The 144179-nt window shown below is 41.2% G+C and overlaps 1 protein-coding gene, 1 long non-coding RNA gene and 2 pseudogenes across 3 annotated transcripts; 1 reads left to right on the top strand and 3 right to left on the bottom strand.

Moving 5' to 3' along the window:
- Positions 1-62276: 62276 nt before the first annotated feature.
- On the top strand, positions 62277-81904 carry Vcam1 (vascular cell adhesion molecule 1). 2 transcript variants are annotated; one of them, XM_087616393.1, is made up of 9 exons: positions 62277-62404; positions 62903-63178; positions 65370-65690; positions 66971-67237; positions 70966-71241; positions 74361-74681; positions 75683-75949; positions 77609-77875; positions 81008-81904. In XM_087616393.1, exons 2-9 carry the CDS (start codon positions 62965-62967, stop codon positions 81166-81168), a joined length of 2094 nt encoding a protein of 697 aa, XP_087472519.1. In that variant the 5' UTR covers positions 62277-62404; positions 62903-62964; the 3' UTR covers positions 81169-81904.
- Positions 81044-123999, bottom strand: LOC148006749 (uncharacterized). Its single transcript, XR_015672464.1, has 2 exons — positions 123786-123999; positions 81044-82900 (listed from the first exon to the last, which is right to left on the bottom strand). It is a non-coding gene; the product is annotated as an uncharacterized LOC148006749 (long non-coding RNA).
- On the bottom strand, positions 93083-93610 carry Rps27a-ps24 (ribosomal protein S27a, pseudogene 24; annotated as a pseudogene).
- On the bottom strand, positions 106963-107667 carry Rpl13-ps18 (ribosomal protein L13, pseudogene 18; annotated as a pseudogene).
- Positions 124000-144179: the final 20180 nt, after the last annotated feature.

Below are 144179 nucleotides of genomic sequence, written 5' to 3'. Positions count from 1 at the left end.
CTCTTCCAGCTACTACTCTGTGTTCCCAAATATCTATAGCTCATACATAAGAAAGGAAAGTGTCCTATTCCTGAAGACACATTGTGAACAATTTTTTTAATAGATGAAAAAAGACACTCTAAGGAAAATGAGGAAAAGGCCCAAATAGGCAATTGAAAGACAAAAGGAATGACCAAGGAACATGAGAGTAAACGCCGAGACTTACTGGTAGTATGAGAGATTCTTTTCATCTATTTCATTTGGAAACATTTGACCAAAAGTGCTAAAACAGCACTTAAACCCATTTTAATGCAATGCTAGGTAGATATGAAAAACATGAGATAGCCTTCCTCAATATATTACTAATAAGAAAAAAGTCAAGGTTCGGTGTGCTATTTCTATTGTAAATACTATAAGATGCATACATGCCTCTAAAGGTAGGAAAATGTTTAAGAGGACATGAAAGAAATGATTTTGAAGTCTAACGCTGGTGAACATAGACCATGGGAGGAGTTGAGAATTATTTTTTTAAATGGGGAACTTGAGAGATGGCTCAGCACTTAAGAGTAGTAGCTGCTCTTGCATAGGACCCTGGTTCCATTCTCTGCACCCAAACTGCAGCTCATAAGCATCTGTAACTCCAGCCCTCCTAAAGGAGCCAATGTCCTCTTCTGGTTTCTGGGGCCACCAAGCATACACATAGTGCAGACATATATGGTCAGGCAAGACACTCATGCAAATAAATATGAATAAAACTTGAAAATGTTGGTGCCAGAGTGATGGCTCGGTGGTTAAGGGTGCTTGTTGCTATTGCAGAAGACCCAAGTTCAGTTCCCAGCACCCCTGTTGAGTGGCTAGTAACCATCTGTAACTCTAGCTCTAGGGGATCTGATGCCCTCTTGTGGCCTCTGAGAGCACCTGCCCCCATGGGCACATAGCCACATGAAAATACACACATACATATGAATAAAAATAAAATAAACCTTGGGGTATTTTACTGCAGAAACATTTGGATATGCAAAGTACAAAGGACAATGTCACATCTCTACTTCTGTTTACCCGCCAACTGAACTCAGCACTTGTTAGCAATATTCAATAATATTGTCCTTTCCTTTTTCTATTCAAAGAAAAATAACCACTTACATGTATTTTCATTTAATATTAAAAATCAACCCAACCCAACAAAAGTGATCTTTTGGCTGACCCACTGACCTTTGAAGCAGGAAGAGACTTTGGGAGCTAAGGTTTGAGCACAGGCCTGTCTGAACTCCTCCGCTGCATCCCTAGAAGGACAATAAGTCCTGTCCAGATACCACAGGATGATTCTTAATTAGAAAAGTGACATCAAAGGAAGGCTGCCTGCTTTGTAGGGGGCAGTGTAATGTTCTTTCCACTCCCCCACCCCCACCCTGTCTGTGCTTTGGCAGCAACAACTTGATTTACTTGAAGCTTACTTTTATCTCTTAATTTAGGCTCACCCCAGTTCTCAATAGAACCCAAAGCTGAGCAAACAGCGCCTTCCTCCTTTTCAACTGGGCATGCTTTGTGGAGCCAAACTTCTGTCACACAGTGTTAGCCTGGTCCTACATGGAGGTGTCCTGCTAGAAACTCAAGAATCCTTGGAAAAGTATGTAGACCCCCAGCCCCAACTTAGAGTGAAGTTCCAGATTCGAAGGACCGAACTGAAGATGTCCGCCCTGACACGCATCCATTCATTCATTCAGCCATCATCAACGGTAGAATTCTTGGCCGGACTCTGTGCTCGAGTTGAGTTTTAAGGTTCCATATTTGGCCTTCCAGACTTGCTGGAATCTAAAATGAACTGTCCAGAGTTTGCCCCTGCTCCAGGGCCAGGACCATTCCTTCCCATCTCGTCTATGTACTCTCCACCTCATTCTTCAGATTTGGCTCACAATTCACTATCTGTGATAAATGACCCCTGGGGTTTACTGTTTCCTCTGCCAAGAATTTCCTGATCTTGCCCATCTGTTCTCATTCTGAGAAACTCAGGTCACCAGTCAGCACTGTAGGCTAACTACCAAGACCAGAGTCGAGCCCGGTGCTAGCCACATTGCAGAGCAGACTCTTACGTGTTTGCCCACCTCAGGCATAGGCATAGCACTTAAATTTCTTTGTTATTATTACTATTTGTGTGTGTGTGTGTGTGTGTGTGTGTGTGTGAGAGAGAGAGAGAGAGAGAGAGAGAGAGAGAGAGAGAGAGGATGGATGGATGGATGGATGGATGGATGGATGGATGGACGGACGGAAAGGCAGACAGGCAGAGAGAAAGGAGGAGGTGTTTGCCAGGGTGTGTATGTGGAGGTGAGAAGACGTCTTTGTACAGATGGGGCTCTCCATCCACCTTTATGTGGGTTCTGAGGATCAAACTCAGCTTCCCACAAATGCCTTTCTCTATCCATTGAACCATGTTGTCAGTCACAGATGTTAGAACTCCTGAGAGAGGGGTTGATATGTGCTTGGTAAAGAAAGTCACAGTGAATAAGAACCAAGTTTCAAAGAGCCTGCCTGTCTTTGCTTTCTTTTAGAAGCTTCACCTTTTTTGCCCTTCTGAGTGAGATTCATGCATCCTCTCTTGGGCCCTCCTTGTTATGTGGCTTCTTTGGATTTGTGGATTATACTGTGAGTGTCCTGGATTTTATAAGTGCATACATACCATGAGTGTCCTTTTGGGTCTGTGTTACCTCAGGATGATATTTTCTAGTTCCATCTATTTGTCTGAAAATTTCATGATGTCCTTGCTTTTAATAGCTGAGTAGTATTCCATTGTGTAAATGAACCACATTTTCTGTATCCAATTTTCAGTTGGGGGACATCGTGTTGTTTTCAGATTTTGGCTATTGTAAACAAAGAGGCTATGAACACAGTGGAACTGATTGGAGAGGGGATGGGAAGGGAACGTAGGGGGTCAGGTGTAGGGAAAACTGAGGAGAGAGGGAGGGGAGAATGAATGGAATTTGTTAGGGGTGGGGGCATTGGAGGTTGAGGGACATCTCTAAGATGTCCCCGAGACATGGGATAGAAGATGCTCCAAGGAGTCCATGAGGGTGACTCTAGCTGAGACTCCTAGCAAGGGGGATCTGGAGTCTGAAGTGGCCATCTCCTTTGCCAGGCTGGACTCCCAATGGAGAGGAATAAGAAAATTAATTCACCCTCAAAACCTTTTACTCAAAATTCGTCCTATTTACAACAAAGGCAGGGACAAAGGTGGAGCAGAGACTGAGAATGACCATCCAAAACCTGTCCCAGCTTGAGACTCATCCTATGGGCAAGAACCAATTCCTGATATGGTGAATGATACTCTGTTATGTTTGCAGACAGGAGCCTAGCTTAACTGTCTTCTGAGAGGCTCCATCCAGCAGCTGACTGAAATAGATGCAGAGACCCACAGCCAAACTTTAGATGGAGCTCAAGAAGTCTTGTGGAACAGTTGACAGAAGGACTGAAGAACCCAGAGGAGATAAGGACTCCACCAGAAAACCAATAGAGTCAACTTACTTGGACTCTTCGGGGCTCCCAGAGACCGAACCACCAATCAAAGAGCACACAAGGGCTAGACCTAGGCTCCCTGCACATGTACAGCAGATGTGCAGCTTGGTCTTCATGCGGGTCTTCTGACAACTGAAGCAGGGCTTACTCTGACTCTATTATCTACTTGTGGATCCTGTTCCCCTAACTGGGCTGTACTGCCTAGCCTCAGTAGGATAGGATTGCCTAGTCCTAAAGTGACTGGAGGTGCCAGGGTAGGTTGGTACCCAGGGGAGACCTCCCCCTTCTCAGAGGTGAAGAGGAGGGGAGAATAGGGGGAATGCCCATGTGAGTGGGGACTGATAGTGGGGGAAGGGCAGGGGGCTGGATCTGTATGTAAAGTGAATGAGTAAATAAATAAATAAATAAAATGGGGAAAAAAGAAATTTCATTGCTTGCTCTTCTAAAGGATGGGTTTTGGAGAAGTTTATGTCTGAGCCATGGCTACTGTCCCCTGGCCAAAGAGAATAATCCAGGATACAGATATTTTTGATAAATTAAAACAACAAGCAATATCATTTTATGCAGACTCAATTATTTTCTTCTTGCCATTCATCTACCGAAGGAGACATTTCCTCTAAATAGTCATTAGGACGTATTATTATCTTTGCTGTTAGTCCTTTCTGCGAATTGAGGTACTTACAGGTAACAAGCAAGAAAAAAAAGTCCCCCTGGGAAATTGACTTCAGAGAAAATTCCAACACCCATTGTTTTTCTTGATTTCTTTTTGGCAAGGGTTTCAAATTCTGGCTGTCGTTGCACAGTTTGAGTTTAATCCAATAGGAAAGGAGATTTCATCTTTATTTATAACTCCTGCTGACAGCCTCTAGCATGGGTGGGAGCCTAGGATTTCTGGAGCCAGCCTTGGCCCCTGAGCTTTCGGGATGTAGAAATCCCAAAGACTTCTGTAAGCCTTCCTGAGTGAGGACTGTTTGTACCGCTGCCTCCTTCAGCAACAGGACAGCCTCAGGACTTCTTCGCAGCGTAGCTTGTTTGATAATGAAGTTTAATTTTCTCCTTAGCGTTAATGAGGCGAGCCTTACTGATTAGCACACGAGCCTCCCAATTCTAACTTGACTCACACAGCAGAGAGAAGGTGAAAGGTGAAATGTGTCTCCCTTTTTAAAGAAGCTAATAGTTATCCATGTTCATGGTATGCCAAGAATTACATCACCATGCCCAACGTCGCACTGCAGGGCTGGTGTTCTTATATGCCCTACTTTATAGACGACACAATGGAGCTTTGGGGAGGTTAGCAATCAGCCAATGATAACATATTCTACTAATTCTGTAGATGTAGCTTACTGCAATGTGAACTGTCAACCAATAGTTATATATTTAAGCATATATATATATGTATACATATATATATGAATTTTGAGATACCCAAGGTTTTTAACTAATTCTAGAATGAAAAAAAAACCGAACTGTTGGCACATCTCTCAAATTATTTTTAAAACAAGAAGCTTCAGATAATAAGCAAAGACCTAACTTTTTAACAAAACCAAGTCTAATGAACTAAAGAAACATCCTCTAGGCAATAAAGCCAGGAGCCGTTAAGGAGCAATGTTAGTTACCATGAGGTAACTTGCTGTGACACACAGTCTCACACATCGGTGGCTTAGCACATTTACTTCCCAAAGCCAAAAAAGTCAGTACTCTATCCTACACATTGAATTCTATCCTAGACATTATTCATGAAAACTGAAAACTTAGGGAGTCTCAAAGAAAAATCCTCAGTATCAAGAAGAGCAATTTTTAATTAAAACTTAAAAAAAACCCTCACATGTGAGTATTGTATTCATCATTTTCACCCATCCTTCTCCCCATTGCAGTTCTGCTGTGCCGTGTTCCCCTTCCTTCCTCTCAAATTTGTTACCTTTTCTTTAATTATTGCACACACACACACACACACACACACACACACACACACACACACACACACACACACGCAGCCTGCTAAATCCATTCGTGGTTTCTCTTATGTATATTTGTTTAGGACTCATTTCTTGGGATTGCATAGGGTATGAAGGGAAGCATATCCTAGAGAAACAGCATCCTCATCTCTCAGTCTCTCAATCTCTCAGCAGCTGTTAGTTGCCTCTAGTTCAATCTAGGGTGGGCCCTTGTGAAACATCCTCTAGGCAATAAACATTGGCATGTCAGCTGGTGCTGTCATTATGCTAGTCTTATTCAGGTAAGCATATTTTTTTCCGGAGCTGAGGACCGAACCCAGGGCCTTGCGCTTGCTAGGCAAGCGCTCTACCACTGAGCTAAATCCCCAACCCCTAGCATAGTTTTGAGATTTAATGTGGGCCATTTATTAGTCATATATAGAAGACATTATCTTAAAGCAGATATTCTGGTCCTCTTACAATCTTTCTGTCTCCCTTTTTCCCCCAGTGATGTTGTCTGAACCTTAGGTGTAGGGATTGAATGGTGGATGTGTTAATTGGATCGGCTAATTCAGGATCAGTTGTTTTCTGCCTTTTAACCAATTATAGATTTCTGTAATTGTCTCTGCTGAAAAAGTAGCTTCTTTGATAAGGGAGTATGAACTTTATTTATCTGTGGCTATAAGGATTAGATTTCAGAATGCAGTTAGAAATTAAACCAGTTTAGGAAATTGACAGTTTTAAGTTCTCTTCTAGGTTCCATGGCCTTTGCCAGCTATGAGTACAGGGTTAGGTTAAAGGTAGACTAATAGAAACTTAATCAGGTTGGCAAAATTTCAAAGGAGCAACTAAATCAAGGTGAATATTACTTAAAAGAATCTGTATATATACTAATCTTTTTCAGCCCCAGGGACTGGGGTACTTGCTGATTTATGGAGTGTGCCCAGGGAGCTTAAATATAAAATATATAGCATTTTTCTTCATAGTCATTGAATTAAAAGGTAGTTTTACCTTACATTTCAAAAAAATCAATAAACAAAAGCAAATCTTGTTACAAACTACAATAACCTATTTTAATATACATCAGGCTTCAATTAACTTAATCTTCATTTAATAAAGGACTCTGTTATCAAGTGGTAGATAAAGGCTAGCCTGGTATCTATGAGAGGCGAGAGGGTGGTCTTGAGCACCACCCTTGTTACATACTTTGTCAGATGGTCCTTCCACAACAGATCTAAGTAACACTACTCCCAGCTACTGTCACGTGAACATGTTTTGTTTTACTCGTGGTAACTTCTTACATTCTGATGTTTTGATTATTATTTTTTGTCTGTCTCTTCCTCCCCCTAAAACCATGTTGCAAGTACCATGAGATCAGAGATCTTGTGAGATGATTAGCTTTAATTAACAGCTTGACACAATATAGCATCACCTGGGAAGGAGTGTCTCAGTGGTGGATTGTCGTAATCAATCTGATTGATAAGGGAAGATCTAGCCCACCATGGGTGGTGGCACTCCTTAGACAGGGGATTCTGTAGTGTGTATAGGTGAAGAGATTGAGCACTCATTTGTCTCTGCTCTTGTCTCTCCATTTACTCTAACAGTGTTTTTTGGAGACTTTATTGGTTTCTATCATCTGCTACCCCTTTCTATCATTGCACCCTAATTCCTTCTAACCCCTCAACAGTAGGTAGGTGAGAGAGAATGTTAGAGAGGAAATGTGGATGGTATGGTATTACTGATTGTCTCAAGCTCCTGTCACCGTGGTTCTCCCATTTCTGCTACTTTTAATATGGTAACCTGGGACTTTGAGCTAAATAAACTCTTAAGTTACCTTTTCTTAGGATATTTTACAACAGAAACATAAATGCTTGTCCCTGATGTTACATTCGCTGCCTTTGCTATTGCTGGATTGCTGCTTGCTGGTTGGAGGTATCCTGATGATGGAGATTGGACTTGCCCCTAGGAACTGAACACCCCTAATCAGTGGGGAGTAGTTTAAAGAGGCTTCCCCTCTAACATTCTTTCTCTCCTACCTAGTGTTGGAGTTGGAAGGGATTAGGGTGGAATATTATGGTTGCAAAATAACTCCTGCGCCTTGGGATCAGGGAACACTGCTGAAGTGGGGGGCAGAAAGATTCTAAGAGTCAGAGGACCAGGGAGTGTGTTGTGAGATTGTTTCCTGCTAACCTGAGAAGCTACATCCATGAAGTTTCACCAACATGATTGCCAAATCACTAGTTGAGCAAGGACAATGACAATAGACATTCCAAAGTGGACACGGGGGAGCCCATTAGGCCTTAACCCTCCACAGAGAACTACAGGCAACTAAGGACTGCTGAAAGTGAGAGAAATAGACTTTGCCAGAAAAGCACACCAACTGGTTTCCAACACTGAATGGTTATCCTGAAAAGATACACACGGTAACATATAGAGAGGTCAGGAATTCAAAAGAGAACAAGGAGAAAAATGTGGGAGGATGAAGATGGAGAAAAAAGAATGGAGGAAATTATGCTATATTAATTATATAATTATATTAATCTCAATGAATAAAAGAAATAATTTAAAAGATGCCATTGATAAGTAAATAGTTAAAATCATAGTGCTGATTTTTCTAAATGACTCTTCCTTCGCAAAATTCTTCCAAAGTGACTGGCATATTAGTACCATCGGTTAATGATAGCTATTATTATTTTATTTTATTACATCATCATCGTCATTATCATTATTATTATATTACATGACGTTCCTGGATTGTGGAATAATAAGCAAAAATAATTTAAATACCACATTCATACTTTTGATGAAAGAAACATTATTTTTCTTTTTTTTTTTTTTTTTGGTTCTTTTTTTCGGAGCTGGGGACCGAACCCAGGGCCTTGCGCTTCGTAGGCAAGCGCTCTACCACTGAGCTAAATCCCAACCCCAAAACATTATTTTTCAATAAAGAAACCTGAGTTAGATTATGCCACTGCATATGTATGTGTTTGTGTTTATGTGTCTATATGTGGGAATAAGTGTCATATTTCAAAAACCACAGTATTTTATGCAAAATTTTATTCTTTTTAATATTTTTATAGGTTATTTACATTTCAAATGTTATCTCCCTTCCAGATTTCCCCTCCAAAACTCCCCTATCCTAAACCCCTGAATCCCCTGCTTCTATGATGGTGCTCCCTCACCCACCCACCCACTCCTTCCTCACAACACTAGCATTCCCCTATGCATTAAGCCATCAGGATCAAGGGCCAAACAAAGCCATCCTCTGCTACATATGCAGCTGGAGCCATGAATCCCTCCACATGTACTCTTTGGTTAGTGGTTTAGTCTCTGGGAGCTCTCAGGGGCAGGTTTGAATGGTTAATGTTGTTCTTCCTATGGGGTTGCAAACCCGTCAGCTCCTTCATTCCTTTCTCTAACTCCTCCGTTGGGGTCCCTTGCACAGTCTGATGGTTGGCTGCAAACATCCTGATCTCTATTAGTAAGGCTCTGGCAGAGCCTCTCAGGAGACATCCATATCAGGCTCCTGTCAGCAAGCACTTATTGGCATCAGCAATAATGACTGCATTTGGTGGCTGCATATGGGATGGATTCCCAGGTGGGGCAGCCTCTGGGTGGCCTTTCCTTCAGTGTCTGCCCCACTCTTTGCCCCTGTATTTCCTTTAGGCAGGAGCAATTCTGGATTAAAATTTTGAAAAGGATGGGTAGTCCCATTTCTCAATTGGGGGGCCGTGCCTAACCTCTGGATATGGTCTCTATAGGTTCTCCCTCCCCTTTGTTGGTCATTTCAGCTAATGTCATTGCTGTTGGATCCTGGGAGGCTCTTGCTTTCCTGGTGTCTGGGACTTTGGTGGTACCCCATTCCCTATTCCCCATTGCTACAGACCTCTGTTCAATTTCTTGACCCTCTGTTCATCTCCCCTGTCCCCTTCCATACCTGATCCTGCCCCCTTTTTTCTCTCCCCCTCCTTTCTTCCTCCCAAGTACCTCCCACCCTCTATCTCCCATGATCATTTTGTTACCCCTTCTAAGTAGGACTGAGGCATCCACATTTTGGTCTTCCTTCTTCTTGACCTTCTTATGGTCTGTAAATTGTATCATGGGCACTCTGAGCTTTTTATATTATCCACTTATCAGTGAGTACATACCATGTCTGTTCTTTTGTGACTGTGTTATCTCACTCAGGATGATATTTTCTAGTTCCATCCATTTGCCTGTGAATTTCATAAAGTCACTGTTTTTTTTTTTTTTTATTAACTTGAGTATTTCTTATATACATTTCGAGTGTTATTCCCTTTCCCGGTTTCCGGGCAAACATCCCCCTCCCCCCTCCCCTTCCTTATGGGTGTTCCCCTCCCAACCCTCCCACCATTGCCGCCCTCCCCCCATAGACTAGTTCACTGGGGGTTCAGTCTTAGCAGGACCCAGGGCTTCCCCTTCCACTGGTGCTCTTACTAGGATATTCATTGCTACCTATGGGGTCAGAGTCCAGGGTCAGTCCATGTATAGTCTTTAGGTAGTGGCTTAGTCCCTGGAAGCTCTGGTTGCTTGGCATTGTTGTACTTTTGGGGTCTCGAGTCCCTTCAAGCTCTTCCAGTTCTTTCTCTGATTCCTTCAATAGGGGACCTATTCTCAGTTCAGTGGTTTGCTGCTGGCATTCGCCTCTATATTTGCTGTATTCTGGCTGTGTCTCTCAGGAGCGATCTACATCCGGCTCCTGTCGGTCTGCACTTCTTTGCTTCATCCATCTTGTCTAATTGGGTGGCTGTATATGTATGGGCCACATGTGGGGCAGGCTCTGAATGGGTGTTCCTTCAGTCTCTGTTTTAATCTTTGCCTCTCCCTTCCCTGCCAAGGGTATTCTTTTTCCTCATTTAAAGAAGGAGTGAAGCATTCACATTTTGATCATCCGTCTTGAGTTTCGTTTGTTCTAGGGATCTAGGGTAATTCAAGCATTTGGGCTAATAGCCACTTATCAATGAGTGCATACCATGTATGTCTTTCTGTGATTGGGTTAGCTCACTCAGGATGATATTTTCCAGTTCCAACCATTTGCCTACGAATTTCATAAACTCGTTGTTTTTGATAGCTGAGTAATATTCCATTGTGTAGATGTACCACATTTTCTGTATCCATTCCTCTGTTGAAGGGCATCTGGGTTCTTTCCATTTTCTGGCTATTATAAATAAGGCTGCGATGAACATAGTGGAGCACGTGTCTCTTTTATATGTTGAGGCATCTTTTGGGTATATGCCCAAGAGAGGTATAGCTGGATCCTCAGGCAGTTCAATGTCCAATTTTCTGAGGAACCTCCAGACTGATTTCCAGAATGGTTTTACCAGTCTGCAATCCCACCAACAATGGAGGAGTGTTCCTCTTTCTCCACATCCTCGCCAGCATCTGCTGTCACCTGAGTTTTTGATCTTAGCCATTCTCACTGGTGTGAGGTGAAATCTCAGGGTTGTTTTGATTTGCATTTCCCTTATGACTAAAGATGTTGAACATTTCTTTAGGTGTTTCTCCGCCATTCGGCATTCCTCAGCTGTGAATTCTTTGTTTAGCTCTGAACCCCATTTTTTAATAGGGTTATTTGTTTCCCTGCGGTCTAACTTCTTGAGCTCTTTGTATATTTTGGATATAAGGCCTCTATCTATTGTAGGATTGGTAAAGATCTTTTCCCAATCTGTTGGTTGCCGTTTTGTCCTAACCACAGTGTCCTTTGCCTTACAGAATCTTTGCAGTTTTATGAGATCCCATTTGTCGATTCTTGATCTTAGAGCATAAGCCATTGGTGTTTTGTTCAGGAAATTTTTTCCAGTGCCCATGTGTTCCAGATGCTTCCCTAGTTTTTCTTCTATTAGTTTGAGTGTGTCTGGTTTGATGTGGAGGTCCTTGATCCACTTGGACTTAAGCTTTGTACAGGGTGATAAGCATGGATCGATCTGCATTCTTCTACATGTTGCCCTCCAGTTGAACCAGCACCATTTGCTGAAAATGCTATCTTTTTTCCATTTGATGGTTTTGGCTCCTTTGTCAAAAATCAAGTGACCATAGGTGTGTGGGTTCATTTCTGGGTCTTCAATTCTATTCCATTGGTCTATCTGTCTGTCTCTGTACCAATACCATGCAGTTTTTATCACTATTGCTCTGTAATACTGCTTGAGTTCAGGGATAGTGATTCCCCCTGAAGTCCTTTTATTGTTGAGGATAGCTTTAGCTATCCTGGGTTTTTTGTTATTCCAGATGAATTTGCAAATTGTTCTGTCTAACTCTTTGAAGAATTGGATTGGTATTTTGATGGGGATTGCATTGAATCTGTAGATTGCTTTTGGTAAAATGGCCATTTTTACTATATTAATCCTGCCAATCCATGAGCATGGGAGATCTTTCCATCTTCTGAGGTCTTCTTCAATTTCTTTCCTCAGTGTCTTGAAGTTCTTATTGTACAGATCTTTTACTTGCTTGGTTAAAGTCACACCGAGGTACTTTATATTATTTGGGTCTATTATGAAGGGTGTCGTTTCCCTAATTTCTTTCTCGGCTTGTTTCTCTTTTGCATAGAGGAAGGCAACTGATTTATTTGAGTTAATTTTATACCCAGCCACTTTGCTGAAGTTGTTTATCAGCTTTAGTAGTTCTCTGGTGGAACTTTTGGGATCACTTAAATATACTATCATGTCATCTGCAAATAGTGATATTTTGACCTCTTCTTTTCCGATCTGTATCCCTTTGATCTCCTTTTGTTGTCTGATTGCTCTGGCTAGAACTTCAAGAACTATATTGAATAAGTAGGGAGAGAGTGGGCAGCCTTGTCTAGTCCCTGATTTTAGTGGGATTGCTTCAAGTTTCTCTCCATTTAGTTTAATGTTAGCAACTGGTTTGCTGTATATGGCTTTTACTATGTTTAGGTATGGGCCTTGAATTCCTATTCTTTCCAGGACTTTTATCATGAAGGGGTGTTGAATTTTGTCAAATGCTTTCTCAGCATCTAATGAAATGATCATGTGGTTCTGTTCTTTCAGTTTGTTTATATAATGGATCACGTTGATGGTTTTCCGTATATTAAACCATCCCTGCATGCCTGGGATGAAGCCTACTTGATCATGATGGATGATTGTTTTGATGTGCTCTTGAATTCGGTTTGCCAGAATTTTATTGAGTATTTTTGCGTCGATATTCATAAGGGAAATTGGTCTGAAGTTCTCTTTCTTTGTTGTGTCTTTGTGTGGTTTAGGTATAAGAGTAATTGTGGCTTCGTAGAAGGAATTCGGTAGGGCTCCATCTGTTTCAATTTTGTGGAATAGTTTGGATAATATTGGTATGAGGTCTTCTATGAAGGTTTGATAGAATTCTGCACTAAACCCGTCTGGACCTGGGCTCTTTTTGGTTGGGAGACCTTTAATGACTGCTTCTATTTCCTTAGGAGTTATGGGGTTGTTTAACTGGTTTATCTGTTCCTGATTTAACTTCGATACCTGGTATCTGTCTAGGAAATTGTCCATTTCCTGAAGATTTTCAAATTTTGTTGAATATAGGTTTTTATAGTAAGATCTGATGATTTTTTGAATTTCCCCCGAATCTGTAGTTATGTCTCCCTTTTCATTTCTGATTTTGTTAATTTGGACACACTCTCTGTGTCCTCTCGTTAGTCTGGCTAAGGGTTTATCTATCTTGTTGATTTTCTCAAAGAACCAACTTTTGGTTCTGTTGATTCTTTCTATGGTCCTTTTTGTTTCTACTTGGTTGATTTCAGCTCTGAGTTTGATTATTTCCTGCCTTCTACTCCTCCTGGGTGTATTTGCTTCTTTTTGTTCTAGAGCTTTTAGGTGTGCTGTCAAGCTGCTGACATATGCTCTTTCCTGTTTCTTTCTGCAGGCACTCAGCGCTATGAGTTTTCCTCTTAGCACAGCTTTCATTGTGTCCCATAAGTTTGAGTATGTTGTATCTTCATTTTCATTAAATTCTAAAAAGTTTTTAATTTCTTTCTTTATTTCTTCCTTGACCAGGTTATCATTGAGTAGAGCATTGTTCAATTTCCACGTATATGTGGGCATTCTTCCCTTATTGTTATTGAAGACCAGTTTTAGGCCGTGGTGGTCCGATAGCACGCATGGGATTATTTCTATCTTTCTGTACCTGTTGAGGCCCGTTTTTTGACCAATTATATGGTCAATTTTGGAGAAAGTACCATGAGGAGCTGAGAAGAAGGTATATCCTTTTGCTTTAGGATAGAATGTTCTATAAATATCCGTTAAGTCCATTTGGCTCATGACTTCTCTTAGTCTGTCTACATCACTGTTTAATTTCTGTTTCCATGATCTGTCCATTGATGAGAGTGGGGTGTTGAAATCTCCCACTATTATTGTGTGAGGTGCAATGTGTGTTTTGAGCTTTAGTAAGGTTTCTTTTACGTATGTAGGTGCCCTTGTATTTGGGGCATAGATATTTAGGATTGAGAGTTCATCTTGGTGGATTTTTCCTTTGATGAATATGAAGTGTCCTTCCTTATCTTTTTTGATGACTTTTAGTTGGAAATTGATTTTATTTGATATTAGAATGGCTACTCCAGCTTGCTTCTCCTGACCATTTGCTTGGAAAGTTGTTTTCCAGCCTTTCACTCTGAGGTAGTGTCTGTCTTTGTCTCTGAGGTGTGTTTCCTGTAGGCAGCAGAATGCAGGGTCCTCGTTGCGTATCCAGTTTGTTAATCTATGTCTTTTTATTGGGGAGTTGAGGCCATTGATATTGAGAGATATTAAGGAATAGTGATTATTGCTTCCCGTTATATTCATATTTGGATGTGAGGTTATGTTTGTGTGCTTTCATTCTCTTTGTTTTGTTGCCAAGACGATTAGTTTCTTGCTTCTTCTAGGGTATAGCTTGCCTCCTTATGTTGGGCTTTACCATTTATTATCCTTTGTAGTGCTGGATTTGTAGAAAGATATTGTGTAAATTTGGTTTTGTCATGGAATATCTTGGTTTCTCCATCAATGTTAATTGAGAGTTTTGCTGGATACAGTAACCTGGGCTGGCATTTGTGTTCTCTTAGGGTCTGTATGACATCAGTCCAGGATCTTCTGGCCTTCATAGTTTCTGGCGAGAAGTCTGGTGTGATTCTGATAGGTCTCCCTTTATATGTTACTTGACCTTTTTCCCTTACTGCTTTTAATATTCTTTCTTTATTTTGTGCGTTTGGTGTTTTGACAATTATGTGACGGGAGGTGTTTCTTTTCTGGTCCAATCTATTTGGAGTTCTGTAGGCTTCTTGTATGTCTATGGGTATCTCTTTTTTTAGGTTAGGGAAGTTTTCTTCTATGATTTTGTTGAAGATATTTACTGGTCCTTTGAGCTGGGAGTCTTCACTCTCTTCTATACCTATTATCCTTAGGTTTGATCTTCTCATTGAGTCCTGGATTTCCTGTATGTTTTGGACCAGTAGCTTTTTCCGCTTTACATTATCTTTGACAGTTGAGTCAATGATTTCTATGGAATCTTCTGCTCCTGAGATTCTCTCTTCCATCTCTTGTATTCTGTTGGTGAAGCTTGTATCTACAGCTCCTTGTCTCTTCTTTTGGTTTTCTATATCCAGGGTTGTTTCCATGTGTTCTTTCTTGATTGCTTCTATTTCCATTTTTAATTCCTTCAACTGTTTGATTGTGTTTTCCTGGAATTCTTTCAGGGATTTTTGCGATTCCTCTCTGTAGGCTTTTACTTGTTTATTAATGTTTTCCTGTGCTTCCCTAAGTGTGTTCATGTCTTTCTTGAAGTCCTCCAGCATCATGATCAAAAATGATTTTGAAACTAGATCTTGCTTTTCTGGTGTGTTTGGATATTCCATGTTTGTTTTGGTGGGAGAATTGTGCTCCGATGATGGCATGTAGTCTTGGTTTCTGTTGCTTGGGTTCCTGCGCTTGCCTCTCGCCATCAGATTATCTCTAGTGTTACTTTGTTCTGCTGTTTCTGACAGTGGCTAGACTGTCCTATAAGCCTGTGTGTCAGGAGTGCTGTAGACCTGTTTTCCTCTCTTTCAGTCAGTTATGGGGACAGAGTGTTCTGCTTTCGGGCGTGTGGTTTTTCCTCTCTACAGGTCTTCAGCTGTTCCTGTGGGCCTGTGTCTTGAGTTCACCAGGCAGCTTTCTTGCAGCAGAAAAGTTGGTCTTACCTGTGGTCCCGAGGCTCAAGTTCGCTCGTGGGGTGCTGCCCACGGGCTCTCTGCAGCGGCAGCAACCAGGAAGACCTGTGCCGCCCCTTCCGGGAGCTTCAGTGCACCAGGGTTCCAGATGGTCTTTGGCTTTTTCCTCTGGCGTCCGAGATGTGTGTGCAGGGAGCAGTCTCTTCTGGTTTCCCAGGCTTGTCTGCCTCTCTGAAGGTTTAGCTCTCCCTCCCATGGGATTTGGGTGCAGAGAACTGTTTATCAGGTCTGTTTCCTTCAGGGTCCGGCGGGGTCCTGCCGCTCCTGGGCCCTCCCCCACGGGAGCCCAGAGGCCTTATACAGTTTCCTCTTGGGCCAGGGATGTGGGCAGGGGTGAGCAGTGTTGGTGGTCTCTTCCGCTCTGCAGCCTCAGGAGTGCCCACCTGACCAGGCGGTTGGGTTTCTCTCTCACCGGGTCTGGGAGCAGAGAGCTGCTGCGGGCCGTGATCCGCGGGTGGGGGACTTCCGGTAAACACAGAACGTGCTGGGTCCTAGAGAAATTCTGCTTCTGTGTGTCCCAAGCTCACCAGGCAGCTTTCTTGCAGCAGAAAATTTGGTCTTACCTGTAGTCCCGAGGCTCGGGTTTGCTCGTGGGGTGCTGCCCAGGGGCTCTCTGCAGCGGCAGCAACCAGGAAGACCAAAGTCACTGTTTTTAATGGCTAAGTAGTACTCCACTGTGCAAATGTACCACATTTTTCTGGATCCGTTTCTCTTTTGAGGATCATCTGGGTTCTTTCAAGAACTTCAAGTCTCTGAAGAAAGAAATTAAAGGAGACATCAGAAGATGGAAAGATCTTCCATGCTCATGGATCAGCAGAATTAACATAGTAAAAATGGCCATCTTACCTACAATCTACAGATTCAATGCAATCCCCATTTCACATCAATTCTTCACAGAGATAGAAAGAGCAATTTTCAAATTCATTTGGAACAACAAAAAACACAGGATAGTAAAAACTACTCTCAACAATAAGAGAACTTCTGGGACAATCACCATCCCTGACCTCAAGCCCTACTACAGAGCAATAGTGATAAAAACCACACTGTATTGGTACAGAGACAGGCATGAAGATCAATGGAACAGAATTGAAGACCCAGAAATGAACCCACACACCTATGGTCACTTGATCTTTGACAAAGAGGCTGAAACTATCTCGTGAAAAAAAAACCCAGCATTTTCAACAAATGGTGCTTGTTCAACTGGAGGCCAGCATGTAGAAGAATGCAAATTGATCCATTCTTATCTCCTTGTACAAAGTTCAAATCCAAGTGGATCAATGACCTCCACATAAAACCACATACACTGCATGTATTAGAAGAGAAATTGGGAAACAGCCTTGAACATATTGGCATAGGGGAAAACTTCCTGAACAGAACACCAATGGTTCAGGCTCTCGGATCAACTATTGACAAATGGGATCTCATAAATTTGAAAGGCTTCTGTAAGGTGAAGGGCACTGTTAATAGGACAAAACGGCAATCTACAGAATTGGAAAAGATCTTTACAAACCCTACATCTGAGAAAATGCTAATATCCAATATATACAAAGAACTCAAGAAGTTAGACTCCAGAGAACCAAATAACCCTATTAAAACATGGGATACAGAACTAAACAAAGAATTCTCAGCTGAAGAATCTTGAACAGCCAAGAAGCACCTAAAGAAATGTTCAACATCCTTAGTCATCAGGGAGATGCAAATCAAAATGACCCTGAGATTTCACCTCACACCAGTGAGAATGGCTAAGATCAAAAACTCAGGTGACAGCAGATGCTGGAGTGGATGTGGAGAAAGAGGAACACTCCTCCATTGTTGGTGGGATTGCAAGCTGGTATTACCACTGTGGAAATCAGTCTGGAGGTTCCTCAGAAATTTGAACACAGTACTACCTGAGAATCCAGCTATACCACTCCTGGGCATATACCCAAATGATACTCCAACATATAACAAGGGCACATGCTCCACTATGTTCATAGCAGTCTTATTTATAATAGCTAGAAAATGTTATTATTCTTGATGGATAGTGGACTCGAAAGTAGTTCTGGAAGAGACCCAAGAAGGCAATTTTTAACAAAGGTCTTATTGTGTGCATAAGTGATTTTGGTATGCATGTGCTACAGCGTGCTTACATCACAGTGCACTATGGAGGTGAGAGGACAACCACGGGCGACAGTCCTAACCTTCTGCTTTGTGTTGAAACAGGGTCTCTTGTCATTTACCCACTGTGTATCCATATTAACTGGCCAATGAGCATCTAAGGGTTCTCCATCCCTCATCCTTCCATCAGCTGTAAGTGGGGTGAGTTTATAAACATGATCTATTATACTGTTTTAAAATGTGGATGTTGGGGATTTGAACTCAAGCCCTTTGGTTTGAGCAGCAAACACTTTACTTACTGAACCATCTTACTAGATTTATGAGGACAGCTTTTTATAGATCTTAAGGACTCAGAAGTACACACACGTGTACACACACACACAGAGAGAGAGGGGGGGGAGAGAGAGAAAGAGAGAGAGAGAGAGAGAGAGAGAGAGAGAGAGAGAGACTGTAGAATAGATAGCCAAATTAGAAAAATACACCATACATATAGATACATTAGTGTGGACATAGGTAGATGGACATGCATAAAGTTTCTGATGGTACAAGAAAAATTATATAACAAGAAAAATCTCAATTAATGGCATTATCAATTAATGGAGTTACTACTCACTGCAAAGTTCTTGATCATCTTTCTACATCACAAGACACTTTTGAAAAACTGATGTGGAGTAACTCATGATCCAAATTCAGGCAATGGCCCCCAATTTCAATAAGCTTTCTTAAAAATCCATTGTTTTTACCAAGTTGGGTTTATTTTCACACGCAGGTCATATTTCTCTGGAAGCCATGCTCATCGCATGATATGAGCATCATGAAAATCTGGAAGAGAGTCACCCCGTACTTCCAGCCAGCTCTTCATCCTGACATTCTCTACACTTCAATGTTTCCTCACTCATCTGCAGTTTAACACCTCCGAAGTCAAGATGTCTTCTAATCAATATTTTGTGAAAAGAGTACTTCCTTTTATTTTCATAAAAGATGTTATTAAAGTAATGGTATCTTTCTATCCGTGGCAACCAGAGATCAAGAAAGAATAGGATTTGTAAGAAACGTGATAGACAGGTTTATAATCTGAGCATGTTAAAACTTACAAAAACAGTAAGAAAACAGTTAAGTTTTGAAATAGGAAGGCAAAGATCATGAAACTTCAGTTCACAAAGAAAATAAAACTATTCAGCAAAATAAGTAATCTTCCTAGGTCTCAAATAAAAGCATTTGAAAGCAAAAAGGGAAACCCTTTTTGTCTTCCAGATCTGAAAATGGTAATTTCTTTAAAGTCCTTGGCTAATTCGTGTGAAATGCGAACAGTGTCCTTGTCAGGAGTTGACGTGCAAATTAATACGAAATTTCTGGATAGCAATTCGGCAGCATACGTTCAGATCTTGTGAATGTTCCCATCTTATCAATCACTTTAGGAATGTATCATGAGAGGGCAGTCAGAGAGTGGTCCAAATAAATTCCCAAAATAAGAACTGTAATGGTAAAGGCACAGATTTAAGTATTTTATTTCAGTCATACAGTGAATCAAGAAAAATTATAATAAATATGCCAAGATATTAATGAGAACTTTATCGGTGCTCCTGTCTACTTCTGATTATTAGGTAAACCAATGTACATTATTTTAATAATCAGATTAAAAATTTAAACTCTGAAAGAAGGTGATCATCCAACATTCTGTCAGAGTTTCCATTCCTTTCCAATGGAAGAGAAAGGAAGTTATTCACTACAAAGCCTGCTTATAAATGATATTTACACACCAGGAATCATGCATGTAGATCTTCTGCGTATTCGTGGAGCATACCCAAGATAAAATATTTCAATATTATAAATTTTAATACTTAACATTACTGGTCTTTGCAGTTAAATTTTGGGTGTAAACTGTTTGAAGCTAGTTTTATGATGATTTGCCTCATTTTGGCAAACTGGCCATTCACTGGTTAAATTCACCCTGCGAAGCCTTGCCTTCCTGGCTGAGGAAGTGTTCCGTGTCCTCACTAAATATGAGATTAGTCAGCTCTTTATTATCTCCTGCAAATAATAGTCGGATACTGTTCTTATCATATAAACATTTACTCAAAAAGCTAACCAAAGCTCTAAGCTGCTAATGAGCGGTTATGTAACAAGAATATTGAAAAATTAAGTTTTTTAATAGGATGTCAGTAATTAATTCAATACTGCACCTCATAGAGCAGCCTCCTGGGGGGCTTGGCTGAGTTTTTAAAATTTAACTTTGATTTTTTGGGACTGTCAGACGTATGTAAAGTATTTTTATGTTTACCCCACCCTACTCAGCTTTTCCCAGAACCCACCTTGTCCCCTGTCAATGTCATGGTCTCCTCTTTTTTTTCTTTCTCCTTTATGACTCTCTCAGCACAGTGAGAGCTGTGGGTGTGGGGCATCCACTGAGCAAAGGCAACCCTAACGGGCCATATCCCTGAAGAACACCAACTCTTCCTCCTCCAGGAGCTGTCAGTTGCTTGGCTGATTTTTATCATCCCTACCTCTCTGCCTTACCTTGCAATCTTATTTTTGCCTATATTTTCTTTTTTTTTTTTTTTTTGTTTTTTTTTTTATTTATTTATTTATTTTTTTTTTCCCACGGGCTTATAATTTTTTATTAACTTGAGTATTTCTTATATACATTTCGAGTGTTATTCCCTTTCCCGGTTTCCGGGCAAACATCCCCCTCCCCCCTCCCCTTCCTTATGGGTGTTCCCCTCCCAACCCTCCCCCCATTGCCGCCCTCCCCCCATAGACTAGTTCACTGTGGGTTCAGTCTTAGCAGGACCCAGGGCTTCCCCTTCCACTGGTGCTCTTACTAGGATATTCATTGCTACCTATGGGGTCAGAGTCCAGGGTCAGTCCATGTATAGTCTTTAGGTAGTGGCTTAGTCCCTGGAAGCTCTGGTTGCTTGGCATTGTTGTACTTTTGGGGTCTCGAGCCCCTTCAAGCTCTTCCAGTTCTTTCTCTGATTCCTTCAATAGGGGACCTATTCTCAGTTCAGTGGTTTGCTGCTGGCATTCGCCTCTATATTTGCTGTATTCTGGCTGTGTCTCTCAGGAGCAATCTACATCCGGCTCCTGTCGGTCTGCACTTCTTTGCTTCATCCATCTTGTCTAATTGGGTGGCTGTATATGTATGGGCCACATGTGGGGCAGGCTCTGAATGGGTGTTCCTTCAGTCTCTGTTTTAATCTTTGCCTCTCTCTTCCCTGCCAAGGGTATTCTTTTTCCTCATTTAAAGAAGGAGTGAAGCATTCACATTTTGATCATCCGTCTTGAGTTTCGTTTGTTCTAGGGATCTAGGGTAATTCAAGCATTTGGGCTAATAGCCACTTATCAATGAGTGCATACCATGTATGTCTTTCTGTGATTGGGTTAGCTCACTCAGGATGATATTTTCCAGTTCCAACCATTTGCCTACGAATTTCATAAACTCGTTGTTTTTGATAGCTGAGTAATATTCCATTGTGTAGATGTACCACATTTTCTGTATCCATTCCTCTGTTGAAGGGCATCTGGGTTCTTTCCAGCTTCTGGCTATTATAAATAAGGCTGCGATGAACATAGTGGAGCACGTGTCTCTTTTATATGTTGAGGCATCTTTTGGGTATATGCCCAAGAGAGGTATAGCTGGATCATCAGGCAGTTCAATGTCCAATTTTCTGAGGAACCTCCAGACTGATTTCCAGAATGGTTTTACCAGTCTGCAATCCCACCAACAATGGAGGAGTGTTCCTCTTTCTCCGCATCCTCGCCAGCATCTGCTGTCACCTGAGTTTTTGATCTTAGCCAATCGCACTGGTGTGAGGTGAAATCTCAGGGTTGTTTTGATTTGCATTTCCCTTATGACTAAAGATGTTGAACATTTCTTTAGGTGTTTCTCAGCCATTCGACATTCCTCAGCTGTGAATTCTTTGTTTAGCTCTGAACCCCATTTTTTAATAGGGTTATTTGTTTCCCTGCGGTCTAACTTCTTGAGTTCTTTGTATATTTTGGAAATAAGGCCTCTATCTGTTGTAGGATTGGTAAAGATCTTTTCCCAATCTGTTGGTTGCCGTTTTGTCCTAACCACAGTGTCCTTTGCCTTACAGAAGCTTTGCAGTTTTATGAGATCCCATTTGTCGATTCTTGATCTTAGAGCATAAGCCATTGGTGTTTTGTTCAGGAAATTTTTTCCAGTGCCCATGTGTTCCAGATGCTTCCCTAGTTTTTCTTCTATTAGTTTGAGTGTGTCTGGTTTGATGTGGAGGTCCTTGATCCACTTGGACTTAAGCTTTGTACAGGGTGATAAGGATGGATCGATCTGCATTCTTCTACATGTTGCCCTCCAGTTGAACCAGCACCATTTGCTGAAAATACTATCTTTTTTCCATTGGATGGTTTTGGCTCCTTTGTCAAAAATCAAGTGACCATAGTTGTGTGGGTTCATTTCTGGGTCTTCAATTCTATTCCATTGGTCTATCTGTCTGTCTCTGTACCAATACCATGCAGTTTTTATCACTATTGCTCTGTAATACTGCTTGAGTTCAGGGATAGTGATTCCCCCTGAAGTCCTTTTATTGTTGAGGATAGCTTTAGCTATCCTGGGTTTTTTGTTATTCCAGATGAATTTGCAAATTGTTCTGTCTAACTCTTTGAAGAATTGGATTGGTATTTTGATGGGGATTGCATTGAATCTGTAGATTGCTTTTGGTAAAATGGCCATTTTTACCATATTAATCCTGCCAATCCATGAGCATGGGAGATCTTTCCATCTTCTGAGGTCTTCTTCAATTTCTTTCCTCAGTGTCTTGAAGTTCTTATTGTACAGATCTTTTACTTGCTTGGTTAAAGTCACACCGAGGTACTTTATATTATTTGGGTCTATTATGAAGGGTGTCGTTTCCCTAATTTCTTTCTCGGCTTGTTTCTCTTTTGTATAGAGGAAGGCAACTGATTTATTTGAGTTAATTTTATACACAGCCACTTTGCTGAAGTTGTTTATCAGCTTTAGTAGTTCTCTGGTGGAACTTTTGGGATCACTTAAATATACTATCATGTCATCTGCAAATAGTGATATTTTGACCTCTTCTTTTCCGATCTGTATCCCTTTGATCTCCTTTTGTTGTCTGATTGCTCTGGCTAGAACTTCAAGAACTATATTGAATAAGTAGGGAGAGAGTGGGCAGCCTTGTCTAGTCCCTGATTTTAGTGGGATTGCTTCAAGTTTCTCTCCATTTAGTTTAATGTTAGCAACTGGTTTGCTGTATATGGCTTTTACTATGTTTAGGTATGGGCCTTGAATTCCTATTCTTTCCAGGACTTTTATCATGAAGGGGTGTTGAATTTTGTCAAATGCTTTCTCAGCATCTAATGAAATGATCATGTGGTTCTGTTCTTTCAGTTTGTTTATATAATGGATCACGTTGATGGTTTTCCGTATATTAAACCATCCCTGCATGCCTGCGATGAAGCCTACTTGATCATGGTGGATGATTGTTTTGATGTGCTCTTGAATTCGGTTTGCCAGAATTTTATTGAGTATTTTTGCGTCGATATTCATAAGGGAAATTGGTCTGAAGTTCTCTTTCTTTGTTGTGTCTTTGTGTGGTTTAGGTATAAGAGAAATTGTGGCTTCATAGAAGGAATTCGGTAGGGCTCCATCTGTTTCAATTTTGTGGAATAGTTTGGATAATATTGGTATGAGGTCTTCTATGAAGGTTTGATAGAATTCTGCACTAAACCCGTCTGGACCTGGGCTCTTTTTGGTTGGGAGACCTTTAATGACTGCTTCTATTTCCTTAGGAGTTATGGGGTTGTTTAACTGGTTTATCTGTTCCTGATTTAACTTCGATACCTGGTATCTGTCTAGGAAATTGTCCATTTCCTGAAGATTTTCAAATTTTGTTGAATATAGGTTTTTATAGTAAGATCTGATGATTTTTTGAATTTCCTCCGAATCTGTAGTTATGTCTCCCTTTTCATTTCTGATTTTGTTAATTTGGACACACTCTCTGTGTCCTCTCGTTAGTCTGGCTAAGGGTTTATCTATCTTGTTGATTTTCTCAAAGAACCAACTTTTGGTTCTGTTGATTCTTTCTATGGTCCTTTTTGTTTCTACTTGGTTGATTTCAGCTCTGAGTTTGATTATTTCCTGCCTTCTACTCCTCCTGGGTGTATTTGCTTCTTTTTGTTCTAGAGCTTTTAGGTGTGCTGTCAAGCTGCTGACATATGCTCTTTCCTGTTTCTTTCTGCAGGCACTCAGCGCTATGAGTTTTCCTCTTAGCACAGCTTTCATTGTGTCCCATAAGTTTGAGTATGTTGTATCTTCATTTTCATTAAATTCTAAAAAGTTTTTAATTTCTTTCTTTATTTCTTCCTTGACCAGGTTATCATTGAGTAGAGCATTGTTCAATTTCCACGTATATGTGGGCATTCTTCCCTTATTGTTATTGAAGACCAGTTTTAGGCCGTGGTGGTCCGATATTGCCTATATTTTCAAATATAAACCAAAGTACAACATTACTTTGCTCATGCCTTTGATATCAGGAAAAGGAAAACCAAACCAGTCAACCCTACATTTATTTATGTGTCGTATTTCCCCTATATTTCAATAACTTCCTTTCTGTTCTATTTATTGCTTGACTTATTTGCCTTTGATATTTTTCTTAGGTATGCTAACAAAAGGAAATCATTTAGGAACCTTGCATGTCTCATACACTACTGAGGTGGTAGAATGTGTGGGCAGGTAGCCTGCATGTGCAGATTTACATAAAAGGAAAGATTTAAGTTCCCTTTTAGTTAAAACAAGTACCAAGTGTGCATCGTTAGCCAGAGAGAGTTCTAGAAGCCAGATGATGATAGACAGGCATTAATGTCAGCCATGCTTTGGGAGAGCGTGGGAAGGGATGGGCCTCCATTCTCTGGTAATCTCACAGCCTTGGATGCTCCTCACAGTCCCCCCACATTCCTACTCTCAAGTCAGCCAAGGAAACGTCTCCTTTGGTAGGCATGGGGTTCTCCTTGGCAAGTGTGATATTACCTCACGATGCTGCAGCCACATGGTCTCATACGGAAAGCGCGGGAAGGCATCAGGTGAATCTTTCTGAGTCGCTTTTCTTCTTCACAGCACCTTTCTGCTACTGCTACACGAGTATCACTGATGTCATCGTCTCTAACCCATCATTGATGTCATTGAAAGACGGCACAGGGAATGCCCTTCTAAGTTGCCTCACAACTTTTATAAATTGCTGGGTTAATGCTCCCTCAAGTGACTCCTTTCCAACTCATTTCAAGTTTTCTTCTTGAGAATTTAGTGCTGTGAGCTAACATTTTATTGTTTGGTTAATATAAGCCTGTGCCTCTTTCTTCTCAGATCTAAAATAACCCACTCTCTTGCCTCTGGGATGTTACATATGTTCTTTTCTTATCTTTTTTGACTTGTTCACAGTCTGTTATCACATATAAGGAAACAGTCAAACTTTACACATCCAAGATCTGAGGAAGTGGAACTCCCACACGTTCTGTCCTAGGAAGCTTTGGAGAGCCGTTGAAGAGAGAAGAGGAAGAGCCAGGCTTGGGAAACAGCTCACTGGGATGCAGGAGCCAAGGGAAGAAGTCCCATAAGGACAACTGCGCAGAAAGATGGAGAGACTCAAAAGGCAGTGCTCCAGAGGCAAGAAAATGAAGCCCCTGAAAGACTCTCTAGTTGAGTATTTGACAAGGCGTTTTGGATTAAGCAATCCCAGAAATCCATGCAAAGGGAAAAGAAGCCAAACGAGCTGCTATTAGAGAAAAATATAATTCCTGCCCACTGTTAGCTCAACCAGCAAACGATACATCGTTACTGGGGTGCAACCATTCGCTATTTCTTTTACCATAAATTCAGAGATGACTTTATTGAGATAGGATGTTTGAACATCCTAAGGTGTAAGGGTGTTAACTTACCACCAATGCAAAAAGGCAGCAAGGAAGATATGTGCTTGATAAATCAAGAATATTCATACTGGAAAATCAAGTAGAAATACCATAAGCTGTGGCTATAATTCAAAGTATCTGTCTCGGACCAGAATGGTTGAATGGGACACGGGCCATTTATTTAATGACCAATATTGTTTTCCTATGAAAGTCTTGAACTTCAGGACATTTTTTGACTTATTTATTTTTCATGTGCCTTCTCTCTGAGGATGTTGGATTACCTAGAACTGGAGTTACAGACAGTCGTGAACTGCCGTGTAGGTTCTGGGAATTGAACAAGGGACCTCTGGAAGAGCAGCTAGTGCTCTTAACCACTGAGCCATCTTTCCAGTCCTAACTTTAGGACATTTTAATAACATTATACAGATACTTAGATTTGTTTGATTTTAAAAACTAACTGAACATGCAGTGTGTATATAATGCATCTACCACGTGCATGGCAAAGAGCTCAACTCTCCGCCCAATCACATGACAGAAGCAATAAAACAGGGTTTCTGACACTCCAGGAATGTGTCACTTTCCTGGAGGATGTAAGGGATGACCCAGGTCCAAGAGAAACTTAAGTAAGTTTGAATTCAAACTATATAAAACTTAACTTTTGACGAAAAGTTTAAAAAGTACTCCCACTGAATTCATAATTCAAACTCAAAGGGTGATGACAGTGAGTTACTGATTGAGCACCTCCCTAACAGTTTACCTCATTAAAGCCACCCTGAGCACAGAATTACACTGAAGGACCAGTGACGATGCCTGTGGCTTACAGCCTTGTCTTGCCTCTTCTTCCAGAAGTGACTGTTTGCTTTTCTACCAGTTACTGTTGTTCTTATAGAAGGAACACCGGTTCCTGTTCCCTTTGGCCTAATGTCTGTCTGAGAGGATGCTGCAGAGACAAAGAAGGACAGAAAAATAAGGAAATGAAAACAAAAGGGTCAGAGGCATAGAAGACAGAAAGAAGGACAACAGTGTCGCAAATGCTCTGTGTGAGGACTTGGGGGACAGTCACTCAAATGTGTTTCTTGCTTTTGTTGCATATTTTGCTTGGACATCGTGTCACTTCCTCTGTACCCTCTGTGCCAGAAATATTTGTGAGGAAGGTTAAAATCACTAAGAAATTGTTTGTGTAGCATCTTTCTTGGCAAGAGACACACGTACATTTCATGTGCCTCTGAAAAGCTACATTTGAACAGGCAGGTAACTCACAGCAAGATTAAGTAGCAATCTATTGTGACCAAACATTGGAAATGGCCAATTACTATTTTTTAGTGGTGTGTGTGTGTTTGTGTGTGTGCGCGTGCATTCATGCCCATGTGTGTGCACACATGTGTGTGAACATTCTATACATTCAAAAACATATCGTTGTGTGTACAGATAAAGTTTTCCTTCCACTGACATTCGGATTCATTTTTCTTCATGCTGGATTAGGCTACCAAGAAATGGAGAGATTAATCTAGGCCTGAAGGAGGAAGGCAAATCCTTAAAAATATTCTGTTGCTTTTTGGATGTTGATCTGAAAACCTGTGAGAGTCAGTCTTCAGTAGCATGGAAGGTCAGCCCAGAGACTGTTCATTCAGTGAAATAGGTAGGTGTGCCACGACGCCATTAAAACAGAAAGAACAGAAAGATAGCTCAGTGGGTAAGGACGCTTGCCACCTACTCTGACAACTTGAGTTCAAATCTTGAGACTCACATGTTGGAAACAGGAGACTCCTGATACTTGTTCTCTCTCTTTTTTTTTTTTTTTTATTAACTTGAGTATTTCTTATATATATTTCGAGTGTTATTCCCTTTCCCGGTTTCCGGGCAAACATCCCCCTCCCCCCTCCCCTTCCTTATGGGTGTTCCCCTCCCAACCCTCCCCCCATTGCCGCCCTCCCCCCATAGACTAGTTCACTGGGGGTTCAGTCTTAGCAGGACCCAGGGCTTCCCCTTCCACTGGTGCTCTTACTAGGATATTCATTGCTACCTATGGGGTCAGAGTCCAGGGTCAGTCCATGTATAGTCTTTAGGTAGTGGCTTAGTCCCTGGAAGCTCTGGTTGCTTGGCATTGTTGTACTTTTGGGGTCTCGAGCCCCTTCAAGCTCTTCCAGTTCTTTCTCTGATTCCTTCAATAGGGGACCTATTCTCAGTTCAGTGGTTTGCTGCTGGCATTCGCCTCTGTATTTGCTGTATTCTGGCTGTGTCTCTCAGGAGAGATCTACATCCGGCTCCTGTCGGTTTGCACTTCTTTGCTTCATCCATCTTGTCTAATTGGGTGGCTGTATATGTATGGGCCACATGTGGGGCAGGCTCTGAATGGGGTGTTCCTTCAGTCTCTGTTTAATCTTTGCCTCTCCCTTCCCTGCCAAGGGTATTCTTTTTCCTCATTTAAAGAAGGAGTGAAGCACTCACATTTTGATCATCCGTCTTGAGTTTCATTTGTTCTAGGGATCTAGGGTAATTCAAGCATTTGGGCTAATAGCCACTTATCAATGAGTGCATACCATGTATGTCTTTCTGTGATTGGGTTAGCTCACTCAGGATGATATTTTCTAGTTCCAACCATTTGCCTACGAATTTCATAAACTCGTTGTTTTTGATAGCTGAGTAATATTCCATTGTGTAGATGTACCACATTTTCTGTATCCATTCCTCTGTTGAAGGGCATCTGGGTTCTTTCCATTTTCTGGCTATTATAAATAAGGCTGCGATGAACATAGTGGAGCACGTGTCTCTTTTATATGTTGAGGCATCTTTTGGGTATATGCCCAAGAGAGGTATAGCTGGATCCTCAGGCAGTTCAATGTCCAATTTTCTGAGGAACCTCCAGACTGATTTCCAGAATGGTTTTACCAGTCTGCAATCCCACCAACAATGGAGGAGTGTTCCTCTTTCTCCACATCCTCGCCAGCATCTGCTGTCACCTGAGTTTTTGATCTTAGCCATTCTCACTGGTGTGAGGTGAAATCTCAGGGTTGTTTTGATTTGCATTTCCCTTATGACTAAAGATGTTGAACATTTCTTTAGGTGTTTCTCAGCCATTCGGCATTCCTCAGCTGTGAATTCTTTGTTTAGCTCTGAACCCCATTTTTTAATAGGGTTATTTGTTTCCCTGCGGTCTAACTTCTTGAGTTCTTTGTATATTTTGGATATAAGTCCTCTATCTGTTGTAGGATTGGTAAAGATCTTTTCCCAATCTGTTGGTTGCCGTTTTGTCCTAACCACAGTGTCCTTTGCCTTACAGAAGCTTTGCAGTTTTATGAGATCCCATTTGTCGATTCTTGATCTTAGAGCATAAGCCATTGGTGTTTTGTTCAGGAAATTTTTTCCAGTGCCCATGTGTTCCAGATGCTTCCCTAGTTTTTCTTCTATTAGTTTGAGTGTGTCTGGTTTGATGTGGAGGTCCTTGATCCAGTTGGACTTAAGCTTTGTACAGGGTGATAAGCATGGATCGATCTGCATTCTTCTACATGTTGCCCTCCAGTTGAACCAGCACCATTTGCTGAAAATGCTATCTTTTTTCCATTGGATGGTTTTGGCTCCTTTGTCAAAAATCAAGTGACCATAGGTGTGTGGGTTCATTTCTGGGTCTTCAATTCTATTCCATTGGTCTATCTGTCTGTCTCTGTACCAATACCATGCAGTTTTTATCACTATTGCTCTGTAATACTGCTTGAGTTCAGGGATAGTGATTCCCCCTGAAGTCCTTTTATTGTTGAGGATAGCTTTAGCTATCCTGGGTTTTTTGTTATTCCAGATGAATTTGCAAATTGTTCTGTCTAACTCTTTGAAGAATTGGATTGGTATTTTGATGGGGATTGCATTGAATCTGTAGATTGCTTTTGGTAAAATGGCCATTTTTACTATATTAATCCTGCCAATCCATGAGCATGGGAGATCTTTCCATCTTCTGAGGTCTTCTTCAATTTCTTTCCTCAGTGTCTTGAAGTTCTTATTGTACAGATCTTTTACTTGCTTGGTTAAAGTCACACCGAGGTACTTTATATTATTTGGGTCTATTATGAAGGGTGTCGTTTCCCTAATTTCTTTCTCGGCTTGTTTCTCTTTTGTATAGAGGAAGGCAACTGATTTATTTGAGTTAATTTTATACCCAGCCACTTTGCTGAAGTTGTTTTTCAGGCTTAGTAGTTTTCTGGTGGAACTTTTGGGGTCACTTAAGTATACTATCATGTCATCTGCAAATAGTGATATTTTGACCTCTTCTTTTCCGATCTGTATCCCCTTGATCTCCTTTTGTTGTCTGATTGCTCTGGCTAGAACTTCAAGAACTATATTGAATAAGTAGGGAGAGAGTGGGCAGCCTTGTCTAGTCCCTGATTTTAGTGGGATTGCTTCAAGTTTCTCTCCATTTAGTTTAATGTTAGCAACTGGTTTGCTGTATATGGCTTTTACTATGTTTAGGTATGGGCCTTGAATTCCTATTCTTTCCAGGACTTTTATCTTGAAGGGGTGTTGAATTTTGTCAAATGCTTTCTCAGCATCTAATGAAATGATCATGTGGTTCTGTTCTTTCAGTTTGTTTATATAATGGATCACGTTGATGGTTTTCCGTATATTAAACCATCCCTGCATGCCTGGGATGAAGCCTACTTGAACATGGTGGATGATTGTTTTGATGTGCTCTTGAATTCGGTTTGCCAGAATTTTATTGAGTATTTTTGCGTCGATATTCATAAGGGAAATTGGTCTGAAGTTCTCTTTCTTTGTTGTGTCTTTGTGTGGTTTAGGTATAAGAGTAATTGTGGCTTCGTAGAAGGAATTCGGTAGTGCTCCATCTGTTTCAATTTTGTGGAATAGTTTGGATAATATTGGTATGAGGTCTTCTATGAAGGTTTGATAGAATTCTGCACTAAACCCGTCTGGACCTGGGCTCTTTTTGGTTGGGAGACCTTTAATGACTGCTTCTATTTCCTTAGGAGTTATGGGGTTGTTTAACTGGTTTATCTGTTCCTGATTTAACTTCGATACCTGGTATCTGTCTAGGAAATTGTCCATTTCCTGAAAATTTTCAAATTTTGTTGAATATAGGTTTTTATAGTAAGATCTGATGATTTTTTGAATTTCCTCTGAATCTGTAGTTATGTCTCCCTTTTCATTTCTGATTTTGTTAATTTGGACGCACTCTCTGTGTCCTCTCGTTAGTCTGGCTAAGGGTTTATCTATCTTGTTGATTTTCTCAAAGAACCAACTTTTGGTTCTGTTGATTCTTTCTATGGTCCTTTTTGTTTCTACTTGGTTGATTTCAGCTCTGAGTTTGATTATTTCCTGCCTTCTACTCCTCCTGGGTGTATTTGCTTCTTTTTGTTCTAGAGCTTTTAGGTGTGCTGTCAAGCTGCTGACATATGCTCTTTCCTGTTTCTTTCTGCAGGCACTCAGCGCTATGAGTTTTCCTCTTAGAACAGCTTTCATTGTGTCCCATAAGTTTGAGTATGTTGTATCTTCATTTTCATTAAATTCTAAAAAGTTTTTAATTTCTTTCTTTATTTCTTCCTTGACCAGGTTATCATTGAGTAGAGCATTGTTCAATTTCCACGTATATGTGGGCATTCTTCCCTTATTGTTATTGAAGACCAGTTTTAGGCCGTGGTGGTCCGATAGCACGCATGGGATTATTTCTATCTTTCTGTACCTGTTGAGGCCCGTTTTTGACCAATTATATGGTCAATTTTGGAGAAAGTACCATGAGGAGCTGAGAAGAAGGTATATCCTTTTGCTTTAGGATAGAATTTCTATAAATATCCGTTAAGTCCATTTGGCTCATGACTTCTCTTAGTCTGTCGACATCACTGTTTAATTTCTGTTTCCATGATCTGTCCATTGATGAGAGTGGGGTGTTGAAATCTCCCACTATTATTGTGTGAGGTGCAATGTGTGTTTTGAGCTTTAGTAAGGTTTCTTTTACGTATGTAGGTGCCCTTGTATTTGGGGCATAGATATTTAGGATTGAGAGTTCATCTTGGTGGATTTTTCCTTTGATGAATATGAAGTGTCCTTCCTTATCTTTTTTGATGACTTTTAGTTGGAAATTGATTTTATTTGATATTAGAATGGCTACTCCAGCTTGCTTCTCCTGACCATTTGCTTGGAAAGTTGTTTTCCAGCCTTTCACTCTGAGGTAGTGTCTGTCTTTGTCTCTGAGGTGTGTTTCCTGTAGGCAGCAGAATGCAGGGTCCTCGTTGCGTATCCAGTTTGTTAATCTATGTCTTTTTATTGGGGAGTTGAGGCCATTGATATTGAGAGATATTAAGGAATAGTGATTATTGTTTCCCTTTATATTCATATTTGGATGTGAGGTTATGTTTGTGTGCTTTCATTCTCTTTGTTTTGTTGCCAAGACGATTAGTTTCTTGCTTCTTCTAGGGTATAGCTTGCCTCCTTATGTTGGGCTTTACCATTTATTATCCTTTGTAGTGCTGGATTTGTGGAAAGATATTGTGTAAATTTGGTTTTGTCATGGATTATCTTGGTTTCTCCATCAATGTTAATTGAGAGTTTTGCTGGATACAGTAACCTGGGCTGGCATTTGTGTTCTCTTAGGGTCTGTATGACATCAGTCCAGGATCTTCTGGCCTTCATAGTTTCTGGCGAGAAGTCTGGTGTGATTCTGATAGGTCTCCCTTTATATGTTACTTGACCTTTTTCCCTTACTGCTTTTAATATTCTTTCTTTATTTTGTGCGTTTGGTGTTTTGACAATTATGTGACGGGAGGTGTTTCTTTTCTGGTCCAATCTATTTGGAGTTCTGTAGGCTTCTTGTATGTCTATGGGTATCTCTTTTTTTAGGTTAGGGAAGTTTTCTTCTATGATTTTGTTGAAGATATTTACTGGTCCTTTGAGCTGGGAGTCTTCACTCTCTTCTATACCTATTATCCTTAGGTTTGATCTTCTCATTGAGTCCTGGATTTCCTGTATGTTTTGGGCCAGTAGCTTTTTCCGCTTTACATTATCTTTGACAGTTGAGTCAATGATTTCTATGGAATCTTCTGCTCCTGAGATTCTCTCTTCCATCTCTTGTATTCTGTTGGTGAAGCTTGTATCTACAGCTCCTTGTCTCTTCTTTTGGTTTTCTATATCCAGGGTTGTTTCCATGTGTTCTTTCTTGATTGCTTCTATTTCCATTTTTAATTCCTTCAAGTGTTTGATTGTGTTTTCCTGGAATTCTTTCAGGGATTTTTGTGTCTCCTCTCTATGGGCTTCTACTTGTTTATTTATGTTTTCCTGGAATTCTTTCAGGGATTTTTGCGATTCTTTCAGGCATTTTTGCGATTCCTCTCTGTAGGTTTCTACTTGTTCTCTAAGGGAGTTCTTCATGTCTTTCTTGAAGTCCTCCAGCATCATGATCAAATATGATTTTGAAACTAGATCTTGCTTTTCTGGTGTGTTTGGATATTCCGTGTTTGCTTTGGTGGGAGAATTGGGCTCCGATGATGCCATGTAGTCTTGGTTTCTGTTGCTTGTGTTCCTGCGCTTGCCTCTCGCCATCCGATTATCTCTAGTGTTACTTTGTTCTGCTATTCCTGACAGTGGCTAGACTGTCCTATAAGCCTGTGTGTCAGGAGTGCTGTAGACCTGTTTTCCTCTCTTTCAGTCAGTTATGGGGACAGAGTGTTCTGCTTTCGGGCGTGTAGTTTTTCCTCTCTACAGGTCTTCAGCTGTTCCTGTGGGCCTGTGTCTTGAGTTCACCAGGCAGCTTTCTTGCAGCAGAAAATTTGGTCTTATCTGTGGTCCTGAGGCTCAAGTTCGCTCGTGGGGTGCTGCCCACGGGCTCTCTGCAGCGGCAGCAACCAGGAAGACCTGTGCCGCCCCTTCCGGGAGCTTCAGTGCACCAGGGTTCCAGATGGTCTTTGGCTTTTTCCTCTGGTGTCCGAGATGTGTGTGCAGGGAGTAGTCTCTTCTGGTTTCCCAGGCTTGTCTTCCTCTCTGAAGGTTTAGCTCTCCCTCCCACGGGATTTGGGTGCAGAGAACTGTTTATCCGGTCTGTTTCCTTCAGGGTCCGGTGGTGTCTCAGGTAGGGGTCCTGGCACTCCTGGGCCCTCCCCCACGGGAGCCCAGAGGCCTTATACCGTTTCCTCTTGGTCCAGGGATGTGGGCAGGGGTGAGCAATGTTTGTGGTCTCTTCCGCTCTGCAGCCTCAGGAGTGCCCACCTGACCAGGCGGTTGGGTCTCTCTCTCACCCGGTCTGGGAGCAGAGAGCTGCTGCGGGCCGGGATCCTGATACTTGTTCTCTACCATCTACACACACACACACACACACACACACACACACACACACACAAAGAATAAAATAAAAAATGTAAAATAAACGTGTAAATGAACCAATCCAGTGTTTTCTTCTATTTGCGTACAATTCTATATTGAGAACATTTGTGGCTGATGCATATTAGACAATGGATTGAATGATAGCACAGGACACATGGCATTCTCCTAGGGCCTCTATATATGCAGGTGCAGATGCAAATACATCACACTCATACACGTGCACATATGTGCATTTTTACAAACACATTACAAAAGTAAAAGCATAAAAAATGAAAAAACAGTTTTGAGGTTGCTCATGGCTTGGGGTAGATCTTCTTAAGCAGGATGTGTCTTCCTAGCTTCTGAGAAGAGAGCAGGAGAGGAAAGCACTTAGATAGAGCAGCCCCCAGAACTATGAACTCACACCCAAGAATGGCCTAGAGGTGTCAATCCAGCAAAAGTCCAGTGGACATAGCAACCAAAGTCTGATCTCTAGGACCATCCTTTGGATGCAATCTTTCTGATAATCTTTGGAATTCTTGCTGCCTCTTTCTCTTGTACTGTTTCCTTTCCAAGTCTAGGTGACGGGGGAACTGAGAAGCATAGATTTTTCCAGCATTTAATTGGGTCTTTATAGTAGCATTAAGAAGTGTTTCTAGAGTATCATCATTTTCCTGTGATCCTGAGAGTGCTTGGAAGCGCTTGGAGCTTTATGTGTGTTTTCATGGTAACGTTCTCACCTAGATCCCAAGATGAGAGAAACAGGCCCATTGAGAGGCCTAAACCCGTGGTTTGAATGTCTCCCTCAGGCAAGCAAGTGCAAGTTCATCTTCTCTTCTTCTGATTCCTCTCCTCCATTGGGTATAACCAGTCATCCTTTCTTAGGAAATATATATTAACTGCTGTACAATGAATTTAATCTTGTTGTTGGAGTGACTTTAAGGCAGAATAAAGCAAATTCCCCCAGAGTAGACATTTCTTTGCCATTCAAAGTATGACTTAGGGGCTGAAGAGTCAGTTCAGTTGATACAGTTCTGGTTAGGCAATTGAGAAGGCCTGACTTTGATCCCAGAACTCAATGGAGAGCAGAGCATAGTGACATCTGCTTATAAGTCCAGCATGGGGATGGGGCATGGGGGGTAGACAGGTCGACCCTGGTACTTACTAGTCAGCCAGCCTAGCACAATTGGAACACCTGAGGCCTCTGTGACAGAGATCCTGTCTCAGCAAGACAAAAACAAAAACAAATTAAAAAAATGAAACAAAAGGTTAACAAGATTGACAGCTCTGGAAGAGAGATACCTGAGGTTGACATTTGGCTACCACGTACACTGACACACACAGACAGAGACACACCACACGCATAACACACACACACACACACACACACACACACACACACACCACACTATACACATACACACCACACACAGAAATATACACTACACACACAGACATACACACCACACACACACACACACACACATACACACACACACCATATACTAAACATATACACACCACACACACAGACACACATCACACACATAACATAAACACACCGTATGCTACACTCATACACACCACATACTACGCACATACACACAAACACCACACATACCATACACGTACACACACACAACACACATACCACACACCCAGACACACACACACCACACACACATATACACAAACACCACACACATACACACATGCCACACACATACAACACCACATACCATACACACATATCACACACCACACACACACACTTACACACAGATACACACCACACACATAACATACATACAGTACATACTACACACATAGCACACATATACATACACCACACACACATACCACACACACACACCACACACATATACACAAACACCACACACACATGCACACATGCCACACACATACAACACCATACACCACACACACATATCACACACCATACACACACAGAGATACACACCACACACATAACATACATACACTACACACATATACATACACCACACACACATACCACACACACACACACACACCACAACACACACACACACACACACACACACAGTGGCAGGTAGCTATGGTAATAATAATATAATGTGGCTTATATAACCAGCCAACCTGAATGCTGTTAGTTTGACAGTGTTATAGGAAAATGGTTCATTTGAGACCATTTCTGTTTAGCACACTTGAAGAGTCTCATGGCCGGCTGCATCTGCCATTGTTTAATATCGGCATCCAGGTATCAGGCCAGAAAATGTGGATCAGTCTGCCCTCATGTGCGAAGGTTGATACAGTCGGTTATGTAACTTTGAGATGCCCTAGTTTTATTTTACTAAACTTTCATCATGAAACTGAGGATGGATAGGAAAGTGATAGCTGTCAATGAAGGTAGTGAATTCCTCCACTACCTGGGCCTCCATGGGTTATTAAACATTGGTGCAGTCTGCTTACAGAAGGAGGTGCTTCACTTCTCAGCCTGGGTGTCGTCGTCGTCGTTGTCATCACTGTGATCATTGTCGCTATTGCTACACTAAGGTAGCATTTTTCTGCAGATAAGTCCCCTAGATAGAAAGACAAATCCCTGACATTTTGCTACGTTCTTCCTTTGGCACAGCACACTCGTTCCGCCATCACGTCCTGCCAGTCTTTTCCTGTTGCTGGGATGGATTACTCTGACAAGAGCGACTTAAGGGAGAAAGAGTTTATTTTGGCTCACACTTCAAGGCCTTTCATGGAGGAGAAGCCGCAGGGGCAGGAACATGAAGCAGCTGGTCACGTTGTATGCGTAACCAGGAAGCACAGAGCAAGACCCAACGCTGCTGCTCAGCCCTCTTCCCCATTTTATACAGCACAGGATCCCTCGCCCAGGGACTAGTTCCACCCATAATTAAGATGGGTCTTTCCACATCAGTAAATGTATTCATGATGATCCCTCACAGACATTCCTGAGGCTAACTTCAATCTATATGGTCCCTCACAAGTGTGCCCGAAAGGCTTGTTTCCTCGCTGATTCTGGATGCACTCCTCTTTCATTGGTTTCCCTGCATAACGGCACACGCACAGGTGACAACGTTAATGGAACACAGGCCACTTTCCTCGGAGCTTTAGAAGCTTGAACACACCTCTCCCCAGAGTAATTAAAACCTTTGCACCATTCTTCATGTGCTGAGTCCTAACTATGCAAACAGCACACATTCTTGGCATTCGAGACCACGATCTCCTAGTGAGCAAAAACTAATAGTGCCCACCTTTATCCTCCTGTAGTCCCCACCTACTGTATTTTCATTTGTGAGTACAAAGTCTGAGACTTTATCTTTCTCAAGTCTTAACCTCTTACCTAAAAGTCTAAGACTGAAGGTGAACGTGATTGGCAGCCTAACGTTGAAATGCTCCCGTTTCAAGTTCTGCCTAACTGCCACCATGAGACATCAGTCTCATAAATTATAGAGGCTCCCCATTTATATCTGCCTTTCTACTGGTTTGGGGTTAATTACTTCTGGACTGGTTGCTTGGTTCAGTGGGAAAAGGTTTTAATTTCCTCTTTGCAGAAAATGAAAGAGCTAGCCTTCCTACCTCAGTGGTTTCCCCCGCTCCTACTAACAGAGTAGCCACAAAATTTCCTTCCTCCAAAATCCTCCAGTGAACGTGCGATTTAGAATTTATAGCTGGCAAGTGAAAAAACGATTGTCCACTCCTTCCTCCGTAGTCCTGGGAGTCAGGAGCCTCTGCTCTAAGACCTCACAAGCCCTGGAAGGACCCCCTCATTGGCTTTCACTCCTATGTGGATGTGGTTCACGGAGCCTGTCAGTCAGCAGTGATAGATGCCTCCAAATCCCTCCACTTACCCTGAGGTGGCCACCTTTAAAAGCAGATCTGTAACCAGAACAGAGGAAGCTTGAGGAAGCTGGCAGAAGGCTAGGGGGACTTTCCCAACAAGAAACCTCTGAAATGTGGGTGTCAGAGGAGCGTTATAGCGGCTTCCTCGCATTTTAAGTCAAGTCTTGCCTTTGTGAGCACTGAGGGAAGGCACTTGGTTGGTTTGTATGTGTGTGTGTGTGTTTGTAAATGTGCATGTATGTATGACTATGTGATGGTTAGAGGTAAAGTTGAAGATCTTCCTCGATTGGTGTTCCCACTACTTTTAAAATAATGTTTCTATTTTCTCTTTGAGAATTTCACTCATACAATGTATTTTGGCTGAATTAATCCCCCCAGCTCCTCCTAGACACCCCTCTCCTCCTCACCCAGCCTCATGTTTCATATCATTTTTTGAGGCCCAATTTGTCAAGGATTTGAAGTTTACCGATTCCGCTACACTGACTGGCCAGCAGGCCAAGGGCCCTCCTGTCACCGCCTCTCCAGTGTTGAAGCGACCATAGGCGCTCACCTCAGCCCCAGGGCTTTATGTAGGTACCTCAGAGTTTTATGTAGGTGCTGGGGTTTGGACTCAAGTCTTTATACTTGCATGCTGAGCACTTCACAGACTGAGTACTTCTCCCCAGACTGCAGTATGCATTTTTTAAAATAGGTTTGTTAGGGTTGGGGATTTAGCTCAGTGGTAGAGCACTTGCCTAGCAAGCTGGGTTCGGTCCCCAGCTCTGAAAAAAAAAAAAAGAAAAGAAAAAAAATAGGTTTGTTTATTTACTCTGTATACAGTGTTCTGTCTTTATATACACCTGTATACCAGAAGAGGGCAAGAGTTCTCATTGTAGATGGTTATGAGCCTTATGCAGTTGCTGGGAATTAAGCTCAGGACTCTGGAAGAGCTGCCAGTGCTCTTAACCTCCGAACTGGATCTTCCACGTATTTAAAGCAACTGCACCTGTGAGACTTCTGGATCCTCTCTTACCATTGCACATGGCTACTCTTCAATACTGTGCAAGGTGGAACATTCTGGATTGCTCCTGATAGACCCACAAAAGAACACAGCACCCGACCTCAGCTGATAAGAATCCTGGATTAAAACAGGGCTATTTCTTTGTTCCTGCATCTGGTTTCATTTGTGAGGGAGGGGAAAAATCTCACCCCGGGTTCCGTAACATGTCTGCTGAGAAAGAGCATTGTAAGGAATGGTGCAAGGCTAATGCTGACTGGGAGAACTGGGTACCTTATTACCTTTATGAGAATGCCATTTCTCACTCTGAGGTGCAGAGAAGGCTGACTGCACCTCTAAGTGTTTCCTTCCATCCCCCATACCTGCTTAAGGACTCAAGGAGCCATTTCCTTCCTAGTTTGAAGTCTTTCCATGTGTCTATTTACTACTGGGTTAAATGTCATCGCGTGTATTTTATCTGGTGCATGTAGTTTTGGTGTATAACTGTTATATCAATGCTTAATAGATATGAGCTCAAAATCAGCTCCAACAGAGAGACTGGTCAAATTCTATGACCTCTATGAGCCATGCTGCTCACATGGTGACGAGAAAATACATGTATCTGAGATACACAAATGAAAGTTTCATTATATTGAAGTATGTTTTTAAAGATTTACTTTTTTATTCATGTGTGTGTGTGTGTGTGTGTGTGTGTGTGTGTGTGTGTGTGTGTGTATGTGCTTCATGTGTGTAGGTGCCCAAAAAGGCCAGAAGAGGGTCTCAGATTCCTTCAAGTTGAGCTGCCCAATATGGGTGCTGGGAATTGATCTCAGGTTCTCTAGAAGAACAAGTTCTCTTAACCCTTCATCCATTTTTTTCCAGCTGTGAAATGTATTTTAAATGCCATTTAAGAGGAGCTTTGAGTTCACAGAAAGTTGTGAGGAAGGAGACAACCCACGTATTCTGCTCATGCATAGCCCCTCCCATTTTCCATGGCTGCTGTTAGGTTAAAATGTATTTCTACTCCCAGAGTTCATAGCTTCTACTTTCTTTTCAGATTAAAAAATTTCATCTCTTGACTCTGGTGAAATAAAATTACCCTTTATCCACTTAAAAATTGTACATTCTATTTCTATTTTGTTAAGAGAGGGCTTCTGTTTCAAGAAAATGTAGTTCTGGCTGTCCTGGAACTCCCTTTGTAGACCAGGCTGGCCTCGAACTCACAGAGATCCTTCTGTTTCCGCCTTCTGAGTGCTGGGGTTAAAGGTGTGCACCACCTGGCCCAGCTGTGTGTTCTGGCTTTGCTCTTTAGGTGTTTTGCTTGAACATTCCAATAACATAGCATTTTAACACTTCTATCTCCTTTTTAAAATTATTTTTTGTCTTTTATCGCCACAATATTTTTTTGATTTTAATTTCAATTCAGTATAAATATTTTTGGAAATTTGGGGGTTTTTTATTGTTATTTCCATTGTTTTATTTTTCTTAGATAGCAATATGTTTGAATATGTTCTTCGGTCTATAATTTATTTCCATGTGAGGTAGTTTTAAAAGGTGTCTATGATTATTGTAACTTCCTACTAAGTCTCAAAATGAATAGCATTAGCCCTCTTATTTTGTTACTTTTTGCAAAGCCCTTTTACACTTCCGTAAGAAGTTCAGAATCAACTCCTTGGTTTTAACCAATCTCTTGCTGATATTTTTTTTTATTGGAACTCAACTTAAATCATTCAGGACAAACTTACATCTTAATACACGCACTGACTAATGGATAACATAGATCTTTCTGTTTCGTTACATCTTTTCAAAAATATAATTTCTCAGCAATGTTTTATAGTTTTTCATCGACAGGGGCTTTCGTACCTTGATAAGATTCATATCTAAGTATAACAGTTTTTTATGACATTGTAAATAGCTCACCTTTTCTATCTTAATTCCAATTACTCATTTTCAGTGTGCAGAAGCAGAAACAAAGTTAGTTTTTGTACGATGATCTTTCCACAACCCCCTAAGAGTTCACTCATTCGCTCTATTTTCGTGTTGCATAGAATTTTCTATATAGATTATGAGGCCATGCATGAGTAACTTTACTCTTTTCAAATATGTTTAACTTTTTACCCATTCTTGTTCTATGCTTTATTGTCAGGGATCTCTACTTTAATGTGAAATAAAAATAATGAAACTATATATTGGCTTTTTTAATCATTATAGAAAAATTACCTATGTTTCATTATTAATTGATGCTAATCTTAAATTAGGAAGATTCCTTCAATGTTTTAGTTTAGTTTAGGAATATATGTAGAGGGTGCCATGAACATTTTCATCTTTAGTTTTTAATATGATCAATTAGAGTGTTTAATCTATGTTAAGCCAATTTGGAATTTCAGGAAAGACCACTAAGACTATCCTTTATATTTTGTTGATGTTGTCTGTTATGTACATTCACGAGAGACATTGTCTATGGCTTTCCTTTGTATAGTATGTATAGATCTTTCTAGTCTTAATGTCAGGGTCATGCTGGCTTTTCTTCAATAAATTAATTGCAAACTGTGCTCACCTCTCCAGTTTTCAGGAAGAGTGTAAAGTTGTATAAATTTGTATAAAATTGACACCATTTCTTTAAGATACTTTGGGCCAAATGGCTTATTTATAGATTTTTTTTATTTATCTGTTTCTTTTTCCATGAATTTTGGTGGTTTATATCTTACAGGAAATTTGTTTTTTCCATCCAAATTATCAAATGTATTGGTTGTGACATTGTTTACACTCGTCTCTCAGTGCTTTCTTAAACCTTACCCTCTGTAGCATTGTAGACACTATAAAATCTGCACGAGCACCACCAAGTAATATCTTAATGTTCATTCCATTTAAAATACTTTAAATTTTCTCTCATCAATTTCTTCTGTGACCAGTTGGGCAACATAGAAGTAAATTATTTAGCTTTCAGGCATTTGAGAGTCTTCTAGGCATCTTATGAATTCCTAATTTACGTGTTCTTTGCTTAAAAAACAGTTAACATAATTTGAATAATTTTAAATTAATTTGCATCTGTTTAATTATCTAGACTATAGTATCTATTGGTAAACAGCCCATGTATCATGAATCTGGGGTAGGCTATTTGGAGATTGTAGCTCCTGTCTTTTGTATTTCTGCTTGTCTACTTGTTCTGTCTACTCTTGGTTGGGGACTATTGAAACATCTGACTGTAATTGCGAAGTCTGGGTGTCCTTCATTTCTTAGCTTCATTGCACTGTGCTTCTTTATTAATTATGCTTTTCCTCAAGATGAAATTAGTTTCTGTACTCTGCGTAACATTCTTTTCTCTGAAATCTCCTTTGGCTGACTTACTACAGAAATTTCATTTTTCTGCTAATGTCACTTCTATGTTCTCTTACTTTCAACGTTTTGTTTTGTTTTGTTGTTGTTGTTGCTGCTGCTTCTTGATTACGGTGTACAATTGATGCAGGTGTTTCTATATTTTAAAGCAAGTTGTCCTTCTTTGGGAATTTTATGCTTATAGCCAGCTTCTGTAGTCTTTCCCAGATGTCACCTACTGATGCAATCTTAAATCAATTGGTTAAAATTAAGCAATTACTTTGGGGTCTATTTGCTTATTATTGTGCCCAAATTTAAAAAAAAAGCCATAATTTCTTTAAATATTGTTCTGTTTCATTTCTCCCCTTTTCTATAGAAGCACTCTTTCATTTTCATATTCACTAAGCTGTTCCAAGTTTTTCTTCTGTTTACTGGATCTTCGTTTATTTTTTATTTTTTTATTTTTCTCCTTCTTCTGAGCTTCATTTTGGAAACTTTCTGAATCCTCTAGTTCCTTATCCCTCCCACCCCTGCCCTGCAGCGTCTAACCCACCCTCCACCCCAACACCCCCACCCCCGTCCTGCAGCCCCTCCCCCCTGCAGCGTCAGACCAGGCCCCCAGCCACCCCTGCCCTGCAGGGTCTAACCCCCAACCTGAACCCCCCACCCCGCCCGCAGGGTCTAACCACCACTAATCCCATCAAGCACACTTCACTATAGCCATTCATTGCAAACTTCATCTCATTGAGTGGTCACTGGATTTGTTTTACAATTTTTGCATCTCAGCTTGGCATTTTTTTTTATTTTCAAACTTACACACACAGAGAGAGAGAGAGAGAGAGAGAGAGAGAGAGAGAGAGAGAGAGAGAGAGAGAGAGAGGGAGAGAGAGAGAGAGAGAGAGGAAAGGGCTGGGAGATGGTTCAACAGGCAAAAGCACCCACAGTATCGAAAACCTGAGCACCTGAGTTCAAGTTACCAGAACCCATGTAAGAACCAGGCACTGCTGTAATTCTTGTGTAGGGGTAGGAATGGAAGGTGTGTTTGTTTTCTAGATTAACTTCCCTGTGTAGATAAAGGGCCTCTCTTAGGTTGAATGAGTTTCTGTTAGGTTACTAATTATCTGGAGTTGGACATCTTCCAGGAAGTCAATCAGGAACAAAAGATGGATATAAAGTTAGTACAGCAAGGTCAGACTGGAGCACACAGGTATGGGTTAAAATCCACGGTGATAGCCTGGATTTAATGTCAGCCTTTCTGCTTTCATCCCTGAAGCAGTGAGAAGCTGGATCAGGAGTCAGAGAAGATAATAAAGAGACCAAATGAAGCTTGATTATTTTCCTCTCTGTGAAGAATGTCCACAAAGGGACAAAAAGCATGTGTTTGGAAAGTTCCTAGTTGTGCCTTGCATTCTCACTTGTGTGATGATGATGGTGATGATGATGGTGGTAGTGATGGTGGTAGTGATGGTGGTGGTGGAAATGATGGTGATGATGGTGGTGAGGGTAGTGATGGTGGTGATGGTGGTGGTGGTAATGATGGTGATGTTTAAATGCTGTTTCACATTCTTTCTGTAATAATAGGGAAAAGAAAAGCACAAAGACAGAGTCTTTAACTTCAAATGGAAATACAAAGAAAGGAATTATTCTTGAGAATATAATTTATCCTGGCCAAATGGATGAAAAGTGTCATGGAGACACTTCCACCTTTAGCATTTGACACACACAGAATGAGGGTTCAGGGGCCGTTGTTGTGCTCTGCCTGAACCTAGGTGATTCTGTTCCTTAAGTGGATTCTGTCTTGCAGTCACGTGCTGTTTCTGACCAGAACTGCACTCACATGACTGCTTGCTGTGCAGTGGTGACACAGAAAACCAATGCAGCCCTCATAATCCACTAAGCTGGAGAGAGCTGCCCAGACCTAACTCTCAGCAGGTGTCCAGCGTGAGCCAGAGCTGCTGTTCCCGCATGGGCTCTCCCATGGCTCCGTGTAACACGGCCACCCTCTTCGGGGCTGTCTAATTTCGTAGCATCCTGGCCTCCTCTTCTTCTCTATCGAGCACACAGCGTGTCGATATCGAGGTGTGGGGAGGGGAGCCCGCAGCCTAGTATTTGCTATTACATCCGCGTATTGCAAACGTAGAGCTAGTTCTTTTTAATCCAAGAAGTCATTAAAGTAATAAAAGAAAATGATAAAATGGTGTTGTTGGTTAGATTGTTGTGCTCTTCTGGAGGGTTTGTTCTTTCTTTATTTTTATCACATTCTTGCCTTTTCTGAAAAATCTATGAGTAGAGAGAGCCAGATAAGATTATGCTTCAAATAATAAGGTTAGAGTCGTCCATTTTTAGTTTATACACTGGAGTAAGAATGCATTTAACAAAAGTAAAAATAAATAAATAAATAAATAAATAAATAAATAAATAAATAAAGATTTCAAGTGCTTCCCAAGATGGCAAAGGAAACCTGGATCGTGACTAATGGCTGCTCTTATTATTTTGAAATATCATTCATCTGTAAAATCCTTCCCCAGGGCCCCATAAATTGCTGTACCATTCCCCCAGGAACATCATGGAGAAAGCATGCTTCCTCTGCATTTCATTTCTAGTACTTGCTGTGACGACTGCTATCACAGAGAGCATTTAACTGGAACACACATTTCTGTGTTCCTCTGACAACACTGAGCCACAGGCATCTATATAACACACACACACACACACACGCACACACGCACACACACACAGAAAGTCAGGTTTTTATTCTTATTTCAACACAAAAGATTAAGGACAGTCACTTAATGCAATGTACCGGAAACAATTGTGTCTTAAAGTTGTTTATTTTAATTAATTAATTAGTTAATGAGATTATATTAGATCGGATTAAGTGACAACTTTGTATGTGTCTTTCTGGAAAGCCGTCAGGCCTGCTGGCCAAAGGATGACCGCAGAATACTTCCAAATCCAAGTAAACAAGCCAAAGGGTGGGAGGTAGGGAAGCTCTTATAAGTCAATGTCCTTATAAACTGTTTAAAAGGGAAACTTCCTCTGGGCAGACTGAGGGCTCCATCCTGTCACTGCTTTACGGGACCGGGAGATACGAGCAGAGACTTACAGGATCATGGAGACTCCAGCATAGGCTGCCTTCAACACTCTAACTTCACAAAGAAGTCTTCCTGTGGAAGAGGACAAGTGCCACCATGGATCTTTCTGACGAAATGACAGTGTCTTCACAGTGTCTCTGAAAGCTTGATGACCCTCAGTATCTCCCAGAACAAAGAAGTCAGTAGAACAGGGTGAAAATGTTACAGGAGGCAAGTAAGAAACACAAAAGACAGATGACAAGGTGACAAGTTAAACACAATCCACAGAATAAGAGCCGTCAGAAGCCTCCTCCACAGCACACCTACAAACACCTGCCCTTTTGTTAACGCATAAAAGAGTCTCCAGCTGTAACTCCTTAAGCTCCTTGGTGACAGAAGCCAGATGGCTATGCACCGGCTCTCTCGTGGCGATTGATTCCCCTGGATAGTGCGCCAGCCAGACTTATTTTACCATCATCAGCCCTTTATGTCATCCCCTCCTCACCCCAAATTCTGGTTATTCGAGTCTTCCGGCTCTGCCTCATTTCCTATTTCTAGACTCAAGAACCCCAAAAAAGCTAATTAGTCACTGATAATCCGTGTACTGGGGAAGATTGTAGAGAGACGTCCTAGACTTGGAGTCCTAATTCAAGCCAATGTTCAGAGCTAAGAGCACAGTCACCCACCCATCCACCAACTCAGGACCTTCCCTAAGTAACAACCTGTCTGAATTCGCAGTCAACAGCCACTGCTTTTTGAGGGTTCTTGTTCTCTGACCTGACAATGGTGGAGGGCTTGCATGCTCTCGGATAGTTCACCCATCCGCCTTGCTAAAATCCTGCCATGAGGGCAGAGATCTTTATTGAAAGCATTTCTCTCTGGTAAGAAAAAGAAAATAGCATTAGAGTGAATAAGACAATGGAATTCAAATAACTTAATGTAAATGAGTTACTCATTTCAATTTCTCTAATGGAAGGCATGCAGTCACTGACTAAAGAGCAGAAGAATGAAAAATCCATCAATGAAGCACTGAAAGAAAGAGATGAAGAGCCTTCAGTGGGAGGCGACAATTATTCACAAATAGCATTTGCGTGATACGTTCCTGTCTTTCTTTCCTGGACATCAGGTGCAGTGGAGGAAGATGCTGCTTCTCTCAGCTCAGGCCACATTATCACCACTCATGACTGGCCAAAGAAAGACCTCTTTTTGTTTTATTTTATAATTTTATTCTACTTATTCTAGTGATTGTGTGTGTGTGTGTGTGTGTGTATGTGTGTGTGTGTGTGTATGCGTGTGTGTGTGTGTGTGTGTCTGTCTGTCTGTCTGTCTGTCTGTCTCTGTGTGTTCTACAAACAGGCTAGGATGACTGGCCAGTGGGCCCAGGTATTCACTTGTCATTACCTCCCTAGCAGGAAGATTATAAGCCTATACTACCACACCTCCTCCCTTCCTCCCTAATTCCCTCCCTCCCTCCCTCCCTCCCTTCTCCTTTTCTTCCTTCCTTCCTTCCTTCCTTCCTTCCTTCCTTCCTTTCTTCCTTTCTTTCTCCTTCATGTTCATCTGTGTACGTATGATCATGCACACCATAGCATGTGTGTGGAAGCTGTTGAGACAGGGTTTCCTCACCATTGCTTAAGCCATCCACTGGCCCATGAACATCTGGAGATTCTCCTGTGTCCCCCTCCCATCTCCCTGGAAAGGGCATGGGCATTGTAGACACTCACTACCATGCCCTTTCACCTGGGTTTGAGAATTTGAATGAAGTCATCATGTTTGCACAGCAAATGTGTTCAGCCAGTGATCTATCTCCAGGGACTCAATGGTGGTCTCCCCCTCGCCACACACACACACACAGACACTTGTGCTTGGGAGAGAAATAATTTACTACAATCTTCCTTTAGTTTTACACTTTCCATTTTATTTCTTGAAGTGGAAATTTCTGGTTTCTTTGGAGACTCAGTTGTATCATATATGTTTTTCCCCCCTCTGGAAGCTGTGTGATGAGAGGATGTTTTGCTGAAGCAGACACATGAGAGGATGAGTGATATTTGGAAAGGGTATAAAAGCCCACAGACAGTGAATCACGTTCTTGCTGGTCTTTGTTGATGAAGCTCTTGCATTGGTAGGCCTTGCAATGCTTTACTGGTCTTCTCTGATACTCACTTGATGTGACGTGATAAGAGAAATGTGCCAAAGAACTTCTTGTAGTATTCTGGCTGCTTCTTGCCTCTTCCTTGATCTCATGCAGTTCCAGGGAGCCTCATGGTTTCTTCTGGATTGAGCCACTGCTACTGATTCATGTTTTGTGTTTGCCATTGGACTGGACTACCACTACTGATTTGTGTTTGATATTTTGGACTGGATTGCTGATATCCTAATAATAAATATTGGAATCACCTCAGAAAACTACTTCTAAACAGGTTCACAACTTCCTTGTCCTATTAACTATCTTTCTTCCCTACATTTGGTCAGTGGACTAGAGGAGAGGTTGAAGCATTTAAGAACCTTTATTAAAGTAGGTTTTGAAAAATATAAGCTTATAATTCCCTAGCCCTTTTTATGTATTATTTTTGACCCTAGCCCTTTTATCATATTAAATCTGTCACCTTTTTGAATATTTGTATTCTTTCAAAGGGAATGTTACTTTAGGTGCGTTTAATTTATATTATACTTCATTCTATTTTAACATTTTTAAATTTTATTTTATCTTTTACTTATTCACTTTACATCTACTCACTGACCCCCCTCCCAGTCACTCCCTTTCACAATCCTTTCCCACTTCCTCCTCCCCCCTCACCTTCTCCTCTGATCAAGTGGAGACCCTCTGTGTAGGCTAAGCACTTCCTCTTCCACTGAGGCCAGACAAAGCAGCCCAGCTAGTATAACATATCCTACAGGCAGGGAACAGCTTTTGGACTAGGTCCCTGTTCCAGTTGTTCAAGACCCACATGAAGATCAAGGCATCTGCTACATATGTGTGGGGAGGCCAAGGTCCAGCTTGTGTATGTTCTTTGGTTGATGGTTCAGTCTCTGACAGCCCCAAGGGTCTACATTAGTTCACTTTGTTGATCTTCCTGTGGAGTTCCTATCCCCTTCTGGACCTGCAAACCTTCCTCCTATTCTTCCATAAGAGTCCCCAAGCTCCATCCACTGTTTGGCTGTGAATGTCTGAATTTATTTGAGTCGGTTGCTTGGTCTAGCCTCTCAGAGGACAGCCATGCTAGTCTCCTATCTGCAAACATAACAGAATGTCAGTAATAGTGTCAGGGATTGGTGCTTGCCCATGGGATGAGTCTCAAGTTGGGCCAGTTAATTGCTTGGTCATTCCCTCAGTCTCTGCTCTATACCCCATCCCTGCATTTATTGTAGATAGGATAAATTTGGGGTTGAAAGTTTTGTGGTTGGGTTGGAGTCCATATTACTCCCTTAGGGTTCTTGCCTGGTTGGCTACAGGAGGTAACTCCTCAGGTTCCATATCCTCAGTGCTGTGAGTCACAGCTAAGGACACCACCAATGATTTTTGGGCAACTCATCTATTCTAGGTCTCTGTCTTGTCCTAGAGATGCTCCCTATCTCCCCACTCATCAGTTGGCAGATTTCCACTGATTCTCATGGTCATCTTGCCATTTCTCCTGCTCCTTCCCACATGGGAAATACTATGCAGCTAATAAAAACAAAAACATCATGAACTTTGCAGGCAAATGGCTAGATCTTAAAAATATTGTTTTGAGTGTGTTAACCCAGTCCCCAAAGGATATGCATGGTATGTACTTACTTATAAGTGGTATTAACCATATAGTACAGGATAGCCATTCTATACTCCATAGACCCAAAGAAGTTAAACAAGAAGGAAGGCCCAAGGGAGGATGCTTGAATCTCACTTAGAAGGGAGAATAAAATAGTCATAAGATGGATGGAGGGAACTGGGCAGGAGAAGAGATGGGGAGGGGAATGGGGGCTCAGGATCACATCTTCTGACTTGGGCCCAAGTTTAAGATCCACACTGCCGAACACTCAGCCGTGGCCTTGCCTGTAACTTCCTTAGGAGACGGTGATGCTCCTTGTGTGCTTTCTCAGTGATGTGCACCCAGATCCTCTCCAGTTACCTCACTTCAAAGGATGCTGGAGTCAAAATACAGGGACCATCAAGGATCCACAGGAGAGTAGAAAGTAAGGCCAATTGCAAGACAGATTTCTAAAGCTTCACCGCAGTTTTCTCTACCTCTGGGATTAGCAGGATAATAATTTTTGAAGTGGATACCAGCTGTGTGTCCACCTGCCCAGCCAAAGCTCACGGGGCTCAACATTATTCCAGACACAAAAGGCTACTTGCCTCACGCAAGGAACCAGAACCCAGGATTCTGCTTAAAATCAACTTCCTGAAAATATGTTTTGCTACTTTTGAAAAGATGAAAACATTGTGGCAATTGCGAAACCCCCAAAGAGAATTTTAATAAAACCCTATTTAATTTTACTGCATGTGTGCTTCCGAACACCTGTTTTCTGAGCCGGGTAAAGATGGTTGATCAAGTGACCTGTGACGTCTCCATTGTCTGGAGGGCCTGAAGTGAGATAGCAGGCGTTGTTCTGAACATCATAGAATGAGGTAACTTAGGGCTGGCTCTTCTGAGACCTTCTGGATGAGGGGACTATATCTCTTAGGTAATGGCTCACAGTTTTAAGCCTTTCAATCTCCAATACAAATACTCATATCCCAGGATCCTCCAGAGAACTCTCCACCCCATTTCTAAGTTAAGCCTAATTACTTCCTTAGGTAAAGTAAATTTCTTTCATGACTAAAATTGGGGTGTATTCTCCCTTGCAAGCAGAGTCTTGACTCATTATCAAAATTGAAGTCCTTGTAACTGACAGTAATGCCTGTTTAAGAATGTCAGGAATGACCCTATCATGCTTTCTTAAGGGTTTAGAACCTCATGTAGATAAGAGAGGCATTGCAGTGTGGCCACTGGGGCTGCTATGGGACAGTACCAGAAGATGAAAGGGCCTTATCCAGAGCATTAAAAAAATGCAGATAGAATGACTATATGAATTCAAAAAACATTTGCTCCAGTTCAGAGTATTTATAAACTATTTTTGAGAAATCTATCATAAAATATCTTAATTTGGTTCCTTCTCCAGGAAAATTTGATATTATTCTCCATTTGTACAATCCCAAGGTTATTTTTGGGCTCTCTTTTGATATGTCTGACATACAAAGGCTAGCAGTTAAAAATTGTGTTGCCGTTGTTCTAGTGGATTGCCAGAACTTAGCAACTCAGAAATTTATATTGAATACCTGTGACAGTAAATTATAGACTTTTGTTGGTCTTTAGTTTTGAGGAAAAGTACTATGTCTCGTGCACCAGAATATAGTTAAAGGAGGCTGTGAGCATTATCTATCAATGAGGAGCATGTGTGCCCAGAGCATTGGCCTCACTCACAAAGGAAGGAATGGCAGCTTGTAGGAAATGTACTGCAAGAAACATAATCTTGAGCTAGGGAGATGACTCAGTAGGTAAAGCATTGGCAAATGCAAGATGAAGACCTGAGGATGACTTCCCACAACACAAGTAAAGCCAGATGCAGTAACCAGATGCAGTAGATGGTGTCTGGAATCCCAGTGAAGCAGAGACATCCAAGAACTCTGATGACCAGATAACTTTGTGCACAGATCTGTGAGCAACAAGGAGCCTCTCTCTAAAACAGCTTGAAGAATGAAGACTGATACCCAAGGTTATCTCTTGACCTCACACATGCACAGTGGTACATATGCTTCCACACTTTTATAACTGAATACACCACACACACACACACACACACACACACACACACAGAGAGAGAGAGAGAGAGAGAGAGAGAGAGAGAGAGAGGGAGGGGCAGGCAGACAGACAGACAGACAGATTTAAAAATTCCCTACTCTAATCCTTCTCCATTTTGGGTAGAGGAAGTTTATGGGGGTTTGTGATGTCACCCAAAGAACAGAGAAGACCAGTATAGTCAGAAGTTTATACCAAGGCTCTTGGTGACTGTGAGGGTCCTACCTGAGTTCTGATCTTTCCTCTTTACTTGTAAAGTTGATGACGATCTTCACTATAACCCCACACTAAAGACAAGGTAGTAAAACAAACAAAAAACTTAATAAAATATTCTGACCTTATTACCAGCAATGCCACTTGGGTTGGATCCATGTAAAACCTATTTTCTTTCGACACATCTTTCTGTGATTTATTCTTCTTTTTGAGCAAAATGGGTAATATACATGAAGTCTGTGATCAAAGGAACAGCACATGTCTTTCTATTTCTTTTCTATAGGAAGAAAAGGAGACTTTTGGGGGTGTCATGGAGGGAAGGGGTACTGAAAGAAGTTTCTTTTATACTTACGTAATAACATCAGAATCCAGAGATTACTGGACAATCCTCTAGAATTGTTTCAGTGTATCTGAGGTGATGTCTGAGAATTTGCACTTGTAATGCATTTTTGCATGGTGCTGAACACATTTAGAGAACCCACTTCTTGACCACCAGTTATTCACCATTAAGGCAGCACTGTCTCCTGGTTGACTCATGTGATGGGTAGGCTATGAGACAATGTAGAAATGTCTGTCCTTCTTCCACAATGGCCTGCTTTCTGGTAACAATCAACACACAGGAGAGAAAAAGGGCAACACACAAAGTAGTAAGAGGGAATGTTTATGCACAGTCATAAATTTCTCTAGGATTTTTTCACCATGGCTCTCATCCCAGGAAAGTATTATGTGGCTCCCAACATCATACCCCAGTGCCAAAAGGTTGTATGACACTGGTAGAAAGTCTACGTCACAAAGCTGGTCTAATGTAATAAAAAGGTATGTTTCTTTTGGACAGCGCTTCATGGATTCATGGCAACATGCAGTAGCTAAAGGGTTCAGACGTGGACTAGAGTCTCTTTCTCCTGAGTAGCCGATACTTATTAGATGCTTTCTGCTTACAATTCTGTGAGCTACTGACTTCATATGTATTAGCTTATGCTATCCTGAGATGGATATTACTAAGAAGACCAAAATATGGGTAGAACAATTTGCCTGAGATTGGATATGGGACAACTATGATGTGTTTCTCCCAACCATACGACAGTGGAAAGCCATAAAACACCCTCCTTACTGTTCATGTTCTCAAAATGTCTGTATCTCCCAGAGGAAAAGCATGGAGAACTAGCTGTTTTATTGAGTGCCACTGAGAAAGGTTGAGTTATGGGTTCCTTCCTTTCACAAAACAAATCAAAGTCTATGTCTCACACTTATCAGTAGCTGCTTTATCTTCTTTATATTTCTATTTGTTAAGGAATTATAGTATCAAAATGACCATGCGCTTTTTCCCCTCTGATGACACACAAGGAACTATTTTAGTTTGACACGTAAGCCTCTGGTGACTGTTGCACTGTCGTAGGGCTAAATAGAAAGACTATCTGACTCAGTTTGCCTTTGCATCTAATGGAACAAGAGTCATCAGAAGGGCTCGAATTTTTCCTAGAATTTGTAGGATAAGTGACATTCATATTTACACATTCAGTTTGGGGTGAAATTCATATGTGTTTTGTGGAGAAGTAACACAACTCTCACTGCAGACGCTTTCTTCCCCTGGCTGCCACAAACACAGTAAATAGCGACACGTCCAACTCTTAGCTCCCTCTCTGTGTCCTAGATAAGATAGACTGAGGGTTATCAGTAATTCCCAGAGGTGGCTCCAACCCCACCTCTTTCCTTCCAGTCAAGAAAGCACTCAGTGCAAGCCAGAGTGATGACATTCCCAAGGCAATTGTTTGCATTCTAATCAAATTTACTTCTTAAGAAGGAAACCTTTCCAAACAGCAGCATAGCTGTATTAATCATAAATTATTGGTGTGAGCATTCCGTCATGATCACCTCTGTGAGTAAGAATCCCGGGACTAGACAATTTTGAGACCTCCTCCCACAACTCATTTTTCATCTTGGACTTGCACTCAGTTGACCTTCGTAACGAACTTTCTAGATCCACCACGTTGAAAAATGTTATGCTGTGCAATAACTTCTAAGTTATGTCTAGTTTGGTAATCGAGAGAAGTGGGGGTTGGGTGGGGGGAACTCAGCGTGTTCCAGTCATCTCCTGAAATATTTACCTCTGAGATGAAGATGAAAAGTCTAGATTTCTTCCCCCTGCCAAATCGTGAGAGATCTGAAAGGTGTATGATTCTGGGTGGTGTGTGATGGCCTCAGCCTCAGATGACAATGATGTCAAGGGCCACTGCTTTATAGGTGAGGAGAAATCTCTTAGAATAAATTGCTTTCATTTCTATATGAAATATTCTACCCATTCACTTTTTATTTATTCCATTTTTAGGTTCTTAAGATCCTGATGGGAGAAATTTTAGGTTTGTAATGTTTCAGTTACAATTTTCCTTTGAAGTATTTTAATCACTGGGTTCTTGCCCTATCTATCCTGGCACAGAGGTAGCAAAAACAGGACGTTCTCCCTAAGCCTTCTTTTAGCTATAATGTGGCAAATGACAATCCAACTTGTATGATATTTGATATGGAAGTCTTGGAATTTCCACACGTACGTTCCGAGCCAACAAAAATACACAGAGGCGAGGAACAGGAAAATTTTGAACTCTGTTGCCTCACTTGACTGTGAGACTTCTCTGCAGATAACATTTGCCTAACAGGATACCCGATTTAAACCATGATTTGAAAATGGAAAGCTATCTTTGTGAACTCAGAGGAAAATACGATGAAAATAGTTTACCTTGGATGATAACACCTCCCAAGATGCGTTATCGGTGAGGCATTCCTGGACTTTTTTCGGTACAGGAAGACCAAAAATGGTCTGGGGTTGAGCTAATCTGAGGTTGTTTCAAAAGTAGGCACAGTAGAAAGAATGGTTAATGGAGGCTTAACTTCTAGTGTGAGCCTTCTGTTACCTACCTATGGGCCTCCGAGTGGCCAGTTAGCCTTACTGACCTGTGTGTCTCTCCTTCTAATGAAAATAAAAAAAGTCATCTCCCATGTCTCCTAAGAGAAAGGCTTGTTAGCAGATTCATATAAAAGGGAAGGTCTTTAAAGTATGTCTCCTATGAAGCATGTTATAAATATGAGCTCGTCTTGAATGCCTTCCTACAGGTTGGTTGGTCTGAGCACACTGTATGTTTAAATTAGATAGGAGGGAAAGGTTAATTGGAAAATATTTACTCAAGAGGATGTGTCTTGTTTAGTATTAGCATTTATTTACACTTATATGTCTAGTTTTGGGCTCAGCTAAGTTCTGCTCTAAAACACAAGGGAAATGTGAATCCTAGAGTTCCTGTTAAGAGTATACTTGCCTGTTAGGTTCTTTCAAAGCCCAGTGAACTTTGGAAACAGGATCTCTCCATGCCTGCCTATGAAGTAGATCTATGAAACAGATGAAAGCTGAGGTGTCGTCTCACACCTTCCTCTAACAGCATCAGGGATAATTTCCTTACATCCCCATTGGCAGGTTGGAGCTCTATGGTAACCTCCTTATCAATACATATCAGTACACTCGTTATTCGGATCCAATTCTGGGTCTCTCAACACTTTCTTTGTACACTCTGCAACTGAGATCACTCATCTACAAAATCCTTGATGGTCTCACTTTCACAAAACCTTTTCTTCATCTTTTCATTCCCATGGAAGCCTGGTCTGGTTTGAAATATGCCATCAGAGCCCTGTCACATGGTGATTCCATGTGCACCAGAGCCTGGAGGTTAGACTAAGGAGCTTTCATTTCTCAATGATACTTCTAATACCCTTTTCCTTTAGACCACAACCCAAAGCCTATGTCTGTTAGCCTCCTGACAGTGTCTGAGACTCCACTCCACCCTTGAGATTTCAACACCTGGTTTAGTGTCTTCCTCTCCTCTGTTCTATCTATCTATGTATCTTGCACTCTTATAGATGTGGGTGCTGAATTTCTTGACTCCATGTCTATAACAGTCAACACACCTGGCAAACCTTAGTCATCTTCTCCCAGGGTCATAGCATAGCATAATGACCCTAACTAAAATCTTGACATCAAGGTTCTCATTTTCTGACCCGTTTCAATTACTATATTATAATTCCAATTTAATGGGTCTTTGGCTCCATTTTTATTGTTCTGTGTTATTTGTTACTGGTGGTCTGGGTCTGTACCAGGCATCTCTAGGTCCTTGGACTCCCATTCAATGGATAAAAATGAAGACACACACAGATTGTGATGTCTAAGGGAACATTTTTAATCAAAGCAAAGGGATAGCTCAGATTAGAAAGGAATATACTATCAAGATTAAGAGCAGCCCCGTGAACTAAAGTGCTCAAGGGCCTTGGTTATTGTTTGGTGCCACTTTTTAGCGGATTCAAGAGAAAGAGGACTTTGTTTACTAGGGACCTAATTTACGGAGATTTCTATTTTGGCTACCAGGCTTGTATTTGTATAATCTTTTGCATACCATATGCATGGTCCCATAATGTATCTGATTTTAATCATATATATGACCAGTAATGTTTAGGCATAAGATGGTAAATAGAGGATTCTTTGTAAAATTTCACTTGAAGAGAGGGTTTGTCTTATTATCTATGCACCCCAAAAAGTCTAGCGAAATATGTCCATGTCCTGTAGTTTGGGATTGTATTCCAGGATGAGTTTGAATAGAAACAGGCAGAACCAAGGAGTTGCTAAAAGGAGTTAACTTCCATTAAGACAAGTGTACTGTAACTCTACCTAGGTGGGGTCCTAGGCTGCTAACAGGTTCCTAGGTGCATTGTTCCGGGAAGGGTGTGTGTGTAGCCTCGGCGAGTGGTCCAGGTTGCTGAGACAGTCTTCATGCTTGCCTGCTTTAGCCGCACACCGTGTTCCAGACTTAATCTCCTTGACCCTCTGCTACCACACTGTTCTCATCTGGAAACCCTCAGCCATTGGTTAATCCAATGTGTCCCCATGGAGCCTGTACTGCTGCAGCTAAAGCCGCCAGAGTGTAGCCAACTAGTCTTTCAGATGCATGGCCACTTAACATATGTCAAACCAGCCACCAGTCTCCTTCATGACTACTTTGAGATATATCCTTGCTATGTGACCTTGAACTTGCTTCTGTCTTCTGAGTGAAAACCATAGTTTACAATCCTACATTTTATTTTTTCTCCATCTTCATTAAATTGGGTATTTCTTATTTACATTTCAATTGTTATTACCTTCCCTGGTTTCCAGGCAAACATCCCCCTAACTCCTCCCTCTCCCCTTCTATGCGGGCTTCCCCTCCCCATCCTTCCCCCATTACCACCCTCCCCCGCAACATTCATGTTCACTGGGGGTTCAGTCTTGGCAGGATCAAGGGCTTCCCCTTCCACTGGTGCCCTTACTAGGCTATTCATTGCTACCTATGCAGTTGGAGCCCAGGGTCAGTCCATGTATAGTCTTTGGGTAGTGGCTTAGTCCCTGGAAGCTCTGGTTGGTTGGCATTGTTGTTCATATGGGGCCTCAAGACCCTTCAAGTTCTTTAAGTCCTTTTTCTGATTCCTTCAATGGGGGTCCCATTCTCAATTCAGTGGTTTGCTGCTGGCATTCACCTATGTATTTGCTGTATTCTGGCTGTGTCTCTCAGGAGAGAGCCACATCCGATTCCTGTCAGCCTGCACTTCTTTGCTTCATCCATCTTATCTAGTCTGGTGGCTGTATATGTATGGGCCACATGTGGGGCAGGCTCTGAATGGGTGTTCCTTCTGTCTCTGTTCTAAACTTTGCCTCCCTATTCCCTCCCAAGGGTATTCTTGTCCCTTTTTAAAGAAGGAGTGAAGCATTCACATTTTGGTCATCCTTCTTGAGTTTCACGTGTTCTGTGCATTTAGCGTAATTTGAGCATTTGGGCTAATATCCACTTATCAATGAGTGCATACCATGTGTGTTTTTCTGTGATTGGGTTACCTCACTCAGGATGATATTTTCCAGTTCCATCCATTTGCCTATGAATATCATAAAGTCATTTTTTATAGCGACAATCCTACATTTTAAAACAGACTAAAAGAATAGTCTGGGAAAGACTGTTACCAACTCACCACTATCTGATTCCAGGATTATTTCTACCTGTGTTTACTCTGCCTTCCTGCCTTGTGGACATAATGCTCTTTGCCTTTCTTTGTTTCAATCCCTTAGAGTGTGAACTCCAAGGGAGAGGGATGTCTTTCATTACTTTGCTTTTGAGCACTTGGCCCAGTAGTTGTTACAGAAGAGTTAACTTAGTAAATATTCATTCGTCTCCAACCATAGCATAGAGAGGGAACGGACATACCTGCTCATGAGGTCAAATAGAAACACTAGTATATGCAGAGTAAAGCTAAGAGCCTGTTGCTCGTGTCTGAAAGTCTGTCTAAAACACAAAGGTAACAAATGACTTAAAGATATGAATTGATGTTAGCCCCCTTCTCTCTTCAGTGCTGGCCATAGAACCCAAAATCTTGTGCATACAAGGTGGACAGTCTACCACTGAGCAATTTTGAACTAGGATTTTTTAAAAAACGATTTTCCACAAAGAACACACAACTTTCAAGAGGACCTCTGTTTCTTTGCCTGAAGTCATAAATCCTGAGACATTTAGGGCAACGTGGCCACTATTTGTTGGCTACTCATTATTGGTCTAGAACTCATCATGACCAAACAGAATGATTTGGAGAACACTGGATCTGCCCTCACCCCTCACCCCCCACCTCTGTAGATGAGAAAATTTTGACCTTGGGAGTAAAGAACCTTACCTCCTCTTACTCTTTCATGTACAGGACAGAGATGAAAAACTCTGCTTCCTCTTTTCTGACTACTTCGTTTTATCTTCCTGTATCCTAAAAGTGCTAAAATGGTTTTAGCATTTGCTGGTGAGCTGCAGTTCTTTTTTTTTTTTATTAACTTGAGTATTTCTTATTTACATTTCGAATGTTATTCCCTTTCCTGGTTTCCGGGCAAACATCCCCCTAATCCCTCCCCCTCCCCTTCCTTATGGGTGTTCCCCTTCCCACCCTCCCCCCATTGCCGCCCTCCCCCCAACAGTCACGTTCACTGGGGGTTCAGTCTTAGCAGGACCAAGGGCTTTCTCTTACACTGGAGCATTTACTAGGTTATTCATTGTTACCTATGTGGTTGGAGCCCAGGGTCAGTCCATGTATAGTCTTTAGGTAGTGGCTTAGTCCCTGGAAGCTCTGGTTGCTTGGCATTGTTGTTCATAAGGGGTCTCGAGCCCCTTCAATGAGCTGCAGTTCTTAAAAAGTCATTAAGTTCCAAAAGGAAACCTTAAGTGTTGTTTAAGAAAGATTTGTACTATAATCAATTATTTGTACTATAATCAATTATTTGTAAAAGCTATCATATTTTAAGGGAGATTTCTAAAAGCATTATACCCTGGGAAAAATACTTGTGATATAGTTGTGTAGCAGAAAAATAGAATTTCTTACTTCTTTGATGTGATAAACTCTGACACCTACTTGCACGAGCCATTTACAAGTAGATACAGCACACTTGGTTTACAACAATTCCCCGACTCCCACTACGTTAGGTGTTCATTTTTTATGAGTTTTCTCATCCTTGTCTAATTTGAGCTCATCACATGACTTCTCCAAGCCTCTTCTCAGTAATACAAACACATTTTACAATCATTTAGAATGGACGAAGACCTAAATGTTTTCTTAAATCCTCCCATGAAAAGGGGAGTTTATTTGGCATCAGATTGAACGATTGAAGCGGGTGTATGGAATTCTCATCAAAAGAACTCCCAATTGGATCCTCTGGAGACAGCTACTAGATTAAGGGAGCAGGGGTGTTTGCTAGCTCAAGGACTTCACTAATTTTCATTCTAAGCTTCAACAACGGCCAAGTGGAATTCTCTACACTTAGATTCACAGTCTTAAGTTGCTAGGGTGTTCTCATACAGTCCCTCTTGTTTGTGGGTAACTACAGAAGATTTGGACTACTCATTGGCTGTTCCTATGGTATTAAATTACAAAACAGTAGCTCTAAGTTGGTACTAGGAAGCTATTACTCATCAGTTGAGAAGTGGGCACAGTCTTGGGTCATGATGAGTATCCTAGTCAAACTGTTAAATCTTATGGTGGCATTAATGCTTGAAGGAAAGGTGAAACCCTCCTGCAGACATTGAGGTGACTTGGTCGAATATTGTGTACGATGTAGAAATCCCTGGGTAAGGAAACGTGGTTTTAAAACGCAACTCCTGGTACTTATGGCCAGGATCACTCACTGTCTGATATTTCCCAAACAATCAAACTTCTGAGTTTTCTGATCTTGTGAATAAAGTAAAAATCCCCTCCCTTTCCTCATAGCTCAATAGCAAAGACCGAAATGCGTTTTGGTTGACAGATTAGGTAAAGAATTGCAAAACCGTGAAATGTTACTAGAAACTGAAAGAAAAGTCTGAAATTACTGCCCCAGAAGGAATGTCTTGTTTATTTTATATCACTTTATAGACACTTGAAGCAGACCTAACATCGGGTCAGGTAAACGTGGAAATGATCGTGAATGCTTTCTAAGGGCCAGGAGGTAAAACTGTTGAAACTGGGAGAGTGAATTAGTTCAAGGAGAGCTGTTCTTTTGTTTGGATGCATGGTTGGGTTTTTTTCTTCTTTTTTTAATAAAAAGTCACAGAAGTGGGTTAGTAGAAACCTTAGAGGTCATCCGGAGAACATAGAAATAACCAAGAGCATCTCTGTACACAAACACACCAGAGCACCAATGACAAAATTCAAATTCTTCTAAGTGAACTTACAAAGTGGAGAGGAGAATTTTTTTTTAAATACTGAAAACCTTTCTGATGTGTAACAAAACATCCTCTTTGTGAAAAAATCCAGAAATACCCATAGTGTGTGTGTATTTTGTTGAATATAATTTGTTTTCTACACTCAGTGATATCAGTAATGTTTCCCTCAAAATCCCTGAGAGTCACAATAGCGTCATGGCAGTAGGTATCTTAGCACATGATTTTCTGTATAGTTTAGTTTTAGAAAATCTTAAGCCTACATCACTGAAGAACATTTTTTTCTTGACTTGCAGACAAACCAGTGGTCCCTTCATTGAGTCATCTATTGGCGATCTGTAAAAGTCTTTTATTGGCATCATGACAGTCAAAAATTATTCTCAAAACGCCATCCCTGTCAGTTCCTTCCAAGAAGGAGGCAACCTCCACTGCCTTTGAGTTTTTGCCCTTTACCTTCTGTATTTTATCCCTGAAACACATACTCGATGTTTTGGTGAAGGAATGACCATTGTAGAATCATGAGGCTAACCACATAAGGATTGCAGAATTAAGACTGGCTTAATCTTGGTCCTCAGTTTTGCTTCAAACACAATTGATCCAAATCCAAACATCAGGCCCTTGGGTCACTAATGAAGCTGCTATAAAAGATTTACGTAGCCACAGGCAGGTTCTTCAGCTACCTTAGAATAGTGATTCTTAAATGAGGAAGGATTTGACCTTGTGAAATCCACCAAGTGTTTTTATTTTTTCACTTCCTGGTGGTATTTACTATTCCCGTCTCCCAAAAAGGAATGATTCTTCCACTCACTTGGGTGAGAACTGATACCAAGTAATGTGAGTTTGAATGATCCAAGTAGTTAGTTTATTTTTAAGTGTCAATGACGTGGATTAAAGTTTTTTTTACATACCTTTGATCTATAGAGAAGGTAAGTAGCAGTAGGGAGTGGCTTAGAGCCTCCTTCTATGACATGGTGTTGTTGAGTTCCTCTAGGTTACTTGCTTGGCAGCTAATGTCATTTAACCCCTGGATATGTCATCATAGCCCTAGAATATACTCCTCAACCACCCTTCCTACCTGCCTTTCAGTGGGAGCCACATGCATTCCCGAGGGGAAGTTCAGAAGTCTCTCTTGCCAGTTTGGAGACTGCAGGTCTGTCTCACTTGTACCTTTGACAAATGACTCAGTATTGTTAATTTTACACGTGTCCAAACGTCTGGGAACTTGCACTTCTCTTGTGGAATTATTTCCTTTTCTCATGTGGCACTTACGTATTATGCTCAGTATTTTGAAAGTTTCTCTTCTAGATTTTTAAACATCTACTGCTGCAGGTTTTATAGTCATCATATATAAAACCATGCATTATATATAAGGAATAGAAGCATCGATGAAGAAGAACTAGTCCTGACCATTCGGGGGAACTGATCATGCCATGTGGGAGGTAGCCCTGCACGTGTAGAATACAAGGAAGTGGCTATTCCGGTTTCTTTCTGATGGGCAAGCATTTTGCAAGGGCATGGGCTATGCATGGGTCTAAGACCTACAGAGAGAGTTAAGACAGTTAGTTGAGCCTTTCAAAAAGTCATTTCACGGGGGGTAGAAAATAATAAAAACTGGTTGTCATTTCATCTTCGACAAGAGAAAGCAAATCTGTTTACATATCCAATTTGGACTTGTGGCTAAATAATGTAGCCAAAGAAACCCACCACAAAAATTTAGTAGACAAATCCCATTCTTCAGCATTCAGGTCTGCAAAAGACTTCTATCATCCAACAACTGGCAAAAGGGCTGGGGCATCCTTAAAAGAAAAACATAATTTTCATGATTCTGCATCAACATCCCTTCATTTACTACTTCTGAAAATTATTTCAAGTTGATTTTTTGACAAAAAATACACTTATGAATAAGACTATAAAAAATAAGTTGTACTGTCTCCTATTCTAAAGGATTTTCCTTCTTGTCCTCTTGTTGAAAGATAATTTTTATTTTTTAAATGGCAAATGCATTTCTTAATGAAGAAAGGTCGGTGGTTATTTACTGAGTGATCTGTCTTTGTCTTACACACACACACACACACACACACACACACACACACACACACACACACACACAGTGGGCAGTTTCGTTTTGCAATGATTCTTGTATCTTTTCAGGAAAGAAAACCCTTTCGGAGCTGAAGGTCAGGAAAAGCCTGAGATTTATGTACTTGGAAGTGTCGCATTTCCCAGGACTCAGAATGACTTCAGCCCTGAAAGCAGCTGAAAGGGTTAACGTGGGGACTTGGCTGGCTGTCAGTTAAACTTTTTCCCTGGCTCTGCCCTGGGTTTCCCCTTGAAGGGATTTCCCTCCGCCTCTCCAGCAAGACCCTTTATAAAGAGCAGACTTTCTATTTCACTCACACCAGCCTGGCTGGCTTTGGGAGCTGAACACTTTTCCCAGACACTTTCACGTGGGGCACAAAGAAGGCTTTGAAGCAGAGACTTGAAATGCCTGTGAAGATGGTCGCGATCTTCGGAGCCTCAACGGTACTTTGGATACTGTTTGCAGTCTGTAAGTTCCTGACCTATTTCCCACGTCTGCAGCTTCTGGTGTACCTCAGAGTTTTGCTGTAAGAGCCAGCATTCTCACAGAGCTGCGGACGGATGTTTTTCGATACCCTTTTCCACTGTCAAATGAGTAATTTGGATTATATCCGTAGTAGGTCTATCTCTTTAGTTTCCTGTACTCGACAATGAAATCAAACCGAGAAAGGAACAAAACAGCTTTGTGCAATGGGCTTCGAAGTCAGAACTGAGCATTCCTCCTCACGGTGACGATTCCAGCACCTTCCTCAACAGCAACTTTTGGGCTTTGGGTCTGTCCTGTGCTGTTAGTCTGAGACGATTTAAAAAGTAGATAATCCAGGCTGTGTTTCGGACACTGCATTGCTGCACAAGAGAAAAAGGACACAGCATGGGACAGACCGTGGTAAACTTGTTCTCTCCCTCTCTCTCCCTCTCTCTCCCTCTCTCTCGCTTTTTCAGCTCAAGCTTTTAAAATCGAGATCTCCCCTGAATACAAAACGCTCGCTCAGATTGGAGACTCCATGCTCCTGACTTGCAGCACCACAGGCTGTGAGTCGCCATCATTCTCTTGGAGAACCCAGATAGACAGTCCACTAAATGGGAAGGTGAAGACAGAGGGGGCCAAGTCCGTTCTGACCATGGACCCTGTCAGCTTTGAGAATGAACACTCTTACCTGTGCACAGCAACATGTAACTCTGGGAAACTGGAAAGAGGAATCCAAGTGGACATCTACTGTAAGTGCCCGAAAGGGCTTTTGATTTCTCTCAATTTTGTTTGAAAAAAAAACTTAATGATTATATTTAATAGACACTTTTAAAGAATATTTAGATCCTTAGCTAGAAAATACATGATTTCAATAAAGTCGGAGAAAGAAGAAGCTAGTTGAGAACAGGAAACTGAATTTTAACCTCTGTGTCCTTGTTACACACACACACACACACACACACACACACACACACACACACACACACAAATGGTGCCCACACCTTCTTGGCTCCAATTCTTAGCTGAAATGTGAACATCCCAATGGTTCTAGTAGGTTTTTTTGGTTTTTGTTTTTTTTTTAACCTCTAATCTTTCATCTGGTTGTATTTCTACAAACTCATGTACTGATGTATCCAAAGGATTGACGAGCTCCTTCTTTCTGGGAGTTTCCATTCACTTATTCTTGGGCAACTTGGTGCTTAAGAACTGCTTGCGGACTCAGGAACTCTGTGGGTATGCAAGCCTTCTCCACAGACATAATTAAACATCCAATTAGCATTTCAATCATTGGACGCAGATAAATTTGGGAGTTTTTGTTGTTGCTGCCAGAAAGCTTTGCTTTTAGTCCTCAAAGGGATTTTTGTTTAATAAATTAGATTTGTCTCTGGGATATATGAACAGGCACTCATATTACATACACTAGCCTAGCATCCTACTATCATCCTCAACTCGGCAAATAAAACTACCAAGGAGAGGTTGGGGGAAATGAGCCCCATAGAAATCATTTGTCTATGGTTACTGATGGTGTTGCTTTTCAAAAATAAAAATAAAATAAAAGAGGGACTCCCATAAGGCATTTCTTCATGAGCATCTTGTTTGATTCCTCTTCTAATCACCTTGGTTCTGTCCTATTGTGCTCAAGCCCAACTTTGCCGATTAGCCGTAATTGAAATTTCAGCAAGCTCCTTGTGTAGCTGGTCCTCCCAAGCAGCTGAGGAGCCCGGACGGCTGCTTTCAATTATGCTGGCTGTGCATGCGTAGTTTATGTCTAGGCGGCCTTCTGAGCTCCCTGGAAGGTCCCGTTATATAAATACCAGGAAAGAGTAGCAAGTTCTTATATTACCTGTCGTTAAACTGTGTGGATTCTAGGCACATTTCCTGAAGACTGCGACAGACATAAATAATTGGAGGGGAAATTTAAAATACCATGTTTTTAGATAATAAAGCATTTCCAGTTCCTTTGGCCAACAAGTACTATACAGTTGGAGACTTAAAAAAGAGAAGTGAGGACCTTTCTGGATTTAATTATATTGCCTGTTCTCTCCCATAACCCCCTGCAAGAATACCCATTTCTTGTTGCTTTTAACAGTTCTGTCTCCACTCCATATTTGATTGTAATATTCTGTGGATCTGGGACACAATCATGACAGATGCAATAAGAAGGATTAACTCTGTGTCTGTGTGTGGAGGGGGGGCAGGCATGTGTCCCATTGTCGTGTTGGGCTCAGTAAAGTGCAGATTAAAACACTGAGTTAGACTTTTAGGGGAATAGATCCAGTCTGGGGAGATTGCATAGGAATGTCGTTCTGGTGGATGAATTCTTGCCAGAGGTCTCATATTCAGAAGCCAGCCCGTTAAAGTCATTCTCATTTCGTAGGCAACCTTACATAGTAACACTTCTTTGTGATACCATTCTGAGCCCTGGGCTTCTCATCTGGAATGTGGGACTGTATCTGCACTAACAGTAGAGAATGGGGTGTGAGATGTCACTGGAATCTCAGTGCAGAGTGAGTGACAGAAAGCATGAACTTTGCTCCCAGCCTCACTATGGACTCACTGCGTGACCAAAGCTGGTTCTGCAATCACACTATGTCCAAGCTTCTTCCATATCTGTAAACTGTGGTCACCGTTGTCCAGGATCATCGTCAAAAAAGAGCAAACTTCTTTATGTTACACGTATAGATGAGTTTAAATAAATATTCTTTCTCTTTTCTTTAATAACACACACTCTTTAACAGTTACAGAATTAAAACTGAAAAGGCCTCTAAAGAGTGCTTCCTGTGTTCACCACAGAACATGACTAGCTACTTAAACCAATTAGCTTTGCTGAATTAAGCCCAGTATTAAAAATATTTGTTTGGACTCCGGTTGTGTTAAAACAGTCAGAGGTGTTCTCAGCAGAAGCCAAAAGCCTACTTGTGCATTTGTTTGGCTCTGCAGCATTCCCTAAGGATCCAGAGATTCAATTCAGTGGCCCCCTGGAGGTTGGGAAGCCGGTCATGGTCAAGTGTTTGGCTCCTGATGTTTACCCAATTGACAGACTGGAGATAGAACTGTTCAAGGGTGACCGTCTCATGAAGAAACAGGATTTTGTAAACGAGATGGCAAAGAAGTCTCTGGAAACCAAGAGTTTGGAAGTCATCTTTACTCCTGTCATTGAGGATATTGAAAAGGCTCTTGTTTGCCGAGCTAAATTATACATTGACCAAACTGATTCTATTCCCAAAGAAAGGGAGACTGTCAGAGAACTACAAGTCTACAGTAAGTACTTGCACAATGATCTCTGGTCTGTGGGAGTTTGGGCATGCATTATGTTATTTATTGTTACAATAAATGTATCAAGTAGTAGATTAACAAGAGATATGTTTTACTGCATCATTTAATCCAGGAGATGATATTATTGAAAGAACAAGATACTGGCCTTTGGGTTTAGAGCACTTGAGTGTCATATCCCCCTGTTAGCTGGGAGACTTTAAGGTTGTTTAATTCCTCTGTTTTCCTATCTATCGAGGAGGAATCATCATAACACTATCTGCTTGAATAGGAGGAATAGGCTCAAATGATACAATGTTCTATAAAATTTTATAAGAAGCCTTGAAACATTCATTTCTCAGATTAAACAATGACAAAATGATTTCTTATTCTCTCTCTCTCTCTCTCTCTCTCTCTCTCTCTCTCTGTGTGTGTGTGTGTGTGTGTGTGTGTGTATGTTTACAAGAGGATGCTCACATGTAATAAGTGGGAAGGTGTTAGGGTTTGTCTTCCTAGAGACTGCTGGTGAATGTGAAGCTTCCTTCCTGTACTAGACCGTGTCTAACTGGACTCATTGCACCATGTTAAAGCTAAAATGTCTTCCACTTTGAGCCCTATATCTAAAAGCATTGGTGTCAAACGCACTTTTATTTACCCAGAGCACAATAAGGTAGAAAAGGGTTTCAACAACCTTTTGAGAAAGCAATCAAGAAGGGAGATATTTCTCCTCACAGAATATAGCCCTTTGAGAGAGGTGTAGCTAAGTCATTGAAAGCCAGTTGTGTGATAGAAGATCATCACCCATTTATCTGTAAGAACAGAATGCTAGACTATGACCACCGTATTCCAGGAAAATTTCAGTTCAGTGAGATAATTTTTCAATAATTAACGATATTCAGAAGGCAACGGGTTGGTCCTGGGTAGATTGTCTCCCTCCATAAGTGCTGAAGCTGACCTGGATGGCAAGTATTTCTCCACAGGACTTCAGTTGTTAAGAGGCTAAAACACGAAAGGACTTCCCTTAATTTCCCTTCATTTTGAGGGCTTCTCTTAATTTCTACCTATCTGTGGCTCCCTGAAAACACTAAAGATCAAAAACTATAATTTACTGGTTAGAAATTAGCCAGCCTAATTCTGTAATGACTCGGTGATTCCTGACTCCAAATTGGCAGAGCGGTTTTGCCAAGTTTGTGGCAGCCATGAATACAGCGTGAAAAGAATGAAGTCATCGCCATTGGGTGGAGATGCTGATTCATGATGAAGGCTCTTACTATGGTCTGCCTTTTCAGCCTCCCCCAAGAATACAGAGATCTCTGTACATCCCTCCACAAGGCTACATGAGGGTGCTGCTGTGACGATGACATGTGCCAGCGAGGGTCTACCAGCTCCTGAGATTTTCTGGAGCAAGAAATTAGATAATGGAGTTCTACAGCTCCTCTCGGGAAATGCCACCCTCACCTTAATTGCTATGAGGATGGAAGATTCTGGAATCTATGTGTGTGAAGGAGTGAATCTGGTTGGGAGAGACAAAACAGAAGTGGAATTAATTGTTCAAGGTGAGTCAATGCCAATGATGAAATGCCTTCCATAAATTTGCGTGTTGGCACATCTGGTATTCATGTGCTTCACCATATGTGTATACATGGATCACCCTTATACTTCCTGGGACTCTTTTTTCCAGCACCTCCACACTGGTCCTTTCTAGCTCCTGTCATTTCACTATTGTCTCATGTCATGGCTTGGTCTCTGTCTCCTGCCCTATGGATACTGGCATTCCCAGGCGACGTCACCTCCTCTTCTCACTCCACATCCTCAGGAATTACACCGCCGCATACTTGTTACTACTGAATATATGCTCCTGTTCAAAATTACTTAATCTTGACCACCCTGCCTCAAAATGATTCCCTATGACCTAACTTCCTTTCCAACCAACTCTCTTGATGTTCCCGAATATAAATTTTCATTTGGGATTTTTCAAGATTTTCTTAAACATCAGGTGTACTTCTGGCATTTTATATAAGTTATCCACAGCCTCCAAGAAATAACTAAAAGGTATTTTCTATCCATTTTGCAGATGGGAGAATGAAGTCTCAGATTACTAATGGTCATCAATTGACTATACACCTAATGTCTGCCAAGAGTTTCTACTTCCTATATTGTCTCTGTCTTTACCATGCTCTGTGAGGTAGTTGAAAACCTCAGGTGCAATAGAATTCATCATTTGCCTAGGGTTAAATGGCTCTTAGTTTCATTTATAGGCTGTTCTTAATTCAAAATCCTATAGTTTTTCAATTGTAGCTAATTTTCTCTATTTCTAAAAATTTAAAATAATTGACCAATCAAAACTACATGCATACATTGGGTATGGTGTGATATTTTGATAAATTTATACAATGTAGAATGAGTAAATCAAAGTATATATTTTAGTAAGAGCACAAAAAAGTATGTATTTGAATTTTTCCATTAAACTGTGAGGTTCTTAAACTCAGAAAGTCAGGAACTCATTGTGTTGTGTTTGTGACTTTGAATGGATTAATGGCTGACACAGAATGTTTAGTGAACATTTGCTAAATGAAAGCATGAACTGTAAGTATGGAGAACACATTCTTTTCTATCCTATGAAAACATGGGTTTTAAGTTTAGATGATTAGAAACTAGAATTCAGACACCATCAGTTACTTAATTCAGGTGGGTTGACTGCTCTTCTCATATGAACAGACAAGATATTTTTATTGGATATTTTATGTATTTACATTTCAAGTGTTATCCCCTTTCCCCCTGCTTCTATGAGGGTGCTCACCCACCCACTCCCTCCCACCTCCTTTACACTAGGCTATCCCATGGATGCCCGACAAGGCCATCCTCTGCTGCACATGTGGCTGGAGCCATGGGTTCCTCCATGTGTACTCTTCGGTTGTGTTTTAGTCCCTGGGAGCTCTGGATCTGGTTGGTTGGTGTTGTTGTTCTTCCTATGGGGTTGCAAACCCCTTCAGCTCCCTTAGTCCTTTCAGAGAAGATATTTTAAAGCTAAAAGTATGGAAGACTTGCTGTCTGTCCTGGAATGATTGCATCCTGAAATGATTAGGCCTGTTTCAAATGGGCAAAAAATGTGTTCTAGGCATGGAAAGGGGTGGTATCATGTGAGCTATCAAGAGTGTCCATGCTGAAGTTAGAAGGTCCTTCCAGCTACTTCAGGGGATTCTGTCCAGTAGCTTCAAGAATACACAGTGGTAGATGTCAGTCAGCCTCTATGCAGGCAGGAAGTAAATCTCCTACCAAGTTCCCCATTCTCACAGTAGCTTCTGCGGAACTTGGGCAGCTTGGCCACTGTTTTAAATAATATCTTTGAAAATATCGTGGCATATTAATGTATTTGGGGATAATTTGAGGACATCTTTGGAAAAATGCTACAATGCCACCAATTACACAAACTAAAATGAGAAAAGCCACATTTTCTGGCACAGAAAAGAACCATGCAAAATGGAGAATGTGTGCCGAGATTTCTGTCTGTCTCCAGCTTGCTAGAACACTCTACTGATTTTCTTTGGGGTTTCCTTTGTCACTTGCAGAGTTGCTCAGCCACTCCCAGGATTTCCAGAGGAGTAACACCAAAATTTAGAATTCTTTCTCTCAAAACATGTCATTTCATCCAAGTCTGTCTAAGTTTCTAGAAGCTAGAAAACACTTTGGACACTTGATCACTCAGCTTTCTACCCTGAATGGCTATAAAGTATTTTGATAATGCACCAAACATATTTGATGCCACCTTTATTTTGTTTACAGTGTGACTTTGTATGACTGTCAAAGATACTACTTTATATTGAAACTCCAATATATAGATATATGTGAATGTTTTTCATTAATTAATTAATCTTTCACTTTACATCCCAATTGCAGCCCACCCCTCTCCTCCTTGTCCCCCTCACATACCCCTCCCTCCCTCTCCCTTCTTGTCTCTTCTGATAAGGGGGAGGGACCCCTGGGTACCAACCCACACAGGCATGTCAAGTCACTACAGGATTGGCTACATCCTCCCCCACTGAGGCCAGACAAGGCACCCCAGTCAGGGGAATAAGTTTCATAGGCAGGCAACAGGGTCAGAGCCAGCCCCTGCTCCAGTTTTTGGGGAACCTGAAGGAAGATCAAGCTGCACATCTGCTACATATGTGTTTGGGGGGGGTAGGTTCAGCCTGTGTATGTTCTTTGATTGGAGGTTTTGCATAGTATGTACTCACTTATAAGTTAATATTAACCATAAAGTACAGAATACCCACACTACAATCCACAGACCCAAGGAAGCTAAATAGCAAGGAGGGCCCATGGGAGGATGCTTGACTATTCACGGTTCCTTCCGTATAGTGCATCTAATTAGAGGACATTTTGGTGCAGTTTCCCCTGAAATCCTTTAAGATTTCATTTTATCTTTAAATGAGGATAACTTGATTTAGTTGTCTAGGAACAGGAAAGCTAGGATCTCGAGGCAGATCCATCTCACATCAAGTTTCCATTATTACGCTTGCAAATTTAGCCTAAGCCATTTAGCATTTCTGAGCCTAAATGTCTTAAAGGAGAGATAGGATGAGGAGATAGAAGAAGAGAAGGGGAAAGCACAGGAGCAGAAGCATGAGAAGGTAGAAAAGAAACAAGAGTCCCGGGTAACAAATTGTTTTGAGAATTGAGTGAGCAGGCATATGACATCGAATGTGCGGTTTTTGACAAAAACCAGGGGACGATTTGAGGTCTTGAGGAACTGTGAAGAGCAAAGGGTGGGTTATCTTCCTGAAAAGATGCCAACCACATTCCTTTTTTATTGCATATTTTATTTATTTATACTTCAAATGTTATACCCTTTTCTGGTTTCCCCTCTGGAAACCCCCAACCCAAACCCCTTCCCCCTGCTTCTATTAAGGTGCCCCCCACCCACTCCCTCTTGCCTCCCCTCCATGGCTTTTCCCAGGACCAAGGGCCTCTCCTCCCATTGATGTCCCACAAGGCCATCCTCTGCTACATACGTGGCTGGAGCCAGCAACCACATTCTTTACAAGTTGTTATCTGCACTTATTCTGATAGGCTGACTCAACAGAACAGCACGGGTTTATTCTTAAAAGATGTGGTCTTATTCCCGAGATGGCTCCAAGATAGAAAGAAGTAATTTCTTCTTGGCACAGATAGTAGCTGAATAGAGATCAAGAAAGATAAACACTGAATATGGCAATATGATGCAATAAGAAAAGAATCTTATCTGTTGTTCATCTTGTTCTCTCTTCTTTTTTTCCCCCTCCAGAGAAACCATTTACTGTTGACATCTCCCCTGGATCTCAGGTGGCTGCACAGGTTGGGGATTCCGTTGTTCTGACATGTGCTGCTGTTGGCTGTGACTCTCCCTCCTTTTCTTGGAGAACCCAGACAGACAGTCCCCTCAATGGGGAGGTGAGGGATGAAGGGGCTACATCCACACTGACGCTGAGCCCTGTGGGTGTTGAGGATGAGCACTCTTACCTGTGCACTGTGACCTGTCAGCGAAGGAAACTGGAGAAGACAATCCAAGTGGAGGTCTACTGTAAGTGCTTTCCGAAATTGGTGACTCTCTGATGGTTTCCCTTTCCTCTGGCTTTTTTTCTGGAAGAAAAAGAATGCTAATCTGTAATGATAGCCATTTGTGTAGAGAGAGATTTGGCATTGTAAATCATCCCTAGATCTCTGAACGTAGTTTGATGCAATAAGTTGGCCCTGCTCTTCAGTATATGTGACATATGTTTACAGCGTGCACACATGCGTGACTGGTCCTAATCTCTGCCTCGTGCGCTTGACCTTACTCCACGCTCTGCTTCTCTCCCCTTGCACACATACATAGGGCGTATGGAGGTGACGGGTGAGAGCAGCCGGGGAACTGTGCCCGTTCAGATAATTACTACGTGACGGGTGACTGCCTCAGCTATTCAAATTGTGGGTGAGGCCTAAGTCTGCCTTTTTATTTCATTCCATTTTCTTTTGAAACGGTACACATGGAACCAACGGCTTTGCGCATGTGTGGCCAGTGCCCTGCAGTAGAGCTGTGGCCCCAGCCTGCCAGCCTACTGAGGTTTTTTGTTTGTTTGTTTGTTTATTTTGGGATTTGTTTGTCTGTTTGGTTGCTTGGTTGGTTTTTGTTTGCTTTGCTTTGTTAGCTTTTTATTACCACTTAAAAAGTCTTCATTTCTCCTTCATTTTTGGAAGATAGTTTTACTGTGTACAGTATTTATTATTTTTTTAATAGAATGGAAAATAACAGGCCACTCTGATTTCTTCCTATTCAACCGCGACTGTGTCTTATCCCTTCTCTTTCTACCTCTGTCCCTTTCCTCTTCCCAAGTAGTTATGCTTCTTTTTATTGTATATATATATATAATTTATGATATTACTATATATAATAGTCCATATTTATAAATATGTTATTTTAAATTAAACATATGTTAGATATTATGATTTTTTTTTCAAATAAGAAAGAGTGGAGGACTGTAGGGTTGGGAGGAAGGTAGCAGGGGGAAGAGAGAATTTGGGGAAGAAGTCGAGTGCTTTAAGGCAGATTTGAGAAGCTGATCTGTAGGATTCTGGAGTAGGGAACAGTGGGAAGCATCAGAGTGCCGGAAACACACAGAAAAGGACAGGTTTTACTTGCTCTGAGTGTGGAACAGTCTGTATGCGGAGCTGAGGCAGAAACAAGTGCCAACAGCAGCAGCTTTTCAGCTGATCTACCCAGTGAACAAGTGGCACGTGTTTTCTTGTCCCTTCCGTTTTTATCACCTTAACAGAAATCCTTTTCAACCCCCAGTCTCTATGACTTGCTGGAATCCCTCAGTCTACCCTGAGTGCGGAAAGAAGCCCACAGCGATCACGTGACCATGACCACGTGATCATGACCACGTGACCGTGAAGTTATTTTTGTGGAGAGGGTGGTGTTGCCCAGTTTTGTTCACCCAATCACAAAGAACATATTGTAAAGCTTTTCCATCTAAATCCTTACTCAAATTTGTGTTGGCCTTCAGGATTTTGTACAGAATAAGACTGCCCATTAAGAGATTTAAATCTCTCAAAAGGAGTGTAAATTTTATTGCTTTATCATGTTACCAAGGCTCCAGGCTCTGCTGGTGTAGGCACATTCCCAAGAGCATGACAGCTTATTGCAATGTGGCTGTTTCAAAATCCACCACTTTAACAGGTTTTACTTAAGGAAGGAATGAAAAAAAAAAGCTTAGTTTTGGTTTTTCGGGTTTTTGTTCTGTTTTGTATAACTTTTACCTTGATAATTATTTTAATGTCATTTTTGTTAATGTACAGAGAATATATTATAAATGTTATATAGATAGATGAAAGAATAAGTACTCAGACTTTAAATAATATGGTTGAATAGTTCTTTTACGCCTTCTTATTGGTGGTTAAAGTTAGCATACAAAGAAGTGCCTTGATTGTGGCACCATCAGATCTCCATGTCATTATGCTTTCTTCTCTGTTCCCATGTCCCGTTGCCTTCTCATGCCTGTTTCCTCTCTACCTGCTTCCCTCCCTGCCCCCGGACAGCTTCCTCTTCTTCTTTCCTATTGAATATGTTCCATTACCCTTTCTATTTCCCACATCCCTTTAAGATGCCGTCCCCTCTCCTGATCCTCCTTAGTCCAATGACCTGCAAGCACCTACACATCAATGTATATATGTAAATAATTTAAAATTTAAACTCAGGTTCCACACATGTATGAAAACATACAGTATTAAGTAATTTCTTTTCTTTATTTTTTGAGATAAGTTTTCCCCGTGTATCCCTGGCTGTCCTGGAACTCACTCTGTGGGCCAGGCTGGCCTTGAATACAGAGATCCACCCCCCTTTGCCTCCCAAGTGCTGGGATCAAAGGTGTGTGCCACCATGCCTGACTGTCAGTTAACTAGAGGAATTACCTTATAAGGTGGCAGAGGTAGGCAGATCCCTGTGGGTTTGAGGCCAGCCTAGTCTACATAGATACTTCTAGGTCAGCCAGGTCTAAAAAGTGAGCCCCTGTCTTTAAGAAAGAATGTGAAAAGTATTTAAAACTTCTTGCCTAAGTTTAGTCATAAAGCAAATTGTACAGATTTTGATAAACTAACTAAACTGAGAATTGCGTTAAGGCTTATTTGATATTGGACAAACTGTATAGCCAAGACTCATAGCTCATAGGGACAGACTTTGACTAATTCTGATCTATTAGAGAAAGTCTTGTTTGTCCCTGTAAGTTTCTTTTTCTAGCTATGAAATAAGTTACACAATAACCATTTTAATCAGGCTGCTCAGAAAAAGGAGATAATGAAGGCTGAGGGGATTAGTTTATATTTAGTTGTCAATATGTTTATGACAAATATTTAAATTATTTAAATTAATTAAGCCATTGTGTCCCTAGAAAATAATAGGCAAGACGGCATTGTTATAAGAGAAAACTAAGGAGTAGAAGGATTTATTTCTCCTTGACTTAAAATGTTAAGTATTTTGTTTCTATTATTTTGATTATTATTATAATTGCATAGTTCTACTTAATAGTGTTATTTACTACTTGAGACCATGCTATTCCCAGCTCATCAAAAGCTGACATTTTGAGACCTTTGCATTTAATAGAATCTGGCTGTATATTCCCTTGAATAGCATATATTAATATTATTTTTGCTTGGTATCTGCAGCATTCCCTGAAGACCCAGAAATTGAAATAAGTGGACCACTTGTACACGGGAGACCTGTCACTGTCAACTGCACGGTCCCTAATGTGTACCCCTTTGACCATCTGGAGATTGAACTACTGAAGGGGGAGACAACACTGTTGAATAAATTTTTAAGGGAGGAAATTGGCACAAAGTCTCTAGAGACCAAAAGTTTGGAAATGACCTTCATCCCCACCGCTGAAGACACCGGGAAAGCTCTTGTTTGCCTCGCTAAGTTACACAGCAGTCAAATGGAGTCTGAACCCAAACAAAGGCAGAGTACACAGACTCTTTATGTCAACGGTAAGTGCACACATGGGGCGGGTACAATTGAATATGGATTTCTTTACTGTATTCACCAGCTAATAGTTAACAGAAGGTTAACAATCAAAACCTCTGTGAAACAGAAAAAAAAACCGAATCAAGATAATAGTGATTATAATAAAAATCATTCTCCATAATGTAAACCAAACTATTTATTTATGTATGATTCTGTGCACTGGCATTCAGGAATGGGTCATCCAGGCAGAGACTCATCCTCAGGTCAATTCAAACATCTTCAGGCAAGCCAGCAGCTGGCTTGTCACAGACCTGTCACTTAACATGGTTCCACCTGTCATTTCTTAGTGTGCCGTAATCCTCAGGGAAGGTAGTCTTGATTTACTTGCCAGAACACAGCTGAGAAAGGTGGGGATGAAAGTAACTTCATAAAGGTCTATGTCAGGAGTATCCAGCCCTCCACCCCGTGTCACGTCATTTACATCCCATTGAGCAAATGATCAACCCAGGTTCAAGGGGTCGCAAACGGGCTTTTCTTATTCACAGGGGATATTCCAATGCCTCATGCTTAGGCCATGCATACCATTAATGTCTCTCTCTCTCTCTCTCTCTCTCTCTCTCTCTTTCTCGTGGTGTGTGTGTGTGTGTGTGTGTGTGTGTGTGTGTGTGTGTGTGTGTTTCTGAGCTCTTCTCTTTCTTAATAGAGTTAATCCTCTTTTATCCTGTTTCTTCTCTATGGGTCATGCAGAGACTTCTAATCACCATTTCACCCAAACACTGCACTATACTTGATTCTCTGTGCTTTAACATTAAGAGAGTTCTACAGATCTTTCTGCCATTTGAAAATATCCACATTTCATCTCTATTCTAACTCCCCTTGTGTCTCCTCCCCAGAAACATCCTGGGCTGGCTATCACAGTGTATAGACCATGCTAACCCAGAGTCCTTTGCCTGGTTTTACAACATTGTCTAGACTCTGGAATTCAGGGCATAAGGATTCAAGCTAAGTGTTCTTTGCTTTTCAGTTGCTCCGAAAGAACCCACCATCTGGGTTAGCCCCTCTCCTGTCCCAGAGGAGGGCAGTCCTGTGAACCTGACCTGCTCAAGTGATGGTTTTCCAACTCCCAAAATCCTGTGGAGCAGACAGCTAAAGAACGGGGAACTGCAGCCTCTTTCTCAAAATACAACACTCTCCTTCATGGCTACAAAAATGGAAGATTCCGGCATTTATGTATGTGAAGGGATTAATGAGGCTGGAATTAGCAAAAAATCAGTTGAACTGATTATCCAAGGTGAGCATTTCCTATTGAGTTACTGATGGTGAACAAGATCTCCTTTGAAAAGAAAGCCTCTGGGGGCAGAGAGACGGCCTAGCCATAAGAAGGGCCTACTACTCTTACAGATGACTTCGGTTCTGTTCACAGTCCTCACATCAGGACACTCACAACTGCCCATAGCTCCACCTCCAGGGGGTCCTTGATTCCATGGGCACTGCACCCCATGCATGTACACAGACACATACAAATAAACATAACTTAATAAAAAATAAGCCTTGAAAAGAAAGAAAAGTAAAACCTTTATTCCAAAACTTTATTCCAATTTTGCATTTATGTGCAAAATTACAAAATTAAAAATTAATTAATTATCAAGGCAGTTCCACACTGCTCCTGGAATGGATTTTCATTTCAGACCAATTTTTTTGCCCTAAAATCCTATTCCTATCAAATGAAATGCTCACTCCGGAAGCTAAGCTGGAAGCTCGAGGACTCTCAGGAATCATGGTTTTGGTGGAGAAACAAGGGTAGAAAATTACTGAGGGTTAAGACCATCATATTCGGCTGAACAGGATCCTAAGAAGCATCTTCCCAGAAGCTGCCTAGGATTTGCTTAGAGGCCCACGAGGGCACCATTTGAAAACTCTGAGATTAAGGGTCACAGTAATCATGCCCTCTGGCCTCTCAACCTACTGCTGAGAACCACTGGGGTGAATACAGATATAGCTCTCCCTTCTCCAGGAGAAAGACCCAAGATGGAAAACAAAACAGTTTCTGCTTGGCACATAGAAGCCATAGGGTTTCATGGACAAAATTATGCAAGCCACCAACTTGCATTGCCCCCCCGTGCTTTTTCTTTGGGGGGACCAGGGTGGCAGTCTCCTGCATCAGCTTCCATTATTCCTGTTAAGGCAAATACTAGGGTTTGTTGTTCCTGCTGCCTCGGTTCTCTGAGGTCTGTAATTCAAAAGAAGAACCAGGGAAGGGTACCACATAATCTCAAGGAAAGCCTTTAGGAGACTCTCAGGTCTGTCCGGGTGACACAGTGTGACCATCTGAGAGAAAAGGAAACCTAAGTGTGGATGTCATGGCCCTGTGGCCTTGGGGCAGGAGCATCAGTGTAACAAGGTCTTAAGCAAGTGTTTATAAAACAGACTAAGGGTGTTTCCCTCTAAGGTTTTTGCCCTTACAGAAATGTTCTATCTCTCAGGAGAGATCAGCCGGAAATTTGAAAATTAATTACTATGTTCTTAAAGACAGTAAAAGGAAAAATAATCTCTATATATCCTAATTTCTGGTCAGGGAGCACCTAGCTCATAAGGCTTTTATGCTTCTAGGAAAGTTCAGTGAACAATGTGGTTTTTTAAAAAAATAATAAAAAATAAAGGTTTTTTTCGATGTTTAAATTCTACAGCTACTTATTAAATACCTAATTTTTGTCTTTGCCTGGGTAAAGAATCATACTAAGGGTAGAAAGGAACCCTGAGATATGCCTTCTCTTGCTTACAATATTATCGTTGAGAATTGGTCCAATGCCCGGCTTCTGTGCTTGCCTTCCTTCCTTCCAGCTCATGCAGAAAGCCTCGCAAACAGCTTGGCAATGGCTGCCAACGTTTTCAGGCAGTATGGGATTGCTGTACCCCTCCCGCACGCACCAACTGTCCATTCTCTCTTCAGGCTCTTCGAAGGACATACAGCTTACAGTCTTCCCATCTAAGAGCGTCAAAGAGGGAGACACTGTCATTATCTCCTGTACTTGTGGAAGTGTGCCCGAAATATGGATAATTCTGAAAAAGAAAGCCAAGACAGGAGACATGGTGCTAAAGTCTGTTAATGGCTCGTACACCATCCGCAAGGCACAGCTGCAGGATGCCGGAGTATACGAGTGTGAATCGAAAACCGAAGTCGGCTCGCAGTTGCGAAGTTTAACACTTGATGTGAAAGGTTAGCTTTCGGTGTTTGCTTTCTTTTTTTTCTTCTTAATTTATTTTTAAAATGATTCCAAGTTTCCAAGGAGAGTAACAAGTTTCTACTGTTAGCTGGAGTTGGTAAAATGAGACTGAATTCTGTCCGCGCTGACCGCTTGTTTCTTAAACGCGTCTCGAAATAATCAGACGCAGCTGTTCTATCCTATCACGTTTAGCCAGGAAGTGGACATTAATCATCATTGATGTGGAATTCCCATTTGTTTTTTTTTTTCCCTGAAGTTGCCAATTCATCATTGGTCTCTGTGGTCTTAGATTTGCTAAGAGTTTAACGACATATTTTACAACGTTTCCCCTAGGGTGAAAGGAAACTAAGGAATTGGGGCGGGCATAGCAGATGAACTGTCCTCTGCAGACCTTGCTCCCCAGTGAGGAGAAGTTCTGCTTTCAGAGTACAGAAAAACTGCGTGTATTTTCGGCATGGCTCTTTTGTGAGGATGCTAATTGGAGAGAGTGGCCTGGATCCGAGGCAGGATCTCTAGATTCCACAAGAGCTCCCTTTGAAATCCATGCCCCAGTTGTCCGACTTTAACCTGATGCAGAGGAAGGGGGCACAGTGCCCCTCACCCACGGACACATAATGGCACTCCTTACTTTCCTGTTCTCTCTTGTGAGTGCCTGCTAATTTTATTGATGCTAGCCTTGACTAATGAGCCTTGGACCCTTTGCACACCAAAGAGCTGTTGTACGCTGAAATCCAGTCGGGTAGAGGGAGCAACACTGCTAATGAATGCCAACTCTGAAGAAGGCTGGCCTTGACTATGAGAGTTAACGAGTCACACGTCAGTGCAGAGAAAATCTGAACATGCGTGAGAAAACACATACACACTGTACTAGCCACATTCTTCAAGATGACAGACCTTAGCATACACTGCTTTTCTGTCCTCATAGCACCTCCTCAAATCAGAGCAAATACATCTACTTAGAAATGTTAAAGGAAAGGGAAATATCATAATTACATGTCAGACTTCTAGTCTCCCGCTCATGGTGATTGTTCTGAAAACAATCTGGCCAAGGAGGCTACCATGAATTCAAAGAGCGGAACAGTAGCTCCCATCACGTCACTGGGTATGACACAGTGTGTGCAGCCGTTGCCTCCGGTGAGATGGACCGAGATCTCAATTATGCATAGGCTGAGATATGTCTTCCTCTGGCCAGCTCTAATTTAGCCTAGCCCCAGGAAATTGCACTTCTAAGATTTTTGTCATCCTGCGTGTGCCTGGCTGTTTCTCCTCAAGAACATAAAAACTGTCCCTTCCCACATTGTCTTTTCTAATTGCTTAATTAATTTCTTATGTATTTGTCACCTTTAATTTATCTTTTAAATGAACAATGAAAACATATTAGTCACCCAGCCAGACATCTATGCTCCCAATATGAAGATGATTTCAAATAACTGCATATGAAAAGACCCAAAGTTGACCTCCCTTCCTCCCTGCTCGATAGTTTAAACTGGTTTTTCTTTGTATTCCTAGCTGAATGTTTATGTTTGTTGTCTTGTTTGGTTTTGGCTTAAATGCATCCCATTGATGCAAATGATCAGGAATCGTTAGAACTTTCAAAGTTTATATAATTAACAGGAAAAAATGTGTTGGGACATTGTCCTAGCAACTGGATCCATTTTGAGTTTCTGACAGATGTCTGAGGGACAAACTGAAAGGCAAAGATAATAATTAAATTGAAAAGAAAACAATAGCAGAAATACTTCTTCCTAGTTTGACATCAATATTGACGAGTAACCACAATTATGATAAGTATCCCATTAAACCATTACCCTTCGATCAATTCTATCAAAGGAAAGCAGAGAAATGAGGTCATTATCATGATGCCCAAGGTGAAGCATCGTTTTTTATCCTTCAGTAATTTGAAACAATTCACTCATGAGATGCTAACGAGTCTTTTCTACTTGAATGACTTTCTGTGTTTTGAAAGTTCTGGAAGGAGTTGTCAATGTGCTTCAGATCAGATCTCTAATCCCTGCCCAGACTCAGACAGCATACCCTTCCACTTAGTGAAACATAACTGTGAGGCCACACTGTGGGGTGCAAAAAAAAACAGAGGCAAGTCTTGGGAGCATGCCAGGCTCTCTGGAGATGTTTTTATGCAGCTTGGATGTTGCTCGAGGTGTTGCTATACTCGTGTGTTCTCTGAAAAGATTTTAAACTGTTTATATATTGTCATTTTCAGTACTCGATTTATGACCATGTAGCAAAATTATAAGATTTAGAAAGGCAAACACTTTTTTGGTGCTCAAATAATATTTTGGGACTATCCGGAGTGCCAAGACGTGTCTGAAGTGCTGGGTAGTTGTGAGGCACCTTCTATAAACACAGCTGTCTTTACAGAGTTTGCAGTTAGGGGAGGAAACCAGATAATTGCTCGGTCAAATATTGAATTACAAGCTATGAGGGGGATAAGAAGTTGTGCTGGTTGGATTTTGAAGGAATGGTGGAGTGAGTATCAATTTACATACTCCAGTTTAGGTGTAGGTCAGAGAATGTACTCTGCCAGTAACTACGACATTTACTTAAGTGAAATACCCAAAGACCATCAGTAAATGAAGAGAAGTTGTCGATGCTGGAGGGGAGTAATCATATAAAGATACTTTTGCTTCAGCCACTCAGAACACACCACACAAGCACATCCAGGCAACCACTGACAAGAATGCTCTGTCGTTAACCTTAATGCCCATACTGAGTGTTACATAGACTGTCTTATAGAACTCGTTAGGCATTGCTGTTCATGACTATCAGTGTCGCAGGGTTATTTCTGATTTCTACTCTTATAAAACAGGTCACTAAAATGTGCACTACCCCTTCCTTTCAGCACCCAGAACAATCTTTTAAAATCCAAGTTTGTAGAGTCAAAAAGTGTCATCCCTGTACCCATCCTGAGCATAGCAACCAAAAGCTGCTTATTTGGATATTTCAGGAAAAAAAGAAATGTGTTATATGAGTCTCGATGGTCCTCAGCACAGCTTTTACTGCCTCTTTTGAAGAACTAGTTGTACTGTTACAATCAAACACACACTGCGGTTGAATTATTTCCCTTTGTGCTAGACATTAATTGAATCCATTTGCTGATTTTCCAGGAAAAGAAAATAACAAGGACTATTTTTCCCCTGAACTCCTTGCACTCTACTTTGCATCCTCCTTGGTAATACCCGCCATTGGGATGATCATTTACTTTGCAAGAAAAGCCAACATGAAAGGATCGTACAGTCTGGTGGAGGCACAGAAGTCAAAAGTGTAGCTAACGTCTGAACTGTTGGAGAAAAGACATTATTTATAAACCCCGGACCCTTCATACTCTTTATTGCAGCACTGTTCCCCCTCCACAAACCAAGCTATGCATTCAGACTTCTCAGAACCCTTCTTGGCAAAGAAGGAAAAGAAGTGGCCACTTGATCCCTTGCTGAGTGCAAGAAGCCAACTAGAAATCTTCTGCTCGGCAAGTCCCCATTGCTGAAGAGACCGGAACAGTACCATGACATGTATATAAATAGCCTCAGTGTACATATGTAAAATAAAATGATGTCATTGCGAGGTCGTTTAGAGTAGTAGCACTCCAGATGTAGGTCAGAACAAAATCAAAACGTGTTGCTTGGACTGACTGTTGTAACTTCATGCTTCTTAGGAAAGTTTAATGTTGGTGTTAATGTTGAGTAGGCAGCTGACCAGTGTCACCTTTTTGTACTTTATTTTCTTCAGCCTAATTTTATTCCTATGCATTTTATTGACAATGATTTCATTTTTTTTAAAGAAGCCAGGGTTTTATATTTTTATAGGCAAATGGTAAAAAGGTCACTGGGTTGACTTTCAGGTACTACTTTCCTAATTCATGGTATACTGATTAAGTAGTTTTCTCAACTGTACGGTACGGGGACGTGTTTCTTCATCAGGATCTTGTATAATGACTAACATGGTTTAAATGCAACTTCATTTGACTTATAAATACTACAGTAAAGTGAAAGTTTCTGAACATGGAAGAGCTGCATTTCGTTTGTTGTAAATTGTCTCCTTTAACTGTTGTCTTGTTCTTCTGGAATTGTCAGTTATCAGAGTAAAAAACTTCAAACTATTAACATAATACAGATACTCAAAACATGGTCTTCAGACCACGTTTTATCAAAATTGCCATGAGAATATGACAAACAGATTTATTCATATCATCTCACCATAATACATTAAGAACTGTAGTTTGTCATAGACAAGAGCCTAGCATAATCATCATCAGAGAGGCTTCATCCAGCAACTGATGGGGACAGATGCAGAGACCCACAGTCAAACATTAGGCAAAGCTTGGAAACCCTGCAGAAGAGGGAGAGGAGGATTGCAGGAGCCAGAGGGGTCACGGGAACCACAAGAAACCCCACAGAATCAACTAACCTAGGCACACGAGGAGCCACAGAGACTAAACCAACAATCATGGAGCCTGAAGTGCATCTGACCTAGGTCCTTTCCATATAAGTTGTGGTTGTGTAGTGTGGTCTTCTTATAAGACTCCTGACAGTGCCTGCTTTGGGACCCTTTTCTTCCTACTGGGTTGCCTCATCCAGTCTTAATATGAAGGGCAATGTCTAGTCATACTGCAACATGATATGCCATGTATGGTTGACAACCCCGTGTGACCTGTCCTTTTCTGGAGAGAAACAGGAGGAGAATTGGATTCATGGAGATAGGAGGTGGAGAGGAAGGACTGGGAGCAGAGGAGGGAAAGGAATTTCTGGTCAGGATGTAATACAGGAGAAAAGAATGAATAAAAAAATTTAAAGATGATTTGTAGTTTAGGATTCTTGGAATCTAACAATTCGGTTAAAAAATACAGCAAATACAGAGGCGAATGCCAGCAGCAAACCACTGAACTGAGAATAGGACCCCCGTTGAAGGAATCAGAGAAAGAACTGGAAGAGCTTGAAGGGGCTCGAGACCCCATATGTACAACAATGTCAAGCAACCAGAGCTTCCAGGGACTAAGCCACTACCTAAAGACTATACATGGACTGACCCTGGACTCTGACCTCATAGGTAGCAATGAATATCCTAGTAAGAGCACCAGTGGAAGGGGAAGCCCTGGGTCCTGCTAAGACTGAACCCCCAGTGAACTAGACTGTTGTGGGGAGGGCGGCAATGGGGGGAGGGTTGGGAGGGGAACACCCATAAGGAAGGGGAGGGGGAGGGGGATGTTTGCCCGGATACTGGGAAAGGGAATAACACTCGAAATGTATATAAGAAATACTCAAGTTAATAAATAAAAAAAATAAAAAATAAAAAACGGTTATGCAATATGTACAATAGATTGGCAAAGAATAAACTCTTAGGTACATACTACAAAGTCTAAAAGACAAAACTGTTATTTTTCAGGTCATCTTGTATGTGTAACACAGTAGCAACTCTCTTCCCACTGAGTCAGTAGGTCCTGAATTATGGCTTGGTCATTTTCCCTCTCTGGAGGATCTGTACCTGTATAAATAAGTAACTCTTAGTAGTACATGAGCTTGCTAGGCTTTGAATTGTATACAAGCAAAATCCAATGACATGTGTGCCCTGTGACTTTATTCTTTTTTCAAACTTTAATTCTTGCACAATTTAGCCATTGTTAGTTGTTACAGACAATATAGGTCACTCGTTTTCTCTGCTCTCCAGGGTTCTACTCTAAGACTTTATGTTTCTTGTTTGTCCATCCTTTTATTAATAGATATTTGTGTGTTTTCATCTTTTCTGATATGAAAAGAAGCTCCTGTAAGCGTTACTGCAATGTGAGAATTTATGAATGTTGCCATGGTTTCCCTAGAGCCTGTACCAATCAGCCAGTATTCTTGATGGTAGTTTGTGTGCACTGTCAGGTTCATCAGGGAAGCCAATCCTTTCAAAAGTAGTTACATAATGTCTTCCTTCTCTACAGTGAAGAATTCCCACCAGTGCTCACCCTGCTCAATGTGGCGTCATCTGACTTAAATAATTTATTTATTCTCAATTATTGTTTCTCAAAATGCTTTAACATTAAATTGACCTGATCATTAGTGAATTTGAACATTATTTTCATATATTTAAGAATGATTTTATCTTTACTGTCACTTGAACTCTCTTCCCTAAAAATATCTATATATCAGACAAGAGTCTAGCATGGCTGTCCTCTGAGAGGTTCCTTCCAGCAACTGACTCAGACAGATACAGACACCCACAGCCAGTGAATAGAGCTTGAACTCATGGAAGAATAGGGGGAAGAATTGCAAGCCCCCAAAGGGGATAAAACTCTGTAGGAAGATCAACAGAGTAAACTAACCTCAACCTTTGGGGCTCTCAGAGACTGAACCATCAGCCAAAGAACATTCAAAGGCTGGACCTAGGCCTCCCCACACATGTGTAGCAGATTTGCAGCCTGGTCGTCACGTGGGTCCTGAACAACTGGAGCAGGGGCCATCCCTAAAGCTGTTGTCTGTCTATGGGATATGTTCTTCTAGCTGGGCTGCCTTGTCTGGCCTCGGTGGGAGAGGAAGTGCCTAGTCTCACAGAGATTTGATGTATCAAGGTGAGGGGATACCCAGGGGAGCTCCCACCCACTCAGAGGAGAAGGGGAGGAGGGGATAGGGAAGGATTGTGGGAGAGGGTTACCGAGAGGTGGTCAGAGTATATTGACCTTTTATTCTGGAGTATAGTGATCTGTTTTTATTAACACATAAATACACACAAATACTCTTTTCCTTGATCCCAGTCCTTTGATTTCCTTTTATAATCGCTCAGCTGCTCTACATAGTCCACTACCCCATTTATGACCTATGGATTCACCTCTGGGGTCTCTTCAGATGACAGTAATTTAAATTCCACCATACTCAAATGTGTTGAGTTTTCTATTTTGGCTTCCAAGTTCTGTCATAATTAAAACATATTTTTCTGCTCAGAGGTAGAATGTTTACTACCCTGCCTCAAAAAGTTTTGTAGTTTCCTATGCACAAAATCCATGCGAGTTCAAGCCAGACCAAATGCCATCATTGAGAGGGGCATAGGATCCCACCCCAGCAGAACAGCTACTGGTAACTGATAGTTGCTGGGAGGGGGAGAAATAGTCTCCAGGGAAGAGCACATATTATCTAATAGCAAATGGTCAGCACTGAAAACATACATACAGGTACCATCATATAGACTGAACAGGTTATATTTACAAATACATATGTATATACATATACATGTGTGCATGTAACAACGAAAAGGGGGCAATGGATTTGAAAGAGAGCAAGAAGGGTTGCGTGGGAGGGTTTGGCGGAAGCAGAAAGAAGTGGTTGTAATTATATGACAATCTCAAAAATAAAACTCAAACACACACACACACACACACACAAATAGAATATTATTATTCTTTTAATGACTGGAGGATCTTTATGTACTCCCCTGCATTAACGTTGGTGACTTGTGTTTTCTCTTTCCTTGGTTAGACGAGTAGAGGTTGATCTATGCCACTGAGCTTTGCAAAGCACTGCCTTCTCGTTTCCTTGATTTTAACCTACTGCTTTTGCTTCCTGTGCCACTGACCTTTGTGCCTTCTTATGACTTCATTTCCCTGTTTTCTTTAGATGGGGCTTGCTATTCTTTTTCTAGACTATTTGGGAGAGACCTTATTCAACTATTTAGAGCCTTCCATAGCTTTAGTATAAGCAGTTGAGGGATAATTATTCCATGTAATTAGCTTCGTGTCACAAACTGTTATGTGGTATATTTCATTCTCATTCAGTTAAAATATGTACTAAATCCCTGTGTGATTTCTTCTTTTTTTAAAAAACATGAGTTATTTAAAAGAAGGTCCCATGTATCTGGGGCCTTCCCATTCAGTCATCTCTCTATTAATTATCTTTAGTTAATTCCAGAAGTAAATCTGGGAGCTTACTTCTTATGAATTAAATATTGATTGAATTTGTTGAGGTTTATTGTGTTGTTCACAATACAGTCTTTCACAGAGAATATTTGATGTGTACTTGTAAACAATTTGTGTTCCCTAGCTGTTGGATAAGTGGAATTATAAAAACAACCAGGTCTAGTCATTTGCTCAACAATTTTCAAGTGTTCTGTATTGTATTTATTCTTAGTCTGTATCTCCTCTCAATCTGAGAGCATTCTGAATTATCCAGTTATAACTGTGAGTTTTGCCTCTTTCCCTTGATGAGCCCAAGGAAAGTAAAAACCCATTGGATATAACAATGAGAAAGGTGAGGCTCAACCATACCGCAGACACCCAGTGGAAAACAGCCAGAAAAAGAAAGATCCTGCTGTTATCAGTAATAGTGACAGCCCGAAACTAAATATTACCTAATAGTTCATCCACAAGTGAGTGGCCAAATGCCATATCTGTGCAGAGGGAAATGATGCAGCCTCAATAAGTAATGGACTTTGGAAACCCAAGACAACATAAACCTCCTTACTTTAATGGACAAAGGGAACCAGAGCAAAGAGAAGGCATGAATGAATGAGTAGCATATGTCTATTTAAATTGGGGGGCTGAGTGTACTGTGTCTAATGTGCAATCCCATCATTCAAGAGACTAAGGCCAGAGGAAGAGTTCAAGCTTTACTTGAGCTATACAGTGAGTTCAAGGTCAGCCTGGGCTACATGCTGAGTCCTAGGTCAGTATGGGCTATAGTGTAATGGCCAGATTACCTTACTTAAATAAATTCTATGAAATGAAACCTAATCTATAGTGATGGAGCTATAGGCCAGCCATTGCTTTGGGAGGGATGGAAAGCAGGAAAGTAATTGCAAAAACGTATGAAGAAACTGTAGGAGGTGACATATGCTAATAATGTTAATTTTGATGTTTTTGTAGCTTTGTGAACTTTACGATGTGGAGGTTGTCGTAGTCAAGCCTCTTACGTTCTATTCTGATCTCTGCCTCTGTGATAAAATTATCTGACCAAAGTAACTTGAGGAGGAAAGGGTTTACTTGATTAATATTTCCGGGTCATAATCCATCCATGTGGTCACTAAACTTCCCTGGGAAGTAAAGAGTCAGGACACTTATCTAATGTGTCAAGGAACTTTAGTATTTTTGTTTGTTTGTTTGTTTGTTTTTGTTTTTGTATGTGAAATTAAGATTTTTGGGGCAGTTAAATTTTAAGTTTCCCTCCAATTCTCAGGCATAACTATTCTTTACAACATAACATCGGCAAGTTAAATTTCATTTTCTTTCCCCTCCCTCCCTCCCTCCCTCCCTCCCTCCCTCCCTCCCTCCCTCCCTCCCTTCCTTCCTTCCTTCCTTCCTTCCTTCCTTCCTTCTTCCGTTCTTTCTTGTATGTGGGGATTGCATGCCACAGAGTGCTGTAGGGAGGTCAGAGAACAACTTGCCAGTCAGGGTTTTTCTTCCACTATGTGGGAACCAAACTCAGGTTGTCAGGGCTTCTGATGCCTTTAATCTGCTGAGCCGTCTAGCGGGCCCACAGTAACTTTTTGTGTGTGTGATTTTATTTCAGATGCTCTCCTTTTGTATTTAGCTCTAACCAAGGCCTCTGTAGCTTATTTTCATCATTGCATAATCAACTTTAACAGTCTTGAGAAGAAAAATGCAAGAGAAGCGAGTCCCAAAACCAGTTTATAGCGACTGCCGGGCTTCCATTATCACTGTTCTTCACTGCAAAGGAAGTGAGGCATTTGTAAAGTCCTTTGAAATGGCATTTGTTTTGGTCACGGGGTTTTGTGAGAACCGCACTTCTAAGAAACAAAATGCATGCAATGCCCTGTGAGTCTCTGCTGCCCATGAAGTGGAAGTTTGCAATGTGACTAATGTGCGGGTCTTGCTCGAGGTGTGTGACAAATTTGGTTCCGGGCTCCTAGTGAAGGGCAACGCTATTGGCGGAGAGCCCTGTACCATTTGCAATGCGTTCTTCATTGGCAGGGCCTCTCAGAGGCATTGTGGACATCAGAACAAGATGATTATGTAAATGAAAAGAAACACTTTTAAATCTTTGAACAGACGAGAATAATGAAGTGGCATTGACTTCGTGGGGTGGTGAGAGATGCTGTGAATCACTCCAGAATTGAATTGTATTGTGGAAAATTTCTCAAGTGAAAGTTTCAATCTTGAGGAAAAAGGGAAAGAAATTTTGAAAGCAACATATGTAATTAAAGAATGTTATGACTACTTTCATTTAATCCAACTTGCATGCAATTAAAATGCACTTAATTACCTGGATGTTGAATGCTGTCATGCTGGAAACCCAACAAAGAGTGCTATTAAATTTAGACAAGTGATAAAAATAAACATTATTACTTTGGCTTGAGACCGTATATACTGTTTAAAAGTTTAAGGACACAGCCATGACTCACTGAACGACAGAGTAATGGATTCTAAGAAATGTAGCATTGTATAGTTCCATTGCTGTGCAAATATGGGGTACGAATACATAAACCCAGATGGTACGGTCCAGTACAAACTCAGGATGCAAAGCTTTGCATTGAGTTACTGTACTGGATACTGGGGTATAGAAATGCCATCACAATTGTGTCTATATGTCTAAATATAGAGAAAATCAGAAAGGATGAAGTGAAAATATAGTGAAAAGGATACAAAAGGGTACAGCTATGTGGGGCATGTAGAATGGCAGAGTGTGTAGACCTGAATGTTGCCATGACCAGCCAATCAAGGGAGTGAGGAGGGGCGGGGCAAGATGGTGGATGGGAAGACAGGACATTACTGCTCCACACATAGGCTGCGCTAAACTTGCATCGTAGTTCTCTTCAGTAGTAAATTAAACTTAGTTTACTATAACTTGCTACTTTACAAAACACTTTTTTGTTTTGTTTTGAGGTAGGGTTTCTCCATGTCATATCCTGGAATTTGCTCTGTAGACCAGGACGGTCTCAGACTCAAATAGACCTGCCTGCCTCTGCTTCATATGTGCTGGGATTAAAGGCATGCAAAAACCCTTATGTTTTTGGTAAAAAACAAACAAACCATGATTTATTTTAATAATATGGCTTGAACACATCAACTATAAAAATATTTTTCTTCATACTTTTACTTATAAGTTTCTTAATGTAGATATTTATTTTTAAGCTATTGTTAAAAGCCCAAAACACAAACTGTACAAGGCTCTCCCAAGGCAAGCATATGTACATCTTCAGGTTCACCTTTCACGCCACTGGAGGATGAGAAGAAACATGGATGGAGCTGGTCTCACCTATAATGAGGCCTCCTTCTGGCTACCTCCTGAAGAATGTGAAGGACAGATCTGGGGCTCTTTCAGAGCTAACAATTTTAAAATAATAAGAATATACTCTAAAATAAGAATATCATTGAAAACGTCTAATAGTCATATATATATATATATATATATATATATATATATATATATATATATATACACATATATATTTCCCTGCTCTGCATCGACATATAAGGGATGCCTTGTGCTATGATTTAACAATGGCTATGACATAACTAACCACAGGAAATTTTCAGTCATGATACTGTACATCTCCAATTCAGATTCCTTCTTCCCTCTGCCCCCTCTGCATATAGAAGAATGCAAATAGATCCATATTTATCACCCTGCACAAAACTCAAGTCCAAATGGATCAAAGGCCTCAAAACGCACTGAATCTAATAGAAGAGAAAGTGGGGAAATCTTGGAATGCATTGGCACAGGGGAAAATTTTCTGAACAGAACATCAGTGGCTCAGGCACTAAGGTCAAGATTTAATAAATGGGACCTCACGAAACTGAAAAGCTTCTGTAAGGCAAAGGGCACTGTCAATAGGACAAAACAGCAACCTACAGGTTGGGAAAAGATCTTCACTAACCCTTCATTCAACAGAGGGCTAGAATAAACAACTCAAGTGACAGCACATGCTGGCAAGGGTGTGGAAAAAGGAGAATACTCCCCCGTTTTTTGGTGGGATTGCAATGTTGTAAGACCAATCTGAAAATCAATTTGGTGGTTTCTCAGAAAGTTGGAAATAGTTGTACTTGAAGGCCCAGCTATACCACCCCTGGGCATCTGCCCCAAAGGTGCTCTACCTTTTCTCAAGGGCACACGTTCACTGCAGCTTTGTTCATAATAGCCAGAAGATGGAAAGAACCCAGATATCCCTCAACTGAAGCATGGATAAAGAAAATGTGATACATTTACACAATGAAGTACTACTCAGCTATTAAAAACAAAGACACCAGGAGTTTCACAGGCAAAGGGATGAAACTAGAAAATATCATCCTGAGTGAGGTAACAGAGACCAAAAAGTACATGCATGGTATGTACTCACATGTATGTACTTCATGGTATGTAAGTGGATATTAGCCAAAAAGTACAGAATGCCCATGATACAGACCCAAAGAAGTTAGACAAGAAGTTAGACTCAAGTGAGGATGCTTGAACCCCACTTAAAAGTGGGGAACTTTATGTACTTTTGAGTTCTCTAATTAAGTGTATAACTATTTAAAATTATGTTCTCTTGAAAAATTGTCCCTTTAACAATTATGTAAAAATTCTTTATTACTTTATAAAAATGTTTCTCTAAAATCTAATTTGCCTCATATAAACATGACTACTCTGGCCATGTTTTAACTAATGTCACCATGCTGTATTTTTGCGTCCATTTACTATCAAGCTATTTCTCTATTTATTTTAGAGTAAATTTATTGTAGGTATACTTGGGTCTTTTAAAAAAAAGATAGTCTCTCCACCTTGATAGGAATATTTTAACCATTCACACTTATTATTGTTGACATGGTTAAGCTTAAATCAACCACTGGGTATTCTCTATATTCCCATGTGTTTATTTTTATTTCAATGTGGTGATGAAGAGAATGTAAGCAGCAAACCACTGAACTGAGAATAGGATCCCTGTTGCAGGAATTATAGAAAGAATTGGAAGAGCTGAAAGGGCTTGCAACAATGTCAACCAACCAGAGCACCCAGGGACTAAACCACTACCCAAAGGCTATACCTGGACTGACCCATGGCTCCAGCTGTATTGTAGCAGCGGATAGCCTTGTTGGGCACCAATGGAAGGAGAAGCCCTTGGTCCTGTCAAGGCTGGACCTCCCCCAGTGTAGGGGAATGTTGGGGGGGGCAAAAGGGAGGGTAGTTGGGGAGAGGAGCACTCTTATATAAGAAGGGGAGGTGGAGCGGATAGGGGGCTTATGTCCAGGAAACCGGGAAAGGGAATAACATTTGAAATGTAAATTTAAAAATATCCAATAAAAAATAAAGAGAATAAGGAGGAGAGGCAAGAACGCTAGCAGCTATTTCCCACTAGTCTGCCTCTCTGGTTTCCTAAATATGGCTTTGGGTGAAGGGATGATGGCATCAACAGCCTGCACACTATCACTCCACACTCTCCCATGTCTCAGGGTCAGAAGGTTCCAGGATTAACAATTTGGCAAAAAGCCACACTGAAGGGAACTGCCAGGGCTTACACCTCAAGTCTGGAACACTCGTAGCTTCAGCTAATTATTCTCACATTTTCTCTCAGGTGAAGTATAACACTGTTACTTAAGAATCACAGCTTTAAAATTGATTATTCTTGTACAGATTAAGGAGGATTTAAGGAACCTCTGTGGAAAGAGAAGTTTTACTAGATTCTTCTATAAAAGCATGTAAGCAGCTAGACTAATGCATTCATCTATTTTCTCCGTAATTTCAATGCTATAGACACAGAAAATTATTCTCATGTCTACCAATCAGGTCCAACCTTTTAAATAAAAACTATAGGTCAGACAACGGACTTTGCTAGGAAAGTTGGTAAGGTAGAGCTGGTCTGAGTCCCCAGAATCTCAGGCCCACCTGAGACAGTAGGCGGCTTCCTGCTTCCTGCGAGATTCCTGGCCTAGGATACATCTCCACACTTCCATAAGGAAGCCTGACCTGTGGTCATGTAGGCCCAGACCAGAGTTCTCCATCCTGGTGAGGAACCTAAAGGCCCTGAGGATTTAGCCAATAAGCTTCCTTTCCCAGACATTCCTCCCTGCAAAAGGTATTCAATCTCCAGGCCACTCTGAGAAGTGGGTTTGGTATGTTACGTATACATTTCCTGTGATGAACAACCAATAAACAGTCTGGAACCAAGGACTGTCTCTTCCATCTACCAACACCACGGGGAGCATGGAGCAGGCCTTCGCCTGCAGAGCTGCTACCTGAATCTCCCTTAGAAACAACCCCCACATCCGCCATCCCCCCCCCACCCCTTGCTTCCAAACAACTACCACTACCTTCACTGATGAGCTAAACTAGAGCTCCCAGCCCTGAGCCCAGGCTAGACTGTCCTCAACCCAAGGCCACCAATGTCCTGGCCTTGTTGTAGGCCGGGAACCCCCAACACTTTGTTCCCAACTTCTGTGTGCAGTTTTATAGTGGCCACTAGATGACTGGAAGGTAAGGAATTTCATCTCCCCATCTCAGACTGTGTTTTCCCACCCCTAGAGCAGTGTCAGAGCACTTCCCCAAGGGACAGCAGCAGCTTTGGGGAAATGGAGTCAAGCTCCCCATGTTTCACTTCTCCAGTGGCTATGCATGGTCCCACGACTACATTTTGTGTGTGTGTGTGTATGTGTGTGTGTGTGTGTTGTGTGTGTATGTGTGTGTGTGTGTGTGTGTGTGTGAGCGCGCACGCATGCGTGCGCTCTCGCACATGTGAAGGTCAGAAAATACTTAATACTTAGGGATTATTCTCTGTTTCCTTGTGGGATCTAGGAATGGAAGTCAAGTTGTCAGGCTTGCATGCAGGCACCTTTGTCTGCTGAGCCATCATACCCTTCTTCAGATTCACCATTAATCTCCCCACACATACTTTTTTGTTTTTGCTTGTGTGTGGTGTGAATCCATGTGTACATATGTTCACATGTGTAGGGATCGTGTGTGTGTGTGTGTGTGTGTGTGTGTGTGTGTGTGTGTGTGTGTAGTGTGCATGGAGGCCAATTTTTAATGTCAGTAACTTCCTAGATGATGTTCACTTTTTATATGGATGTATTCACAGTTCACCAATCTGGCTAGTCTAGCTAGCAAATCCAGTAACTCCTTCTCAGTACCACAGACACTGGATTCAGGCAGGTAGTAAAGCCTTCAAGTGAATGCTGGGGACCCAAACTCTGATCCACTTACACAGCAAGAATTTTTAGCTACTGAGCTGTCTTTCTGGTATGTACCATGTCCCATTTACTTATCATTTATTTACGTTTGCTCCCTTTCCTCCTTTTTATTAACTCATACACAACTACTTGTCTTCGGGTTTGTTGAAGCAGTAAGTCAGACAACACTTGCCACAGTATGCCTGTCAAAGTAGTTATCCATGAAAACTCCAGCACCATGTTCATCAGAAGGACATTCCCGAGGAAGTCGGATGATTTTGTCATTTTCACCCACCTTATAGTGTTTCAGCACAGCCAGCTTAACCTTCTTCCTCCTATGCCTACTGTCCTTGGGTGTGGTGTAAGACTTCTTCCTTTTCTTAGCACAAGATGAAGGATGGACTCCTTTTGAATGCTGTAGTCAAAGTACGGCCATCTTCCAGCCACTTACTAGCAAAGATCGACCTCTGACCTCTGCTGATCAGGAGGAATTCCTTCCTCATCCTGGATCTTGGCCTTTACATTTTCTATAGTGTCCATAGTGTCCGAGGGCTCAACGCTAAGCATGATGGTCTTTGCTGTAATTGTCTTCACAAAAGATCTGCATTGTGGCTATGGCTTCAGTCATGATAGTAGACAGGAAAGGCTACTTATTTACTTTTATCTATTTATTTATTTAGTCAGAATCTTGTTGATATGTAGCTCAGGCTGACTTCAAATTTATGATCATCTACCTGCTCAGTCCCCCTCCTTACTGCTGAGATTATAGGTATAAGACCTCATAAGTGACTTCTGGGTTCATTCTTATTGAGTGAGGTCTTTGTGAATTTTCTTTCTGCCATTCAAAGGAAATATGGGCTTCTCTAGAATTTATCTAGTTAGCAGTAGTCCTAATTTTTCAAGCTCTCTAAATCAAATAAATAAATGCTGTCTTAGAAAGTATTCCCAGAAAGAGTAAAGCAAAATGTGACAGCAAAGAAATTTTACAAAATAGGTCTTTCTCCTTCTTGTCTCCTTTTTACAAAGTATATCCAGGCACAGAAGCTCAAGATAATAACAGCATAAACCAGTTTGCTACATTTTAATCAGCAAATGAAACCGAAGCCCAGCACAAGAGAGATGAGGAGGTCCTGAGTTTCCTGTTGTCAGTGTCCTGCTGCTTCAAGGTTGCCTTTGCTGTAATGGGGTCTCCAGCTGGCCAAAGACAGTGGTAAAAACTCTGGTATGCATCACAGATGTATTTTTATCTTTTATTTATTTTGAGTCAGGGTCCTACCATGTACCCCTGTATGTCCTATAGTTTGCTATGTAAGACCAGGCTGGTCTCAAATTCACAGAGATCTTTCTGCCTCTGTTTCCCAAGTACTAAAGTTAAGGACATTGAGCTAGTTAAGGACTAAAGTTAACACACATTTTTAATGGATCTAACTTTTTAAAAGCATTGATAGTTAATGTTTATTGAGAAATCAATATATAACTATTCTAGAGTAAAAGCTTTGAAAGAATTATTTTCATTAGTAATCATAACAACTCAATTTAACATTACTATTGACCAATAAGAAACTGCATGAGCCTGTACACAATTTTCTGAAAGTCATTACAAAATGGAGCTGTGATTACTAATACTTAGTCTGGCTCAAGATCCTGCGCTGTTGTTCTATGCACTGCTTCACTTTTAATTTGTTTACAAGATATAGACTTCCACAAGCTTGGACACCTCTGATAAACAGATGGTCAGAAATCTAAAAAAAGTACACTTAACTTAGGCCTTCAGTTTGTTTCAGGAAAGAAGAAATCCTGGTGCTTTAGAATCTCATAATACTATGCTAAATCTTTGAGATGGGCTCACTGGGCACCTATCCCCTTGTGCTACATTTTGAAGCATATGGGTTGCTATGTTAAAACAGCCATCTGCCATCAAGAGCAAATTCTTGAGGAAATTGCTTTGGACCTAAAAGTATAGCACATGTTTGCTCTCAATGCTTATCATATGTTTACAATCTGGAAGCTTAAAAGAAAGAGGTTAAAAAGGGGGAGGGTGTATAAAAAGAAAAATGAAAAAGAGAAGCAAAAACAAACCAAAAGGAAAAACCCAACTAGTTAAAGAAATAAAAGGGATCACTTTAAAAGGATCATATTGTCCTTTAACAGTGAGGGTAAGAGAGAGTTAAAGCTGACCAAATAGAGTGAGCCACAAAATATTATGCTGGAAGATGGTGTTAATGTGTGCCCAGGTAAAATTGGTCATTTGAGGTAAAGGAAGTTCAAATATTATGTATCTTATGTAGGCTTTCTATCATGGCCCCTTAATGATGTCCCAGCCCTAATCTCCAAAACCTGTGGATGTGTTACCTTACATGGTGAAAGGGACTTGTAATTAGATGAAAGCTCTTGACTTAAAAAATCTCCTGCATCCCTGAAGTGGTTCTAATGGAATCACAAGAGTTCTTATTAAAGGGAAATAGGAGGAACACAGTCAGAAATGAAGATAAGCTATCAGCAACCAAGTAGTAACTTTAAGGATGGAGGAAGGGACCACACGAGTCAGGTGGCCTCTGGCAGATGGAAAGTGTGAGAAAGTAGATCATCTCCCCAATTCCCGTAAAACAGCACAGACTACGGACACTGAGCATAGTCCTATAAAACTCATTTCTGGGTTCTTATGTGAATATCTCTAAGAAATTTTTTTTTGTGTTTTAAGACACTGAGTTTGTGGTAATTTAATAGCCACAATACAAAACTACAGAGAATTCCAAAACTTCGTAATAGAAACATACACATTCCTTATCCTCTTGTCCTTCATCTTTAGATCTAGTCCATGCCCCAAATCCATCTGTTTCCTCTGACCGTGTCTCCTTCCCATGCTGCTTCTTCTCTTCCACATCCCTTGGTCACCTTCTGACTGTATTCTCTAGTTATTATCTCTATTCCCTGTAGTCTAACTGCAGGGTGCACCTCCTCTGCCAGGACACTGCTAAGTGTCTGTGTAAGAAAGTTGGTTGGTGTATACTACTTAAAGAAGAAGGCCCAACTCTTCACAATGACATCCAGGGCAAGCTGTTCTTCCATTCTCTGCATCTTTGTGCACTGTGACCCAAAACACAGCATTCAGCCTTCCCCTGGGCCTTGACTCCTGCCCGGGATACTTTTCTCCCTCTGGTTCAGCTCAACTCATCACACGGGATCAATGCAACTCAAGTTCAAAGTTAGCCTTCCCTAAATATTGACTGCCTCTGGCTTCTTGGTATGTAATCTGTTGTAGCTGTTTGCATTCGTCAAGGCCAATGCCAGATGGTCTTAGAAAACTTCCTCCACTCTTTCAGCTAGAAGTTAGTACTCTCATCTTGAAACCCACTTATTTATAAAATTACTAAAACACCTGTCACATTCTTTCTTGTCATAATTGCTCCTGTGCGCACACATTTTCATTAAATAAGCAATTAAAAACAGAGAAACTCTTGCACACCATTATTATCCAACTCTCCACAGCCTAGTGTATACACTGTTTGATAAATTATCGGGTTATTAAACTACTCAATTGCATGTGTTTGGAAAGATAGCAACCTATCTGCCATTCCTCTTCTTCCAGCTCAAGTTCTTGGTATAATTGAAGCTCCTAATGACCAGGGGAAACTGAGCACGGTGGGTCTTGCCACCGGTGAGAACAACTGGTGGTTTCCTCTTCACAGACAGAGCAAAAACATCAGTTGCTATAAACCCTAAAAGCCAAAGTGACAATAGTTTTAGAGGACTGAGTCTTTTGAGGGGAAAGAGTGGAACAGATTCCCAAATTGTTATCATGTACAGTCCAGAAAATCTGTGTGGTGCTGGGTCATTAGCCCTTTTGGTAGAATTGCATCTATTTTCAATCTTCTGTGAACCTGCCAACACAGAGAAGGCTACATCAGTCAGATCCAAGCATCAATAATTTAGTGGGAGAAACCAAAGTGGGTTTCTTTTAGGGAGAGGGAGGGAAGAAGGAATGATAACTCGATATCAAGAAGTCTGTTAACATAATTGATAGCAATCACTTTGAAGGGAAAATATCAATTAGATTTCAGTATTTGTAATTAACTATGGCTCCAAATGACATAAGAATGAAAAGAAATTGGGGATGGAAAGCTAACTCAGGAGTTAGGAGTACATACTGCTTTTGCAAAGGACCCAAGTTCAGTTCCCCACACACCCAAGTTGGACTCACAACTGCTTGTAACTCCAGCTCCAGGGGGATCTGATACTGTTGGCTTCTAATGATATCTACACACTACACACAAACATACACACACACACATACATACACACACATACACACACATACACATACATACACATACACACACATGCATGTACACTTGAGCGCACACACACACACGAAACACATGTGCAATTAAATTGTTTAAAAGAATGAAAAGAAATGAACTATAATAAAATTGCCTAAATCCAATAAAATATCCATTAGACTGTATGATAAAATATGAAGGTACCTTTACACACTACCATCAGTACTCGTGAATGTGCCTTAGAACTACTAAAATATGCAAGTTGACACAAATGTAAAATAATTGGTTTGAAAAAAAATCGAATTCTTCTTTTGCAAATGACTGAAAACCTAGAATACCAGACAAATTTTAGCAAAATAGAAGTGATGTGAGATAGTTGGTTAGAAGACAGGGTGCCAAGGACCAATACTTTTTTATGCTAAATAGTAAAACTTTGAAGGAGAAAACTCAGCCCTCTCCCAGTTCCAACACTTCAAAACATCTAGGAAGAACTTCACCAATAAAGATTATAAAGAAAACTATAAAATTTTATTTAAAGTTATAAAATGAAATATAAATGGAGAAAATCCAAAGATAAAAACGCAACTGACTTACTTGGAAAGAATTATTGGAGTGGTAGGCCCAAGAGAAAGTAAATATTAATGATGTACAAAAACCTTATAAACTGGTGAGTAACTGAACAGGGTGCATGGAAAGTCATAGAAAGCAGAAGTCACAAAGTGACACTTCCTGGATGTCCAGAAGCCAGAGGCTGGATAGCCCGAGAGACCCAGGATAGAACCAAACTTGACTGGAAAAAAGAAGTCAATGAAACGATTCCTATTGGTGCCCAGCCCAGTTGACACCAGAGAGGCTTCCTCCCACAGCTGATGGGATCACAAGCAGAGACCCACAGGCAAATATAGGTGGAGCTCAGGGAACCCCACAGATGAGAGGGAGGAAGGATTATAGGACCCACAGGGGTCAAGGACACCAGGAGAACATAGCCCAGGGTTCCTAAGAGCTCATAGAGAATGAAGCAATCATGAAGCCTACATGGGTTTGTGCTAGGTCCTCAGCCTATGCTATGACTGAGTGTCATGGTGTTCTTGTGGGATTCCTAACAGTGGGAGTAGAGGCTGACTCAGACTCTTTTGCCTGCCCTTGGGACCCCTTTCTTTCTACTGGATTGACTTTTCCAGCCTAGATAGGAGGATTTGTACAATTGTACAAGTCAGTGTAACTAGTTACACTGTGTTCAGTTGCTATCCCTAGGAGAGCTGCTTTCTTTATGAAGGGAAATGAGAAGTAGATCTGGAGGAGAAGGAAGGTGTGTGGGGGAAGGGGAGGCAGGGATTTGGGGAGGAGTGGAGGGAAAGGGAGGGAGGCGTGGGAGGCAGGATGGGAATGGGAGGAGTGGAGGGAAGGGAGGTGTGTGTGTGTGTGAGGGCAGAAGGACTGGGAGGAGTGGAGGGAGGGGACAACTGCAGTCAGGATGTGTTGTATGAGAGAAGAATGAAAAGTAAAACATAAACGGGCTTCCAAGGATAAATTTTAGATTTTTCTAATGACTGGTATTGATCACCATACCTTATGTTCATTGGTTATTCATACAACTTCTTCCATAAAGTATCTATTGAAAAAACAAAGATTTCAAAGGTACAAAAGAACACACAAACTCAGGATAGTATAAACATGTAGTAATGAGGTTTTATTTAGAAAACAGATGCCTATTAAATATTAGCATTAGACACAGAATACTGATGGAGAGCTCTTAGGCAAGAAGTCTTATCACGAGAGAGAGGGGGAGGGGTTCTACTGTGTTTGGGGCCAGGCACCTAGCAACAGTGATTAGCAAAGTGGAAATAATTTCCTTCTTGGTATTCTCTACCATTGAAAATATGGATCGGGGGTGTGTGGGGTGTAAATGTTAGGATCTGCATCAGTAGTCATGCTAGAAGTGAGTATGTTTTTAAATAATAAGTTGTATTTATTATTGTTCTCTGTGTGTGCCTGATGTGTGTGTGTGTGCGTGTGTGTGTGTGTGTTGGGGGTGGGGATTCTTATGAGGAGGTCAGACAGAGGACAATGCTATGGAGTTTCTTTTCCCTTCTTACCTAGTGTCGGTGCCAGGAATTGAACTCAGGTCTCCAGGTCTAAATGGCTAGTGTCTTTTCCGCCTGAGTTCTCTCTCCTGCATTCAGACGGTCTCTGCTGAATTTCTCCTAAGGGTCGTGTTCTGCACCCGATACACAGAAGTATGATAAAGAGCTCCCACTTTACAAAGGCTCTGCTTGTAGCTGAGGAGAGACTGCACAGGGACGCAGCAGCAAGGAGCAGATAATTCGGCTCCTGCAAATGGAAGCAAGGAATGGTGGGTAAGGTAGAGCTCATACTTGGGTAGGGGGAGGGCAGTGTGCCACCAGAGAGGACAGTTATATCCTGATTAGTGAAAAGAATTACTAATCCTGACAAACTTTATCGGGGAGCTTCACGTGGGCCATGGTTAAGACGCTAATGTAACAAAGCTGCAGTGGCAAGAAACCCCACAATTTTCAAGGGGCTGTGGAAGAAAGCCAAACTAAACTCATTTTTCACTTCCCATGAAGTCTCAAAGTAAGGGAAATGGGACGGTCGCAGCGAAAGCAGAATGTTTTCTGCAGATGTACAACAGTCATCAGGGCTGATTAAGTGACTCCGCAGTGTGTCCTGTCTGGGTGAAAGGGTCAGGCACATAGAGGGCATTTCCTAGGTAAACGGGAATAGACAGGCACACAGAAGTAAGCCAGGAAGCTGTATGTGCCTGGGAGCTGACACTGAAAAGTCAATTAGCATGGGATTACTGCTTCCCTCTGAGAAATGTCTTGCCCACTGGCATTCAGGTGGTCTGGGAACAAGAGAAAAAGAAGAGAGCTGTGATTGTCAGAGAGAAAAGACATGTTCACTCCCCAAATGTCCACAAAGCATCTGCTGTCCACAGGGCAGCAAGAGATGAATCCGAATAGAAACTACTGGAATCTGCTAATCTTGTGGTGAGCATGCCTTGTCCCCCTTCTACCCAATTGCAGTGTTATGGTCTAGAACTATAATGAGCCTGAAGCCAGGAACAGGTAATCCATTAATTCCTGAACTAGATGGTTATAGGAGATCTCAACCTGCACCATGAAAAGGGAAGGAAAAAGACAATCATAAATCATACAAGCATTATGCTGGTCCAAATTTGTCAGAACATAATGGGAACACTGTGTTGAAAGTGTGCACAGCAGCCATTGTACTCAGGGCATTCATTAAATGTTGCTAAATTAGAGGAAGTCAATCAGGCTGAGACAGTGATTAAAGGAGCTGAGCTGCTGAACAGAGAAGAGCTGGGGTTACGGAATACGCCTCCAAATATATTTTATTAAAATGGGAAATCATAGAGCGTGCCGAGATAGACGGTGAACTACAGGATTTCTCTTAAACGTGAGATTGTAGGAAATTGTAGAGCGATTTTTAGATGGGCTAACTTGGGAAGGCTTGGGGCCCATTCCTCTGATATCAAAGACCAAGACCAGAGTCGACCCCTAAAGCGATGGAGCCTATGCCAGCACGGCTTCCTGTAGTAGCAATTCTGAAGAAGGCCATCCAGGGGACAAGCCCAGGGGCTAGCTCACAAACAGGAAGGTTGGACCAATGCCCCTGTGATGGGACAGCAGCACTCCAGTACTGATAATAATAATTAAAAATGATATTAACAATATTAATAAGTAATGCAAAAGTAACTGGAGAAGCCAAACTGTCAGGATGTTATAACCAAGGGTTATAAAAAAAATAAAGATTGAAACTGATATTTTAGGTGGGTGGCAACGACTAAGTTCAAGTCAGGTTAGAAGAAAGTTTACATCATGTCAGAGTGTGTGACCACCATATGAAAGATGATTTCTGCCCAGCACACTCAGTAAACATGTGCTATTTTACTTCTATTTTTTTCTAATTAAATGAGACAAAACCCAAGATTTTCAACAACTAGGACATGTCAGTCTAGTCTCATTTTTGTTACTTCTATAAACCGCCTGAACAAGAAGCAACTTCAAGGAGAGGCCTGTACCACCGTATGCTTCTTGGCCACAAGTCCATCGCTGTGAGGAATGCACAGTGACAGGAGCTAAAAGCAGCTGCTCACATCAGAGCCACAGTCAAGAGAAATAACTGAATGCCATTTGTTTGACAGCTTGGCCTCCTGACTTGTGTATAGTTCAGGACACACACACCCTCCTCAGAATAATGCCTTCCACAGTGGGCTAGGTCCTCCAGTATCTGAGTTAATTAGTGAAACCCTACAGATAACGCTTACAGACCCGAAGGTATATGAACATTGCTCTATGGGTATAGAAAATTCTCTCGAAGCATTTGAACTGGGGGGTGTTCGTGGAGCAGTACTCATGTAATATTTGTAAAGAAGATATGTGTAGAATAAGAGACTGGGCCAGCAGAAATGGTTTCTCACATAAAAAGAAAGAAAAAAAGTAACTGGAATGGTACATGCCTGTAATGCCAGCATAGGCTGAGGCAGGAGAAGACTGAGTCTAAGGCCAGTTGGAGATATAAAGAGAGTTCTAGGCCAGACTAGGGTACATAGTGAAGTTCTGTCTCAAGGGAGACTAAGAAGTAGTACCATTGGCTTTTGTTGGAGTTGAGAGAAGCAGGGACCATAAGAAAAAAAAAAAAAACAAGAGGGTTAATCTAAGCACACATTGCCAAATTGACGACATGAAAAACTACGCCTTCATTCACACCTTTATCCTGGTTTATCCGGCGACAGAGCAGGTTGAGAGCAACCAACAAACACTACTCGATGGCTTCAAAACAAGATGGCCTCAAAACAAGGAGAACCTGAAGTGCTTGCAACTGAGAGCATCGGTTCCTAGTGTGACTGCTTTCATCAGTGAGGCACAAGCTTGAAGAAAGTTAGAACGGCATTTGAATCTCAGCTGGTGAGGAGATAGGGAGTAGGGAGGAGACTGATCTCACAGAAGTGTAACTCTGTGGGGCTCACAGTGTCAGATGCTGGGAGGCAGCAATGTAAAGACTGAAGAGTGGCCAAGTAGTCAGAATCAAGGCATATGGCTTCCAGATTTATATACTCATGTCAAGATCAGAGGATATGATGTGATCTTTTAAACACATGGTAGTAAGAATGGAATCTTGTAACCATTAGCAAAAATTTGGAAAGATGGAGTTCAAAGTTGTAACATAATGAGGGATAATTTCAAACGTTTTGCTGGATCTCTTTTTTTATTATTATTAACTTGAGTATTTCTTATATACATTTCAAGTGTTATTCCCTTTCCCGGTTTCCGGGCAAACATCCCCCTCCCCCCTCCCCTTCCTTATGGGTGTCCCCCTCCCAACCCTCCCCCCATTGCCGCCCTCCCCCCATAGTCTAGTTCACTGGGGGTTCAGTCTTAGCAGGACCCAGGGCTTCCCCTTCCACTGGTGCTCTTACTAGGATATTCATTGCTATCTATGGGGTCAGAGTCCAGGGTCAGTCCATGTATAGTATTTAGGTAGTGGCTTAGTCCCTGGAAGCTCTGGTTGCTTGACATTGTTGTACTTTTGGGGTCTCGAGCCCCTTCAAGCTCTTCCAGTTCTTTCTCTGATTCCTTCAACGGGGGACCTATTCTCAGTTCAGTGCTTTGCTGCTGGCATTCGCCTCTGTATTTGCTGTATTCTGGCTGTGTCTCTCAGGAGAGATCTACATCCGGCTCCTGTCGGTCTGCACTTCTTTGCTTCATCCATCTTGTCCAATTGGGTGGCTGTATATGTATGGGCCACCTGTGGGGCAGGCTCTGAATGGGTGTTCCTTCAGTCTCTGTTTTAATCTTTGCCTCTCCCTTCCCAGCCAAGGGTATTCTTTTTCCTCATTTAAAGAAGGAGTGAAGCATTCACATTTTGATCATCCGTCTTGAGTTTCGTTTGTTCTAGGGATCTAGGGTAATTCAAGCATTTGGGCTAATAGCCACTTATCAATGAGTGCATACCATGTATGTCTTTCTGTGATTGGGTTAGCTCACTCAGGATGATATTTTCCAGTTCCAACCATTTGCCTACGAATTTCATAAACTCGTTGTTTTTGATAGCTGAGTAATATTCCATTGTGTAGATGTACCACATTTTCTGTATCCATTCCTCTGTTGAAGGGGATCTGGGTTCTTTCCAGTTTCTGGCTATTATAAATAAGGCTGCGATGAACATAGTGGAGCACGTGTCTCTTTTATATGTTGAGGCATCTTTTGGGTATATGCCCAAGAGAGGTATAGCTGGATCCTCAGGCAGTTCAATGTCCAATTTTCTGAGGAACCTCCAGACTGATTTCCAGAATGGTTTTACCAGTCTGCAATCCCACCAACAATGGAGGAGTGTTCCTCTTTCTCCACATCCTCGCCAGCATCTGCTGTCACCTGAGTTTTTGATCTTAGCCATTCTCACTGGTGTGAGGTGAAATCTCAGGGTTGTTTTGATTTGCATTTCCCTTATGACTAAAGATGTTGAACATTTCTTTAGGTGTTTCTCAGCCATTCGGCATTCCTCAGCTGTGAATTCTTTGTTTAGCTCTGAACCCCATTTTTTAATAGGGTTATTTGTTTCCCTGCGGTCTAACTTCTTGAGTTCTTTGTATATTTTGGATATAAGGCCTCTATCTGTTGTAGGATTGGTAAAGATCTTTTCCCAATCTGTTGGTTGCCGTTTTGTTCTAACCACAGTGTCCTTTGCCTTACAGAAGCTTTGCAGTTTTATGAGATCCCATTTGTCGATTCTTGATCTTAGAGCATAAGCCATTGGTGTTTTGTTCAGGAAATTTTTTCCAGTGCCCATGTGTTCCAGATGCTTCCCTAGTTTTTCTTCTATTAGTTTGAGTGTGTCTGGTTTGATGTGGAGGTCCTTGATCCACTTGGACTTAAGCTTTGTACAGGGTGATAAGCATGGATCGATCTGCATTCCTCTACATGTTGCCCTCCAGTTGAACCAAATACAGCACAAGACTTCATCGACATGATGGACAAGCCTGTCAAGAGGATGCATGGCATTTAAGACAGAGCGATCACAGCCAACGGTCAGAGGAGTACAATGGGAACAGTATCTGATTTCATGAGAACAGAAGTAGCCCCTGATACAGGCTTACCAAAAATATAAGCTGTTAGGAGAGTAATTCATTTCCTCTCGCATTTATCCAAGGAAATGTGACAAACCCAGCCTTTCCTTTAGGTCATTCAACAACCAGAAATTCCATAGAAATGGCTTGAGAGGTAAACTGGGTCCTGAAAGAGAATATGTTACTCCCAGTGAAGAGATGGAGAAAAACCTTCTAGTCAAGATTTCAAGTTAGAAGACACGAGTGAGTAGAGCCATCTCTTTGCTAGTAAGGTATTTACTGATAATAGAACACAATTCTTTCTGCTAGATAGGAATACCTTGAGAGTCGAGATAACTAAACCCTGGGAAAGGCAGAGACAGACAATTGGGACTTTGAAACACACACACACACACACACACACACACACACACACACACACACACACACACAGAAATCAACACACATGCAAATAATTTTATCTCGTCTCCTCTGTATAGACAAGTTTCTACTTTCAGATGAGAGTCTCCATGAGATGTAAGAGTAGGTCTAGTTTATGGAAGCTCTTAGCTTTCTGGCCTGGGAAGAAAGACATTCCTTTCCTTTTATGAAATCCTTAAGACAGGAAGATGGATATTCCAGGCTACTTCCTTTACTATTCTCCTAAGTAGACTCTTCCCGTCTGAGACATGCCCATGCTGGGAAGGGTACCTGGCTCCAAGGAAATGATAACCTGGTGTCTCTTCATGTTTATACCCGTGGCATAAACAAGTGATGAGTATAATCTTAGAGGGGGCTGCAAGTGAACACGCTAGCTATGTTCCCAGCACAGTGGAAAGCTACTTAGGAGATCGCAGATGGAGCAGATCAGAGGCAGAAGGATGGACGTGAGGACATTAGAAAGTAGAATTAATGGAACCTGGTGATAGATTCAAAGTAGAAAACAAGGGAGGTGATAAGAGAAATGGAAACAACATCTAAGGGCCCTAGCTCTGGAACTTGACAAGGGCAAATGGGAGATAATAAGAACCAAGTAGACAGAAAACATGGTCCAATGGCAGCACCTGGATTGTATGAACAAAGATGTTAGTTGCATAGATAAACACAGAGTCTGGAATGAGGAGTTAAAAAACAGATGTGCTATAATCTGCAAAGCACAGGCAAAAATTCCTCTACCATTTACCTCAGTGAAACCGATCAAACAACAGACCTTTGACAGAGAAGAGGCTGCTGGCGAGCTTCGCCAAGCACCGTCATGACAGCTAGGTGCTGTGTAGTGATGATTTCGGGAGTGAATGAGAGGCAGGTGGGGAAGGAGCAAGCATGCATTAACTGCTGTGAAAGTGTGTTTATGAAAATATCATTTAAAGAGGTCAGAACCACCCGAAGAAAGGAAGGAGTCGTGAAGCTTAATTCTAGAAACATTTCAAAACAGTCATATAACTTCCTGTTATTACCACAGTGAGAGTCCCTCTTCACATCCTCACCAACGCTTAATATTTCTGTACTCTTCAATTTAACCTCTTAGGAAATAGAAACGGTTCTATTTATTTATTTATTTATTTATTTATTTATTATTTTAAGAGATGACTGCTTTAAGGAAGATTTTCTTTTTTATTGGATTGTTTTAATTTATTTACATTTCAAATGTTATCCCCTTTCCCGGTTTCCCATCCATAAATCTCCTATCCTATTCCCCCACCCCAGTCTTCTATGAGGGCGTTCCCCCTCCCACTTACCCACCCCTTCCCGCCTACCCCTGACATTCCTCTACACTCAGGGGTAGGGGCAGCCTTGGCAGGACCAAGGGCTTCTCCACCCATTGGTGCCCAACAAGGCCATCCTCTGCTACATATGCAGCTGGAGCCATGGGTCTGCCCATGTGTACTCTTTGGATGGTGGTTTAGTCCCTGGGAGCTCTGGTTGGTTGATATTATTGTTCTTATGGGGTTGCAAACCCCTTCAGCTCCTTCAATCATTTCTCTAATCCAACTGGGACCCCGTTCTCAGTTCAATGGTTGGCTGCGAGAGTCCGCCTCTGCATTCTTCGTGTTCTGGCAGATCCTCTCAGGAGACAGAAGATTTTCTGTGCTCATGATGACCATTCTTGTAGTCTCTTTTGTTTGTCTTTTCAATTCTTCTTCCTATTTCTTAAAAACTAGACTGTGGTTTTAAAATTATCGTTGTTGTTGTTGTTCTTTTACTAAACCATTTCTTTTCTAAAGATTTATTTATCTTTGCTTATGGAGGTATTTGCTTTGCCTGCGTGTTTATCTATGCACCATGTGTGTGCAATGCCAAGGAAGGCCAGAGGAGGGCAGCAGATCCTGCAGAACTGTAGTTACAGACGGTCGTTAGCCACCTTGTGGATGCTGGGAACTAAACCACAGTCCTCTGGAAGAGCAGCTGGTGCCCTTCACCACCGAGTCAGCTCCCAGACCCAACTAAAGCATTTCTTCACACGACCTGGAAATAAGCCATTTGTCAGATTCACATTTGAGAATAATTTCTCCCAGTCTCTGTCTTATACTTCTTTGTTGGTGTTTTATTATGAGGCAAAATTCTGTTCTTTGGGTTTGTTTGTTTGTTTGCTCTACGGAAAATTTATTACAACTCTCCAAGCACGCATTACTTTTTCTTTTCAACATCCTGCTCTTCTTTTGCCCTTTTTTACTCGGATGCCAAAGAGCCAGGCATTGGCACGGGCCATGGGAAAACTGGCAAAAGCCTTAAAGTTCTTCTCTTCTTCTATAATGACTCAGGCCTTTTCCTTTTTGTACACATTCTGGATGAGCATCACAGGTCCTGTTAGCTGGGTGGCCAATTTAAGTTCTTCAGCAGAACTGTCTCCCTTCTTTGGAGCAAAGGGCTTCCTGGGGAAAAGCATGAGCTTGGAGTGGTACTCCTTCAGGCACTGCATGTTGGCCTGCAGTGACTCAGTGGGTTTGTTTCGCTTCCTCGGGTCCACAGAGATGCCGATGGTGCGAGTCATTTTCTTGTGGATACCAGCCACCCTGAGTTCCTCCAGGCTGAAGCCCCTGGCATCCCCAACCTTGGTGTGGCATCTAACTGTAGGGCACCTCACGATGGGCCTGATGGATCCGGACGCGGGACAAGGGGCAATGCGGAGCGCTTTTGCTTGCTGGGCCTTGCATCTGCAGATCTTGCTTGCTGGCTGGTTGAACCAAGTGTCCACTCGCTGCTGCAATCCTTTTGGAAGTGGGGCTTCAGGATCATGCCATTCCGGCTGGGTATGGGAGAACGGCCGAGCGGAAAGGACCGGGCACCGCAAAGCACTCTGGGGTTTTGGGACAACAAAATTTTAATACTCATAGACTACAACAATTTTTCTTTATGACTATTGCTTTTCTTTACAACTATTTCCTAAGAAGCCTTCGTGTTCCTAAAAGTCATAGAGAGGGGCTGGGGATTTAGCTCGGTGGTAGAGCGCTTATCTAGGAAGCGCAAGGCCCTGGGTTCGGTCCCCAGCTCCGAAAAAAAGAACCAAAAAAAAAAAAAAAGTCATAGAGATGCTTCCAATGTTTCATTCCCAGTGTATTTCTAGAGTATTAAGCATTTTAGTTCAGTCCTGTCAGCCATCTCAAATACTTATGGATCATGCATTATAGCAGTTAAGATTTTGTTCTCATCTGTATACATTTCTCAATGTTACAGTAACATTTGTTGGGAAGGGTGGGGATGTCTTTCTCCATGGGATTGGCTTGGTTATTTGCCAAAATTTGATTGGTATTTTGAAATATCCATGCTTATTTTTCGCCTCTATACCCAGTTCCACAGATCAGTTTATATACTCAACAGCACTTTGTTTATTCTGTGGTGTTCTGATAAAATTAGGTAAGTTTTGAGATCAGTATAAGAACTACTAGTTTATCCCTAAGATTTATACGCTAACTTTTGTGTATTTGCACACAAATTTTAGATCCAGCTGATCGGTTTCTACCAAGTTAGGAATGAGTCTGCTTAGAATTTAAGAGAGATTTCCTTGAATATACACCTCAGTGTAGGTAACTCCATTATGTTAATGACATACAGTCTTCCAATGCATGGACCCATAGATACAAAAACATTTGTTTTACTGGAAATTGAGTCTAGCACGTGTGGACTTCAGTTCCCGTTAACTTTTGTTGTATGTTACTTTGACGCTGCTATTATGAACATATGCACTAGAGATGCTGGGTTTTCTTAGCTAATTGGTCTTTTTAATAGTATGAAATGCCCTCATCTTTGATGACGTCCTTTGTTCAGATGACTCTTTTCTTTTTTCTTCTTAAAGATTAATTTTATTTTTAGTCATGTGTGTATGAGTGTGGGTATGTCCACATGAGAGGGCAGGTCTCTGTAATATCTAAGGAACTCCTGGAGCTGGAGTTACAGACAATTGCAAGTCCCCTGACTTGGATGCTGGGAGCTGGCTCTGTGTCCTTTGGAAGAGCACTACAGTGCTGATCCACAAACCATCTCTCCAGCCCCTTGAAACCTTTTCTTGGGCATTAATAGAAGACTGGTGTAACTATATTACACTTCCCTATTTTGTTGCAGTTTTCTGTCCTTTGTTTTTAACATCCTTAAACATATTTAAATGTTGTGTCTTCTTAAATGTGTGGTTCAGACCTTAAATTTTTGAAGGGTGATCTGCCTTTTAACATAGCTTTTCGTTGTGACTTAAGTGTTGGAATGTTTAAACGGATTTAAATCTGTCATTTGGCATTTGCTTTGCACCGCCCCTTTCTTTTCTATTCCCGTTGTTGGAGGACTGAACGACCTCTCCATTATCATGGTACTTTGTAGTTTGTCTCGAGAGTACAACAGGCACCCTCAGTTTGTCCGCCTGTGTAGATTGACTATCTCACTGACACACGTATGACCTGTGCTAAAGTCACCATACCTTACTGCTACAGTGTTTTGATCCCCAACTGCACTCTAAATATTTTAAGTCATATATCTTTTACAGAAATTAACAAAAGACAAATTTAGCATTTACAGAAATACCTAAAGATTTTTAAACTTCCTTCCTTTCCATCCAGATTTCTGTTCTGCGTTATTTCCTTTCAAGCTGAGCTTCCTCTGATGCCTCTTCCTGTACAAAGACACCGACAGCATAGTTGCTTTGTTTTTGATTATCTAAAGATGTTCTGCTTTGTGTTTTCCTTTTAAAATACTTGTCTCTTTAAACATTTTTGAATGAGAATTCATGAGCCATATAACTCTAACTGCTATAAGTGCACAGTTCAGTTTCACGAAACACATTGGGAATGCTGTGCCACCATCACTGCTATTAATTTTATGAACTTCTTTTTTTAATTGGGTATTTCTTTATTTAGATTTCAAATGTTATTCCTGACCATAAGCCCCCTATCCCCTCACCCTCCCCTTCTTCTACAAGGATGTTCCCCTCCCCATCCACCCTCTTACCGCCCTCCCCAACATTCCCCTACATTGGGGGTCCAACCTTGGTAGGACCAAGGGCTTCCCCTTCCACTGGTGCCCCAACAAAGCTGTTCTCTGCTACATGTGCAGTTGGAGCCCTGGGTCAGTCCATGTATAGTCTTTGGGTAGTGGTTTAGTCCCTGGAAGCTCAGGTTGGTTGACATTGTTGTTCATATGGGGTCTCGAGCCCCTTCAAGCTCTTTCAATCCTTTCTCTAAATCCTCCAAGTAGGGGTCTTGTTCTCAGTTCACTGCTTTGCTGCTAGCATTCACCTCTGTATTTGACATGTTCTAGCTGTGTCTCTCAGGAGACAGCTATATCCAGTTCCTGTCAGCATGCACTTCTTAGTTCATCAATCTTATTTAGTTTTGGTGTCTGTATATGTATGGGCCACATGTGGGGCAAGCTCTGAATGGCAGTTCCTTCAGTCTCTGCTCCAAACTTTGCATCCATATCCCCTCCAATGGATATTTTTCCCCTTTTAAGAAGAAGTGGAAGCATCCACATTTTGGTCATCCTTCTTCTTGAGCTTTAAGTGGTCTATGGATTGTATCTTGGGTAATCCAAGCTTTTGGGCTAATATCTACTTATCAATGAATGCATACCATGTGTGTTTTCTGTGATTGGGTTACCTCACTCAGGATGATATTTTCTAGCTCAATCCATTTGCCTATAAATTTTATAAAATCATTGTTTTAGTACTCCATTGTGTAGATGTACCACATTTTCTGTATCCACTCCTCTGTTGAAGGGCATCTGGGTTCTTTCCAGCTTCTGGCTATTATAAATAAGGCTGCAATGAACATAGTGGAGCACGTGTCTTTTTTATATGTTGGGGCATCTTTTGGGTATATGCCCAAGAGAGGTATAGCTGGATCCTCAGGCAGTTCAATGTCCAATTTTCTGAGGACCCTCCAGACTGATTTCCAGAATGGTTGTACCAGTTTGCAATCCCACCAACAATGGAGGAGTGTTCCTCTTTCTCCGCATCCTCGACAACATTTTTTTCTGAACATCTTAGCACAGCAACCCCCCTCTATTCTCTAAGCAAGCAGTGAGTTATACCTTGCGATTCCATCATTCCTTCCAACCCTTGACAACCTCAAATCTGTTTCTTTCTCTATCCTAAAAATCTCCTATATGTAGAACCATACAGTAGCTGTTTTCTATTTTGAGTTACTTTATGAAGTATAGTTTTGAATTTCATCTGCATTACACATTTATTTTTCTATGAGCAAACTGAGTCACGCGTGGATATATGTATGCAACCCCGGTATGTAGGAAGCAGATTCAGGCAGATCTCTCTGAGTTCAACTACGGCTGGATCTATGTAGCAAGTTCCAGGTCATCCAGTGCTACATAGGAAGATCCTGCTTGTTAAAAGGATTGTATGACTAAACCATATGTCACACTTTAGTAACCCATCCATCACTTGACAGACACTTGGGTGACTTTCTCCCTTTTGATATTATCACAGGGAAATTAATACGAAGTAAAATATCTTGAAGTTCCATTTTCAATTTTGGAGGGCATATAGATATATTAATGTTCTTATTATTTTGACAAAAGTCACTTAGGGAAAGACAGGTTTGGTTTTGGTTCACAGTTTGCTGAGATGTGATCCGTGATGGTGGGGAAGACACGGAAGCAGGTGCATGAGGTGACAGGTCATCCTTCCTTTGACTTCAGTCAGGAAACATAGATAACTGTTAGTACTCAACTGCCTTTCTCTTTTTCTCATTATTCAGTCTGACACTTCAATCCCTCTGGTAGAGCAGTTGCATTAAAGGAGAGACTTCCGTTGATCTCTGGAAACATCCTTAAAGACTTACCCAGAGGTGTGTCTGCTCGGTGATTCCACATCCGATCCAACTACACAGTTGAGAACAATCATGATCACACCTAAGAACAGACTCACTGGATCACGTGGTGAGGCAGTGCTTAGCTTTTCCAGGGAAGGCGGAGCTGATTTCTAGAACAGCATCACACTCACGCCAACAGTACACAAGGGTTTATTTATTAATGTTTTGGCCCACATTTACTTTTCTTTGTTTTGCTTTTTAAATTACAGTCACCCGAATAGACATGAAGTGCTCGCTAGCCCTTTGGCTTGTGTTCCACAAATTACCAGCGATACCGAATGGCTTGCATGTGCTCACCAGCTACTTCATTACTGAAGTGGAAAGTTTGGTTTGGCAACTCAGTTGTGTCATGTGATACTTTTCTGAGCACTGTCTTTTTTTTTTTTTTTTTTTGGTTCTTTTTTTCAGAGCTGGGGACTGAACCCAGGGCCTTGCGCTTCCTAGGCAAGCGCTCTACCACTGAGCTAAATCCCCAACCCCTCTGAGCACTGTCTTATGAGAGGATGTTTTTGCTGAAGCAGGCACATAGGAGGATGTTTTGCTCATGTGGTATTTTTTAAAGGCTGCCTAAAAAAGGGGGCGGGGGATATGATGTTTTGCTAGAGCAGATGCTTGAGAGAACAAGTAATGTTTCAAAAGGATATAAATACAATAAAAAATGAACAGGGCTGTGTGGTATTGGTTCGCCTTGCCACTCTTTGCTGGTCATTGTTTGTTGTGAGTTCAGGGAGGAGAGGAACACCAAAACCTACTGGTAGTATACCAGCAGCTTCTTGCTACCTCTGAAGACTCAGGCTGATTGGCAGAGCCTCACAGTTTCTCTAAATTGAACTACCATTGCTGATGCTGCTGATTCATAAATGGTGTTTGAGAGTGGATCAAGCTTCCGCTGCTAATCCATGTAAACTAAACTACAGTATCCTGACAACACAGATTGGATTCTCTTGCCCCAAACTATTTCTTAAAAGGTCCACATACTCCTTTGACCTATTAACCTTTTCTTTCCAACACTTCTGGTGGGTGGTGGGCTAAAAGGGAAGTTAAAGCATTTAAGTACAAGTATATGCTGACAGGAGCCTAATTTAGCTGTCTCCTGAGAGGCTCTGCCAAATACAGAGGTGAATGTTCACAGTCAACCATTGGACAGAGAAGGGGTCCTCAATGGAGGAGTTAGAGAAAAAACTGAAGGAGCTGAAGGGGTTTGCAACCCCATGGGAAGAATAACAATATCAACCAATCAGCTACACCATAGCTCCCAAGGACTAAACCACCAACCAACAAGTACACATGGAGCAACCCATGGCTCCAGCCACATTTGTAACAGTGGATGACCTTGTAGGGCATCAATGGGAGAAGAGACCCTTGGTCCTGTGGAGGCTCTATGCCCCAGTGTAGGGGAATGGCAGGGCGGGGGGAGGCAGGAGGGAGTGGGTGGGTGACTGGAGGAGAACCCTCATAGAAACAGGGGGAGGGAGGAAGGGATGGGGTTTTCTGGAGAGGAAACCAGAAAAGGGGATAACATTTGAAATGTAAATAAAGAAAATATCCAATAAAAAAAGCATTTAAGTACACATATCACAGTAGGTTTAAAAAAATATAAGCCTATACACTATCTTGGGAAAAAGTCTCTTTAAGTTCTCTGCCCATTTGCAAGATTGGTTGCTTCTGCTGTTGCTGTTGTTGTTGCTGTAAGATGATAGATAAACCAACTGATCAGTCGATTATGGATGGATAGAAAGGCATTCTGGATGTTAAATCCTCTATAAGATACGATTTGAAAATATTTTCCCCACCCTATAGGTTGTCTTTTCTCTTCTGTAGCTGACACTCAGGAGAGGTAATGGAACCTTTATGAGGTAAAGCCTTTCTGGAAGAATCACTTCACTGGGCTTTAAGAGATGATAGCCCTCCCCCACATCTTGTTCCTCTCTCCCTCCAGCACCAGTGTGGATAAAAATTTGATCAGCCAGCTTTCTGCTCCCGCTGCCATGCCCTCCCCGCCTTGATAGACTGTATTGTTCTGGAACCTTAAGCTAAAATGGACAATGTCTCCCTTAGGTTGCTTTTGTTAGAGTATTTTATGCCAACACGAGAGAATAGCTAATACACTGCCCCATCTTTCCCACAGTCCTCTACTGCCCCATCGTTCCCACAGTCCTCTACTGCCCCATCTTTCCCACAGTCCTCTACTGCCCCATCTTTCCCATAGTCCTCTACTGCCCCATCTTTCCCATAGTCCTCTACTGCCCCATCTTTCCCACAGTCCTCTACTGCCCCATCTTTCCCATAGTCCTCTACTGCCCCATCTTTCCCATAGTCCTCTACTGCCCCATCTTTCCCACAGTCCTCTACTGCCCCATCTTTCCCACAGTCCTCTACTGCCCCATCTTTCCCATAGTCCTCTACTGCCCCATCTTTCCCACAGTCCTCTACTGCCCCATCTTTCCCATAGTCCTCTACTGCCCCATCTTTCCCACAGTCCCCTTGATAGCTGTGCATTAACCTTCCCTTCATTCTTCATATACGTCAAAGCTGGTTTTATCCTGGATCTTTGCATAACTCCTCTCTATAACTGGAAACTTTTATCTTTCAGGTAGTATAATGACCTGTTTTCTCACTTTCTTATGAATTTTGTTTACATTGGACATCCTCATAGAGCCTTTTGGTACTCTGTAAAAGCAGGTATTACATAAGTATGTCGTTACCTAACCCTTTATCCTGAATTTTTGTAGCACTTACTACTCCTTGATATCACATTATAAATTCAGTGTTTATTTAGTGTTCTCAGAAACAGAACGTCTGCTCCCGAGAACAGGAGTGTTATGTTATTGCCATATCCCCAGTTCCTGGAGTAAAGTACTTGATGAGCTCTATTGCTTGCATCAATGTCCTTCGATACGTAATCGTTCCATGGTTTGTTTTAATTATCTAGCCATCAATTAAAATCATGAAGTAGAACATAAAATAGAATATTGTTGTGTTTTATGTCCCCAACTATTGAGCCACGCTGGGAAATGTCCAGAAGAAGGAACTCATTTAGCCTGAAGAATAAATACATGAAATTTTGTTGTGGTTGTTGTTGTCTGTACAGAATACTAACATGAAGTACATGAAGTTCGGTGAACTTCTTGTGTGGCTCTCTGCCCTTCAAATAAAAGGGCCCAGGACATTTTTTTTTCTTTCTCAGTTCACATTGAACTTCCTGTTCACAGAAGTGCTGAATTCATGCTCAAACCTGCCCATTAAGCACTAGGTTAATTGCCAGTTCAGTGGGTTTAGCACAAGACATCTAGATTTTAATAAATAAGAATTACAATCAACTCACTATGAAAGCTGCACGTGGGAATCTGTAATTAGCTTAATGGAGTCTGAATCATTATATACGACCCTTTCTTAGGGACTATACTTTTATATCATAGTACAGTTTGAAAGTTTTCTTTAAAAACTTCCTGGGATATCTAGTTATTTTTTAAAATCTATGTATCAGTTAATATAAGTAACAATGCAAACTAACATCATGAAGACCAGGACTAGATTTGTATCATATGTGACCATTGTAAATGTTAACACCTGTTACTAACATGTTAGTATCATGTCCGTTCATGACAACTTTAGCAATACATATTTTCTCAGAGTAAGCTATAAAAAAATGTATGGTCAAGTGCTCTCTTTCATAGTTGACAAACTACAAGATTGCTCCCATGTGCTATGGGGGTGGGGTGTGGTAGGGGGGCATGACTTTATCACAGCTGTTAGAAAGATTTAACCCATAGTTCCCATGTTTTGATATTTAACTACCTTTAGAGTCAGGAAGCCATAGAACAAATCATAGTTCTGTGTTTTCACCTCTCACTGATATTTGTGTAGATTTTATGTAGTAACTTCACAATGGTCTTTAAATGTAGACATTTATTTTTCTGATGATAAAAGTGATACATAATCATGATGGAAAACTGCGGAAGGGATCATAAAAGACAAAAAATAAGGGAAGACTTCAGTTGGGAACTGAGTGGGGACTTTGTAAGTAACCTAAGTACTGTTAAATTATCAATACATGCATCTTTGTGTCTCAAAAATAAAAATATATTTTATTGAACATTGAAAGTTTTTATTATATTAATGGAAAATTACCTGCATGTAATGTCTACACATGTATACAACATAACTGTACTGTCCCCTAATTCCAATATTTCACAGATTTCCCTAAATTTCAGATATTCTAATATTGAAATTTTATGCATTAATTATTATTAATAACTATTTGTTTTACAACATTAATACATCAGAAGCAGAATTCCATTCAGCTGCTAAAATACTTGTTGCCCAAACATGAAGACCTGTGTTCAATTCCAAGCACACAGGTAAAAAGCTAGATTTCATGGCTCATGTTTTTAACCTTAGTGCTGGGAAGGTGGAGACTTGGAGAGTCCCAGGGACACACTTTGTCACAGAAAATAGGCTGGACTGCTCCCAAAGAACAAGGTTAACCTCTGGCCTCCACATGCACAGGCATATGCATACATATGAACATGCACACACAATCAGTTAATTGTTAAACATAGAGTAGCATTTTGTGGCACATTTCTGAGCTTCTTCTCAGGGTCAAGTGTGATAAATTATCCAGATGAAGGCAGAGGCCTCATCTCATCTCTGTTGTCTGGGCTTCCCTGAACAGTTTTTATAAATATGAAGGCCAGGAATAATGGTCTCATTATACTTCACTTTGACTCTGTATTGTTAGCTCATGCTTTTATATTATTAGTTACTTCTTCTCTGTAAATAATACTGGTTTCTGCCAATTTTGCTCTTAGGATTCCTTTTTCTTATGGTTTTATAATGCTGAGAATATTACCTTGTTGCATTTTTTTTCTCATATATGTTTTCCAGCAATTTGTAGACTGTGTGCTCCATTCACTCTTGTAGTAAAGTAGCACATCCTTTCACACAGGTGTGTGTCAACATAAGTGGAAGAATAAAACTGCCTCTCCCAATTTAAAAGTTCGTAACCCGGGATTCACCTGAGTTAACATAGGCTGTATTAACTTTTCAATGAAGAGCTAAAGTGTGGCCTTTAAGAGTAATTTTGTGCATCATTCCAGTCTCCTCCTTTTATACAAAGTTAGAAAAAGGCAGGTGTGAAGGATAGTAAGAAAAGATTTGAGACTGAAGGATAGCAATGACCTTTGCCCTGCCAAATGAGATGCTGACTGGAAATGGAAAGTTTGCACAGCAGACGTCCAGGTGTCTGAGACTTTCTATTCAGCTTCTCCCACGTGACTCGTGCCATGTGTTCTCTGATTCACAGAATATGAGCGTGTCTGTATTTGTGTGTGTGTGACTGTGTAAATGCCTCTGTGTGTCTGTGTGTGTGCTTTTGTGTGTCTCTGTGTGTGCCTGTCTGTGTGTATATTGTTTGAAAATGTGTGTGTGTGTGTGTGTGTGTGTGTGTGTGTGTGTGTGTATCTGATTACTTAGTGGGAAGTCGATGTGATATGAATCTGGAAGCAAGCTATCTAAGTGCGAATCATGATATGTTCCCCTGCTCGTGGGGATTTATTCAAAAGAAAAAAAACCAAAAAGGCAGAAGTCTTTGATTAACATTAGCAAGAATGATCTTAAAGGGAACTAAGTTTAGAATGTCCACCCACTCCCAATCTGTCTGTCTTATTGTGTAGAGTTTTTATGTCAATAATTATCACTTCTTATTTTCTCTTAGAAAGCATTGCTCTCAGCCTAGGGACCCAGGTTCAGTACTGAGTCTTGTATGTCACACGAGGACAGCATCCCCAGGTTTTAGCTTCTAGGCTGCTGCTTTCTCTGAACCTTGGGGCAAGTCATAATAAAACACAGCATGCTCTATTCCTTTCAGTAAAACCCAAACCTTGTCACAGAACCGAGGACAAGAAGACAAGGAAAGGAGAGAGGCAGACACTCTCCACTCAGTCCCTTCGAAGCTCACGTTGAGAGGGCAAAGAGCTCCCTGCTGAGGGGTCTCTGGGGATCTAGAACAGTGGTTCTCCACCTTCCTAATGCTCTGACCTTTTAATGACAGCCCCTCCTATCATGCTGACCCACACCTATCCAATTACTTTGTTGCTACTCCATAACTAGCTTTGCTACTGCTATGAATCATAATGTAAATATGCGGGATATATGATATATGACCTCTGTGACCCCCAGAGGGATCATGACCCACAGGTTGAGAAACACTGGTTAGAAGGTGACCAGGAGCCATGTGCACGTGGCCCAAGAAGAATCACAAGACATTAAGATCCCCTTCTGAGTAGACACTTCTCTAAGCAAGCCTTAGTCGAGGAATGTCCTTCCTTCTCCGTATACTGCTGAGTAGTCATCCTCCTGGGAAAGGAGAGGGCTGAGGAGCTCAGGCAGATTCGTGGGTTCTGAATGTTTGTCTGTGCACCAAGCTGTTAACAAAGAATCAGAAACAGCCACCAGCAGGGTGAGAGCGGGAGGAACTCAGTTTCACTCCTCCATATGTAAACTTCTTCCATACCACTTGGACATTTTGCATAATTAACTATATATTAATGTAGAGATTCTGAAGTATGGTATATATATAAACATTCCTCTCAGCCTATTCTCTTCTTTTAATACTTCCTTTTTATGTGCAAAGGTCGTCTGTGTGGATTTTTCCCTTAATATGGTTTCCACTGTTTCATCTTTTCCTATGGACTAGTTGGCTTTTTGTTTAACGTATGTTTATGGTTACAGGGTCTGTGCATGTGCCCTGCTGAGAGTAAAATATGTAGTAAAATACCATCTGGATTTTGTCAAGCAATGTATTAAAACACAGGATAAAGAAAGAAAGGCTTTAAGAAGACATGTGGGATTGTGATTAATGGAGGTTGGTTATATTCCAAAAACCATCTAGTCCCTATGGTCCGCAAGGGCCTAGTGCACTCTGAAGACAGATTTTATTTTATGAGCAATCTCACCACGTCCTTTGTCACACACTTCAGAATCCTTCCTGCGAAAGGGCCTCCGATTTGCCGAAGCGGCTGATAGAAAACTGGAGGCGAGGCCTCACAAACTGGTGACAATTTCTGAGTCTCCTACCACCTCCAACTAATCCAAGCAACAGAAGCAGTCAAGGTAGGGCTGGATGATGATGGTCACAACCCCACCGCAGCCACACACTCTCCAGAGCGACTCCCTACATCTAGCCATGTGTCCCCGAGAATCTATGAACCTTCCAGATTGAGGGCCAAATGTTTTCTTACCACTGTTGCCATCTTTCCTAATCCTGTTTCTTTCCCCTTTTCTTTCTCTTTCCTACACCATCCTCTTCTCTTTTTTTTTAAGATTGTTTTTTATGTATATGAGTACACTGTAGCTATCTTCAGACACCAGAAGAGGGCATCTGATCCCATTACAGATGGTTGTGAGCCACCATGTGGTTGCTGGGAATTGAACTCAGGACCTCTGGAAGAGCAGTCAGTGCTCTTAACCGCTGAGCCATCTCTCCAGCCCCACCATCTTCTTCACTTAGCTGTTGTTCGTGGGTTGTGTTGTTGTTATTGTTATTGTTATTTTATTATTGTTGTTGTTGTTGAGATAATAATATAATTATAACACATCTCCCTTGTTTTTCCTCCCTTCAAGCCCTCCATATACTCCTCCCCCCTCTTCAAATCCGTGACCTCTTTTATTAATTGATATGGCATGCATATGTGAACATACATATATTTTCCTAACCACAACTCTATTTCTCAAAGGGTGAGAAGGCAACAGAGCAACAAGTTAAACACCACTTTGTTTCCAATTCTCCTTTTATTAAAGATGGAATCTCAGAAAACTGAAACCTCCTCACATCCTATACAATTCAGTTTCCCTGGTTTGGATCTATAACTTGGGCACTGACTCTGTGTTCTCTACTATTTTACTTTTGATATAAAAGTGGTTTTCAGCCAGGTGTGGAGGTGCAGGACTTTAACGCCAGCACTCGGGAGACGGAAGTTCCAGAACTTTACAAGTTTGAAACCAGCTCTTTCTACATAGAGAGTTTTGGGGCACCTGAGGATACATAGTAAGACCCTTTCTCAAAAGATAAAACTGTTTTCAGTGATAGTAACTTTGACAACCCAAAATGTACAGAGACATCGAACGATAGGCGTCTTTCTTAGCAATTAAAGAAAGTAGCCATGCAATTCATCTTCTCCACAGTACGAATGTGCGCTCTTGAAAGTGCTGACTGTTAACTGCTAGTGCGAACAGGAAATTCATGCTGCTGCTATGCGCATGCCTTGCTATCACTCTGCAATGCCGACGACGCGGCTGTGTCGCGGAGACTGCTGAACTGATGGTGCAACCCCCCAAACGTGTACATTATCCAGAACTGGAAGAAACAAGGAGACATAAACATACGATAAAGATGTTCGTTGTTAGCATTGCCATAGTTCTGTGTTCCCAAATGCTCTGACCATGTGTGCGAAAGAGCATAACCAGCTATCTAGCTTGAAGGTTTAATTAGCCGAGTGATGGCAAACTGTTGATGCTGGACTGGCTACAAGACAATGAGTCAACCCATATGCTTTCTGTCACTGGAATAGGAGCTTATAAACAGACTGTCTATGGGGGAAAACTCACAGATGAATGATACATGGATTTTGGCAGTAGCCCATGATCAGAACTGGCAATAACTGAGGAAAATATTGACATTGATAAAAGTAGTTGAGCAGTCCAGAAATCCTCCTGGACCAGGGAGATTTTCAATTGAGCCTTTTTGGGTGGAAGGAGGGTAACAAATGGAAGCGAAAGCCTTTCAGTCTAAAGACTATAGACTGTGTGTGTGTGTGTTGTGTGTTTTCATCATTGTTTATTAATGATTCTCCAATGGATAGCTATGGTGAGTAGCTATGGACGAAGAAGGGAAATGTGTTAACCTACAGTTCCAAAGCCCATTGATCCCATTTGGACTTGAGAACTCTGCCTTCTGTCCTGATTTGCTCCAACTCAGGAGATCTCATGCCTTTCCTGGGTCTTCTCAGAGAGCTGTGGGGGAATAGATGGGAAAGGAATCAGTGGTGGCATCTCACAGAGCTTGAATTCCTAAGTCATCAGTGCCAGGTAAAAGCTCACTCCACAATTGCTTTGGAAATGAGGGGGAGAAGACAGCAGACCCAGAATAGCAGCACTGTCCACCTAACTATTTGTGTCAAAATCCTGCCAGAGAGATGCCTGTTTGTTTCAATTAGACACTTTTGAGGCTTCAGTTATCAGAGATTTTTGTGCAGGGACATGGCATCTACCTCATATGACTGAGCTGTCACTTGAGAATAGCAATATATATACTTGTTAACCGAGCAGGAGATTTTCTCCCCTCATCCAATAGACACTTTTGAGCATTAGTTACACAGCGAACTCCATGCTGTCACAGAGAATGCTCAATAGCATAAGATATTCTAGGTGGCGCTCTCGATTTAGTAGGAAAGTGGCACAGGAACAGATAAGCTATTACACAATGAAAGTCATATTATAAGTGGAACAAAATGCTCTGCTAGTCCCTTAAACAGATGGACTTGGTCCACAGCTTCCAGGAATGGCTCATATAAGGGCTGAAGTTTCAGAAACTCGGTTTAAAGATATTTCCTAGCTGGAAAAAAAAAGTCAAAGGAATTGGAAGAGTTAGGCATGCTTATAGAACTGATTATGCTTACATTTCTTGAATATACAGATCTACAAACTCATCAACGTGATACATTAAGCGTGTAAATTCTTTTGCATCACAATCAAATATAGCCACACAGGCATCTGGAAAGATGGTTCAGTGGTTAAGAACTAAATGGAGAGAACTTGAAGCAATCCCACTAAAATCAGGGACTAGACAAGGCTGCCCACTCTCTCCCTACTTATTCAATATAGTTCTTGAAGTTCTAGCCAGAGCAATCAGACAACAAAAGGAGGTCAAGGGGATACAGATCGGAAAAGAAGAAGTCAAAATATCACTATTTGCAGACGACATGATAGTATATTTAAGTGATCCCAAAAGTTCCACCAGAGAACTACTAAAGCTGATAAACAACTTCAGCAAAGTGGCTGGGTATAAAATTAACTCAAATAAATCAGTTGCCTTCCTCTATACAAAAGAGAAACAAGCCGAGAAAGAAATTAGGGAAACGACACCCTTCATAATAGACCCAAATAATATAAAGTACCTCGGTGTGACTTTAACCAAGCAAGTAAAAGATCTGTACAATAAGAACTTCAAGACACTGAGGAAAGAAATTGAAGAAGACCTCAGAAGATGGAAAGATCTCCCATGCTCATGGATTGGCAGGATTAATATAGTAAAAATGGCCATTTTACCAAAAGCGATCTACAGATTCAATGCAATCCCCATCAAAATACCAATCCAATTCTTCAAAGAGTTAGACAGAACAATTTGCAAATTCATCTGGAATAACAAAAAACCCAGGATAGCTAAAACTATCCTCAACAATAAAAGGACTTCAGGAGGAATCACTATCCCTGAACTCAAGCAGTATCACAGAGCAATAGTGATAAAAACTGCATGGTATTGGTACAGAGACAGACAGATAGACCAATGGAATAGAATTGAAGACCCAGAAATGAACCCACACACCTATGGTCACTTGATTTTTGACAAAGGAGCCAAAACCATCCAATGGAAAAAAGATAGCATTTTCAGCAAATGGTGCTGGTTCAACTGGAGGGCAACATGTAGAAGAATGCAGATTGATCCATGCTTATCACCCTGTACAAAGCTTAAGTCCAAGTGGATCAAGGACCTCCACATCAAACCTGACACACTCAAACTAATAGAAGAAAAACTAGGGAAGCATCTGGAACACATGGGCACTGGAAAAAATTTCCTGAACAAAACACCAATGGCTTATGCTCTAAGATCAAGAATCAACAAATGGGATCTCATAAAACTGCAAAGCTTCTGTAAGGCAAAGGACACTGTGGTTAGGACAAATCGGCAACCAACAAATTGGGAAAAGATCTTTACCAATCCTACAACAGATAGAGGCCTTATATCCAAAATATACAAAGAACTCAAGAAGTTAGACCACAGGGAGACAAATAACTCTATTAAAAAATGGGGTTCAGAGCTAAACAAAGAATTCACAGCTGAGGAATGCCGAATGGCTGAGAAACACCTAAAGAAATGTTCAACATCTTTAGTCATAAGGGAAATGCAAATCAAAACAACCCTGAGATTTCACCTCACACCAGTGAGAATGGCTAAGATCAAAAACTCAGGTGACAGCAGATGCTGGCGAGGATGTGGAGAAAGAGGAACACTCCTCCATTGTTGATGGGATTGCAAACTGGTACAACCATTCTGGAAATCAGTCTGGAGGATCCTCAGAAAATTGGACATTGAACTGCCTGAGGATCCAGCTATACCTCTCTTGGGCATATACCCAAAAGATGCCCCAACATATAAAAAAGACGCGTGCTCCACTATGTTCATCGCAGCCTTATTTATAATAGCCAGAAGCTGGAAAGAACCCAGATGCCCTTCAACAGAGGAATGGATACAGAAAATGTGGTACATCTACACAATGGAATATTACTCAGCTATCAAAAACAACGGCTTTATGAAATTCGTAGGCAAATGGTTGGAACTGGAAAATATCATCCTGAGTGAGCTAACCCAATCACAGAAAGACATACATGGTATGCACTCACTGATAAGTGGCTATTAGCCCAAATGCTTGAATTACCCTAGATGCCTAGAACAAATGAAACTCAAGACGGATGATCTAAATGTGAATGCTTCACTCCTTCTCTAAAAGGGGAACAAGAATACCCTTGGCAGGGAAGAGAGAGGCAAAGATTAAAACAGAGACTGAAGGAACACCCATTCAGAGCCTGCCCCACATGTGGCCCATACATATACAGCCACCCAATTAGACAAGATGGATGAAGCAAAGAAGTGCAGACCGACAGGGGCCGGATGTAGATCGCTCCTGAGAGACACAGCCAGAATACAGCAAATACAGAGGCGAATGCCAGCAGCAAACCACTGAACTGAGAACGGGACCCCCGTTGAAGGAATCAGAGAAAGAACTGGAAGAGCTTGAAGGGGCTCGAGACCCCATATGTACAACAATGCCAAGCAACCAGAGCTTCCAGGGACTAAGCCACTACCTAAAGACTATACATGGACTGACCCTGGACTCTGGCCTCATAGGTAGCAATGAATATCCTAGTAAGAGCACCAGTGGAAGGGGAAGCCCTGGGTCCTGCTAAGACTGAACCCCCAGTGAACTAGACTGTTGGGGGGAGGGCGGCAATGGGGGGAGGGTTTGGAGGGGAACACCCATAAGGAAGGGGAGGGGGAGGGGATGTTTGCCCGGAAACCAAAGAATTATTAGTAAGTATTAAATAAATTAAAAAATAAAAAAAATCTACTATTCTTGCGGGGGACCCAGGTTCAATTCCCAGAAACTGATGTAGTGGCTAGCAACCATGTGCAATATCAGTTCCAGAGGATCTGCCACCTCCTGGCCTCTGAGGGCACCAGACATACACATGGTCCACTTATATACTTGCAGGCTAAACACACATACACATAAAATAAAACATAAATCTTTAAAAAGTATCTAGATAGAACCTAAAAGTCATGAGGTAGACTGACAAGAAGAAAAGACAGTTTGCAATTAGCCTGTGACGGGGAAAGGCAACAGTGCTAGATCAGGGAAGGTGCCTCGAGGAGATACCTAGGTCTGGACTGGAAAGTGTTTTATAAGTCAGGGGACAACACTGGGTTACTTTCCCTGAAGGGGACGGGAAGCCAACAAAGATTTATACAGACAAAAGCACATGCCTGGATTTATGGCTAAGCATATAAACTCAGACTATGGTGGGGAAAAGAATTGAGTGGGGGAGAAACCGGTATCATGGAGTTGGCGGCAAGAGCAGCAAAATCATTAACCTTGAAAATAATTGGTACTGGTCTCTGTGAAGCAATGTGCCTATGGAAAGAGTTAGGTTTGTTGAGCACAGGACAGAGAACTCCATGAGAAAAGCCGAACACAAATGAAAGTAAAATGTTTTGCCCACGGTCATGACATACCCTTCTTTTATGGTCTCTCAAGTCTATATTATAAATAAAATTTCAGAGTAAGCAGCAGTTGCCTGCTTAGACTTTATGGCTCCAATTAAGTCGGGAGAAACAACACTTGCAGGCAAACAGGAAGCGATGCCCTTGCGATACTACCAGGAAATGCTCTCACATAACTATATCCACAGCGTCCAATCTAAGCTTAATAAATGGTGGGGAGCAATTCAAAGATGCTGCCTGGGAAAATGGTCCTGGCTAAAACAAGATCAGCCGAGATCCAGTGCACAGGGTGGAAGGTAACTGCTTGATTGAGATTAATACGTGGTAATTGTGTAATAAATACTGTTGATGGCTATTCACACTCTGAGGAGATGCTAATGGTTGGAATGTGAGCATAGGGACTCAGAGAAATAGCTTTTATAAAATTATTGTTACAAAACAATGACAGTAACAATATCAACAATGACGAGCATGGTTACTGGCCTTGTTTACTTAACTTACCCATGAATCATCTTGGCTTTTTCTGAGGAAATGTCTGTGTTGTTTAGTCAACTCCCTGGTAGAAACTAAGATACTAATGAACACAACCTCCACCCCATCCCACAGCACATAACCACGCTGCTGAACAATTGAGCTGGATATAAATCCGACCTTAGATTATGGTATGTGCTTAAGGAAAACTTAAACTCTCAGCTTTGCTACCAAGATCAATTTGTTCATGGACAGTGGCGAATACAGGGATTTCAAGAGAGCAGGAGATTGTTTTCATTCACAGAACGAGTCATATTCCTTACTAGATTTTTTTAACTCCTCATCTACTGAGATCCCCCTTTCCTGAGCAATCAAAGGGAACACGAGTAGTTTCATAACCTTTGTCCAATTGGAGAAAATTAGCCATATATCTCTTTCCCAAATGTCTTTCACACAAAGTTTCTAATCATTCTCTGTTTAAATCCCTAAGTATTTGGCCAAACCCAAGAATCAGAATCAGGAATCAATCACACATCTGGCCATTTCTCCTTCCAAGGAAAATGTATGAGCATGAGTTCTGCCTGAAGTTGTGGTCTCTGTGAAGGTTTCTTTTCACCAGTGTCCTTTAGGATTGTCCTAGAGGGAGCTGGAGTACTGCAGCTGCCCTCTTCTGAATGGCAACTACATCTGTGAACCACAGCTCTTGAGGCCAAAAGTGCATTCTTGGACATAGAAGACATTTTATTATAATTAGAAATAATAGGCAACTGGAAAACTTCCTTATGCTACTCATTTGTATCTCTAGGAAGGATCTTCTGGGCTGATCGCATGTATACCACTTCCACCTGATGGTGGAGTGTTAGTGTGAACATTCACCATGGCTTGGCGAGTTAAACAACATCTAGCTTGGGATAGGTAGTTCTGTCTACCGTCAAATGTCCCATTAGCAAGACAAGAGCTGACTCTCAAAGAGAAAATAGCTGTATGCAGATGACGGCATCTGTTCCAAAATCCTAAGACCCTTTGCTATGATTCATCTATAAGTACCTGCCAGAGACCTGAAACATCATCCTTATCTGGCACCAATAGCTCAAGTACCATTGAGTATGCTGTGTCACATGGTTCAAGTGGCATAGAAGCCTGTGCAGAACCCTGCATCTATTCAAGAGTTTCCCCCACATTCCCTGACCCATTTAAATCTAAGAGTCTTCTAAGCCATTAGATATATGGACCAGAGTGATATCCTAGAGTTATGGGTATAATACTTCCCAAATTGAAATATACCACTAAGAATTGCACTTATTAATTTGTATATATATTTACTGATGGTAGAAGACAGGTGCAACAACTTATCCTTCACCTTAGATCAGTGGTTCTCAACCTCCCGAATGCTAAGACCCTTAATACAGTTCCTTATGTTGTGGTGAGCCCAACTATAAACTCATTTTTGTTGCTACTTTATAATTGTAATTTTGCCACTATTATGAATAATAATGTAAATATCTATGTTTTTCGGTGGTTTAGGTGGCTCCTGTGAAAGGGTCATTCAACCCCCAAAGGGAACATGGCTTCCTTAGAGGGAACATCTATCTCTAAGGTCTTTCAGTTTTGGTTGAACTTATTTCCTACCATCTAAGAGGATGCTTTATTGACAAATCTAGAGTGGTCGCTACCAAGTGAGTAATGGTGATTGTGGAAGAGACTGAAAATCAAGATCCCTACAAATTAACTTATGACATGGGGCTAGAGTCCATGAAGGTAGGAGAGTGAGATGTATTGACAGTTTTGCGAGTAGAAAGCAAATCGCTTCTACTCTTTATGATCTTTATCTGATCTTTATGGATGAGAAGCAGTAAGAAAGCGTTTAATTTTAACTGGTGTCTTACCAAAAACCTCTGCCCACAGTATGTTCACTCAGGGACTGCTTGAGTTTCTGTACATGTAAAACTGACCCTTGGCTGTTGACTCAAGGTAGTGAGGCTAAGTCTAGGTGGATTGAAGGAAATGTGAAAGATCTGAGTAGAGTAACTAGAGGAATTCAGGAGTTGCACTGAGGAGTAGTGCAAAGAACTTCTTGTTTTCACTACTAAAGGAAGCAAAACATGAGGTGACATTTACAGTTAGCTTAAACAAATACTAGCACATCAGAGGAATACACCTAATGTTATGACTTATGAACATGATCTTGGTCCTGTTTAAGAGACAAGAATATTCCTCCTAGGCCATTACGTTTCCTACAAAGACAGTGTGAGCATGTCAGGGCACTCCCTTCATATCCTTACTTTCAAGTGCATTCATTTTTCACAGTTTGTGTAGTTCTTTCTAGAAGGCTACCTGGTGGGAAGAATATTCTCCATTCTACCTCATCTTTAATTCTCAGTAAATTCACAGCTTTTTTGCACAGGTTTCCACACTCTACATGCCATTGTATTTCATTGTTGAGTGATTTATACACCTCTTCTCTGTCTTCATTTACAGTACCGTGTTCCCAAAGTACATAAGTTGTCTCTGGCTGCCCACAGACAGCATGATGGAGAATAGTGTTACCACCACTACCCTCTGTGATGGTTTGCATATGCTGGGCCCAGAGAACGGCACTATTAGAAGGTGTGGCCTTCTTGGAGTAGGTGTGTCACTGTGGGTGTGCGCTGTCAGACCCACTTTCTAGCTGTCTGGAAGTCAGATGAAGATGTAGACCTCGCAGCTCCTCCTGCACTATGCCTGCCTGGATGTTGCCATGTTCCAGCCTTGATGATACTGAACTGGACTTCTGAATCTGTAAGCCAGCCCCAATTAAATGTTGTCCTTAGAAGGATTGCCTCGGTCATGGTGTCTGCTCACAGCAGTAAAACCCTAACTAAAACACCCTCTCTGTCTCAATCAGCACGGTGTTTGAGAAGGTAGTAGACAATATTCCCTTGGAATCTTTGGCAACCTGTGAGTTTTGTAACTTCAAGAGTACTGGCTGAAGGAATCTTAGACAAACATTCCACACACTCCCTAATTACTTATATTGAAATGAACTGAACTCATTCTTATACTAGCGACTTAAAACCTTCTCAAGCTGAAACTGCTTGATTCTACCTTTGTTCATCAGTGAATTGCAACTGTGTTCATTACACACTTAAATATTACAGTGTCCACCACGAGAGTAACCAAGTCAGTTTGTCAATAGCAATGGATGAAGAGCTGCTCTGTTTTCAACAGAGGTATGACCCACTCTGTCAGCACCCAGACAGAGTTACTGGGGCTCTTTGTCTCTTGCTCTTAGAGCTGTTCATGTCACATTTCCAGAGTTTAATGAGACATATCTATGGAAACTTCCAGGCCAAAAGCACTCGAAGCTCCCTTTCTTCAAGAAACTCTTTATAAAGGGCTCTTACGTCTTCTCTGGAAGGTCCATGATGGTGGAGCTTCCATGGATCAAGAAGTGAAAGGCTGAACACAGAAACCGTGGGATCTCATCCACTTACTCCTAAGGGTATATATCCCAACTACACATCTTGAGGCCGACAAAATAAAAAAGATGAGTTTTAGGGATCCATTGGACCTACTGCAAGTGGACCTTTAGTAGAGATTCCATTGACCAGTTGTCCTGTATCATTACTACTTTAACTAGAGGGCTGGAGTATTGTTTGCAGCCACCTAAAATCAATGTCAAGTCAAAGCCAGTGTCTAGTAGGCCCTTCAAAATCAGTGAAAGGACATAAATCTTTTTGGAAAATGATTGGAAAAAAATTTACCAGCAAAGCCTTGAAGAATTGTAGTGAGGACCTTCCTTAAGGGGACCTGGCCTCCCCTTTATTTTAGGGGCTCTGCATCTGTAAATTGGTTCCAGTCTAGAAATTGTTTGAAGGGCAATGTTTGCTGTTGGTATAATTCAATATAGCATTTTATTAACTTGTTCTGTGATTGTTCTGCCTATAGATCAAGTGGCCCCAGAAAATTTTAAGGATTGATTGATTGATTCAAACAATTGAATTGATTGTAAGAAAGCGTTTAATTTTTGACTGTTCAAAACAATACAAAAATAAAAAAACAAAACTTAGGTCTTACTGTGTAGTTCTGGCAGCCCTGAAACTCAGTTTTATGAAGAGCAGACTGGTTTAGAACTCACAATGCTCTGCCTTCTTCTGTCTGCCTCTCCTCTCCAGTGCTAGGATTAAATGAAAGCACCACTAAGCCAGCTGAGGAGATATATTTCTTTCCATAGCATGACACGTCAGAATTTAAATTGATTTCTTTTATTCATAAGTCTGGGCTCTTGCATATAAAACTGAATTTCACATGTTGGCCTTCAACATTGTACTGAGTGTGAGAAGCTGATTTAAATTTGGAAATGGCAGAGAGGTCACTTTATAGCATCAGCATACTGCAGTCACATTATTTTTAGGCCTTTCTACGTTATCTTGCGCATAGAGCTGTTTTGGGAAGCTGTGTGAGAAGCCTGTTATTAGTGACACATTTAGTGCTGAGGCATACTACAAAGGAATCTTAACAGGACTTGAGTCAAGCAACAAGTATGAAATCGGAGGCAAGATATTCAACAATCTTATGAGTTGGGGTGAAAGTGGCTCATTTCTGTGACCCCAGTACTTGGGACTCAGTGTCAAAAGAATTAATTCAAGATCTGGTGCATGCCTGTAATCCCAGCACTGAGCATTTTTAGCTATGTGATTGAGTCTGAGACCACACTGAGATACATAAGACAAACAAACAAAAACGACATTCAGCTCCAAGGAGATGTTCTCCTCCAAGGTGTCGTCCTTATCCCGTTGCACTGAGTTATTTTCTGCTTTACTTCTTCCTGACTGCAGATACCAGTCAAGCTTGTTTTGAATGACCCAAAAATTAGCTTAAAATAGCAAAACCTGACTGCTTCTTTAAAAGTAGCATGTTCTGCTGAGGCCTTGTTTTTTTCAGAAATAAGCATCAGAGAGACATATGTAAGGCCCTACAGAATACAGCGGTAAATTGTAGATATGCATTTACCAGTGTACTTAGAAGGTGAGCTGGCCAAAGAAAGATATTAAAGTCAAAAGTAGCATGTTATCCCATGTGAAAGTGAACACACATACACACACGTACACACACACACACACACACACACACACACACACACACACACACATGCACATGGTTTTGACAGGCAAAAGCATTAAATTAGGAAAGAAATGCCAGTCAAGCTAACAATTTGAAAGCAGAATTATGCTTGTGTACTTGATTCTCTCAACAAGACTGACAGTAAAAATAGAAAACACCCGTACTGTCCACAAAATTTAGCTTCTAGGGTAGAATTTCAACAAACTCCCACCTTTCACCTATTGGAAATTTAAATGATGGCTCAATTTTTGGAGATGTGAACTCCAGAATCAGTACTTCTGTACAATTTTAGTTGTTTGTTGATGCCACAAACTAATAATGTGTACTGCTGAGCATTATGTAGACGCTAGTACCATGTGCTGCTGGTGTATTTATTTACAGGATTCTATTTTATCATAATGAGTTATATTTTCAAGTTTTATTCAATTTTTGGGTGAGCACCAGTTTAGACCCTGGTTATCATGAGGAACAGATTGCTGAGGGTGAAATTTATGTGACTTGTGATAAGAGGTTGATTCCTGTGTAAAATAATCTCACCTTTGTCCTGGGCCGGAAAACAAAGATAGCAATATGTGAAGGCTTTGTAAACTAGTGCCCCTTCCTGAATCAAAAGTATATGTGTGTGTGTGTATGTGTGTGTGAGGGATAAATATAGCCAAGTTCAAGGACTGTAAGGTTCAAGTGAGCAGGAGAAGGTAAATGAAAATAGACCACACAGAAGATAAAGTAAAAGAAAATGAACGAAAGGAAGGAAATATACTCAAGAAAGCAATTACCATTGTCAGACTGAAGGTGACTGAAGAGGAAAAAAAGGAAAAAAAATTTCCTGTTTTTATAATATTGAGGTAAAATACAATTGTCATAAAGGACAAAAGCCTCTAAAAATGTCTAAAAATGTTGTGTGTCTAGAAAAAATAAAGGTTTTCCACTGTATAGGTCAGTTTTGAGTAAGTCAGCATCTGGGATTCATTCGCTGATGTTTTTTATTCAAGTATGAGTTTTATATAATGTGTTCTGATCATATTCCCCTCCCAGACTCTTCCCACATACATCCTCCGTTCTCTACTCACACAACTTTGTGTCTTAAAAGGAAAATCAAGACCAATTTGTGCTGCCCAATTATCCTTGGATGTGTGGTCTTCCCTGTGTGGTCGACTTTACCAGGGGCTACACTCTTAGACAAAACTGTCCCCCCGTTTCTCGGCAGCTACAAACTGCCATTAGTTCCACGGTTAGCAGTGGAGTTCTGCGACCAGATGCCCTCTCCATTCTGGGATTTGGTCTGATTGGACCTGTACGGGTTTAGGACACTCTGTGACAACCACTGTGAGTTCATATGTGCTGTTCCGTGTCCAGAAGACATTCTTCCTTGGATCACGCGCTATCTCTGCTTTACCCCTTCTTTCTCAATGTTCTCTGTGCCCTGGAAAGGGGTTTGGAATGTATGTGGATGTATTATGTATATTCCAAACGCCATTCCAAGGGATAGATATAGATATAGGTAGAGGTAGAGGGAGAGAGGGAGAGAGGGAGGGAGGGAGGGAGGAAGGGAGAGAGAGAGAGAGAGAGAGAGAGAGAGAGAGAGAGAGAGAGATCCTTTATGACCAAATATTCTGCTGTTTCCTGTCCTCTATGCCTTGACCAGAGTGGGTCACTGTGTTAGTCACTATCTACTGCAAATAGAAACTTCCAAGATAAGGGTTAAGAGATATATTGAACTATGGGTACGATGCTAAGGAGTCAATTTAAAGACTACGTTCACTTTGTAGCATAACAATTGTAGGTTATCCTTCAGAACTACAATTTGCCTGGCTACAGGTTATGAGCCCATAATGTTAATAGTGCAATACGTGAATCTTATTTTTTGAAGCAGGGCTTAAATTCAATAGGAAAATTGTTGGTTGGTCTCATGACGTTCATGCCAATACGGCATCAGTAGGCACGGCTCTCTATTACAGCAATTACTGTAGCTCCAAGGGTTCATAGCTGAATACGACTGATAGTTTTCATCATTCTGAAAGGTAGCCAGAAAGGGTGAAGTTTTCAGGTCATACCAGCCTGATTTTGCCATGTTCTATGACTGAGATTGCAGGGTCTTTAATAATAGGGTCTAACCGTCACGTTTCAGATGGTAATCAAAACAATAGCAGTAGACTTTAACATTTTGGGGTCTATAGGACTTCATTGGCCCACAATTGCAAAAGAAATAAAGCATTAATAGCCCCCTTTTTAAAAAATTAGTTTACCTCTGGTGTTTAGTAGAATAATTAGTGCCCATTTATAGGGTAACCCTACCTTAACTTTTTTTGAATAAATATTTGTAAGCTTCTATGGTAGTAGATTTCCATACAATATATCATAGATCATATTATTAACATGCACATGACTATGCTCTAGGGAAATATTCAGTGTGACTCTATATAAACTAATTTCAATGGACCAGTTTCCAAAATACAATATAGGATAAACATACTTTAGCACACTGTGCGAGTACCCATTCTAGAGCTGTACTTGAGATATGAGTTAGACTACTCTAAGTGCTGACAAAGATCATTGAGAGCACAAGGAACAAGTAGAACTTGTTATAAAAATCTGCATGAAGCTTTTCTGAAAATTATTTGTAAGAAAGAGAATTAACAAAAATTCTGTGGTCAGTAAAAGACTTAGCAGAAATGTGAACTTAGGCAGACTTAAAGGTATTGTTAAGGCAGAAGCCTTACTCATTGATGAGAACATGGTTGCACTGAACCCTGAGGTGTCCAGGCCAGTTAGCTTGTTTTGTCTAAGACTCCCACAGGAAACAAGCCATGCAAATGACTATCTTTGACCCAATTGCACTAGGACTAAGGTCTTTTCCAAGTACAACGCAGTCAGTTCCTTCATGGAACAAGCAAGGAGGAAATCAGTCAGCTGATCAGTAGGACTATGACAATGAACGAGACAAACACTTCTCTCACTGCCCGGAATGGCCTAACTGGGGAGAGCATGTTTTATGTTTGAAAAGCACATGCTGCAGCTGAGAAATGGAATGTGCATTTGCATTGCAAACAATAACATGTCGACAGGAACAAAGCAAACCAAATCAAAGGCTTCTTGAAAGATTCTTAGAATTGAAAGGAAGCCAACTGTGAGCAAAGAGTAGGGAGGGCATCAGAGAACACTGAGGCTGGAGAGCAACGGTGTCTTCAACAGTAGTGCCTCGGTCCCCAGAGCCACCCAGAAGTGTCCGTGTTTCCTTGGAGCAGAGTTCTTACTCTCTAACTTTAGCTTATAAAAGGAACTGTGGGAGGAGAGACTGGGAGGGGGTCAACAACTGGAAGGTAAATAAATAAAAATAATTAAGACTAAGAAAATGTGTTCCTTGACCTCACTTTCCAGACCGATGTCCCTAATAAAATCCTATGTGAACCCAAACTAGTGGATCTCAATGATTATTTCATGAGTAGCCATTAAAGGTTTTGAAGCAGTGGTGTGAAGTAACCAGGTTTTCATTTTAATATCATGTTAGCTTCTCTGTATGTAAAGATGCTCACTTTAGAGCGGGCATCTGTCCCAGTAGCAGTAGAGCAAACCACAGAGGACAGTGATGTAGCTAGGGAGACCTACATCTACCCATGTAGATTTATAGCCAGTGAGGTCAGCTAGTGATAAAGAGCAGTCCACTTCTGGAGGGGAGCAGGTGATTAAGTATATTCAAAAGGTAAAATGATAATTGATAATTTAAGATAAATTATATAGATATTTTAAATATATTTCTGACACTCTATGAAATAAAGGTCGATTTTGTAAAATTATTCACTCATATTCATATTAATTTCATTAGACTAACACTTTCTGAATATGCAAATTATCTCGGGCATGGTTATTTCAACTCACGGGAGCCTTTGGTAAACCTAAAAGTAGCAGCACCTGAACCAGTGCTAGTTCAACATCAGGCTCACGGGAAATAACACTAAGGAGTCCCTAACTTGGAGCTGCAAAAGGAGGAACTGTGAAAATATGTTCTTTCTACTTCACAAATTTCATTGGGGATTAAAACAGGAAGCAGGAGATGAATGACGTGCCCCAGACAGCTCATGCTAAAAATAAAACATGTCTCCCTAAGATGAAATTTTTAAAAAGGTCAGGAATTTAAACTTTGGTCTCATTAATATTCAGATATCACCAAAAGCAGTGTTAGTCGTACTGAGGACTGATGGATGACTGACTTCGTTTAGGGACCATTTCATGTCCAATGAGCCAGAGTGCCAAACATAAAATAAATAAAATAATAAAATAAAATCAATTATTAGAAGAAACGCCTCCGTATCTGACTATGAAAATGGAAATTTTAATTTCTGAATAGAAAGCATTAGTGATACCTTGGCTTTGCGGTCAGTTCTGAAGTGAGACTCAGATAACGTGTTGTTTCCAAGTTGACTCTAAGTACCCGATTGGTGCCCTCAAGGGAAAGAGTTCAGATTGGAAATGTCAAACATTAGGGAGCTCAGTCGTGGTGAACGGCAACCCATGTAGTCCCTATCCAGTCTTCTTGCCAACATGCCTATTCCTCTCAGTGTGCCCTTGTGCCAGCACAAGAGTGCCTGACAACAGGGGCCAGATAATATAATAATTACCATCTTGGTTGTTTAGTGCCTCTTTCGTACAATACGTTCATGTGTGGAAAAGAAAAGACTTCATATGTTATATATCCAGTTCTTCAGGAGGTCACCCATATGCCTTGCCTCTAAATTTTCCATTCTTTATCTTCAGGTATTTCTTTTTCCAGACTCCTAATACACAGTTGAAGGAATACTGACTTGTATACATTCTTTTTTTTTTTTCATCTTTATTAACTTGGGTATTTCTTATTTACATTTCGATTGTTATTCCCTTTCCCGGTTTCCGGGCCAACATCCCCCTAACCCCAACCCCTCCCCTTCTATATGGGTGTTCCCCTCCCCATCCTCCCCCCATTACCACCCTCCCCCCAACAATCACATTCACTGGGGGTTCAGTCTTGGCAGGACCAAGGGCTTCCCCTTCCACTGGTGCCCTTACTAGGATATTCATTGCTACCTATGAGATTGGAGCCCAGGGTCAGTCCATGTATAGTTTTGGGGTAGTACATTCTTATTTGGAGTACTTCTTCCACTCAAAGATAAACACACAGTCTATAGTGATCTGCTCAATGGAAAGATAACCCCACTGTTGAATTTTAGGGCCATCCATCCATAGGACCATGGCCCAGTGGTGCGGCAGTCTTTAGAAGTCTGGAGCTATGCGTTGAACCAACATATCGATAAATTAACATTGCCCTTTTCATCTCTTACCAGCTCATCGTAATGGAATCCCTGTCCTTGTTGATACAGGTATAAGCTAAGGACTTGGGGGCTCATGCAACAATCATGGATGATAAAGTAGTTCTGGAATGTTCATAGCTTCTTGTGCCTGTTACTCATGTTCCTTCATTCCTTCAGACATCCATGCAAAGAATGCATAAGATTCTATGTAATCTTATGACTCAGGTGGTTTGACAGAACTCAGAGTTTAAGAAGCCACTCTTGCCAAGTGGTTGTTACTTCCCTCATTTGTGAGATCTACTGTTCTTTTCATCTTAGTTAGACGTTAATGATTTCCCCTCTATTACTGACAATAAGATGACAATTTTCTAGACCTTCATTAGGTAATCAGATTATTCTCAATGGCAATAACGGATTCTAAAATAAAATTTTACGGAATATAATATAAAATTTTTCCAAAGACCAAACGTCCTGCCCGGAGAGCCATTGCAGGTGTGGCTGCTGTGTCACGTGTGTGTCCATAGGTGACTTGGTTCAAACCTATGAACATCTGAATGATTAATAACTTAACCTTCCCTGAAAAAAAGTGAGCCTGTCATGACAACCAGTCCAACTAGGCTCCCAGGACAGGACAGGGATCAAGTCACTAGCCTCATCCCCCTTGTGGTGGGCTGGACAAGAGAGAGATACCCTTCACCCCCTAGTCCCTCAACCCCTCAATAGGCAGGAGACTTGGCCCTGGGGTTATAAGAGCAGAAGAACTGCCTGCCCCACACCAGCTGCAGTATGCTGGAGAGCGGGCCCTGCACTCAAAAGATGTTGCATGGTGATATAGTGAGATTTAATCGTTATTGTTGTTTTATTAAAATCACCACTAGAGCATTGTTACAGTTTCTTATTACTGACTGCATAAAATCCGTCTTGCAGGTGATCAGCAGATATGTGAGATAGTTTACGGGTAACAAAATAAGGAAACTGATCTTAATTTTACTACCATATTCAAAGGTACACTAGAGACATGTATTATACATGGGTGTATATGGGTGAACACATACCGCTCACAAACTGTATCTTTTAAATAAACTAACTCACTAAGTAAGCCATTAAGAATGTTTCAAAGTTCCTCAACTCATACTTCTTTTTTAGAAGTTTTATGAAAATGTACCCTTCATTTCTTCAGAATTTCAAGGGGTGTGGAGCTGCAGAAAATGAGGTCCAAACATAGGAAGACCAACAACGTAGAGACTTAGATAACAGAGTTCTTAAAGAAAATATTTAAGTTGAATGAACAGAGAGGTAATGGGAGAACCAGCAGATGATGATGTCATAAACACGAAAGCAAGAACATCTCAGGGGGATGAACCAGTGGCATACTGTGAGAAGAGTTAAGGTAAGAGGTATATTTTAGATTGGTGGCTAAGATTTCACTTGGGTCCTTGAGATGGGCATTTTAGTACAGGCTGAGAATAAAATAAAATTGTTTCTCACATGAGAAGCAAAAGTGAGCTGAAAAAATATGAAGTACCTTTTTTTAATTTTTTACCATTTTATAATTGTTTCATTAGTGTATGCCAATTGCATACAATAACGGGTTTACTTATGACAGTCTCACACATATATGTATAATGTATGTCAATCACATTCACCTCTGGTTACCCGGGAGAGGCCTGTGAAAGAAGAAGGAGGGTATTTTCAAATGATGTTAATGCAGTGTTTTGCATAACTTTTTCTTTTGTTGTGCTAAGGGTAGCAGCAACTTCCGAGAGCTTTTTGATAAAATATAGATATACAATAGTTTTATATATATTGGCCTTTTACTAATCTTATCGAATTCATTTATAATTTCTAGTAAGCTTGTAGTTTTCCTTTTTCTTTCTTTTTGTTGTTGTTGTTTTGGATGTTGTGGTTTTTTGTTTTGTGTTTGGTTTTGGTTTTAGGTTTTTTTTTTCAAATTCCTTAGTATTTCTAGGTAAGTAGGTAAAGTGATTATGTTATTTGATTTTTTCCCTACTATCAGATATTTGCTTTTCTTCTTTTTTCTTATTTTATTGGTGAGCACAACATAACACCCAGTGAGAGTGGTACAGGGACATATATCCTTGCCTTGTGCCTGAACTTAGAGGGAACATGTCCTGTTTTCAGTCTTTTCCAGTATTTTAGTAAAGAAGTATTTCAGTAAATAGCTTTTGGGTTAAGAAAAATTTCCTTTATTTGTAGTTCAGTAAAAAGTTTGTAAAATATTGTAGGCATTTCACTTATCTATTGAGATTACATGCTTTTTGGTTTTGTATGTTAATGTGATGATTTATGTGTTTTAATAAGAATATGACTTTCTTGATGAGGTCCACTCGATCAGAGAATCAATTCCTTTAAAGTATCATATATATATATATATATATGTATATATATACATACACACATATATATGTGTGTGTATTATATATATGTGTGTGTGTTATATATTTGTGTGTATTACATATATATATATTATATATCCAAGAATCTTCATATATAGTGAATCGGGAAGTATTGCTTCTCCTCTACTGTCTATAAGAAGCTATGTACAGTTAGCATTTTATCTTTCCTAGCAATTTAATAGACTTGCCCTTTAATACCGCACAACCATGTCACTTTGTTGGTTGGCAGTATTAAGACTGGATTTATCGATTGCTCCTGGGAGTGCAAACGTATCCAGCCACTATGGAAAGCAATATGATCATTCATCAGAAGATTGGGAATCAATCTACCTCAAGGTGCCCCATTCTACCTTAAGGACACTTGCTGAACTATGCTCTTAGTGGTTTTATTTATAATAGCCTGAAACTGGAAACTTGAGATGACCCTCAACTGAAGAATGGATAAAGAAATAAGTGTTACATTTACAATGAAGTATTAACCAGCTGTTAGGGAAGAAAATGATATCATTAAATTTGCAGGGATAGAACTAGAAAAAAAGTCATCCTGAGAGGTAGCCCAGACCTAGAAAGACAAGCATGATATGTCCTCATTTGTAAGTGGGTACTTAGCCGATAAAGTAAAACCCACAGCTCCAGAGAACTTAGATAAAGAGAAGTGGTCCAGCAAGGAGACATGGGTCTCCCCTGGAAGGAAAAATAGAATAGATTTTGTTGGTGAACTGGGGTGCATGGATATGGGGACAGGAGGGGGAGGAAGAGATCAGAGGTGAAAGGCAAGTGAAGTGGTTGGATATTTAGGTGACAATATTAAAACCTAGGACAGTGGAGACTTCCTGAAACCTATGAGGGTGACCTTAGCAAGGATTCCTAGTAATGGCGCATATGGAGCCTGAATCAGCTATCTTCTTTAACCAGGCAAGGCTCCCAGTGGTAGGACTAGGACACCAATCCAGTCACATAATCTATGACCCATAACCTACCCTGCCTGCCAGATTCACTGGGGAATGGTGGGTCAGGGCTTGCGAGAGTGGCTAACCAATGACTGGTCTAACCTGAGGCCAACACAAGAAGAAGCACACGCCAGACACTGCCTCGATGGCCAGCATCCATCTAGAAGCTGGATGGCTCAAAGACCTAAGGTTGAGCTAAACATGGCTGATAAAGAAAAGTCAATGAATGATTCTTAGTGATATTCTACGATAATCATGGGATCAGTGCCTAGATGAATTGTCATCTAAGAGGCTTCCTCCACCAGTTGATGGGAGCAGATGCAGAGACCCACAGCCAAACAGCAGGCAGAACTTGGGGAACTGTGCAGAAGTTAGGGAGGAAGGATTGTATGAACCATGAGGGGTCCAGGAGAGCAGAACATTGCCCACAAAATGAACTAAGCAGAGCTCGTTTTAAGAACTGACAGAGACTGGAGCAGCAACTACAAAGTCTCGCATTGGCCTGCACCAGGCCCTCTGCACACAGACAGTTATTCATTAGCCTGGATTTTTTGTGGAGCTCCTAACAATGGAAGTGGGAGTGCTTCTGACTCTTAAACCAGCTCATGTGACCTATTTCCTCCTTCTGGGTTGTCTTTTCCAGCCTTGAGATGAGCACATATGACTAGTCTTACTGAATCCTGTCATGCTGTGTTCAGTTGTCATCACTGGGAGGCCTGCTCTTTTCTGAATGGAAAGGAAAGAGCTGTAGATCTGTCAGAGAGGGGGGGGTTGTAGGGATTGGGAGGAGAAAGGTAGCTGGGGTTGGGATGTATTATATGAGAGAAGAATAAGTAAAAAAGACTTGCTTTAATAGAATATGGATGGATCCCAATGATCTTTTTATTGTTTAATTAAGTTCATGAGTTTTCTCTTTCACTTACTTCGATCATCACATTTATCAATAATAATAATAATAATAATAATAATAATAATAATAATAATATGGTATCTGTAAATTCTGTGATGTCTCTGTACAATCTATAAGGTAGAGATTGTGCTGTGAAGACTCCCTTGAGGACTCTCAACCGGAGTGCTACCGGTCCTTATTGTGAGAAACATTCTTATGCTTCTGCTCCACAATGGTGGGACCAAAACTGTCTCCTGACATTACCAGGTACCCTGAGATGCAGGGAGGGGGGCATATTGCTCTCCCGAGGGGTTTAGCTTGAATTTTTCCCTCTATTGTTAATGTTTCCTTATTTCACGGATTTCTTATTTTTAAGCACACACCTACTCTTTGATCTTAATTTTTTTTAAAAGCTAAAGAGGTAGGGATGTTTACAATTGACTTTAGATCTTTCTAATGAAAGCATTTAATGATAAAGAGTTCTGGTAAACTTCAGTTTGGCAGCATTTCCCACACATATGGTGGTTTTGATTTCACTCCATTGAAATCACTTTCTGGTTTCTTTATGACTCTTTGTTTTTAAATATCTTTAGTTATTTTTATTTTATATTATGAGTGCTTTTCCTGCACTTACACAGGTGTACTGCGTGTACACCTGGTGCTGAAAGAGGCCAGAATGTGTATAGGGTCCCTTGGAACTAGAGTTATAGACAGCTGTAAGCCACCATATGGGTGCTGAGAATTGAACTTAGTCCTCTTCAATAGCAGCCAGTGTTCTTGACCACTTAGCCCTCTCTTCAGCCCCACTGACTGGTCCCCAGATGATAGAGCCCTTCCCCTCCCCCCTCCCTCATCTTAAATGATAAACAGCAATTGACTCCAGTAATTCCTTCCAAGGCAATGCTGTTTTCTTCCACATGCCTTAAAATGAGCCGCACTGGACACTGTTTCTGAAACAGGTCATAAATGATCACCATCAATTTTAAAACAGTCACTTAATTAGAGCCATATAATACAGCCAATCATTTTCAAACATTAACAATTATACATGAAGAATAATTACATTGAACTAAAGAATATGTATCAGATGGTTTTTGAGGAAATGTCACAGTCCGTTGTGATGGCTAAGTATATGTGCTCTATGAACTAGTGATTAATTTTGGGTCACCAATAATGTACTAGTGTCACATTAGGGGAAGAAGCAAAAGCACTTGCCCTCAGAGTTATTTAACTAAGATCGAGTCCAGATTTGAATTCTCTACTTTGTGTTCCCCGTGTCCTCTGCCTTCTGTCCATCTGTTGCATGAGCCTGAATCTGCGCATGCCTGAAGGCTGTTATATCTCTGTCCCTGTGTCTATCTCTGTCTGTATGTCCCTGTCTGTTGTACGAGTTCTGTGTGTCTGTTCCTAACGAAGGACTTTGCTCTCTAGGTATTGAACAGCACAGAAAGCATCTCGTGGGGAAAGGAGTGGGATACTTTACAGAAAGCTTTGACAGAGTTTTACAAGAGATTAAGTCGGTGACTCCAACTGGCCCAGATAACAAGCACCATTGTTTATCAGCCAATATCCACAAATAGTTGCTCTCTAATGAAAGACAGAAAGGGAGTAGATCTGGGTGAGAGGGGAGGTGGGGAGGGACTGGGAGGGATAGGGGAAACAATCAGGATATAGTACGTGAGAAAATATCTACATTCAGTAAAAGGAAGAAAAATGCCCATGGTGGTCACTGAGGAGATAACATTTCTCTGAATAAATTTGTAGAGGCCTCCCCATACACCCTCTCCTGAAAAGTGTACGCACACCAGCCAGTATTGTGTTTGGCACTTTAGTACTCTTAGGGAAAGATGAACCGCCTCTCTTTGTAGATGTGGTTTGAATGCTGGACTTCTGATCTTCCAGGACACAAGCATGCGAATTACCTTCTGCAAACTCACTGCTTCTCTTCTGAATGTGGGTCCCTCTTTTCATCTCTGCTCTCATTTATGCAAAAGAGACAAGTTCTGAACTTCATTCCTCTAATTGTCATAATAAACCAGTGAAAGGACATTAAAAAGTTCCTCTGTCTGACTGCCTGGTCTCCTAAGTGGTACATCAGCCGGCAGCCTTAATAGCTCCATGCTCTTGTAGTCAGCATTAGCTTTCAACTTAAAACTAATTACAGCATCACAAAGGAGTAGGTGAATGCAAGAACAAAGACAGCAGACGTGCCGAGCACCACCCCACCACGCACAGGAATCGAGTACAAAAAGATGAGCAGAGAGAGTTGCTAAAGACAAAGCCTTTAATTTAACACCAAGGTGTGGGAAAGGGGTTTTTATCGTGTTCATTAATATAAAAGGCTCAACACTAAGTTGTTATGATCTCCCATTAGAAATATGATTCATTGTCACTTGGGTTATGTGTTTGGGAAGAAGATGCTAATAACTAAATGAACTAAGTAAAAAACATAAAACGTGTTAAACTAGCATTGGTGTAGCAAGGCTGGTGTAGCAAGGCACAGACTCCTTTCCTAAGACTGGGGCTTTGAGGTGTCGTGTTTGAGCTGGTTAGCTAGTCACAGAAATGTGTACTCATCCAGGCTCATCCAAGACTGATGGCCAAAGGCCAAAGGCTACACAGAATTGTGTAGAATATAGAATTAGGCTTCAGACTGCCTGGAAGAGTTTTCCAGTGTAATCCCAATCTGTCCCTATTGAGTTAGCCTTTGCCAGCAGTTCAGTGGCTATTTGTTGGCAATGCTCTGGGTGACCCTAAGGAGCAGTTAGATATGAGACCTCCGTATTGATTTAGGATTTAAATGCTCACCCCCTCCCTCCTCTCTCCCTCTAACTCTCCTTCTCCTATCTCATGTGCGTATGTGTGAATTAGTCAAAAGGCAATCTTTGGTGTCATTTCTCATTCATTTATCTATTTTTTTGTTCTTTGAGATGGGGTCTCACACTGGCCTGGAACTTGACAAAGAGTCTAGTCTTTGCTAGTAAACCCCCCAGATCCACCTGTCTCCACTTTCCAAAGACTGAGATTAGATGCCTTAGTCATTACATCTAAATTTCTTTCTTTTAAGTATGGGTCCTGGAGATTAATCTTGTGTCTCAGCACTTACAAACCACTTTACCAGTGGAGCCATTCCCCCAACCCTAATCCAGTTATGTTGATGACTTCTCTGATTAGACCCCAATCATTAGGGCCATCTCTTTGTCCTTTAAGGAACGTGGTAAAGTGGTGGTTGTTTTTAAAATAACTTGAAAGATAAAATGATTACTCTGGTCTGTCTTATAAATATTTTATCAAATTATATATGGTATAGAGAATATGAGAAACTCAGTGTATTGTCAGATAAACAATGTTTAATCTGTTTAAAGCCTTGCTTGGAAATGAACTGAGTTTTGTAGACATAAGATAACTTATTGATATTCCAACAACTCTGGTGGCTTTCTGTGTACAGTCCCCTCCCCCAGTCTCTTTCCTGGTTTGATCCCATACTGTAATAATTTCTTGCCATATTTTTCATGACATATTCCCATTTACATAAGATTGTCTTCAATTTGTAATCATTGCTTAGTATCTATTTTCTTTACATTCTTCTCCCCTGATAGCCGTTCATCCTCTTTATTTATTTCTCAACTTACGTCAAATGACATTGTTGAGGTGTATTTTTTTTTATTAACTTGAGTATTTCTTATATACATTTCAAGTGTTATTCCCTTTCCCGTTTCCGGACAAACATCCCCCTCCCCCCTCCCCTTCCTTATGGGTGTCCCCCTCCCAACCCTCCCCCCATTGCCGCCCTCCCCCCATAGTCTAGTTCACTGGGGGTTCAGTCTTAGCAGGACCCAGGGCTTCCCCTTCCACTGGTGCTCTTACTAGGATATTCATTGCTATCTATGGGGTCAGAGTCCAGGGTCAGTCCATGTATAGTATTTAGGTAGTGGCTTAGTCCCTGGAAGCTCTGGTTGCTTGACATTGTTGTACTTTTGGGGTCTCGAGCCCCTTCAAGCTCTTCCAGTTCTTTCTCTGATTCCTTCAACGGGGGACCTATTCTCAGTTCAGTGGTTTGCTGCTGGCATTCGCCTCTGTATTTGCTGTATTCTGGCTGTGTCTCTCAGGAGCGATCTACATCCGGTTCCTGTAGGCCTGCACTTCTTTGCTTCGTCCATCTTCTCTAATTGGGTGGCTGTATATGTATGGGTCATATGTGGGGCAGGCTCTGAATGGGTGTTCCTTCAGTCTCTGTTTTAATCTTTGCCTCTCCCTTCCCTGCCAAGGGTATTCTTTTTCCTCATTTAAAGAAGGAGTGAAGCATTCACATTTTGATCATCCGTCTTGAGTTTCGTTTGTTCTAGGCATCTAGGGTAATTCAAGC

Source organism: Rattus norvegicus, chromosome 2, assembly GCF_021556685.1.
Source record: "Rattus norvegicus strain SHRSP/BbbUtx chromosome 2, alternate assembly SHRSP_T2T, whole genome shotgun sequence".
NCBI classification, from domain to species: domain Eukaryota; kingdom Metazoa; phylum Chordata; class Mammalia; order Rodentia; family Muridae; genus Rattus; species Rattus norvegicus.
Note: the sequence above shows the minus strand (reverse complement) of the source record. Positions and strands in the feature narration are given on the sequence as shown.

Coding starts and splice junctions, on each gene's coding strand:
- Vcam1 (XM_087616393.1), top strand. CDS start 62,965: ATGCTCCTGACTTGCAGCACCACAGGCTGTGAGTCGCCATCATTCTCT. Junction 63,179..65,369: donor AATCCAAGTGGACATCTACT/GTAAGTGCCCGA, acceptor TTGGCTCTGCAG/CATTCCCTAAGGATCCAGAG. Junction 77,876..81,007: donor TTTAACACTTGATGTGAAAG/GTTAGCTTTCGG, acceptor CTGATTTTCCAG/GAAAAGAAAATAACAAGGAC.